The 109,337-nt window shown below is 57.4% G+C and overlaps 7 protein-coding genes, 2 long non-coding RNA genes, 12 other non-coding genes and 1 pseudogene across 30 annotated transcripts; 9 read left to right on the forward strand and 13 right to left on the reverse strand.

Moving 5' to 3' along the window:
* Positions 1-2,626: 2,626 nt before the first annotated feature.
* ALOX12B (arachidonate 12-lipoxygenase, 12R type) lies at positions 2,627-13,138 on the reverse strand. The gene is made up of 15 exons (XM_043583034.1): positions 12,727-13,138; positions 11,470-11,674; positions 8,979-9,060; positions 8,753-8,839; positions 8,513-8,635; positions 8,146-8,249; positions 7,666-7,838; positions 7,300-7,443; positions 5,991-6,202; positions 5,698-5,776; positions 5,262-5,431; positions 4,917-5,038; positions 3,356-3,456; positions 3,013-3,183; positions 2,627-2,856 (listed from the first exon to the last, which is right to left on the reverse strand). The coding sequence occupies exons 1-15, from the start codon at positions 12,871-12,873 to the stop codon at positions 2,677-2,679; spliced, it is 2,100 nt and encodes a 699-aa protein (XP_043438969.1). The 5' UTR covers positions 12,874-13,138; the 3' UTR covers positions 2,627-2,676.
* Positions 13,139-20,193: 7,055 nt separating this feature from the next.
* ALOXE3 (arachidonate lipoxygenase 3) lies at positions 20,194-41,345 on the reverse strand. Of its 3 annotated transcripts, none has more exons than XM_043583036.1 (16): positions 41,085-41,345; positions 40,411-40,706; positions 39,584-39,788; positions 38,278-38,359; positions 37,646-37,765; positions 37,236-37,361; positions 34,267-34,370; positions 33,518-33,690; positions 32,645-32,788; positions 32,354-32,557; positions 32,175-32,261; positions 31,388-31,557; positions 30,715-30,836; positions 26,593-26,693; positions 25,882-26,052; positions 20,194-21,176 (listed from the first exon to the last, which is right to left on the reverse strand). In XM_043583036.1, the coding sequence occupies exons 2-16, from the start codon at positions 40,555-40,557 to the stop codon at positions 20,997-20,999; spliced, it is 2,136 nt and encodes a 711-aa protein (XP_043438971.1). In that variant the 5' UTR covers positions 40,558-40,706; positions 41,085-41,345; the 3' UTR covers positions 20,194-20,996. The 3 variants fall into 3 exon arrangements, with proteins under 3 accessions (XP_043438971.1, XP_043438970.1, XP_043438972.1); XM_043583035.1 differs by lacking the exon at positions 41,085-41,345 and adding an exon at positions 40,794-40,915; XM_043583037.1 differs by lacking the exon at positions 41,085-41,345 and having other exon boundaries at positions 37,236-37,358; positions 40,411-40,872.
* A 380-nt stretch (positions 41,346-41,725) lies between these two features.
* On the forward strand, positions 41,726-41,798 carry TRNAK-UUU. Its single transcript has one exon. It is a non-coding gene; the product is annotated as a tRNA-Lys (tRNA).
* Positions 41,799-42,377: 579 nt separating this feature from the next.
* On the forward strand, positions 42,378-42,449 carry TRNAQ-CUG. Its single transcript has one exon. It is a non-coding gene; the product is annotated as a tRNA-Gln (tRNA).
* A 445-nt stretch (positions 42,450-42,894) lies between these two features.
* TRNAL-UAG lies at positions 42,895-42,976 on the reverse strand. Its single transcript has one exon. It is a non-coding gene; the product is annotated as a tRNA-Leu (tRNA).
* A 165-nt stretch (positions 42,977-43,141) lies between these two features.
* Positions 43,142-43,613, reverse strand: LOC122484922. Its single transcript, XR_006297742.1, has 2 exons — positions 43,454-43,613; positions 43,142-43,350 (listed from the first exon to the last, which is right to left on the reverse strand). It is a non-coding gene; the product is annotated as an uncharacterized LOC122484922 (long non-coding RNA).
* Positions 43,487-43,573, forward strand: TRNAR-UCU. Its single transcript is given in 2 exon segments — positions 43,487-43,523; positions 43,538-43,573. It is a non-coding gene; the product is annotated as a tRNA-Arg (tRNA).
* Positions 43,614-44,157: 544 nt separating the features above from the next.
* On the reverse strand, positions 44,158-45,730 carry HES7 (hes family bHLH transcription factor 7). Its single transcript, XM_043582660.1, has 3 exons — positions 45,616-45,730; positions 44,935-45,022; positions 44,158-44,633 (listed from the first exon to the last, which is right to left on the reverse strand). The coding sequence occupies exons 1-3, from the start codon at positions 45,709-45,711 to the stop codon at positions 44,158-44,160; spliced, it is 660 nt and encodes a 219-aa protein (XP_043438595.1). The 5' UTR covers positions 45,712-45,730.
* Positions 45,731-48,408: 2,678 nt separating this feature from the next.
* On the forward strand, positions 48,409-48,479 carry TRNAG-GCC. The gene has a single exon. It is a non-coding gene; the product is annotated as a tRNA-Gly (tRNA).
* A 7,322-nt stretch (positions 48,480-55,801) lies between these two features.
* On the reverse strand, positions 55,802-55,883 carry TRNAS-CGA. The gene has a single exon. It is a non-coding gene; the product is annotated as a tRNA-Ser (tRNA).
* A 464-nt stretch (positions 55,884-56,347) lies between these two features.
* TRNAT-AGU lies at positions 56,348-56,421 on the reverse strand. Its single transcript has one exon. It is a non-coding gene; the product is annotated as a tRNA-Thr (tRNA).
* Positions 56,422-56,921: 500 nt separating this feature from the next.
* On the reverse strand, positions 56,922-71,784 carry PER1 (period circadian regulator 1). 6 transcript variants are annotated; one of them, XM_043583042.1, is made up of 23 exons: positions 71,712-71,784; positions 66,010-66,431; positions 65,789-65,887; positions 65,539-65,693; positions 65,296-65,417; positions 65,001-65,202; positions 64,836-64,887; positions 64,554-64,696; positions 64,089-64,167; positions 63,904-64,010; positions 63,573-63,726; positions 63,381-63,489; positions 63,155-63,286; positions 62,878-62,983; positions 62,603-62,774; positions 62,382-62,509; positions 61,990-62,166; positions 61,142-61,384; positions 59,643-60,250; positions 59,031-59,220; positions 58,680-58,869; positions 58,193-58,343; positions 56,922-57,793 (listed from the first exon to the last, which is right to left on the reverse strand). In XM_043583042.1, the coding sequence occupies exons 2-23, from the start codon at positions 66,282-66,284 to the stop codon at positions 57,509-57,511; spliced, it is 3,879 nt and encodes a 1,292-aa protein (XP_043438977.1). In that variant the 5' UTR covers positions 66,285-66,431; positions 71,712-71,784; the 3' UTR covers positions 56,922-57,508. The 6 variants fall into 6 exon arrangements, with proteins under 6 accessions (XP_043438977.1, XP_043438978.1, XP_043438975.1 ...); XM_043583043.1 differs by lacking the exon at positions 71,712-71,784 and adding an exon at positions 71,488-71,603; XM_043583040.1 differs by lacking the exon at positions 71,712-71,784 and adding an exon at positions 67,973-68,100.
* On the forward strand, positions 68,200-69,017 carry LOC122484925. The gene is made up of 2 exons (XR_006297743.1): positions 68,200-68,420; positions 68,767-69,017. It is a non-coding gene; the product is annotated as an uncharacterized LOC122484925 (long non-coding RNA).
* A 1,795-nt stretch (positions 71,785-73,579) lies between the features above and the next one.
* VAMP2 (vesicle associated membrane protein 2) lies at positions 73,580-77,379 on the reverse strand. The gene is made up of 5 exons (XM_043583044.1): positions 77,254-77,379; positions 76,630-76,750; positions 76,010-76,168; positions 75,856-75,907; positions 73,580-75,273 (listed from the first exon to the last, which is right to left on the reverse strand). Coding segments are annotated over exons 1-5 (351 nt in total). The 5' UTR covers positions 77,256-77,379; the 3' UTR covers positions 73,580-75,256.
* Positions 77,380-81,868: 4,489 nt separating this feature from the next.
* Positions 81,869-92,668, reverse strand: TMEM107 (transmembrane protein 107). Of its 3 annotated transcripts, XR_006297744.1 has the most exons (8): positions 92,414-92,668; positions 92,164-92,231; positions 91,961-92,061; positions 90,683-90,779; positions 90,259-90,451; positions 83,394-83,567; positions 82,889-83,018; positions 81,869-82,688 (listed from the first exon to the last, which is right to left on the reverse strand). XR_006297744.1 is itself a non-coding variant. In XM_043583045.1 (5 exons), exons 1-5 carry the CDS (start codon positions 92,498-92,500, stop codon positions 90,382-90,384), a joined length of 423 nt encoding a protein of 140 aa, XP_043438980.1. In that variant the 5' UTR covers positions 92,501-92,668; the 3' UTR covers positions 88,383-90,381. The 3 variants fall into 3 exon arrangements, 1 of the variants encoding a protein (XP_043438980.1); XR_006297745.1 differs by lacking the exons at positions 81,869-82,688; positions 82,889-83,018; positions 83,394-83,567 and adding an exon at positions 87,410-88,148; XM_043583045.1 differs by lacking the exons at positions 81,869-82,688; positions 82,889-83,018; positions 83,394-83,567 and having other exon boundaries at positions 88,383-90,451.
* On the reverse strand, positions 89,644-89,779 carry LOC122486209. The gene has a single exon (XR_006298061.1). It is a non-coding gene; the product is annotated as a U8 small nucleolar RNA (small nucleolar RNA).
* A 7,053-nt stretch (positions 92,669-99,721) lies between the features above and the next one.
* Positions 99,722-99,793, forward strand: TRNAW-CCA. The gene has a single exon. It is a non-coding gene; the product is annotated as a tRNA-Trp (tRNA).
* A 423-nt stretch (positions 99,794-100,216) lies between these two features.
* On the forward strand, positions 100,217-100,298 carry TRNAS-GCU. The gene has a single exon. It is a non-coding gene; the product is annotated as a tRNA-Ser (tRNA).
* Positions 100,299-100,562: 264 nt separating this feature from the next.
* TRNAT-AGU lies at positions 100,563-100,636 on the forward strand. Its single transcript has one exon. It is a non-coding gene; the product is annotated as a tRNA-Thr (tRNA).
* A 416-nt stretch (positions 100,637-101,052) lies between these two features.
* Positions 101,053-101,126, forward strand: TRNAI-AAU. The gene has a single exon. It is a non-coding gene; the product is annotated as a tRNA-Ile (tRNA).
* A 712-nt stretch (positions 101,127-101,838) lies between these two features.
* Positions 101,839-104,912, reverse strand: BORCS6 (BLOC-1 related complex subunit 6). Its single transcript, XM_043583046.1, has one exon. The coding sequence runs from the start codon at positions 103,595-103,597 to the stop codon at positions 102,533-102,535; it is 1,065 nt and encodes a 354-aa protein (XP_043438981.1). The 5' UTR covers positions 103,598-104,912; the 3' UTR covers positions 101,839-102,532.
* Positions 104,913-107,331: 2,419 nt separating this feature from the next.
* Positions 107,332-107,834, reverse strand: LOC122484705 (annotated as a pseudogene).
* Positions 107,835-109,337: the final 1,503 nt, after the last annotated feature.

A 109,337-nucleotide genomic window follows, 5' to 3' on the forward strand; every position in this document is an offset into this window, starting at 1 on the left:
GACCCTCCCCTCAGCTCTCTCAGACACCTGGCCCAGGCAGCCCCATCTTCCTACCCAGTGACAAGGCTGAGGACTGGCTCCTGGCCAAGACCCGGGCGCGATACTGCGTTCCCGGTACACCGGCTGGCCCCTCATCTGCTTTGACCCCGCTCTGTGATGGGGACCTTTTGCCTCTGTGTGGCAGCTGCCCAGGGGCTACACGTCTCCTACACGAAGGGAGGACCCCCCCCCCTCCAGTGCCTTGAGCTGTGGGGCCCCCGTGGCTGCCTCATCTAACCTCTGACTCTTCTTGTCCCTTGCTGTTCATTCCTTGTTTCTGCCATACCCTCCACCTCGACACGCAGGCCCACGCTTTGCGCCTGGAAAGCCCATCAGCCAGGTCAGGGTCCAGGAGCTCCGGGAGGCCCGGGAGCTCGGTGGTCAGAAGAGGGGGCCTGGCGGGGCTGAGCTGTGGCCCTGAGCGGCGGGACTCTCTGCCCGTCACGGTCAACTTTGCTGGAACGGGCAGACTTTCTGGAGCCCATCGCCAAAGGGCCAGAGGCTGGCGTCGTCCACTGCCTCCTCCCGCCCCACCAGCTGGCTGGCCGAGACGTTCAGGATCCTGCCCGGGACTACTGCCCAGACCGCAGGCTCTGGATCCGGGCGGCCGTAGAGAAGTGAGGCCCTCCTGGGGCCCGAGGGCTCCGGGCCTCACCTTCAGCTACAGCTCTGTGAGCTTCTTCATCCACTGCCCCCCACCTTCTGCCCAAACGCACTGCTATTTCGCAGTGCCTTCCTGGCGCCTCTTCTTTCCCTGCTGTGTGACCTTACGCAAGGCACTTAGCCTCTCTGTGCCTGTTTCTTCATCTGAAAACAGGGATTACAAGAGCATCTATCCCCCAGGTTACTATTAGAATTAAATGGAAAGTCCTAACAGCAGACCTCGGGTGGATACGGCGTGCCCTCTGAGCGTGAGAAACGTTCACCCCGCGGCCATTGATTCAACTTGAAAATCGGAACAAAGAAGAAACTTGGTAACCAATCAGAAGCTACCTGCAAACCGTCTAAGCTCCCGGGGCCTAGATTTGCACCCCCTGGTGGCGAGGGAGGTCGTGAGCTCAGCAGTTCGCGCCGTGTGTAGTTGGCCATTTTCCTTCTCTGGCCTCACTTTCCTCTCTTGGGGGCAGCTGATCTCAGTGGCGTCTTCCAACCCACACCCCTGGGCACCTCAGACTCCCAAGCGTTAGTCACCACGAACTCCTGAATCTCCAGCTTTGTGTCCAATATTGTCGGCATCTATTATTACCCGGACGACGGTGCCGGGAGCAGAGACTCAGAGCTGCAGGCCTGGGCCCGGGAAATCTTACAGGAGGGTTTTCTAAGCCGCGTGAGCTCAGGAGAGGTGTCCGCACCTGTCTCCTGCCTCCGGCCCTCCAGACCCCTCTTCCCCAGGGCAGCCGACCTTGACTTTCAGCTCTTTTCTCCCCACCCCACCCCCAGGCACAGGATCCTTCCCCGCCCCACCCCCCCAGCACCGTGATCACCAACCGCTCAGCTGACCGTGCTCCCACTGACAGCGGCCGGGGGGAACCCCGCGCCAAACCTGGGGGAGAAACAGGGTCACGAGAACGAATGGGCCTTAACAGGAGCACTGGAGACTCTGTGCTTCCCGGGTTTGGGGGGGGGGGGGTCCGTTCGAATTCAGTATGGGGATGCCTGACGTTGCCCCCACCGTGCAGTTCCCCACCCCCACCCTCTATCACCAAAGGCCAGACGGGCCAGGTGGACCCACTCCCCGAGGTCAATTCCACATGCCAAGCCCATGTGCCCCTCTGGGATGTCAGCAACGAAGCAAGGCCCAGGGCGGGGGCAAGAAGTGGGGGGAGGTTCTCGGCTTCCAGAAGAGTGGGTGGGGAAGGGATCCTGGAGACAACAGGTTACTCGGAGGGCGCACGGAGCAGGCTGGGCTCCTTGGTGGGCAGAGCCTGGGGTGAGATGGTGGCTGGCAGTGTGGTTTAGTATAACACGGGTTCACAGTAGGTGGAGCTTAGGGCCCTCGGGCTTGAGCGGCAGGCTGAGCTCAGGGTGGTCTCTTGCCTGGGCGGATGCATAATTTGTTTCAAGTTGGACTAGTCTGGGGGGGGGAATCTGTCTGCCTAGGGGGGGGCAGGTGGTGCTCTGCCCTTGGGTAGGTATTCTGGGGAACTGGGGCCCTCAGTGGTCTGGGTCCCCAGGCAGGGGGACTTAAGGTGGACCAGAATCGCTTTGGGTTGCAAGACAGGGCCGGGGTATCGCATGGGGTGCAGAGGTCCCGGCCTGCTCTCCCGCTGCGGTCCCCAAGAGCACCTTGTCACCTCCCAGGATGTCACCGAGGAGCCCCGACAGCAAGGCATCACCCCCTTCCAGAGCCTCCTGGCCTGGACATGGGGTGGGGGGTGGGGGGCAGACGAGGGGCCTGGCGCCGCCCTGAGCCTACCTGGACCCCGCGGCGGTGAAGGGCACGGCAGTGTGGGCGCCGGGACACCGCAGCCTGCACCCCCGCACCCCACGGCACACCCCCCCCCCCCCGCACCCTCCGTGAACGGCCACACACACTGGCTGACCCACGGCCGTTTGAAGTGACAATTTTTTTTTTTTTTTTTTTTTTTTTTTTTGAAAACGGGTGCAGGCGAGGAGAGGCGAGGCGGGAGCGCGGCCCTAGATGGAAATGCTGTTCTCTATCAGCACCGGGTCCAGGTAGTAGTAGGGGACCGGGAGGTCCTTGTTGCGCTGGCGGATGTCGTGCGAGATCTGGGCCAGGCGCTGGCGGAGGACCTCCATGCTCCTCCGCGGGGCCTCCTCCACGAAGTGGATGTCAGGGAAGTGGCCCAGGGGCCGCTGCGGACACGGAACCAGGCAGCTGCGACCGACCGGCCCCCGGCTCCCCGCCTTCCGCAGCCTGCCCCTCCCCTCCCCCCCTTGACACCCCTCCCCCAGCCCCCAGCCCTCCCTCCGCCTGCCCCCGGGGGAACCCCACCCCCGGCCCCAGGGCACCTTGTCGTCAGGCTCCCGGCTGAGGGTCCAGAGCACCAACAGGGTGATGCACGTGGTTTTCACATCCGGCAACGTGTCCATGTAGCTGTCCCGAGTGGTCAGCCCCTTGGCCTGCATGGGTGGGTTCCTCATGGACGACGGGAAGTTGGGCATCCAGGCGGTGTACTCCAGCTGGAGGTGGGGCAGCGGCGGGGGGAGGCGGGGGTCAGAGAGCACCCCGGGACGCTGGGGCTTTCAACTGAGCTAGGGACGGAAGCTGGGACTTGGCGGGGAGGAGGCCCGACCAGGGATGACGGCTGAGGTTGGGCTTGAGGTTGGGGCCGGGGCTGGGGGGCGTAGGTACCTGCCCGGTGTTGACGGCGGCGTGCTTGGCGGAGCAGGTGTAGATGACTATAGTGACATATCGGATCAGCTCAGGCACTGTTCGCAAGCACTGAGGGAAGCCTGGGGGGGGGGGGGGGGCGCGGGGAAAGCCCAGGCGGCGTCAGTCCCGCCTGGTCCCCGATGGCCGGCAGAGGGCGCCAACAGGCCCGGCTCCCGCGCGACCGGCCCACACTCCAAGCTGCCACCTCCCTGGGGCGCTCATCCCGCCCGCTTGGCCCTCCTGTGACCATAACTCCAATCCCCCACCCACTCACCCGCCCCCGTCCAGACCACCTTGGGAGGCGGCCCCAAGTGGCCTTGACCAGAGGTCCTCCGGAGCAGCTCCGGGCACCTGTCCGGGGTCGGGCCCTCCTGTCTTTCTTCCAGCTCCCTTAGGGGGGCCTCTCTGGTCCCAGGACTCAGGAGGGGAAAGGCTTTGGGAGAATCCTGGCTTTCCTGCCCTGACTCAGCACAGTCCCCTCCCACCACACACACACACACACACACACACACACACACACTCTTCTGAACCTTTGCACTCACGCCAGATGGATTTCTCAGTAGCCTGGCCCTTGGTCTCACACCCAATGTAGCTGCCAGCTTCTCTTATTCTCTTACCTGTTACCCGCCCCCCACTCATCCTCGCTCTCTCTCCCTCTCTCAAAATAAAAATAAACTTAAAACAAAACAAAACAAAACAAAACAAAGCTGATCTCCTTGCAGACGCCTCCACGGCTCCCTCTAGTGTTCAGGGTAATTCCAACCTCCTGAACCAGGGCCCGCGACTGTCCCCCGCTCACGGCTTCAGCCTTAGTTCAGCCCCCCGGAGAGCCTGGCCAACCCCCACCCTCAGAGCAGTAGCTGGGGCCTCTGAGCTCTCGGTGCTCCCCCTGCCCACTCTGGCTTCCCACCCAGAGCTCTTCAACCCCCCCTCCAGCCCCTCCCGGCTAACCTCCCCGTCCTGCAGGTCCTGGCCGGATGTTAGCCCGGATGTTGCATCTCAGCATGCTGCTCTCCCCCTGCTCTCCCTCCACCCCCCGCCCCTCCTCCACCTGGATTAGGTGCCTCCCCTGGGCTCCCGCACACGGCCCCGCCTGCAGCAGTCCCGAGATAGTATAATTGCCCGTGTACTTGAGTGGGCGCCCCACCCTGGAGACCGTGAACTTGAGGGCAGGCACCTGTATCTCTCCTTCCCTTTGCCTCCTAGCCACCAGCACGGCGTCGTCGCATCACAGATGCTCACTGAATATTGGTTGAGTGGTACCCAAGTGATGACCTCAGGATGTTCCTTCCCGCCCTCCTGGGCCCTCCCAGCCTCCCCACCTCCAGCATGCTCCAGCCTTTCCTGTTTGAGCTCATGCCCCGTATCTCAGTCCACAGAGATGACCCTGCCCCCCACCCCCAGCCCCTGAGTTCACGCATGGACCCACGGGCAGCCACGTTTCCTTCCCCAGCCTGTCCGAGACTTGGCTCCCTCGGTCCCCAACAAGACCTGCTGTGGCCCAGCCGGGAGGGCCCATCCCACGGCCCCGGGCCCCTACCTGAGCTCTCACGCCCTAGCAGGCACTGCTTAAATATCTCCTGCACCCAGGACTGCAATTCTGGGTCACCCTCCACGGCTGCGTCACACGGGTAATAGTAGGTGATGATCTCGGTCACATACCTGATGGGGGGGGGCAGGCCTCAGTTTGGATCCTCCTCCTGCCCTCCCCACTTTTCTTACCTCCCCCAGGATGCCCTGGCCTTGGCCGCCCCAGGCCTGGGGGCGGGCACGTGCTGTGGGGCAAACACAGCATCAGACCCAGGCTCGGGTCAAGTCCTTAAAAGCTCCCTGCGCCCTGTGAGGGTGTCCGCCTGAGTGCCACCCACTGCGGGCCCGGCCTCACCTCTCTAGCGCGTCCCACACTGCCAAGGAGTCGTCTCGGTAATAATATCCCGGCAGGTCCTGGACCCCACGCTCCACAAAATCATTGGGGAGGTAGAGGCTCTCATAGGTGGTCTCTGACAGAGCCCGCACCATCACCTCCGCAAAGCCTTCCAGGCCTAGGGACATGCCCTGTCGGGGAGGAGGCAGACTCTGAGGCTGGCAGGGCCTCCCTGCTGAGGGTCACACCCGTCACACACACAGCCCAGCGATGCCCCTCCGGCCCCCGCCCCGTGCATGCCCACACTCCGGGCCAGCGCCCCCCTCTGCACCCCTGTAAACCGGTCCCCTCCGGCCGTGCCCCCTCCCCATCTCAAGTGGGAAATTCGGCTTTTCGCCTCCCCACGAAGGCCGGCAGGGTAGCAGGTGCCTTGCTGGGCTCGGGGCACACGTCTTACCCTGGCAGACAGCCCCCCCTCGTTGAGGAGGAGGGCGCGCCCGATGCTGTTGATCTGGATGGTGTAGCGGGTGTGGGGACGAGGAGCTACGGGAGACAGACCAGGAGAGAGGACCACGGTTACCCCCCCAGAGGACGGGGCACCCCCTCCCTTGTGCAGCGCTACGCCCTCTGACTTCAGGAAGTCCCCACCCCGAGCCCGCTCTTGGGGGTCCCTGGCTGCCTCCCCGAGTCTCAGTGGAGTCCCTCTACCTGCTGGCGAGCCAGGTGCCTTTCTGAGGCCCCTGGGGCCAAAGCCGTACCTTGTAGAGAGGGTGACACATGGGCAGCTGTCTCAGCATGGCCAGGCAGAAGGCCTCCGCGATGAGGTGCGTCTCCAGCAGGTGCGAGATGGCCTCGTGGCAGTAGAACTCGGCGTAGCGCACCCACGTCTTGGCCAGCAGCCAGTCCCACTCCGAGTCACTCGGCAGGAAGATGGGGCTCTCGGGTCCCGGGGTCTGGCTGAGCTGGGGACGGGGAAGGAGGGAGAGTTAAGTGAGGACACACACACACACACACACACACACACACACACGGGCCCCCCCTGCAGGAAGGAGGCAGAGAAGAGCCGGAGGAGGTAAAAATGCCACTCCATACACTCGAGGCCCTCTGGTCCCCTGAGCACACCAGGGCCCTTCCTCCTGCCTCACATTTGTTCTTGATGTCCCCTCTGCCTGCAATGCCTTCCCCCCCCCCCCACCTGGAAGCTCCCACTCATTTCTTAAGAAGCAGCACAAGGGGCACCTGAGTGGCTCAGTGGGTTAGGCATCCGACTCTTGATTTCAGCTCCAGTCCTGATTTCTTGGTTCGGGAGTTCGAGCCCCGGGTCAGGCTCTGTGCTGGCTGTGCGGAGCCTGCTTGGGACTCTCTCCCCGCCCCCCGTTCCTCCCTTGCTTGTGCTCTTTCTCTCTCTCTCAAAATAAATCAACTTAAGAAAAGAGAAAGAAAAAGCAGCTCACAAGTTGCCTGAGAAGCCTCCCTTGTTTCAACCCCACAGTTGCCCTGTTCAGCTGCAGGAGTTGTGCACTGCGCAAGGGTACCTAGCCCCCGGGGCAGAGGAAGTCCCCGGAATCTAGCCTATGCTGTTCCACTAATGAGCCAGGAACATCAGAGTTTGGCTGAACCCCCCTCCCCAGAGGGATGCCTTTTTCTAATTTGGACATGATGCTGGTGGAGGCCCCTGGAAACATAGTACCTCAGTTCCCTTTCCTGCCAGGCCACTCTCTCTCAAGGCAGCGGCCACGTCTGATTAGCTCAGTGTTTCCAGCAGAGGGCTGGCCCACGGCAGGTGTTGGCTTATCGAGCAAATGGATGACTGGACCCAAAGAGACAAGCTTGAACAACCAAGCACATCCCCGTCTGGTCACCTCTGTGCGCACACACGCACGGGGACTTGCACACAAGTGCACGCCCAGAGACCCGAGTTTGTGCACCGGCATACAAGCATCCAGTGGTCTGTAGGGCCACCGGGGCCTCAGTCCAAGGCCCACACACAGGGCCACACACCAGGCTCTCGCGTTGGCAACACGCTCACACAGCGGCCCCCCGCCTGCACCACAGGCACCTGGATGGCGATGGGCATCATGTTCCCTTCTGGGCCAAAGTGCAGCAGGCAGAGCGGGGCACAGTGATGCTGCTTCCTTCCGTTGAGCTCGATGCTGGGGATGCCTTCCAAGATGCGGTAGTCGGCCAGGTAAATGTTCCCCTTCTGGAAGGGGGCCGAAAGGGGAGGGCAGGTGAGCGCCAACGCGCCGGACCTGGGACTCATGCCTTGGGTGCGGAGTGCCCCGCGCCCCCAGGGGGCAGGGGTTGGCCAGAGACCAACTGAATGCAGGAGCGGAGAATGCAGGAGCGGAGGGCACTCTGGGGGCAGCAAAGGTGGGTGGGGAGAGACGGGGAGGCCAGGGATCCCCTCCGGATGGGGCCTCACCTCCAGCTCCGCTCGCAGGCACGTTCCCTCGCCCAAGAACGGGGCCACCATGTCGTCCGTGACGGGGAACTTGTCTGGGATCCGCGTGCAGCGGCGGAGCAGGCCTGGGTTGATGCCGTTGAGGTACTGATACCCAAAGAAGCTGTCTTCTGTCCAGTGCTCGGCCACGTACTCTGGGGAGGGGGAGACGGTACCCGGTCATCCTCAGGGACAGAGAAGCGTGGGGCTGAGGCCCTGGACAGAGGAAGATCGGGGACCCCAGAGAAGCCCCCAGCCTCCGCTTGAGCGGCTGGAGGCGCCCAGGGCGGCATTTTCCCTGAGGCCGCCAGGGGGCGCGCCCGCCCTTCTGGTCCCCTCGGCCTCGGCTTCACCCCCGCGCCCCGCCTCCCGCGGCCCCGACGGGCGTCCCGCCTCCAGCGCGCGCCCGCCGCTCCTCCGGCCGCGGCGCTCCCCGGGTTCGGTGCGCGATGCCCCTCGTACCGGAGATGATGGACTTGTTGGCAGGGAAAATTTTCTTGATGTCCTTCAGCCTCTTCCACGACTGCTTGCAGTCCACCAGGCCGCGGAGTTTGAAGCCCAGCGCCCTAGGGACGGGGTTCGAGGGGGAGACGCTCAGAGAGGCAGCCGCCAGCCCCGCCGAGGCCCCTGGCCGCCTGGCCTCCGGGCCCAAAGCACCAGGTCCTTCTGCGGCCGGGGGTCTGGCGCCACCTCCCGGGCTCCCCGGGCCTGGCTTCTCAGCTCTCTGCCCTCCCGGATGGCGATCTGTCGCGAGCTCCTGGGGGGGGGAGGGCTGCGGTGGAGGCGGGCGCGGAGCCGGGACGGGGACCCCTCACTCGCTCACACTCACATGGGCCCCAGGCGGAAGAAGAACGAGGCCGTCTTGATGAAGGAGTAGCGGAGGTTTGAGTTCAGGAACTTGGTGGCCTTGATGTTGATGAGAATCGGGAAACCGGGGATATAACCATTCCACCTGTGGGAGAGAGTGCAGGGCTGGGGCCTGGCACCTGCGGAGCCCCGGGGGAGGTGGAGGGGGCAGAGCCCAGGGGTCAGCCACGGAAGGGGCCCCAGGGCAGCCTCGGGTCCTCACTCAGGCCGGTTGGGGTTTCTCCGCGCAGGCGGGCGGTAACTGGGGATGTGCACGTAGTTGGGTAGGCCGGGAACGAAGACCCTCCAGCTGCGGTGCGGAGAGAAGCCGAGACTGTGGGCCCTGATGCGCATGCACCAAGCCGGGCCGAAGGCCAAGCCATCGCCCCGCGCCCTCCTCACCGCCACCACCCCCTGACCTCCCGCAGCCCCGGTCGCCCTCTCCTCACTGGTAGAAGTCCTGTTTGGCTCTGATCTCTTCCCGGCGGTGCTCCAGGAGGATCGGCAGCGTGTCGTCCGCTGTCGTCTTTCCTGCCGGGAGACCAAAGAGGAGGCTCAGGGTCTGACCCCCGCCCATTTCAAGGATCCGAATTCAGCTCCAGCCCTCTAGACTGGCCCTGGGGCCCCAGACCAGGAATGGGAAGGTTTACCCAGGAAGAGGGGGCGCGTGTCTCCTCCCAAAAACTCAGAGGAGAGGATCAAGGACCACCCTCCGCCCCCTCGCTCTAGGAAGCTGGGTGGTCCGTTTTCTGGACCGACTAAAACGCTATTGAAGAACAGTTATTTAGGGCTTACTACGTACCCGGCACTTTGTAAACACTTTACTTCTGTTAATAATGTAATCCAGGGGCACCTGGGTGGCTCAGTCGCTTAAGCGACCGCTCCTAATCTGGGCTCAGGTCATGATCTCACGGTTTGTGAGTTCAAGACCCGCGTGGGGCTCCGCACTGACAGCACAGGGCCTGCTTGAGATTCTGTCTCTCCCTCGCTGTCTGCCCCTCCCCCACTTGCTCTCTATCACTCTCTCTCAAAATAAATAAACTTAAAAAGCAATCATAATTTAATCCACACAGGGACAACCTTGCAAGGCAGGTGACTCTTTGTATAGGCCGGAGAGCCAGTTTCCACAATTCCAAAGTCCAAAAGACCGTAGAAATCAGCTTCGTCTTTTCCACAAGTTAGGCACAAATACCTTGGTGGGCAGAACCCGAGGCTCTACACAGTCTTTAACTGAACTCACTTGGTGTAACTATCCATAGTTTTGGCTGCAGAAATATTCATATGTTTGACTAGGGGATGCGCCTATGGATGTAAGGCATAACGTATGGAGCGTGTGAATGGTATATATCGGTATAGATGCATATGTGCGCACATGCTCTAAATGAAATCTGAATTTCAAAACACCCCTGGCCCCAAAAGTTTCAGCCAAGGGACCAGATCGGCGTGTTCACAAGGAGGAAACGGTCAGCTGGGCTCCGAACTTTGTCGGACGTCCCGGCGGGTAGTCCCAGGCTGGCACGTTTCTACACAGCAGCCCCATCATTTTCCCGTGAGGCCCTCCTCGCCACCCTCCCCTTCCTCCACGTCCCTCAGCTTATGCCGTGTTCTGGGTGGACAGTGTCCAACCCGGAGACCCAGCTCGGCTTTATCCCCCCCCCCCCCCCCCCCCCCCCCCCCCCGGTGAGGGGCCCAGCCAGTGACTCAGGCCTCCCCGCCCTGCTCTCCCCGAGGCTGCCCCGCCCGGCCCCATTCCTGCCCTTCCCCTGTTTCCATGCACTCAGACCTATGGCTGCGGGAAGATGCTCCCGCCCCCCTGTGAGACTCTCCCCTTGGCCCTCCCCACCCTCCCCCAGGCCTGCCTTCCCCCCCCCCCCCCCGCCTCTTTCCCCAGCTCGCTCAGTGCCCCTGCTGCCGGGGACACAAGAAATGGAGGAAGGTGATCAGCTGCCTGGGGGGGGTGGGGAGGAGAGACCCAAGCCCCCGCCCGCCCCCCATGTCTGTGCCCTGCCCTCCTGTCCACTTTGAGGGAGGCTAGACAGAAGCTGGGACGGTGGGGCCAAGATGACAGAAGAGGACAAGCCTGTAGTCCCCATGTAGCAGCCGCGTATCAGGAAACAGAGCCAAGGCCACCAGACAAGGGCGGTGGCAGGGGGTGGACGCAAGGAGCTTAGACACTCCCTGTTCCTCTTCCAGGGCAGTAACCGAGTGACTGGGAGAATAGCCCGGCGGCCTTGACCAGGCACCAGGGAAAACCCAGCCTCGTGCTGGGCCACGATGGAGCCTTGATGGAAGAGGGGGGGGGGGCTTCTGGAGCAGCACTGAGCCCTGCTAGAGATATAAGGTGTCCTAATGGGGTGGTAGGGAGGCCTTTGGGGCCATAGGACATCCCCTCAAGTCCACAAAATGCGCAGTTAGACGCCCAGGGCTCCTATGACAAGGTTCAGACCCTCGCGCTCTGTCCTGTGGAGACGTGTTGAGCGAACACGGCTTCCTGACAGAACGTGCAGCAGCTGGGGCGATGGGGCCTCCCCATCAGAGTGACGAGGCCTCCTGCTGCAGGGACGGACCTCGCTGGAGTCACGGGGGGGTCTTTCTGGAGCGGCAGACACGGCACGTGGCACAGACAGGGCACCCGAGGCCCGTACTCAGCGCAGCCACAGGTCTCCGCAGTGGCGGGAGTCAGGGGTAGGACTGCGGGGGAGCTAATGGGGAGCACGCTTGTCTCAGCCCGGACCTGGGGTCCTGAGACCCTGAGGGTGGCCCCAACCTCCTTCCTGTCTGTCCCTGCAGGCTGCAGCCCGGCGCTGGGCCCCGCGGCGGCAATGACCCAGGGTGATGCGCGAGAGCGTCAGGTGTTCCCGGGAGTCCCTGTGGGGGCCCGGCGGGTGACAGGTGGGAGCGAGGGGCCCGGCGGCACCGGGAGGGGTGCCGAGGGCTTGCCTGTGGCCTCCCTGAGCGCCAGGGTCTCGTAGCCATCCATCCACTGGTAGGCGGGGAAGTGGTACACACGGCCGCCGGGCGCACAGATCTGCACGTAGTTACAGTACCAGGAGTTTTTGGGTAAGAAGGAGTGACGCTCCTTGTGCAGGCGGATGATGATGAGCTCCCCCAGGTCCTGCTGGCACCGGACGGTGTATTCATCCACCTGGCCAGGGCACAGGGCCGGGTGAGCGGGCAGGACTGGCCCCCGGCCCCTCGGGCCTCCCGCCCACCGATCTGGGCCCTCACCCAGGCTCCGCTCTGCTGAGGGGGTGCCGCGCTCACCGCGCTGGGCTGGGATGACTCGATCGGGATCTGGTTTCTCCTCCCCCCACTCCTAGTCGGCCCGTCACCTGCTGGGCCCTTCTACCCAGGGCTGAGCGGGAAGGATACCCCCCCTCCATCCACAGCCACCCTCCCCAGGTCCCACCCTCCCGCCCTCCTCAGCCACTTGAGGCTGCAGGAGGCCATGCGGCCCCCCAGGGGGTGGACCCCAAAGGGGTCCAGGTGGGGTCCAGGGCCCCCAGACCTCCTACAGGCTTAGAGCGAGGCAGAGGTGGTCCCGCCAGCCCTCTTTGCTCCTACTTGTCAATGAAGATGTGGAGAGACAGAAGCGGCCACATAGACAGAGTGCCCAATTAAGAGGATGTAGAGGCAGGTGGCTGGACCTGACTCGGAATCAGGGCTGAGGGACCAGCAAAGGGTGTCTCCCATCATGGAGCAGGCGGGCCCCGCTGGACAGGCTGGTCTGATGCCATTTTAAGCCACAGAGAATCCAATGTGCATTTAAGCCAGTTATGATGGAACTTACCTTAGGAAGAGTAAGGGTGGGAGGGAGAGGCATGGGGGGGGAGGCCGAGACGAGGGGTGTGGATGAGTGATAGAGAGGAAGCGAGAAGAGGTGAGAAAAGGCAGGGAGAGAGGTGAAATGGCCACACAGGGGCGGGAGGTGACAGACCGGGGATGAGGCAGGATGGCCCAGAGAGCAGAGACCCCTGGGAGCCAGGTCTGGGGGGAGGGCGGAGGGGGGAAGGCATCTGGAGTTGCCCTTGGGAACTGTCAGAGCCCCCCCCACCACACGTACACACACATTCACCCCCAAACACACTCCTATGCCACACACATACACACTCACACACATCACACACACTTACATACACACACCACACACAGACTCACAAATCACACCCATGCACACACACACATGCCCATACTCACCGCCCCAGTTGCAAAGTCTCTCCCAAAATGGTTCAGCAGCTGCTTGTGGCTCTCTCCTTGGGTCCCCACAATGGTCAGCGAGATGGAATCCATCGTGCCCGACAAGAGGTCGGTACCCGTGGCCACCTTGACTTTGTAGGTGGCCATGGCTACTCCTCAGGAGGCAGGAGGGAGGGCTTGAGTCCAGACTCCTCGGGGGCCGCACGGGGGCCCAGACCAGGCAGGGGAAGCCAGACGGGGAGACGTGGACGGGGCCAGCCTCCCGAGAGGGAGAGGTGAGGCAAGGACGTCTGGCCCCCAGGGCAGCTCGGAGCCCAGATCTGCGCGCTGGGAGCCGGGCCGGCAGGGCGCTGGGCCTGCTTCTGAGAGGGCGGACCCAAGACGCCCTGGATGAAGGAGGCTTCGGGGCGGGGGAGCCAGTCCAGCCTGCGCCAGGGCCCCAGGGAAGTTAGGGGACAGGGCTGGGCGGGGCCCCCAGATCTGTATCAGCCTAATAAGCGCCTTCCTTCTGCCCGCCCCCATGGGCCACGGCACAAGACACCCCTGCCAAGCAGACCCATGGGCAACGGGGTTACCAGCCTTGGTTCCGGGGCCCCCAGCGGGGGGAAGCGAGGGGACGGGGCCCGGCACAAACTCGCCGTCCAATGGGCCTGCTGCCTGGCCGTTCCTCTCCGGGCCACAGGGCAGGCTGTGGCCACAGAGGGGAAGGCTAACTGATCCTCCTGCCCCAGCGCCCTTGAGAGAAAGGGTGACAGGTGCCGACCTTGACCTCGGGCCGCTAGGGCACAGAGAAGCTCCAGAGAGAGGTGATCAGGGAGGGAGAGAGGGTGTCTGTCGCTCTTTGCAGGGCCAGGATCCGCTGGGGAGGAGGGGGGGCATACAAACATAGATAGATGACAGAGCAAAACTGGGGGCACAAGAAATACACTAAGGGGTGGGCATGTAATCTGTAGTTTAATCATTACGGGATTCTACGCCGCAATTAAAAAAAAGAAGAACAAACCACGGTGATGAATCTCGCAAAGATTATATTGAGTGAAAGATGCCAGGCATAACACAAAAGGGTACACGCTGTATCATTCCATCGACACCAAATTTGAGAACAGACGAAACTATGCAACCCTTTTGTTTTTCAGTTTTTTTATGTTTTATTTATTCTTGCGAGAGAGAGAGACAGAGCACGAGCAGGGGAGGGGCAGAGAGCGAGGGGGACACAGAATCGGAAGCAGGCTCCAGGCTCCGAGCTGTCAGCACAGGGCCCGATGCGGGGCTTGAACCCACGGACCATGAGATCATGACCTGAGCCAAGATCAAGATTGGACACTTAACCAACTGAGCCCCCCAGATACTCCTCTTTCATTTTATAAAGTACTCATCCTCACCTCCCCCACCCCACCCCACCCCCCACCCCCCAAAAAAAACTGGTGAAGCTAAACAGAGGATTGGAATAAAGGTTGGGCTCCAAGAGACTTGGGCTCGTCTGGAACCAAATCATTCCTTCCTGCCTTCATGCATTCGGGAGATGTTTCTGGAGCACACAGGGTTCCAGGCACCCTTCTAGGCACTGCAGATGCACAGAACAAGTGAAATACTCACAGAGCTTCCTGAAGCCGGAAGAGAAGGAAACAATCATTCGTCTGTTTGGACAGGAAGCGCTCTGGGGAAAATCTGGGGCGGGAAGAGAGGTGGGATTGGGGGCTAGTGTCCCATAGAATCGCAGACGCAGGAGGCATGAGGACTGGGGTGGTCCAGGGCCCCAGGACAGAGCTGAGTGTAGGGAGGTGCGGGGGACCGCAGTTAGATGATGGGAGAGAGTGGGAGAGTGAGGGGAGGGTCACACTCCCATCCACCCTGCCTGGACCTGCCTTCTAGCCTTCCGCCCTTAGACACAGCTGGGGCCAACCAGGAAGCACCCTCTCCGATGCCCTCTGGGGAGTCACCCTTCCTCACTGTTGAGGGAAGTTCACACAGCGCCCCGGGGCCAAGTTAGGGCCACAGCGGGCTGGGATTCTGAGATGGAGAGAAGATTCCAGTAGGTTCTGGATTGGGTGAGGGTGCGATTCAGGCTGAGCTTAGAGACTATGTGGTTGGGGTTAGGGAGTGAAATGACCTTCTTAAGACCCAAATGTGCTCAAGTCACCCGCACCCCGTCCCACCCCAGCTCAAGCCTGGCAGTGGCCCCCTCTGACCTTCCGGGTAATGACGGGTAATGACGTAGCTCCCACGGCCTGTCTTATAGACTTCATTCCCCCAAGTTCCCCTGTGCTCTCTTCTGCCTGGACAACAAGCCTCCGGGCGCCACCAACAGATGCTAACGGAGCCCCTACTGTGTGCCCAGAGGCACTACGTCAGGCCCTAGGCGCGTTCTGTAAACAAAGCAAATAGCTGCCCTTCCCCCTGGAGCTTACGTTCTAGTTCTAGCGGAGGAAACAGATAATACTGTGTACGGATGAAGCAAATACAATATTATGTCCAATGGCGATAAGCGTTGACGAGAAAAAACAAAGCAGGGAAGGAAATTATAAAGTATGAGGGAGCAGGGGCGCCTGGGTGGCTCAGGTCACCATCTCACGGTTTGTGGGTTCAGGCCCCGCGTCGGGCTCTGTGCTGACAGCTCAGAGCCTGGAGCCTGCTTCGGATTCTGTGTCTCCCTCTTGCTCTCTGCCTCTCCCCTGCTCGCCCGCTCTCTCTCTCTCTCTCAAAAATAATAAAATAAACATTTAAAAAATTAAAAAATATATATATATTTTAAAAAACGGATAAGAGGCAAACTTTAGGTACAGAGGGGCCAGGGAGGCACTCTTTGACAAGGGGACTTTTGAGTAAAGACATGAAGGGAGTGAGGCCAATCCCCCTTCCAACCACAGGGCCTTTGCACATGCTGTCCCACTCTACATCTTGGAGCTGATTAAGTTTCCTCTCCCTTCTGATCTTAACTTGATAATTGCTTCATCGCGGAAGGCTAAAGTGAACTATTTATGGCTCTCACCGTACTGCAGCTAATATCTTTGACTGACACCCATCTTCCCCTAGATTAGACTGTTGTTTGGATGGGCTTTCTCCCCATCTCCTGGCACCTGGGAGACTCTTGAAACATGATTCTTTTTTTTTTTCTCATTTTTTAATGTTTATTTATTTATTTTTGAGAGAGACAGAGAGAGGGAGAGAGCAGGGGAGGGACAGAGAGAGGAGGAGAATCCCAAGCAGGCTCCGTGCTGTCAACACAGAGCCTGCTGTGGGGCTCAGACTCAACAAACCATGAGATCATGACCTGAGCTGAAACCAGGAGTCAGATGCTTCACCCGCGGAGCCACCCAGGTGCCCCGAAAACATGATTCTTAATGGTTGGAGGGGCTGGTGATGAGGACAAGGTCAAGGCTGGGAAGTGGATCAGTGGTGGGACTGGAATCAGGGGTAGGACTCAGAGAGGAAGGCTGGGTTGGGGTTAGCATGAGGCCTGAGGCGGGGGGGGGGGGGGGGTGGGGGGGGGGTGGGGGGGGTGGTGGCGTGGTGACGGCGGGGACAGGAATGGGGTACGGGGATGGGGGCAGGACTGGGAGAAGGCTGAGAGTAGTCATGCCTGTGCTGGGTGACTGGCAGGGCTGTCTCATCCGCCTGGGCACAGTGCTGCCCTTGGGCCAAGGACAGGAGCTGTCAGGCAGGTCAGGCCTGCCCTCCTGGGCTCTGCTCAGCCACCCAGATGACTCTTGGGGGATGCTAGGAGACTGATGGTGCAAATTTGCATCTCAAGATGCAAATGCCGCGCGAGCTCTCCCAGCCCCCTACTTTGAAGCCACGCCCCTTTCCTCGAGACTGTGCCCCAGGGGGCTGCTTATCTGGGTGAGGAGCAGGGCGGGGGCGGCATGGGAATCGAGACTCAGGGGTTTCCTGAGCGGCCCTTCCAGGCCCCTCTGGGACAGAGTCCAGGGCAGTAGGGGTGAGAGGCCCCGCCTTGACCTTCTATTCCAGTGGTAAAGACAGAGGAGGGGCCGGGCCGGGAGCTGACCCTGGGTGTCACCACAAACGGTGGGGATCTGCCTCCATCCGCGAAAGCTGCCTCCTCAAATCGGAACCCATCCTCCACAGATCTCCACCCCCCCCCCCGCGGCCGATCCCTTTGTTCCCCCCCCCCCCAAAAAAAACGCCGGAGCGGCGGCGGCTCTGGGTTTGATCGGGGCAAGAGTCTCGAATGGGAATTAGATCCCCGGGGGGGGGAAACAGACGGAGACGAGGGTGGTGGGGATGGGAGCGTGGCCGCGGACACGGATGGGACAGGCACGAGAATGTGGCTGGGCCAAAACGTGGCACCGAGTAGATGCTCACGGGGCTGAAGAACTGGTTCTCCTGGGCCAGGGGTGGACCAGAGAGCAGGGGAGGCACCTGGGAAGGATGCGAGCTCGCTGGCTTGGCTCACTCACAATGGCCACCCACACAGGAAGCTGAGTCCCTTGCTGCTGGGGGGCCCTCCACCGCTTGCCCCACCCCAGCCCTGCAAGGCAGGGAGCGAACCCTGGGGCCCCACCCCCTCCCAGGACACAGAAGGAAAAAAAGGCAAATGGGGCCACTCTCGTGCTTAAAACTCACCAGAGCATAAAACGGTATTGCCCTTAGGTCAAATCCAAGAGTTTACTATGGACTTGGGGACGGGGCGTGACCATCTGGTGCCCACCCCCGGGTCACCTTATCGCAGCCACTTTGACTTTCTTTCCGGTCCTCAAACACATGCCCCGAAGGGGTCTGGCGCCTGCCCATCCTGGTCTGTAACACCTTCTCCCCCAGACCCATCCTCCCCCACCATGTCGCCCCCCCCCCCAAGGTTGGGCTAACACACCACAACCGGCAGGGGCGGGGCGGGGAGTCATCTCCATCTCCGCCCCGCCCCCTGAAACCCTCTGGAAGGATTGTGTGCTGCTTCCTGGAGATCCCGAACAGTGTCTAGGGACACAGGAGCCGTGAGGCAAGCAGATCCTGGAATGTCAACCCTGGAAGGGACTTTCCAGGTCTTCTTGTCCCTCCCGTTTATCTGAGACATTTGGGCCACTGAGGTTGAGGCACTGGCTCAAGGCCAACTGGGAAGAGAGGCTGGTGTGCGTCCCACAACACCAGTCTCCTTCCAGACCAAAATAGGGGTTCAGCATGCAGGCTGGAGAAGCCCCCTATCTGATAGGCTCCAGCCTCTCTCCCGCAGCCTGTCCCCCGAGTTTCCCAGAGCCTGAGCAGAATCCTATGTGCCGCCGGGTTTGTCTCCCCAATAAATTTTCCTCCAAGCTGGCTTTCTGGGAAACCAGATTCCAGTGATCCGCCTCTGTCCCTCCCTCTCCGGCTTGGGGGCATTTTTAGCACGGCATGCTTTCCAATGCTAACTTGGTGCCCGCCAAGGATTGTCTGGCTTTCTGGAGGGACAGGCTGCCTGAGTGGTTTTTTTTTTTTTTTTTTAAGTTTATTTATTTATTTTAAGAGAAACAGAGGCAGCGTGAGCAGGGGAGGAGCAGAGAGAGAGAGGTGGGGGGGGCGTGGAGAGAGAGCCCCACCGCTCTGTCAGCGCACAGCCCGCGGTGGGGCTCGAACTCACAAACCATGAGATCGTGACCTGAGCCGAAAGCAAGAGCCTGCATGTGGTCTCACACCGTGGCAGCCTTCCTGTGGTCCGAAGTCAAAGCCCAGGTTTAAGGGGCCTGACTGTCCAGCCTCTGCCACAGTCCCGGCCACAAAGGGCTGCCTCCGGGTAGTTCTTAGTCCTCCGACCTTGTTCGAAGGTGAACAAAATCTGGGGATTTGGGCTAAATTCTTCGGTTGGAACCCGCCAGCGAGATATCCCCGAACACACCTCCCCATGCACGATGGCACACGGGGACCCTCTCCTCTGAGGATCACGGGCACAGGAAGGGAAAACCCGACCCCCTTCCTGCCCCCAACCCTCGTCCCCTCTCACCCGCCCCGTTCACGAAGGGAGAAGGCGTTTGGTTGAACAGGGAGAAGATTGCTCAGGCCTGACAAGGAAAAGGACGGGCAGTGTTTTTCTCTGGGTCTGTGGGACAGTGGCTGCTCTAGAATTTCCACACAGCGGAGGAATGAGGCTGGGAGAAGAGGCTGGTGTGCTTTCTTCCCCCCGGGGGCCCAGGGATGGCAGTTCAGGAGACGCGTTCGGTCCTGAGCTTCTCACGGAGCTGCGTCTGTACAGCAAGCTCTTTCTGGCGGCCAAGGCCAAGGCGGCCACTCAGCGGGGGAACGAACACTGGCATTGGTCTGCAGTGGGGCCTGGGAGACTCAGCGGCCTAGCAAAGCCCTCGCCCAGGCGACTCTCCCGATGGGTCCCCAGTTACTGTGACAGTAAAGCCGTGGGATTGATTCCCCTACCATCGGCACTATAGGGTTGGAGGAACAGTTACCCTGTCCGAAGACACTGGGACTCTGGCCACAGAGAGGCTGTGACCAGGGTTTGGTCAGACACAGAATTTGCCTCTAGAGGCAGAGCGGGTAAGGGGGCTGGATCTGAAGTCAAGGGACACGGGGTACAGGGAAGGCGTCGGGGGCCGTGGAGAGAGAAAATATGGATGACTGACCTGAGGGAGATCCCTAATTTTTTTAAGTTTATTTATTTACTTTGAGAGAGAGAGAGAGAGAGAGAGCAGGGGAGGGACAGAGAGACAGGGAGAGACAGAGAATCCCAAGCAGGCTCCAGGCTCCGAGCTGTCAGCACAGAGCCCGACGCGGGGCTCGAACCCACGAACGGGGAGATCATGCCCTGAACCGAAACCAAGGATCGGACGCTTAACCGCACCCCAACACAGATCTAATTTTAGGAGCTTCAGGGCTGGACGGGAGAACATCAGCCTTCCCAGATGACCACCTATGTCGGGATGGGTTTGATTATGCTGCAGTGACAGCCAATCCCGAAATCTCCGCGGCGGGACCCAGTGCAAAGTTCTCTCTTGCTCCGCTCCGCGTCCAGCCCTGGCCCGCAGGAGCCTCCGTCCCGCTCCCGCCGAGACCGGAGCTGGCGGGATCGGCGTCTAGAACAGCAGAGGCAGAGAGGCGCCAGCCTTGGAGGGGCAGGGCAAGGACTAAATGCTCCGGGCCAGAGGTGAGCCGCCTCCCCGCGGAGCTCATCGTGACCCCACCCACCCGCAGAGGGCTGGAGACCCAGTCTTCCCTGTGTCCAGACGGGTGACCGCTCCCAGGGGCACACCCAGCAGCTGGCTTCCTAGGCTTTGCAAAATACCGACTTTTTTCCTATCAGCCCTTTGAATGGAAGTTCCTTCACCTCCGGATGGGTGACACTCTCTGGGAGGTGACAGCAGGCACGTGGGGCCTGGCTAGGGGCTGACTTGAGCCGGGAGGCTCCCTGTCTCCAGAACAGATGACCCAGGGACTCACCGCAGCCCCTTCCTCCTCCCATCCCCTGCTACCCCAGCCGCACACACGCACACACGCACGCACATGCATGTGCCAAAAACAACAATGAAATGGGAACCAAATCTGTTGGGTTTTATTGAATTCACTGGGCTCAAGGACAGAGAAAAAAGGAAGGAGGGTAGAATAGGATTGTGGGGTGAGGACAAGAGCTGGGGAGGGACCCCCCACACACACATATCCAGGCCAGGGAGCTAGCCCGGAGAAGAGCTAGAGGTTAGGTCTAATTCTTTTTTTTTTTTTTTCAATGTTTATTTATTTTGAGAAGGAGAGAGAGAGAGGGAGGGGCAGAGAGAGAGGGAGAGAGAGAACCCCAAGCAGGCTCCGTGCTGTCAGCGCAGAGCCCAATGCGGGGCTTGAACTCACGAACCATATCATGACTGGAGCCAAAATCAAGAGTCTGAAGCTTAACTGATTGAACCACCCAGGCGCCCCAAGTTGGGTCTAATTCTAACCCTCCCCTTAAAGATGCTCCATCAAAGGGGACCACATGGCAGACTCAGGACACATATCCTTTCTTGCCCAGTTTCCAGGCTTTTCCAGAGAGGGAAGTTAGATTGGTGGGCCCTAGGTCCGGAGGAGAGTGGAAACAAAGAGCCAAGGTAAGAGGGGGAGTTTGGGGAGGGGGCAGGACTGGAAAGAGTGCTCAGTGTCCCTATGGGGTTCCTGGTGGGAGGAGGCAGGTTTTCACAGGAGAGGGAAGTAAGAGGCTGTCCCAAGTAGAGCAAAGGGTGACGGGGCTCCCCCTTGTGAAGGGCCTATTGTGCGTTTGACGTTAGCCAGCGGCTTCTGGCCCTGGACGCCCTCCTCACGTCCTCATGTTTGAGCCTTTCTTGTAGGGAGGAAAGGAGGAGGGCTTAAATGGAGACGCTGTTCTCGATGACGGGAGGGTCCAGGTAGGCATAGGGCAGCACCAGGCCTTGGTTCCGCTCCCGGATCTCCTGCGAAATCTGGGCCAGGCGGTTCTGGAAGGCCGCGATGCTCCGCCGAGGGGCCTCCTCGGTGAAGTGCTGATCCGGATAGGTGCCCAGGGGCCGCTGGGAGAAAATCGGGTGGCGGTCAGGATGATGTTCAGGATGGGACGAAGAATGGAGGGTTTGCCAATATATAGCTAAGGTGGCTTCTAAGGGCATGACCCAGCCCTGGCTACTGCAAAGCAAACCCGCAGACCACCCCTCCAGACAACCTGCTTGGAGCAGCCTCCCCCACCCCCACCCCCAACACCCCCACAACACCTGCAACACCCAGGGAGTGTGGGACCTGGGAGTGCTGGGAGCCTAAGGTTAGCGCTCCCTCTGCTGGTAACCCTCTGCCTGTCACTTGGAGACTGTTTCTGCACCTGCAAGGGGGGGATGGATTGTTCTAGAATATCTTTTTAAAGGTCCCTTCCAGGGGTGCCTGGGTGGCTCAGTCAGTTAAGCGTCCGACTTCGGCTCAGGTCACGATCTCACAGTCCGTGGGTTTGAGCCCTGCCTTGGGCTCGATGCTGGCAGCTCAGAGTGGGGAACCTGCTTTGGATTCTGCGTCTCCCTCTCTGTCTGCCCTTCCCCCACTCGCACTCTGTCTCTGTCTCTCTCAAAAATAAATACAGATTAAAAATTTTTTTAAATAATAAAGGCTCCTTCCAATGCCTGGTCCACTGTTCTGTGAACTAAAAGAGCACAACCACATCCTTAACACAAATCAACATAACGTGTTAACATGTTATGAAATCCACATAAGCACGCTCCGGCAGCCACGGCCAAGAATACACCTGTCGCCTCCCCGATTCAATTCAAAATGCAGCTCCTGAAGACACCCCCATTCTGAGGCACCTTGCCAGTCATTCCCACGCCATTGCCACACGCCGTCACACTTTACAGGGTGGCCAACCCCAATCGGGAAATATCGCGGTGAACTACAGCGAGCACCAGCCTGTGGCAGCAGGGGATGGCCCCTGTCTCTGTGACCAGACCACACGGCCGGCTCACCTCCGCAGTTCCCGGGGGGGGCCCGGCCTTCTAACCAGCATGCGCCTCCCGTCCAATAGAACCTTCATACAATACAACTATTGCCAATAATCCTGATGTTTACAAATCCTCGGTCTGGTTTGACTGCCCTGACGGGGACCTCCAACCGGGCCTCCCAGGACAGTGGTCACGGCGCATTTAACTTTGTCGTGCCTGACTTTCTAAGGAGATCTCTGCTGCCTCACCATAAATGCAGTGTTTTCTGAAATATACTTTTTTTAATTTTTTTTTTAAACTTTTTTTTTTTCAACGTTTATTTATTTTTGGGACAGAGAGAGACAGCATGAACGGGCGAGGGGCAGAGAGAGAGGGAGACACAGATTCAGAAACAGGCTCCAGGCTCTGAGCCATCTGCCCAGAGCCCGACGCGGGGCTCGAACTCACGGACCGCAAGATCGTGACCTGGATGAAGTCGGACGCTTAACCGACTGTGCCACCCAGGCGCCCCAATATACTTTTTTTTAATATTTATTTTGAGAGAGAGAGAGAGAGAGAGAGAGAGATCGAGTGCAAGCAGAGGGGTGGGGCAGAGAGACAGGGAGAGAGAGAGGATCCCAAGCAGGCTCCGAGCCATCAGCGCAGAGCCTGATGCGGGGCTCAGACTCACGAACCGTGAGATCATGACCTGAGCTGAAACCAAGAGTCGGACGTTTCACCGACTGAGCCCCCCAGGCGCCCCTCCAGAAGACACATTTTCTCAAAACTCAGCTTGGGAGTTTCACCTTACACTGAGTTTTTATCAGCAATGACTATTCACGCTTATCAAAGGCTTCTTTCATATATCCAAATGATTAGACGGGGTGTTTCTTTACGAATGTAATAAATCACACCGTCAGATTGCATAAGGTTGAATCGGCCTTTCATTTCTAGAATAAACTAGACTTCCTCATGGTGTATGATTTATTTTACTATTTAGTAGTGGCCTTCACCGGGCTAATGATATATTTCCAAGATGGTTGCAGCTGAGTAGAGCAAGTTTATCATTTTATTTTCTTAATTACAGTTAACGTGTTGCAAGCACTTGATATGTCAGGACGGCACAACAATCCTGTAAGACAGGCACTCTTGTCATTCCCACCTTACAGATGAAGAAATTGAGGCTTAGAGAGGCCCAATTACACACCCAGGGTCACATAGGTGGGAAGCGAGGATCTGAGGCTGGAACTTTCCCCCTTGAGACCCACTTCCCTTCTTTTTTTTTTTTAATTTTTTTTTAACATTTATTTATTTTTGAGACAGAGAGAGACAGACCATGAACGGGGGAGGGTCAGAGAGAGAGGGAGACACAGAATCGGAAGCAGGCTCCAGGCTCCGAGCTGTCGGCACAGAGCCCGACGCGGGGCTCGAACTCACGGACCGCGAGATCATGACCTGAGCCGAAGTCGGACGCTCAACCGACTGAGCCCCCCAGGCGCCCCCCACTTCCCTTCTTAAAGTCACCACCTCTGCCGGGTGCCGGCATCCAGCTTCCCAGCAAAAAGATTTGGGAAGCTTCCGCTTTCTTTCCTGTACCTTCAAGCAGCTTGAACGATTTAGGAATTACTTGCTCCTTGCAAGTTTACCAGAATCTTCCTTTGAAAGGAGGGGGATCCAACCTTTTACACCTTCTCCATGTATGGTCATGGTTTTCACCTCTTCTGGCGTTCTCGTTATTGTTTTCCTAGAAAATCATCTCTTTCAAATGTGTCTGCATAAAACCGGAGGCAGTGCTTTCTTGGCATTGGTCCCATTTCCTTAACTGGTGGCTGGATGCCTTTCCGTTCCTAATGCTGTACGTCTATGTCCCCTCTTATTTCTCATGATTCGGATTGTCCCTGGTTTATCTTACTAGTCTCTTCCAAGAGTCCGTTTTATGTCTTATCTATCAGATTGACATCTAAGTTCTGGAACTATAGTGGAGCTGTCCAAAAAAGCAGAACACAGAGGGGCGCTTGGGTGGCCCGGTCAGTTGAGCGTCAGACTTCGGCTCAGGTCATGATCTCGCGGTTCATGGGTTCGAACCCCGAAGTGGGCTCTGTGCTCACAGCTCGGAGCTCCGGAGCCCGCTTCGGGTTCTGCGTCTCCCTCTCTCTCTCTGCCCCTCCCCCACCTCCCTCTCTCTCTCAAAAATAAATAAACGTTTAAATTACCTGACACCCAGCTGGTGTCGGAGAATCATGTGATGTGGGAACACCCCCCCCACACACACACACACATTTAGTGGCCAGAAGTACTGAGTGAGAGTACTGAGAATGGGAACAGAGTATTGTGTGAATAGAACCAAAACCCCCAGAGTTTTTCCTTTCTAACAACAAAAACGAATGTCTCCGAGTCCCGGGCAAACGGAACCAGGAAGGAGCAGGACCCAGGTACTCGTCCCTGGCGTCCTCAAGCTCTGATAGCACCTCTGCACCAAACGGAGCCAAGCACGAGAAATAAGAATATTCCCCAGACGTCAGAGGGCTTGTGAACAAGACCAGGGGGGCAGAGGCAGGCGAAGTGCCCCAACATGTGAACAAAAATGATGCTAACTGGTGATCAAAGGGCTGTTCCCCTGGCCAAGCCAGGTTCCTGCCTCCAAAGCTGCCCCTCCCAGCCATCCACACTGCCAGGAAGGCGCTCTTGCTGAAACGCAAGTTTAGCCATGTCACCCCTGGCTTAATGTTCTTCAGTGGCTTCCCCATCCTGCTCTGAATGAGCGCTGTGCCCGCACCGAACCGTTTGCAGTCACACCAACACCCCAACGGACCGACCTTCACTTCTTTTCACTTGGTTGTGCCTTTCCTCCTGCCTGCCAGCTAACCCTGCCCTTCCTTTGCCTGTCAAGCCCCTACTTGTCCTGCAGGTTTTAGCTTAGATGTCACTTCCTCCAAGAAGCCTTCCGGGGTTCGCCCACACTCGGTCAGGTTCCACAAGTCCCCACTCTCACCTCTATCACGAGACTGAGCTCATGAGGATAGGGTTTGTATATGCCCACCAAAATCTGACACATAACAAATACTCAAGAAGTACATGTTCATGCATAAATGATTCTGACGACACTGTTGTGCCCTTGTCCGCTTCCCTGTGTGTCTCCTCAACTAGGCCACAGGATTCTTGAAGGCAGGGAAGTCTCACTCAGCTTTCTATGCCTGGTCCCCAGTGTCATGTTGACATGTGGGAGGTATCCAAAATAACGTGTGTTCAATGTTTGGATGAATGGATGAGGGGTTAATGGATGAATGATTGATGGATGGATGGATGGATGGATGGATGGATGGATGGATGGTTGTCTAAGTGGATGGATGGATGGATGGATGGATGGATGGATGGATGGATGTCTGAGTGGATGGATGGATGGATGGATGGATGGATGGATGGTTGTCTGAGTGGATGGATGGATGGATGGATGGATGGATGGATGAGTGAGTGGGTAGATGGATGGATGGATGGATGGATGGATGGATGGATGAGTGAGTGGGTGGATGGATGGATGGATGGATGGATGGATGAACAGATGGGTGGATGGATTGGTAAACTGGTGAATTCAATGGACGTTATGCCCTAGCCACTAAACTGGTATTTGCTTCAATGTATGTCTTTGGGGATCAACTATCACTTCCTAAAGAAACTGAGGAACCCAAGACAGCTCAGCAGTGGACATAAATGGCAGTACTCAGTCCCCAATCCCCCCTGGAAACCATTGCCGCTGCCCAGGCCCTGTAAGCCCCCCACTTCTACCCCACCCCCACTCCACCCCATCCTCCATACACACCTGGTCCTTGGGCTCCTGGCTGACCAACCAGAAGAGGAGAAGGTTGTTACAGGTGACGTTCACTTCTGGGAGGGTGTCTAGATAACTCTTCAGGGTGGCGGTCCCCTTGGTCTGGGGTGGGGGCTGCCTCATCGATGATGGGGTATTGGGCATCCAGGCCCCAAAGTCATGCTGTAGGGACCCCGCCCCAGTTGAGTCAGCTGGGCAGAGCAGGGAACCAGCTCCTTCATCATCCCCGTTCCCACAGTTGGGAAATGAGAGGATGGTGGAAAGGGAAGACAGGGAGGAGTATAGGGTAGAAAGTTCCAGAAGTGGGGTAGGAGGCTCACCCCTTGTCACTCCCCATCCAATGTTCCACGACTGGGTAGAGTGAATCACCAAGGAAGGAGCAGGACCCAGAGAGGAGGTAACCCCAGCAAAGGGCCTTGGGCTGGCATGCCACCCAGAGTGACCTGATACTCCACCCGGCTGCGTCCCCGCCATGATGGGGCCCCATAAGTTCTACTTCCTACACAACACCAACTGGCGTCACCGCCACAACTTTGGACCCACTCCACCCGCTCACCACCAGCCTCAGCCCCGATCGTAAACCCACCCCAACCCTGACGCACCCACACTCTCAACCCCAACTCTGGCCTCACGTCCATCGTTGAGCCCAACCTTGCATAGCCCCGTCCCCGCCCCACCCAGGCCTGCCCCCTGCAGCCTCACCTGCCCACTGTTGACCGCGGCATGCTGGGCCGAGCAGTTGAAGATGATGGCAGTAAGGAACTTCACCAGCTCTCCTGGAGTGCACAGCCTTTGCGGGAAGCCTGGGTGCAGGAGGAAGGGGAGAGGGTGTAGAGGGAGGGGATGGGCTTCCCAGGGGCAGCTCGGGGCCGGGGCTCACCCCAAGGGGCGAGTGAGGACACGAGAGCTGGACATTTGGCCACTGTTGTCTTCTGACTAAGATTACGGTTGGGCTGAGGTTAGGGATGGTCATCACCAAGGCTTGCGGTCTCTAAAGGGGGTCAGGATAGGAGCTGGGTGCTGGGATCAGACCAGAAAACGCCCAGCCAGCACAGCTCACACTGGAGGAGCCAAGTTCAAGCGGACAGTCAAGGTGCCTCTGCTCCGTGACTGCCAAGGCACTTCTATCCACAGCCCCTCATAGCACTTAATGTTCAGATTCTCCCCAATTCACCAAGATTTGTCCAAGCACCCAGTAAGGGATCATCCACTGTGGGGCTTAGTGACAGAGATGACCAGATTGTCACTCAGAAGCTCGCAGTGATAGAAGCAGAGGTGGGGGGCGTGGGGGGCCCGGGCTTGGCTCTTTGGGGAAAGCGAAGGCAGGGAGAAAGAGGCACTGAAGCTAAGGCACTCAGGGGAGACTTCCCTGGGGCAAGGGAAGGGGCCCCCTTGAGTTGGAAGAGTGGATGAGCTTTGAACAGAAAAAAAGATGACAGAGGAGGGCATGATGAGACCTCTTCTCCCTGTACGTCACTGCTCACTGATCTCGCGCAAATCAATGGCTTTAGCCGCTTCCCACTGGCCGGTGACCTCCAAGTTCACGCCTCCGGCTCCGCCTGGACCCCGAGCTTGGCGTAGCCGTGGGCATAAATCGCCAGCCGCCACCTGACGCTCTGACTTGGGTGTCTACGAGGCCTCTCCAACAACATCCGCAAAACCTGACGCTTGACGCCCCTACCCCACAGACTCCCCAAGCCTGGCCCTCCCCCAGGGGTCTCATTCTGGTATCTTTATTTATTCTTTTTTTAACATTTATTTATTTTTGAGAGAGAGAGAGAGGCAGAGCATGAACGGGGGAGGGGCGGAGAGAGAGGGAGACACAGAATTGGAAGCAGGTTCCAAGCCATCAGCCCAGAGCCGGACGCAGGGCTCGAACTCACAGACCACGAGATCGTGACCTGAGCTGAAGTCGGACGCTTAACCGACTGAGCCACCCTGGCGCCCCGTCATTCTGGTATCTTTATACAGCTGCTCAGGCCGAAATCTGTCCACTCCTTCCTCTTTTTACCTCGGATCAGCAAATACTCCCAGAGCCCAATCTGCTCTTTTAGAACCGGAAATCTGATCATGTCTCCCCTTGCTAAAACCCGCTATGGGCCTCCCACCCCACTCACCTTACCACTGCCCTGCTTGATCTGGCCCTCGCTCCTTCTCAGGCTTTATTTCCTTCCCTCCTGTTTTCTCTCTCACCTTCTCTACTCAGCCACGCAGGCCTTCCTGATATTCTGCAAACCTGCCGTCACGCATCTGCCTCAGGGCCTTTGCACTTGCTATACCTCTGCCTGTATAGTCTTAGGCCAGTTATCCACCGAACTATCTCCCTCACTTCCCTAGTCAAACATCACCTCCTCAGAGAGATCTTCCCTGACCACCTATCCGAAACCACCCCCTTCCTCAACACGCGTTTTCATGTTTCCGAGGGCTCATAACCAACCACCGAACATATCTATTTATTATCAGAGTCTCCCCACTAGAATGTTAAGCTCCGTGAAGGCCAGGATTTCTGTCTGTCGTGCTCACCGCCAAACCCCAGCACCTAGAACAATACTTAATATGAAGAGCCCAGTAATTATCGGTTGAGTGTAGTGAATGCCTGAGAAGGTAAGAAGGCAGGGTGGGAAGGAATGTGCCAGGCCAGGCGGTTTCTGGGCACAATTTCAGAGGATTACCAGGGCGGTGGCCCCTCAGGCCTGGCGGGCAAGCAGCAAGGGGCTGAGAAAGGTGAGGCCTGCAAAGAGACAGCTGCTATAATGCAGGGACTGGGTGGTGACAGTACGAATTGATGGGGACAGTAAGAATTGGACACCCAACTGGGTTTAGGGAGACAGGAAGACAGAGAGGGCATGAGCCAAGGATGACTTCAAGGCTTACAGTCAGGAGAGAGAGAGGCTGGTACAGCCGAACAGGCGAGGCTTGGGGGAAGGACCGGGCACCTGATGGGGGGCGTGTGGGAATTTTCTGAAGGTTCTCTTGGTGGTGGATATTCTAACCTTGAGGGCTGAGATTCAACAGCAAGGAGGTCAGACGAGCTGTGGGAAGTTTTCTGTAGCTCCTAGTGTTTATTTGTTCCCCTTGAAATATGGAAGCAAAAGTCACACTGACCGAAGCTGATTGATCAGTGCGTCTTGCCTTAAACCAGGAATCTGGGATTAGCTCGCACTGTCGGAAGAGGTGTTTGTCAAGTTGAAGAATGCTCTGATGTATTAAGTCAGAGACAGGTTTTTTTTGTTTTTTTTTTAATTTTTTTTTTCAACGTTTATTTATTTTTGGGACAGAGAGAGACAGAGCATGAACGGGGGAGGGGCAGAGAGAGAGGGAGACACAGAATCGGAAACAGGCTCCAGGCTCTGAGCCATCAACCCAGAGCCTGACGCGGGGCTCGAACTCCCGGACCGCGAGATCGTGACCTGGCTGAAGTCGGAGGCTTAACCAACTGCGCCACCCAGGCGTCCCAAGAGACAGGTTTAATAATGGAAGCTAGGAGAGGGGCGCCTGGGCGGCTCAGTCGGTCAGGCCTCCGACTCTTGATTTCAGCTCAGGTTAGGATCTCACGGTTTGTGAGTTTGAGCCCCGTGTTGGGCTCTGCGCTGAGAGCGAGGAACCTGCTTCGGATTCTTGCTCTCCCTCTCTTTCTCCCTCTCTCTCTGCCCCCCTCCCAGCTTGTGCTCTCTCTCTCGAAATAAATAAACATTAAAACATAATAATAATAATCGGGGTGCCTGGGTGGCTCAGTCGGTTAAGCATCCGACTTCGGCTCAGGTCATGATCTCACAGTTCATGAGTTCGAGCCCTGCATCAGGCTCTGTGCTGACCGCTCAGAGCCTGGAGCCTGCTTCTGGTTCTGTGTCTCCCTCTCTCTCTGCCTCTCCCCTGCTCGCACCCTATCCATCTGTCTCTCTCTCTCTCTCTCTCTCTCTCTCTCAAAAATAAAATAAACATTAAAAAATTAAAAAATAATAATAAAGTAAGATAGGGGAGTCAACCAACAGTAATTAGATTCCCCCCATCCCAGGGCTCAAATAGGAAACAGCCCCAAATAGGAAAAACAAAACAAAAACCGCCTTTGGGGGAGGAGCATTCAGGACCAGGCCAGCCCAGGATTAACAGTGGGCTTGCAAAGCAGGGGATGGGTCATCCTTGAAATATCCCAAAGAGACCTTGTCACCACCTTAACCCAGAAATCACTCGGCATCGCTAACAGTGAGACAACCTGACCCTACTTGCCTCCCCGTGTGACGCAACACAGGGAACATAGCATCACTTGAGAAATATTCTTGCCCCAACATTTAACCTTTAGATGTTACTTCCCATCGACGGAACACACAGCGAGTAGAGTAGCAAGCCGAATGACCTCGCGAGGAAGCCACTGGATTAACTCGGAAGGCGACACATTCCGCAGAACAGCTAGTCCCGCGTTTTCAATCCAGCCACGGCAGATGTCACGTGATTTAAAGTGGGGCGTCCGGGGGGGCTCAGGGGGTTGAGCGCCCGACTTCAACTCGGGTCATGATCTCACGGTCCGTGGGTTCGAGCCCCGCGTCAGGCTCTGTGCTGACAGCTCAGAGCCAGGAGCCTGCTTCGGATTCTGTCTCCCTCTCTCTCTGCCCCTCTCCTGCTCACACTCTCTCTCTCTCTCTCAAAAATAAATAAACATTAAAAAAAATAAAATTTGTTGTTTAAAGAGGAGGGGAAAAGCCTCAGGAAAAAAAGCATAGGATGTACTTCAAAGGCTGGTCCATAAGTAAGAACTAAGTAACAGGTGAGGCCAGGGAGGGCACCGAGTCCTTGGGAGCTTGTGGTTGGAGGATGGAGAGGAGATACCTGAGCTTTCCCGGCCCAAGAAGGCCTGAGCAAAAATCTCGCCGACCCAGGCCTGCAGCTCCGTGTCCCGCTGCACAGATGCGTCGCTAGGATAATAGTAGCCCACGATTTCTGAGACAAAGCTGCAGAAAAGACATGCAAATGCTAAGGGCCTGACCTTGGGCTCAAGGCTGGCCAGAAATCCAAGGCCCAGTGCCCTGAGGCTGGGGAGAGCCAGACAGCCAGCACCCACTGGGAGCCTACCAGGGTCCAGCGGGGACCCCCAGATCCAGATGGAACCCAAGGGCCCAAGTTTGGGCACTCCCGAGTCATGGGTACTCGGGGCCTCCTTTCCACACAGGCGTCTGGGGGGACAGTGCACTGACGAGAGAGCCTGGGGTCCCAGCCTACACTTCACCTGCCCTGATTCCTCTGGACACCCTGCCTTTCCTTTCTCCCCCGCATTCATACACAGCCCAGGCTCTGCCCAGGCCACAGCTACCTGTCATTTCACTGAGGACCCCAACCCCAACTCTCACCCTTGGGGTGCTCCGTGCTGGGGCCTGAAACACAGCCACCACCTCCAGCCCCAAGCGCCCCAGCCCGCATGAGTACAGGCGTCCACCCTGTCCCTGAGCCAGGAGGCCCTGGTGAGGCCAGACTGGCTGCAAGGTCCCAGGCCCCCAACCCGCACCTCTGAATGGCCGCCCAGATCTTCAGGCCGTCGTCTCGGTAATGGTAGTTGGGGATGGTCAGGACGCCGCGGGCCCGCAGGCTGTCCGGAAGGCAGAAATCGGTGTAGGTGAAGTGGGCCAGACCTGTGCTTATGAGGTAGAGGAGGCCTTGCCTCCCGCCGGACGTCACCTGACAACACAAGACAGCTGGGCTTGGGGACGGCCCAGACCCCACCCCAGTGCCTGGGGGCAAGAGGAGGCTAGTGACTCAGCAGGGGGGAATTATTCAGTTAACCAAGGAGCCCTTGGTCCTCCATCGAGGGGCCTGCGCGGGCTGCGGAGGTGGCGGGCCTCCTACGTGCGTGGGAAGTAATCCTTAGGTATTTGGTAACTAACGCCGGGGAGGCGGGGACGAGAGGGCCAGCTCGGCGCAGGGTCAGCGGAGGATGTGGTCAAAGGGGAGCCGGCCACCCCCACCTCCAGAAACTAAGAAGCCAGGGGCCTGCAGGTGCGGAGCCCGTGGGTCGGACAGAGGGGGCGGGGACAGGGTTTGCGGGCGGGGCAAATAGGGGCCGGGGCGTGGCTTGTGGGAAGGATCTGGCAGGGACCGTGGAATGGGATTGGAGGTCGTAGAGGCTTATGGGCGGGGCAAGTAGGGAACCAATGGGGGGAGGCAGGCGGGGCTTGTGGGAAGGGTCTGGCAGGGACCGTGGAATGGGATTGCAGGCCGTAGAGGCTTGTGGGCGGGGCAAAGCGCCCCCGGGGCGGGGCTTCAGAGACGGGGAGGAAGGGGGCCGGAGGGCTCACGTGGTCCACCAGGCCGTCGGGGTTGAGCAGCGTGGCTCGAGCGATGGTGTTCACCTGCAGCGTGTAGCGAGTGTGGGGAAGCAGGAGCTGCGAGCGGGATGAGGGCGCAGGAGCCGAAGGTCAGGGGAGCCGGCCCAGCTGGCCCGCCCCCTCTAGCCCGGCCCGGGGGTCTCACCGACCTTGTAGACAGGATGGCACAGCGGCAGTTGGCGCAGTGTGGCCATGGAGAAGGCCTCGCACAGCAAATGCGTGCACAAAAAGTGCGTGTTGTGCTCGTGCACCAGGAACTCCGAGTTGCGCACCCACGTCTTGGCCAGCAGCCAGTCCCAGTAGGAGTCAGTGGGCAGAAAGATGGGGCTTTGGGGCCCGGGGTTCTGGCTGAGCTGCGTCCAAGAATAATAAGGGGGTTGAGGCTCGAGGCTGCCGGCGTGCCGCCTGAGCCCGCCCCCGAAGCCCGCCCCAGGTCTCACCTGGATGGCCAAGGGCACCAGCGCCCCCTGCGGGTTGAGCCACAGCAGGCAGAGCGGGGCGGCCACGTACTGCTGGTGGCCGTTGAGGCAGTGGACGGGGGCCTCCTCCAGGATCCAGTAGTCCGCTAGGAAGACATTCCCCCTCTGGGGAAGGCGCACAGAGGCTCACAAGTGGCCCCCGACCCGCGCTCCACTGCCTTCTCTGTTCTCCGCCCACTCCCACCCGGATTCGGGCCTCAGTAATACTTGGCGCTTGCGCTCACGTCCAGAGTTAGATACCCAACCCTTCCCAGCATGTCCGGAATGAGGTCCAGCTGAGTCCCGCGTTGCACAACCTCCCACCTGTGTAAGCTGGCATCCTCTCCCCACGCCCCTGCCTGGTCCCTCCTGCTCTCTCCACTCAGTGACCCTGTCAGTGTATCCAACAACAGCAAGATAAACACACACAGAATTGACTGCGACGTTTCCAGCCTCCTGGAGGATGCCCGAGGGCTTGGCTGCCGCAGAGAGACTGGCCCATCATTTTCTCCCAGACCCTCAGAGCTCCTCCTGCCCCGTGATTGCTCCTCCTGTGTCTCCTTGCGCTGCCTTCCCCCTGTCCTAACATAGCTTTCTTTGGGCCTCAGCTCTGGGGATCTTGGAAGCCCCAGAACACGGGCAGGGCCTTCTCCTCCAGGCTGTCCTGCTCGCTCTTCACCAGGCCCCATCTCAGGCTTCCAGGCATGGCTGAGCGCCTTCTGGCCCCCACCTCCGTTTGCACCAATTCGAAGCCGGTGCTGCCCAGCGGATGAGGCCTGCAGACTGGAGGTGGCCCCAGCCGTCAGGCCCTTACCGTCCACGCCCATCCTGTATCCATGACGACAAATCACCCACCTCTAGTTCTGTCTGCAGGCAGGTGTCCGGACCCAGCGAGGGGGCCACCATGTCATGGGTGACAGGCAGCTTGCTGGGCAGGCTGGAGAGGCAGTGGAGCATGACGGGATTGACACCATTCAAATACTGGTACCCAAAGAACGGGTCCTCACACCAGTGCTCCGTGACATACTCTAGGGGGCAAGAGAGGGGACCACTGGGTCTGGAAGCCACATCCCTAGATCCTCCCCGTGCCCAGTCCTTTGCTCCCTTGGTTTAGGCTCCCCTCCCAGCAGCCCTGCGAGGCAGGTGAAATTAATCAATTTCACGCATGAAATTAATCAATTTCACGCAGGACCCTGAGAGTCAAAGAGACGGAGTGACTTGGCCCAGCCGAGTGGCGGTGCAGAGACCCAAATCCCAGCCTGGCCCCAGTGACAGAACTCGCGATGGTCGCAGTAGCGGAAGAGAGGCCAGTGCCCCTGGTCAGGATTAGGACTCCCTAAATGACCCTTGACCCTCTCCCAGGCAGGTGGAGTGTCTCTCTGTCCTCACTCCCCTATTCCTGTCCCCTCCCAGGGAAAGGGGAGACGGCGTGAGCTCCTAAGGGGCCTCTGTGATGGTTGCCACTCACGAAACCAGGAGCCCCACGCCCTAGGACCCCACAGTCTCCCTGGGACGGCTGGAGGAGGGCCCCTTCCCAGAATGGGGCTGAGGGTTCTGAGCACGGGGTAGGGGCGGGGGACAGACATCTGCCCAGCTCTGCACACCTGAAGTGACGGTCTTGTGACACCAGAAGATATTCCGGATGTCATCCAGCTTCTTCCAGGAGCCCTTGCGGTCCAGCAGTCCTCGAAGCTTCATGCCCAAGGACCTGGGGGGGGGGGGGAGGAGAAGCGAGGTGGGGCCTGGGGCTGCCAGGGGCACTGTGCCCCCAGCCTAGAGTCCTGGAGGGACCAGACAAGGTCAATTCCCGGAGCAGAGGAGCCTAACAGTGTGAGCGCGAGAGAAGTCTAGTGGCCAGTTGGGGCTTCGTAGGGGTGACTCCACATGGATACGCACAGGGGTGCACGGGGCTACGTGTTGCAGACGAGTTGTCTTCATTGGCGTTTTGGCTTTTCTCCAAGTTCCCATCTTGTCGCAGACCTTCACTGACCCCTGACTGCCTACAGGACAAAGCCCCAGCTGCTAGGGCTGGCTCGGAAGCCTGCCACCCCCCGGTCCCTCCCCACCACGGCCTTCTCGCGAAACTTTGCTTTCTACACCAGACTGGTAAACGAGGGGTTGGCAGCCTGGGGGGCCGTGCATTTTTCACTTTGTGGGCGCCCGCACTGCTTGAATTTTTTTACAGCAAGCATGTGTTATTTTATAATCCGGAAAAAAAATGCTTGGGGCGCCTGGGTGGTTCCGTCAGTGGACATATCGGTTCATTTTAATCACTCCCTAACGGAGTCAAGGCCAATGGGAGGGAATGCAACACCCAACAGGTGGGTTTGCCGTGCGCGGTGGGGAAGGTGGCTGTGTGAGTCTGCTCAGATGCCATGAAGGATGCGGGCAAAGGCGCATCTGTGACGTCCCCAGGGACAACTTCCTGAGTATCTGCTGAGCTGCCCGCCCCTCAGGCCACAGCATTTGCTGAGCACCTGCCCAGGAAGGCCCGGAAGAGGGGAGGAAGCAGGCGAGAGCTCGATGTTAAAGCAGAGAGGAGGCAATGAAGGAGAAAGAAAAGGTCTTCCTTTTCCGAGGGCCTGGCGCACCCCTCCTCCAGAGCGTCCTGCCATTGCCCGCACTGGAGCCCGGACACAGCCCCTCATCTCCATGAATCCCCCACGGCTGTCAAACACCAGCTCCCTCCGCCCACGGCCGTCTCTGAGTCCCACGCAGGCTGTCCTAGATCTCCGGGGCCTTCCCTCGCCTCGTCCAGACCCACACGTCCATCCGGGGACCAGCTCAGGTGACTCTCGTCCAGCAACCCTGCCGCATCCTTGCCCTGAGGCCTGAGCCACCTGCAGCTGTCTCCAGACGTTCCCGAGCTCACTCTCACCTCACCTCTGCTCCCCTCCCACTAGTCCTGCTCCCAGAGAATCGGTCAGCATAGGAGCCCCGAGGATGAGGATCCAGCCTCTTGCCCTGGACTCCTCTGGACCTTCCACTGCACAGATGTCCAGCGAACCTGTCCGTCCTCCCTCCAGGCCAGCCTGGCTTTGCCCAGAACCGCCCCCCCACTCCCCGCTCAGCTCCACTCTCCGTGGCCCAAAGTCGGCTTCAGTCCCACTCGCCTTCTCGGGAGGCACCTGTCGGCCTCTACTCAGCCCTGCCGCCTCTGGCCCGGAGTGTCCACTCTACCCCCTCCACCACATCACACTCAGAGCCTCAAGCTGACTTGAGCTGCCAATGGCCCCTCCGATCCCTAATGAACTGTGCCACATGTCCCCCGGGGGACACTGAGCCCCTCGTGGCCGTAGAGCACATCCTAATACTACTGCTCGGTCACATCCACCGAGACTGTTTCGTACCGGGTGTTCTCCTGATTACTCTCCCCCCAGCCTGTGAGGTAGGGATGCGTATTCCTGTCATCTGACAGATGAGGAAAGTGTTAAGAGGCTAAGTGAAGATCAAGGTTACACAGCTAGAAAGTGTTGGTTCAGGGGTCTGAACATGACATGGTCTGACTTCACTTCCTTGAAACTTCAGAGCCTGGCCTCCCTGCCCCACTCAACACGGTCCCACCAACAGGGCCTGGGACTGAGCTCTGCACTGAGGAGGTGCTCAGTTAATTTCCTAGATTTGAGGAATGGAGAAAGGGGTGATGACAAAGGAAAAACAGGAAGTGATGGGGAGAAAGAGAATGGGGGGAACACGGGGACAGAGAGGGGGACATGGGGACAGAGAGGGGGCATGGGGACAGAAAGGGGACATGAGACAGGGACAGGGAGGGGGGCATGGTGACAGAGAGGGGGACACGAGGACAGAGAGGGGGACATGGGAACAGAGAGGAGGAGATGGGGACAGAGAGGGGGACATGGGAACAGAGAGGGGACATGGGGACAGAGAGGGGGATATAGGGACAGAGAGGGGACATGGGGACAGAAAGGGGGAGATGGGCACAGAGAGGGAGACATGGGAACAGAGAGGGGACATGGGGACAGAGAGGAGGAGACGGGACAGAGAGTGGGACATGGGGACAGAAAGGGGGGAGATGGGGACAGAGGGGGACATGGGGACAGAGAGGGGGCATGGGCACAGAAAGGGGACATGGGGACAGAGAGGGGACATGAGGACAGAGAGGGGACATGAGGACAGAGACAGGGACAGGGAGGGGGACATGGTGACAGAGAGGGGGACACGAGGACAGAGAGGGGGACATGGGGCAGAGAGGGAGGAGATGGGACAGAGACAGGGAGACAGGGACAGAGAGGGGGAAATGGCGACAGAGAGGGGGACACAAAGACAGGGGCACATGGGGGCAGATGGGACAGACACAGGGTCAGGGAGGGGGACATGGGGACAGAGGGAGGAGATGAGGATAGAAAGGGGGACACAGGAACAGAGAGGGGACATAGGAACACAGATAGGGACACAGGGACAGAGAGGGGGACATGGGGACAGAGGGGGAGATGAGGATAGGGAGGAGACATGGGGACAGAGATGTGCAGAGGGGGACACGGACAGGAGGACACGGGAAGAGCGGAGGCAGAAGGCAGACTGAGCAGGAGTGCAGGGAGGGCAGTGGCCTCACGCAGGGATGGCGTTGAAGAGCAGGGAGACCGTCTTGGTGGCCGAGTAGCGAATATTGGGGTCCATGTGCAGCAGGGACGGGAAGTCAATTTTCATGGGGAAGCCAGGCAGGTACTGATTCCCGCTGCTGGGGGGGGGGGGCAGAAAGACAGACACCAGTCAGACGGACCTGCAGCCCACTCCCCTTAATTCCCTCCCTCTGTCCTTGCCTTGCTCTGGACCCCTGCCCAGCCCCCTCCGCTCTGGCCTGAAGCCACCTCCCCGCCAGACCCTTGGGGTCACCTCTGCCCCTTCTGTCCTGACTCCTGGATTAAACCCTAGTTGTCTTCTCTCCTGGCTGCCCGGGCCCCATCGTCCCAACCTTCAGGTCACGCCCTCCACCTTCCTCCCAAGCCTGGGCTCCCCTGTCACCTGTCCCCTTGGTCTGTGCAAGGTGCCGTCTTGGTCAGGGCAAATTTCTTGTCTGTTTCCATCTCCTCGAAGTTGCTGACGTCTATGATGCCAGGGAAGCCAGGGGCATAGACCTTCCAGCTTCCAAGGGAAAGAAAGAGGTCAGAGGTCCGACTGAGAATAAACATAACCTTCTTTAGATTTTAAAGACGTGACTTTAAATTAAAACTCCCAGAAACCACCCACTTTCTGGGTAGGTGACAAAGAATTGGAATTTCCTCCCTGAAGTCACTGGGCTGCGGGTCAGAGAGGCGTTTGGGGACAACGTGAACGTCCAGACTGGTTTGGAGCTGGGTTTGCATTGGAGATCGTGGCCGCTCTGGGGTGGGGGAGAAGGGGGGCAGGAGGCTGAAGCTGGGCTGAGACCGGCCAATACCAGGGTCGTGTCTGACATCTGGGTGACATCCAGGGTATCTGTGGGTTGAGTGTGGATTCGCTGAGAATTGTTGGTACTGGTGTGAGTCAACCTCAGACTGATGTGAGGTTCAGATGAAGGTCCTGATTGGATCTGAGGTCAGAGTGAGTAGTAGTCTGACTAAGGCTGAGAGGGGACAGTAAAGATGGGGGAAAGAAGTCGAATTAGGCAGGCTCACCGGTAGCATTCCTGTCGACTCTGGAGTTCCCGTCTCCTGTGATCCAGAAGGAGGGGCAGGGAGTCCTGACAAATAGTTGTGGCTGTGGGGAATGAAAATCCCTCGTCCTATGAGCCTCTTTTCAAACAACACCTCCTCCAGCGAAGCTTGCCTGAACCCCCTAACCCTTGAACCCAATCCCTCTCAGCAACATGGATCACCCACGTTCTTGTGTGTTCATCAGCAGAAGAGACTGAGGACAACCTCACCCCGAAATTGTAACAATCAACCTAATCGCCTGTATGTTTATCTCTTTCCCAAGAGTCTTTGGGGGCAGAAATTACGTTGCAGTCGTGTTTTGTGTTCCCAGCATCTAGCGTGTGCCCCCACGCCGTGCATGTAACATGCACTTGACAAATGACTGATAAACGGATATATTTGGGGAAGCGATGGGCAGATGGATGTATTATGATGACAGATGGGCATTTAGACGTCTGTGAAGAACCCACTAGGGGGCGGAGGGGGGTAAGTAAAGACCCCTCGCTTTATCTTGACCTGGAACATCACCTCTCATCTCTAACACGTTAACACCCGGACCAGCCCTGGTCTTGCCTCTCAGTGATCTCAGACAGCTCAGGAGATCTGGGGGTCCAGAACCTGAAGGAGCTCGAGCTGGGCATCCTTGGAAGCCCTCCCCCCCCCCAAAGGCAAGAAAGAATCCTAACAGCACCCACAGGGACTTCGTCCACGCCAGAAAAGCCAGTAGTAGTTGCCAGGGCCTTTCCAGCTCATTATTCAGGCCTTCCACACCTGTTGACTCAGTTGACTGTGGTCTGACCCCACGGTGGGCGCCAGAGGGATTCACTCTGGGGAAGCACAGAGGGACTCTGTGTGTGTGTGTGTGTGTGTGTGTGTGTGTGTGTGTCTAGGAGAAGTATGAGTGTGGAGACTGTGTGTGAATATTGCCCAGAAATTCAGGGTTCTAAAGGCTCACTTTTTTCAGAAAGCATTTACTGGGGAGTTCTGAGTTCTAGGTACCCTAACCCCACCCCTGTTCCCTACAACCTGGGTTTTGTGAGACCCCACCCGTCATTCCATTTTTTTTTTTTAATGTTTATTTACTTTGGAGAGAGAGACAGAGCAGGATCAGGGGAGGGACAGAGAGAGAGGCAGACGCAGAATCCGAAGCAGGCTCCAAGCTCCGAGCTGTCGGCACAGAGCCCGACGTGAGGCTTGAACCCACACACCGTGGGGTCTGAGCTACCCAGGCGCCCCATGCCCACCCCTAATCCCAACAGACAGCGGCCAGCCCCTGCCTCTGGCCCACCTGTTCCTGGTCGCAGCTCTACGGTGCAATAGCCCTCAATCCACTGATAGCAGGGGAACTGGGTGCAGGTGCCATCGGGGGCCGTGACACAAATGAAGCTGCAGTACCAAGAATCCTTGGGGAAGAAAGCATAGCGTTCCTTGTACAGACGCAGCAGCAAGAGCTCCCCCAGCTCGGCTGGGCAGCGCACCTTGTATTTCTGCACCTGCGGGGGCGGGGGGGGGACCAAAAAGCAAGCAGGTGAGAGGCCAGGAACCGTGGGGGGGGGCATCCTTCCACCTTCCAAGGGGCATCTACGCCCCCACCTGTCCTGGCATATAATTAAGCCACGCAGTGCCTTTGTACCAGTTGGGAAAAGGCACCCCCTTCGTCCAAGCAGTGGCAGCCACAGAGACACCGGGTGCGGGCAGAGAGGGTTCTGGATCTCACCAGCCTCCTTGGCTCCCCCACCCTCGGGTAGGCCACCAGCAAAAATCCTGGGGTCCTGGTGGAGGCAGGCAGATCCCCTCCGGAGAAGAGGAAACCCGGACTCAGAGAGGGCAAGCCACTTGCCCAAAGCCCACCTTCAGTTATGGGAGGAGCCAGGGAGCAGGTGAAATTCTCCTGACCCTCCCCCCAGCCCAGGGCCCCTTCTTCACAGCCCGGCCTGAGTAGGGTTTATCACACCCCAGGAAAGACAGGATGGTGAGGAGGTGAGAGTTGGAGTCCGGAGTCCCCCCCAAGGCTGGACGAATGACCTGGGGGAATGACCCCTCCCCTCCTTCAGGGTCCCCTGCTGGCCGCGACCCTCAGAGGTCGCCCCTCCCTCCCCTGCCCTCTGTACTCACCGATCCAGTGGCGAAGTCCCTGCCCAAGCGATCCAGCCGCTGCTTGGGGCTCTCCCCGCAAGTGCCCAGCAGGGTGACAGAGATGTTGTCCAGGGTCCCCGCCATCAGGTAGGGACCGGTGGTCACACACACGCTGTACACGGCCATGGTGGGAGGGAGGGAGGGAGGGAGGGAGGGATGTCCCCGGCAACGATGACTCCAGCAAGCAGCGCCTCGGAGGAGGGGAGCGGCGGGCGGGGCTGAGCCGAGCTGTTGCGCTGCAGGGCCGCGGAGTCTGGGGGCAGGGGCAGGTGCACCTGGAAGGAAAGGCCCAGGGTTCTCTCCGTGGGGTGCTCTCGGGCTCGCTCTCCTCCCCGGAGCTCCCGGTCTCCGTCCTTGCTCACCGCGGGCTCTCTCTCCTCCCCTTATTCTTGTTTGCTGACCTCTGGCACAGCCGGTCTCTCTGGCTGGCAGGACCGGGCTCACCCAGATGAATATCAAGAGCCAGAGTCCCACTGGGAAGGGAGGGACCAGACGCCAACAGGGAGACGAGGAGCAGGTGACACCTGTGTGGTTGGAACACTGTCCCGCCGACTGATACCCTGGGGCCCCGGCCCGCCCACTCCCCAACTTGCCCCGAGACCCTCTCCCTCTCTCTCAGCCGGGACTGGGCCCAGGGCACCCGCATTGCCTACTTGTGAATCATCCACGTGAATCACTGTGCACAGGTGAGCCGTACTCGGCATCAGCCACACATGACTGTCGACTCACGCAGGTGAGTCGCCCCGAGTGCCCACCGCACCGGAGTCAGCCGAGCACAACTTTCCTGTCGCTTCCCCTGCGCGCCGCGGTCCCTACGCCCGGCCCTCTGTGTCGCCGGTTCGCCGCACGTCCGATCTCGGTCCCTCCCTTGAAATGGGGCGGATCAGGGGGCCAAAGCGGACTCAGGGCTCACGGCGTCGGGAGGTCCCCTGTGGCATCCGTTCCGCTCCGGGCCCGCCCGCGGCAGTCGGGGCGGCGGCATCTGGGTCACCCCGCCTGCTGGGAGAGCGATCCGCCTGGGAGGCCGCAGCCGGCAGCGGCCCCGCGCGGCCAGAGCCGGTACTGCATCGGCCCCGCCTCCGCGGCCCTTCCCCCGCAGCGGCCAGACACCGGCCGGTGCTGTGCCAGACGAAGGACGGGAAAGCGCTGGCAGCAGCCGCGGGACCCCTTCTGCTCCCTCCCGGTGGGCGCCAGAGCCGCTGCGCACGTGCGTGCAACTACCTACCGCCTCTGGGAGCCTGGACTTCCGTAGACGCACAGCTCATATAAGTAGCAGAGCAGCTCTGTGGGAAGAGCCCGGATAGCTCAGTCGGTAGAGCATCAGACTTTTAATCTGAGGGTCCAGGGTTCAAGTCCCTGTTCGGGCGTCTCGCTTTTTCTTTCTTTTCCTTCTCCCCCTACGAACCTACAGCTCTTTTTGAATACAACTAATCTCTGTATTCCTTTAAAACAAAACGAAGGGAAAAAAAGGGTAACGAAAATGCTGTGACATGACTTTAAAAATGAAATGAGAGTAACCCCGTCGGGATTTTACTTTTCAGAAAGTAGAACGAACGAACGATAGACAGTGGAGGGAAAGCAGACATGTTTTATGTGAATTTAAGTTTTCCACTCAGCCACATTGGAAAGTAAAAAGAACCAGGCGAAATTAATTTTAACAACACATTTTATTTAACCCAATGAAATCTTATCATTTTAACACGTACTCGATATTTTAAAATTGTTAATGAAATTTTAACGATGTTCTTTTCAGTACGTACTATGTCTTGTAACTACGGTGTGTATTTTTTCCTTCACAGCACGTCTCCATTCACAGTTCAGGTGCTCCAAGGCGGGGGTCCACCGCCTCCAGCAGGTATTTGTGTTTCCGTTTTCTGTGAATGGCAGACACGCAAAATGAGAATATCAGTAATATGTACCCTCTCAAAGAAGGCCCATCGCGAGTGGGTTCCATGGTGTAATGGTTAGCACTCTGGACTCTGAATCCAGCGATCCGAGTTCAAATCTCGGTGGAACCTTAGGTTTTGTACCACCGGAGTGCTGTTATATTTATGAGCTTGGGGCAGGAGCGTCATTCGTCACCTGACAGGGTCTGAAAAGCCAGCGAGGATGCTGTCCTTTGTTTTTAAAAACAGACCAGGTAGTTGGAGCCTCCAGCACACCGTCAGAACATAAAACCGTCGCTTAAATGTATAGCAAGTTGCACTAGTCTTGGGAGCTACTCATATTTGAGGACACGTTTAGGCACAGATCAGCTATGAGGAACTTGAGGTTGCTTCCGCAGGTCCCATCAGGTCTTGGCTGACACAACCCGAGGCGGTCTGGGATACCAGATCGTGGAAGGCGGTGGTGGCTTGGCTGCAAGGAGTCCTCGTAAAAACAAGGGGGGCGTCCCACCGGGGCGGCGGGAGGCGGTCAGGACTTCTACATGGGGGTACACAGGCCACCAGAAAAACTCCACGTTGGCAGCGGTGGGATTCGAACCCACGCCTCCGAAGAGACTGGAGCCTAAATCCAGCGCCTTAGACCGCTCGGCCACGCTACCTGCGTGAAGGATAGTCCTCCCTGTAGTCCTCCTAAGAGACTAGAAGGAGCCCCCGGGCTCGGGATGATCGTATTAGATCGGCCGGCCGGCCCTCTTGGGAGATCGCGGACCCAGAAGCAGTGGACGGCGAAACGGCCCGGCCGGAGGAAACAAGAGACACACCGATGTTTTACAACGACACAAGTTTATTTTCCTGGATGGGGCCGCATCTGGGAGTGGGGTGCGCCTGGGCCGGGAGCATCCCCCAAGCGGGCAGCCGCAGCTCTGTGCTCGCTCACATTCGGTTGCTCTCTGTCCCCGTTTCTTCCACCCGTGCGCGTCCGCACTCCCACCTGGCTCACGTGCTTTTGTCCCGCTACTTCTCCCAGGCAGGCCTGCGAGGTCGCAACGGGGCGCTCCTGGCATGCCCCGCCCAGAGCCCTCACACCCCCTCTCCCTCCCCGCCCCCCCCCCACCCCCCCACCCCCATGCTAGTACCCGTAAGCCGTCAGACGCCGCCGCCCGCCAGGTGGCTCTGTGGCGCAATGGATAGCGCATTGGACTTCTAGTGACGAAAGAGCGATTCAAAGGTTGTGGGTTCGAATCCCACCAGAGTCGATTTTATTTCAGGTTTTTTTTTTTTTTTTCCCCCCCTCCCCTCTCTCTCCGACTTTTTCTTAAAGGCTCCCATCCCCTTCTCCCCCTACCCTATTTCAGTGTTTTCCACCTGGTTTCAAGCTCCAACCTCAGTCTCCGCTCTGCTCTCTTCTTTACTTACCTGTCTGCCCCGGGGCTTGGGCCATGGAGAGCAAGACTGGGGGGAGGGGCGGGAAACAGAAGGAAAGGGAGACAGAAGTGGGCGTGGACGCCGAGATAAAGGCAGGCCCCTGGCTCGGGGACACACGGGGATTGAATAACCACTTTATTCCATGCACTAAGGACTCGGGAAGGGGCTGGGTCTGGGCCGGGGGCAGAGAGGGTACAATCCTAGTCGCAAAGGGGGCAGGGAAAAGGGACAGAAACCGGGGAAATATATATTTATATAGATACTCTAATATAGACCACATCTCACCCGCGCGCTGCGCCCGCGCGCCCCGCCGCCCTCCCCAACACCTGCTCGCCCCGACGCCCGGGTCCCTCTGCTGCCCTCGGGCTGGAGTCTCTACCTCACCCCCAGCCCCCACCCCCACCCCCCGCAAAGCTCAGGGCCAAGGTCTCCAGAAGGCGGGCGGCGGGGGCGGCGGGGCCTTGGGCGCCCCGTCTTGTCTGTGCGGCGGCGGCGGCGGCGGCGGCGGCGGCAGCAGTCCGGTGAGGGGCGCCGGCGCGCCGGGATCCCCGGCGCGGGGGGAACAGGGGGACGGGGACCAGGCGCAGCGCGGGCTAAGGGGGCCCTGGTGCACTGGGGGGCGCTGGTGCAGCGCGGGGCCGGGCACCGGGGCGGCGGGGTCCAGCGGTGGGCGCGGCGCCTGGGGCCTCGGATCTACCGGCTCCAGTCGGGGCGGCTTGGGGCGCAGGTAGACGTGCAGCGCGGAGAAGAGCTGGGCGCGGGCGGCCGGGCTGGCGTCGTGCGCGAAGGCCGCCAGACGGAGCAGGCACTCGCGGAAGCCGGACAGGTAGCAGCTGGCGAGCGCCTCGGCGTCCTGGGCTGGGGACCGGGGAACCCCTGGAGCCGCGGCCGGCGGGAGGACGGACGGGCGGGCAGGGCAGGGACCCAGCAAGGGCGAGGGAAGGGGCGGGGCGCAGAGATAACCGAAGCCCGACAGACGCACAGAGACAGAGACCCAGAAGGACGGACAGAGGGAGAAAATGAGGGAGACACAGAGACAGACACGCGCGGGTGTTATTAACCTCGCCTCGGAGCAGAGCCTACCGCTCCCCAAGCCCACCGTCCATCGCAGGGTCCGCCCCAGCTACCCCGGCCCCGGGCCTCCGTGAATCCCCCCTCCCGCCCTCCGCTGCCCCACCCCCCCGCGCTGTACCCGGGGGCTCCACCCGGCTCCGCTCCCTCAAGTAGCCCACGGCGAACTCCAGTATCTCTGCTTTCTCCAGCTTCGGGTTGCGGAGGTTCTACAGACGGGAGGGGGAGGGCGCAAAGACAGAAAGGGGTGGGGAGAGAGGGGGAAGTGGCAGGGGGAAGAAGGGAGGGGGGAATGCGGGAGCTGGGGGTGCCCCCGATCGCGTTTGCGCGCCGCTCACGGAGCGCGCGACCGACCGAATGCGGCGGAGTGGAGATGAGGAGGAACGGCCCTGGGAAACCTCGAGCCTGGAGCGTCCAACCCGAGGGGGCGAAGCCCACCCAGAGTTGAGGAGCGGATTGTAAACAGCAAACCCCAGGGACTGAAATTAACCACCCTGCAGGCTGTTGGAGCGGGTGCGGGGAAAGAGGAGGGAGCATTTACAGACCCCAGAGGTGGAAGGCTGACCCACCCTGGGAGTGAAATTTACAGAGCCGGGTGTGAAACTTACAGACCCCAGGGGTGGCCAGGAAGAGCACGTTCTGAGAGCGAGAGGGGGTCTGGGATGGGACTCCAAAGGCGGGGCTCGGGTCGGGATGCCTTGGGGCCAGGGTCGCCAGTGCAGCACGTGTCCCCACCCCGGTAGGAAGCCCTGGGACGCGAAGACCGGATGCCTGGGGGTCTGGGGACGGCGGAAGGACTGACCTGGTCCCGGGTCTGCTCCAGCAGCAGGAGCCTCAGCTCTTCCAGGCTGCGGTTGATGCGGTCCCGGCGCCGCTTCTCCACAAGCGGCTTCAGCATCTGCGACCGGCAGGAAAGGGAGAGCTGGCCGACCGGACCGAGACTCAGCGCGGCCGCGCCGGCGTTTGGGTCCCGCCGCCGGGTCGGTCCCGCGCCCACCCCTTCCCCAAGACCCCAACGAGTGCCTAGGGCCAGGCCCATCGGGTCCCTCTCCGCTCCCCCTCCCAAAGCCCCTAGGGTCAATTTCTGTAGCTCGCCTCCTCTCTCTCCCGGGTCTTCTGCATTCTCCTCTCTGTCTTGTCCTCCCTCCTCCCCTGTCTGTGTCTCTCCTCTCTCTACATCTCCGTCTCGTGCAGTGTCTCTGTCTCAGTGGAGAACTTTGGGGGGGGGGGGGCCTCTTTGCGCCCAGACACGTGGACACGTGGCCGCAAGGTGCCGGCCTCTGAGTCGGCGGCCCTGAATGTAAAAAGGGAGATACTCGGGGCTACCGCGCCTCTTCTCCGGCTAGCCCGTCTATGCAGTCTAAAATCTTCCTCCCGAGGTCAGGCCTCTGGGGCCAATGCCTTCCCGGCCTTCTCTATAAGGCTGCACTGGGTCAGCTCTGGCTCGCGCAGCACGCGCGGAGCAAGTGCCTATCCTCCCCGCTTTTCGTTTCCACCCACCTCCCTTAGCTTGAGCCCCCCTTATTTATTCCACTCGAATTCCGGCCCCCTCCCACGCCTTGCAAGCCGCAAGGTGCCAAATCCCATTGCCCAAACCCAAGACCAGTATTGCCGCCCACGCAGCCCCTGCTCTGACCCCATCCCCATCCTCATCTTCGCCGCTTCCTTCCCAGCTCCTGGTTCCTTGGGTCCCCCGCACGCACACCTCTCCCCTTTCCAACCCTGCGTCTCCAGCCTCTTCCCTCACCCAGGGTCTCAGGGACGCGGTCCCCTGGCCGGACCAGGGACCTCTGCTCCCTCCCCTCACCTCTCACCTTGGGGCCGTCCCTATTCTCTGCTCGATCCCGAGTGACCATCGCTCCTCCGGACCCTGGTGTGGACCGAGCCCAAGCCGGCCTTGCACCTTATATCCCGCAGCTCCTGAGTTGGGTGGGGTGGGGGTTGGAGCCGGGCCCGCCCCCTTCGGCCCCCGGATCCCCCTCCGCTAGGCCAGGAGCACCAGGCTCCCGGAAAGGGGAGGAGCGCAAGGGGGGAGGGGAAGAAATGAAACTGACCTAGGAGTGTGGGAAATGAGGGGCCAAGGCAGCATTGGCTGATTTAAGGACCCTAAGGCTGTATAATGAGGCGGGGCTCCGCTGAAGGCAGAGGTTATTAGGGAGAGAGGGAGTTGAAGAGCTTTGGGGACAGGACTCTGGAATGAAGTTCGGAGTTCCCCTCCTCCGCCACCAAACGAGGCTTCCTTGGGAGCTCACTGTTCCCCCACCGACCCTCAAATAAAAGTTGGCACCCCTCAACCCTCCAGGCTGGATCTTATACACCTTCACCCCAAATTCGCCTCCCGCTGGGTGGCTCTGTCCAATTCAACTGGGGCTCTGCCTGGAGGCCAAAGAGACGCGCAGTTCGATCTAAGCGAATCTTAATTCCATCCCCCCCCCCCCCCCCCCCACTGCGCGCACCGGTCTAGGCTTAGGGGATCCATACTGAGATACTACTAGAGACCCAGCGGATCCAGTGGAAAAGAGGATGTGTTACCAAGCAGCAATTACAAAGGCAGAGCGAAGTAGGAGCCGGGGAAAGGGTCCTACAGACGGATGGCTGGTCTGGGGAGGAAGGGGACCCTCGAAGGTAAAAAGGGAGCAAGGCTTGGAGTAGGAGGTGCAGAGACCTATCCACTTAGAAGTATTTGACTCAAAACTAATTATAGGAGATCCAGGCCTTTGTCCGCCGGGACACGGGACACAAGGAGTGCTCGCTCCCTGGCGACCCCGGTGAGGATAGGGGACCAGGGAGCCGACAGGTTTTGTTTTGGGTTTTTTTAGGGACCAGAAAGAGATACAAAAAGGGATCAATACCCACCTCAAACCAAGAACATGACCCTCTGCAGAATGATGCGTGAACAGTCGGAGGCTTCAGGATAAAGTGTCTGAGAAGAAAAAAATCAGAGATTTAACGGGACAACCAGACCGCCCCGGACGAGGACACGGAAAGACAAGACTGCAGACCGGTTGGAAGATAAGCTGCACAGTCAGAGGCGGATGAGGCCTTCCGAGCCGTCCCAGGGCCTCTCCACACGTTGTGTTGTTGGGTTTCTCCCCCCCCCCACCCACCCACCAAGCCCCCGCTTTCTTTCTTTCTCCCCACCCCCCTCCCCGCCCCGCAGCCTGCCCTGCCAAAGCCCGAGCCCGGAGAGACACAGACCTTGGGGAGACTGCTCCCATTTGGGGTCAGGGCCGCCAGCACATCCCACCTCCCCCCTACCTGGGCCAAATGGGAGCGCAGATGTGTGGCTCCCGGCAGCCCCCGTCGCCCCCCTCCTTGGGAACCTGCGCTCGGGCGGAGTTTTTCTCACCTGCACGCGAGGCTCGGGGCCCCGGGCTGTTCGCACCCGGGTGTGGGGCCGCCCCCCGGCCATATGGGGCCACTTTATGGCCCGGCGGCCGGATCCGGGCGGGAGGAAGGATGGCCTGGCGCTCCACCCACGTCAGCTATTCGGGCCGCTCCTTCGCTGAGCCCCTGGCCCACACCTTCTCCCGGGCCGCGGTGGCCTCAACCTCTTACAAGTTCAGGTAGGGCCACCAAGGGCTGGCTGCCGCTTGCATTGGTGGTTCAGTGGTAGAATTCTCGCCTGCCACGCGGGAGGCCCGGGTTCGATTCCCGGCCAATGCACACGCTGACTCTTTTTTTTTTTTTTTTTTTTTTTTTTTCCTTCCCGTTGGCCCCAAATGGGGAAGAAATCTGCCTGAGAAGTTTGTCTATTTAACTCATCTTTTTTACCATAAGGTAGAGCTTGACGCTCTGGATGGAGATCCGGAGGCCGAAAGTCCTCCCACTGCCGTCCTCCCAGCCCGCGAGTCCTGCGGCCTTCCACACCCCTCCCTCCGCCCCCGGCCCCGCATCTCCGCAGGCGTCACCCTGAGAAAGGACACGCCGCTCGGATCCCTGCCCCGGGGGTCCTCCCACCCTCCGCGGGGGAGGGGCGAGGCCTTCCCGCCCTACGCGCCCTAAGTCCCCGGCCCTTCCGGCCATTTCTCTTCCTCGCCCTCTCCATTTTCTGTCCTCCCTGAACTGCGCTTTCTTTTTCTAAGTCCGTGGGTCCTGGTCTTCCTGTTATCGCGGTCTTTCTGCGCCCCCGCGGCCGCCCCGGCGTCTCTATCTCGGCATCTCTCGCGTTCCTGCCAGCTGTCTTAGCGACGGCCGTGCGCCCTCTCTCGGTCTCCAGCTGTCTCCGTGCGTCTCTAGCTCCGGGGCTCTCCGGCGCGCCCGGGTCTCTCATCTCTCTCGTCTCTCCGGGTCTCTGTCGCCTCCCGGCACTCTGCGCTCCCACGCTCCTGCCAGCCCCTGGGAAGCTCGCTCACACCTCCGTCCCTCCCCGCCCCGACCCCGCCACCTCCCGCCCCGCCCCTTCCCGGCCGCTTTGATCCCGCACGCGTCGGGCCGGCGGGCGGCCGGGTGTCCCCCGCCAGCTGCCGGCGGCCACTTGTGAGCAGAGGGGAGGCGGGAGAGGGCGGGGGCGACCCTGGGCCCCCGGCCTGCCGCGCTGCTGCCCGCTGGCCTCCCTCCGCGCCGCTACCCGGGCTCCCGCGGGCCCGGGTCCCTGGTTCGCGGAGTCTGGGTCTCTGTCTGGAGCTCGCCCTGCGTCTGTGTCTCCGCCTCTGGCTTCTGCCTCCTGTCTCTCTCAACCTGTTTCGGCTGCGGGTCTCGCGTCTCTGGATTGTGTCAGTGACCAGGGATGCTCTCTTCTCTGCTCAGGCGCGATAGGGACTCCCAGAAGGAAACTGCGACAATCTGGGCATCTGTACATCTGTGTGCACAGCCTCTCTGTTACTCATTCAGTCGATATTTATGGAGTGCCTCTGTGTGCCAAGTATGGTTAGGGCTCTCCCGAAGCCCTACATCTTGTGGGGAAGGGAACGTAGAAAATGAAACATCAGATGGTCATGGGGGGGAGGGGAGCGGGGGTGGGGGGACAACCGGACATGGCAATGGCTTGAGAGTAAAGTGCTGCTTTCCTCTGGGTGGTCAGAAACCAACTGGAGGAAGAGATTGTATTTAAGGCCAAGGAAGAAACAGGCGAAAGGAAACAGCAGGTGCAAAGGCCCTGAGGCAGGAATGGAATTTGCGGGTGGGCCCTAGAGAAAGAGCGCCAGGGTTCCTGGGCGGGAGGATTTGGAGTACATCAGAGGCAAAAATGGGGAGGCAGGCATGGCGCACCACACAGGGCTTTGCCAGCTCGGAAATGACTTTGGATTTTATTCTTGAGGTCAATGGGAGGCGAGGAAGGGTTTTCATCAGGAAAGCCATGTTCGCCGACTTCTGTTTTAAAATGACCGCTTCGGCTGCCGTGTGGAATTGGGAGCAGGGACGACATTTGGGTTGCAGGAGCGGCCTCCTAGGCCTGACGTGATGTGATGGCGGCTTGCGTGAGGTGGTGGCCGGGGCGAGACACGTGAATGGGCTCCCTCTGGGGTTTGGGCTTCAGTCACTGGGCGGTTGGTGGTGCCTTTTATGGAGGTGAGAGGCACCAGGGCAGTGGGGCCGTGGGGAAAGTTCGGTCGGTTGAGATCCCCTTAGACATCCGAGCGGAAATCACAGGTAGGCCAGGGATGTGGAAAGTTGGGGGTCAGAGATGGAAGGTAGATATGGGGGAGTCCCAGGGAGAGAGGCGGCTTTGAGAGGGGCTGGAGCAAGGAGCCCTGGGGCACCCCAACAATTGCAGTCCAGGCTGAGGAGGAAGAATTGGCAAAGCGCCTAGGGGGTTGGTAGCTACGAGAGGGGGGCCAGTGTCCCTGGGACCGAATTTGGGAAAGGAGGAGCAGTGGGCGTATGAAGAAGGGAACCCGGGCCCTAGCTAAGCTGCCGGGAGGTCAAATAAGGAGAAGAGAGCGAAGTAAGCATCCGTTTAGCATCTTGGATGTCACAGGTGACCTGGGGGGGGGGTGTGACTGTACACAATCCCAGGCCCCTGGGTCAGCTCGGGTGGGTTGATGGAAGAATGGGACTGAAGGCACGCAGACCTCGGCCTTCCATCAAGCAGACCTCTCCATCCAGTTCTGCTGTGAACGGTGAGCGGAACGTGGTGTGGCCCGTAGGGGCACAGGTGCCCCGGGCTGCTCTTGGGAGGTGGAGGGGTGCAGGAGGGCAGGGGCGGGGGGGGGGGGGGCGGGAGACTCCAGGACCAGGTAGGAAACTCAGCCTCAGGTGGTAGGGGAGACTCCTCACCCACAGGGAGATGGGGGGGGGGGAACTAAGGGCGTGCGTCAGTTGGGGTGCAGGAAGGGTGACACGGGTTCTCCTGGTTCCTCTCCTTTCCTCCGAGAAACACGAGTCAGGCTCGCTGCTGGAAGGGAGAGGGCTCAGGCGGTTTGAGGGTGTGACGGGGTCATTTTGGAGAGGCGGCCAAACCTCGGGGGCCAGAATAGTAGGATTTCTAGGCAGGTGGAGAGTCCGTTGCAGATGTGGGATCAAAAGTCTCAAGTTCAGAGGCCAATTTCACCACGAGGAGAATTAAGTGCATGCTTCAGAAGCCCCCTCGCTTCCCCCCGCAGGCTCCTGGAAGGGCCCTAGCGATGCATTCACCGGGCCGTATGCTTCTGGGACACCTGCGAAAGTGAGACGTTTTAGCCGTAAATGGTAAAGACCTCTCCGTCTCTTCCCACTCTGCCTGCCTCCGGCGCGTTGGAGTGGCTGCGGCCCGTTTGGGGATCCAGGTATGGGATCAGTCAGCCTGGCTACCCCGGGTGTCGGAAGGGTTTCCGGGAAGCTGCCATCATCACCTGTGTCCGTCACGGGGCTTCGTGCCACGAAGGCCCAAAGCCACGAGACACGTGCGATGGGAATGTGTCCAGTGGCTCGCGTCACTCTGAGCGCGTGGACGGTAGGCGAGAAGCAAAATTTGAAAAGGAACCAGCAGCTGGTCTGTGGAGGTGTGGTAGGGATGGGCCAGCAGGTCGGGAACGCACATAGAAAGCGGGGTTTCTGGACTTGGTGACCTCTGCCAGCGTTTTCAACTTGTAAGTTGCCGGGATCTCGTTTCGCTCTAAGTAATGACTTGTGTACCCACCTTTGTATTCTTTTCCTTCAAAGCCTCTCTCCAAACCGTGGGAGTCTTCAGGCTCCCCAGACTGGGGCCCAGTTGGCATGGGGCTGCACCATTTTCTGATTTTCTCCGGCCGTGGCTCCTGTGCCGATAAGGATCACGTGGCTGTGAGGCCACCCTCCAGCCGGATGCCCAGTGTTTCGGGGGGGGTGGGGGGTGGGGGGGTACGTGCGCCCCCGCGGGCCTGGGTGCGTGTCCTTGCACCTGGTGTGCGTCTGGGTATCTGGGCCTCCAGCCTCTTCCTGGCCTCCCTCTCAACAGCGGGCCTCCTCTGGGCTTGGGGGAGGGGAGCTCGTGTCCCACACGCGCTGGGCCCCTAGGGAGGCGGGCTGGGAACTGAGGCAGCACAGCTGGTGAAGTGTCCGGGCTTCCCCTCCCCCGCTGAGACGTCTCCCCAGGCCAGGGCTCCAAGACTCAGCTCCTCCCTCTTTGTTCTTCAAAGGGGAGGCTGGCTTCCTGGGACCCCCCCTGGGTCCTGGGTAGGGGGAGTTCCTGGAGGGTTGGGTCCTGGGTGGGGGGGTGGGAGGTTGGGGGTTGGGAAGCAGGAGGACCAGGCCCCTGGGCCAAAGGAAGAATCAGGACAGAAGACCCCAAGTAATCCAAAACAAGACAGGCTCATCCTTTTGTTCCTTTAGGGGGCCAACCGTTCTTGTAGGGGAACCGGGCCGAGGAACGTTGTGTAAAACCCATGTGTCCAACGGCGGTAAGTGCGGGGGAGAGAAGTGAAGCAAGGGGGTAGAGAGTGGAAATTGTACTTTCAGAGAAAGACTCATTGAGAAGGTGGAATTTAAGAGGTGAGAGTAAAAGCTACTGGGACGCCTCTGGGAAGGGCGCTCCAGGCAGAGACCAGCCGGCAGGAAAGCTTGGAGGGAAAACACGCCTAACTGGTCCAAGGAGCAGAGGGCAGCCTCTGGCCGACGGTAGTGTGGGAGTTGAGATCAGAGAGAGAAACGGGGCGGGGGCACTGATCGGCTAGGACCTTCTAGGCCGTTTCCCGGTTTCCCCGGGAAGACTCTCCCACTCCTAAAGAGATGAGAAGGCTTTGGAGGGCTTCTTCCTGCCCACCCCCCCGCTTTTTTGTGTTGTTCTATTTCTAGCATTTTTAATTGCTATATAATGTCAAACCTCCACAAAAGCCCATTGTGTCCGTTTGTCTCATTTGCTTTGTCATTTCTCTCCAAAGACAGCATGCATAGAAGATACTCACTTTCCAGGGTTCCTTGGGTGGCTCAGTCGGTTGAGGGTCCAGCTCCTGGTTTTGGCTCAGGTCATGATCTCATGGTCGCCGAGATCGAGCCCCGGGTGGGGCTCTGTGGCTAGCAACGTGGAGCCTGCTTGGGATTCTTTCTCTCCCTCTCTCTTTCTGCCCCTCCTGCACTCCTGCTGTCCCTCTCTTTAAACAAATAAACCTAAAAAAAAAAAAAAAGAAAGAAAATATTTGCTTTCTGAACCATTTGGAAGTACACTGGAGACATTAGGCCCTCTTGCCTCCAGTTACTGGGTGTGTCTTTCCCAAGAACAAGGACATTCGTAACATAACAGTACAGTTATCAGTATCAGAATATTAAAGTTAATATAATACCATTATTTAATCCCCAGTCCATATTCAAATTTCCTCAAGTGTTCCAGTGATGTCCTTAATAGCTTTTTTTTGTCCTGATCCAAGATGCGGTCCAGGATCGCATGGTTGCATTTAGTTACTGCATCTCTGCGGTCTCATTTAATCTAGAAGAATCTATCGTTAAATCTTCACAGTTTTGAAGAGACCAGCGTGATTTTGGAGCTGGCCCTTCCGTTTAGTTTGTCCGATGGCTCTTCACGGTTAGAATCAAGCTGTTCAGATTATGTATTTGGGGCAGGAACATCCCAGAAGCGACAGCGTGTCCTTCTGAATCACGTCAGAAGACATGTGTCAATTTGTCTCAATACCGAGAGGCTGACTTTGATCACTCAGTTGGATGGCATTGGCCACATCTGTCCACTGTAAAGTTATTAACCACCCCCCACCCCGAATAGTAATTAATATGTGCTTTGTGGGAAGACACTTTGAGACTCTTCGCTGCATACAGCCCATTAAAGCTCAACCACTACTCCAGTATCCATTGATGACTTCTAACTCCAGCACTGTTTCTACGTTTATTAGTTGGGCAGTTGACTATAAAATATAAAAAGAGCTATCCCCTTCCTTCCCATTTTATTTCTTTTTCCTGTTATGAGCTTTGGAGTCTCGATTCAGTGAATCATGGTCCACCACAATCATATTTTAATGCTCAGATTGTCCCAGATTTAGCCAATGGGACCTCCTTTAACTGTAACCCTGAGCCGTTGGGTCTCTTTTTAAAATAGATACGCGAGATTCTTTGAGCATTTCTTTCCTTTCCTGGGCAACAAGATGTTCCAAGATCGTCTTATAATTCCCTAACCTGGAACCAGCCTTTTTTCCTAGGAGCCCTGATTCATTCGAGCGGAACGCGGTATTTAGTAACCAAGATCTGGGCACTTGGTGTGCTCGTTGGTTCTTGTGTATCTTTCCTTCTAGGCTCTCTCAGTGGAGCAAGCTAGGAGATATATGTATATCTATATGTGGTGTATGCACACACATTTCTTTCTGTATCTACACACATTAAAAGCCATGAATTCATTTTGATATCCCATTGGAAGGCTTCAAAGAGAGGAAGGACAGAATCTGATGTAGGTTTTAAAAGGATCACTAAGCCCAATGTGTTCAGAGGAAGAAGAGAAGAAGCAAGGACATAATTTAGGGGCTATTGTAACAATCTGGATGCAAGATGTGGGGGCTCAGACCAGGGTGTGGTGGTGATGTTTTGACAAGCAGTCACGTTTTTTTAAACCCGTTTTAATAAGAAATCGTGACTGATTTGATGTGGAGTGGGTGTGTGACAAAGAGAGAGAATTGGGGGTGATCCTAAGGCTTTTACTCTGACCAACTGAAGAAATGGAATTTTCCATTACTGAACTAGAAAGTGCAGGTGACGCTCATTTGGGGGAGGCCAAGAATTTGGCCAATTTATTTGTGATTCCCTATTAGATATCCAAGTGGAAATGGTAAGTAGGTAATAATATATATGCATCTGTAATTCGGGGAAGAGTTCTGGAGCCGGAGATGAACATTTTGGATGTACTAATGTACTATTCGTTGATATTTATAAGAGTGAGTACAGATAGAGAAGAGGTTGGAAAAGCGAGCCAGTGGGAACACTCCGACATTCAAGGATCCCGAAGGTGTTGACCCACCAAAGGAGTCTGTGTAGGAGCTGTTCATGATGTAGGAGTATCAGAAGAGTTAAGGTGTCCTAGAAGGCAGTGAAGAGAGCGTTTCTAAGGGGGAGAGTAAGCGTCCGTGTCAGCTGGTGCCAAATAGCGATCAATGGGTTTAGCAATGCGACGGTCACTTGGTAAACTTAACAGGAGCATCTTGGAGGAATGGGGTGGGGGGAGGCACTTGATTAGAGGGGGTTCCAGAGAGAATGGGGAGACGGCATGGGGGAGAGTGGGTGTATGGTAACATGCTTTGCGGGAGAGGGGAACAGACGTGGAGTGGTAGATGAAGGGCCTCGTGGAGTGGGGTTGAGAGGAGAGAGACAGAAACAATCTCGGAGGAGACGGGCAGGGGCGTGGGTCAGGGAAGCGGAATACGCCGGCGGTATAGCACTGGGCAGCGTGCTGGGCTCGGTGACGGGGAGGAACTCGGAGACGCGGTTCAGGGACACGGACGCCAGAGCGTAAGGCCCGCGAGGGGGCGCTCGCGGGCTGGTAGCGGCTGGCTGAATCCCGAAGAATAAGGGCCGGATCCTTCCCGGGGAAGGAGGCGCTAGAAAAACAAAGGCCTTTCTCCTCCGAAGGCAAGGATAGCCACTCCCAAAAGTACGCACGCTGTGAGCAGGATTCGAACCTGCGCGGGGAGACCCCATTGGATTTCGAGTCCAACGCCTTAACCACTCGGCCATCACAGCCGCGTGCGGCTTGGGGCCTGCGCCACTATAGCTGCCTATCAACGGGCCCGCCTCCCGCCGGCCCCGCCTCTCCGCCTCGAGACGTCTGTGCGCGTGCGCCTCCCCGCGGCAGTGCGGGCCTCACCTCCTCGCCAGCCGCCGGAGGCCTGCGGAAGGGGCGGTTCTCGCGTTCTCGCTCCCTGCCCCAAGTCTCAGGACGGCCCCAACAAAATGAGGCAGAACCCGAACCCAAGCCCAGGGCGCCGTGCCCTTGAACGCATGGGATGCCCGCGCCACCCTGGTTCCTGAAAGCGAAGTGGGGGTCGGCCTGCCGATTCACGCTAAAAGTGCGCGGGAGCGGAAGCTCAAGGTGGAAACGGCTTGGTAAGAATAAGAATCTGGAAAGGCGCCACAGAAAGACCCTTCGGGAAGATTGGAGAGGCGCGTTGCCCTCGGAGCAATAATATACCGCTTTCTGCGGACCCAGGCACCGCTGGGATTCGAACCCAGGATCTCCTGTTTACTAGACAGGCGCTTTAACCAGCTAAGCCACGGCGCCGGCGGAAGGCGCCGTGCGCCTGGAGATAGATCAGCTTCTCGCGGGAGTCAGTGAGTGAGAACTCTCACAGACCGAATGTTGCCGCGGGTCCCCTGTGACCCCCGTTCCAGGATTTCTCCCTCCCCCCCCCGGCTCCTGAGCCGAAGGGTTAACTCCCCGCCCCTCCTTTCTCCCACACCCTGGGGGACCAGTTCGACCATGGATGGGCACGTGACTTCCCGTCCCTTGGCCACCGAGAGCCGGCCGTCTCGTCTCCGCGTGTTGGCCGGCTGGGTGGGCCTCCCCGTGGGGCACCTGTCCGCGCTGGAACTCGCTCAAACCCTAGACTCAAGTTGCCCCTCATCTCCCGCCCAGGACAAACCCAGCTGGAAAGGGTGTGGAGGAAGGCAGGAGGTCGCTCACCCTCGCCACCACCTGCCTGGAAGCGGGGCCACACCCCTCCACCAAGAGCTCCCTTCACCCAGTCCCCAAACTTCATTGCACAAAGTCTTTTTTTTTTCTTTTTGTATTAAAAAATAATAACAGACACAATATCAAAAACACAAATGCCATCGGTAGAGGGTACAGCTGAGAACACCTGGGTCCCACCTGAGGGGCAGCACCAGGGACTCCATGGTCCACCAACGTCCCCCACCCTGGAGCAGCTAGGGGTTTGGACCGCTGGGTCCTGCTTGGGCCTCGGGCCCTCCTCCTCCCTTCTAGGAAGGAGGTGGGAGAGCGAGCTGTCTCCCCCAATAAATAAGTGTAGCCCCAACCCTCAGGGACCTGGACTTGGGCTCAGCCAGGGCTTGGAGAGACCACTTCAGCAGCTCGTCAGCAGCCTTGTCCAGGGGAAGGAAGGTCTCCTCACCAGCGGTGGGAGAGGAGGCTTCGCTGGGCTGGGCTGGCTGAAGAGTCCCACCCTCTGTACCCTAAGAAGCCAGAAGCTGCCCCTGGATCCTGGGCTGCTGATGGGGGTCCGGCCCCCTAAGCGGGAGAAGCTGGGGCAGTTTCCTATCGGTTGGTCCAGCCACGGCTGGTTCTGAGAGGTGGAAGAAGGGCGAAGGAAGCTTCTCATGCACTCCCAGAGGTGGCCTCAAAATGTGGTCTAGCTGGTGCCATTTTCCGTGGCAGGTAAGGCTGGACTGGATGGGCTCCCACCTTGTTCCTCCTCCTCCATGGCCAGGTCTTGGGAGCTTGAGGCCCTGGCCCCAGCTTGAGCGCCGGCCTCCTCTCCGCCCTCACCCTCGCCACTGCCGCCGCCGCCGCCACCACCACCACCCTCGCCTCCGCCCTCCTCCATGGGCTCCAGTCCCAGTCCGTCCAGTTCCGAGAAGAGCGGGTCATCAGGGTGGCCGGGGTCTCGGGTGCTACTGCCGCAATCCACACAGGCCTCGGAGGGAAAGGGGAGAAGTCAGACGAGGTGCTCCCTGCTAAGCTGCCACCCCAGCCCAGGAGGACTCCCCCCCAAACGTGCTCCCAAAGAAGTACCAGTCCACACAGACAAGCGTGGGCCAGGGAGACTGAAAATGTACCGCTCCCTGTTGTCTGGACCCCACTATAAGACAGTCACAACGTCCGTTAGCATAGAATTGGCCCGAAAAGGTCCGTAAAGACTCATGTAATGAGACACTATCTGACCCAGCAGAAAACTTAGTGGAATTAACATCCTTCAGGATTAAACACCCCAGGACAGACAATGGGGGGCGGGGGGGATCAGCCCCTCAGCCTCTAACCTTTCAACCCAAGCTCAATCCCCCTCCTCCTCCCCCCCGGCCCTAACATCTCTCACCATCACATCGAGGGCCCGAGGCAGCTGACCCTTCCGGACCCAGGAGTGCACAGCACCCAGTTCCCTACGCTGGTCCTCTGAGAAGCGAGGCTGTTGCTTCTGCATGGCCCGGAGCCGCTCCCGGTCCTGCTTCAGCACGGAGGCCATGTCCCTGCCCGGGGAAGGGGTGCAGAAGGCAGAGGCTGGAAGCCAGGGCCAGAGCCTGCGAGGCGGCCCTTCTTCCTCTATGGCAGGTGCGCACCCACGGCCTCACGCCCCTCTCAACCCCGCGTTAGGAGTTCAGGGCTTCCAAGAGCAGAGAAGCTGTCCTCAGCATGGCAAGAACGAGTGCGGGGTGGAGTTCCCGGGGCCCAGGGACAGGGCAGGAAGTCCCAGGCCAGAGCCAGCCCCGGAAAAGAAAATCCCAAGCTCGGTGGGAAGGGGAGCGTAGGCGAGCCTCCCCACACCTCTGAAAGGGGAGGCAGAGGCGGCCCCTGAAACTCCTCACCTGGAGGGCACCTGGTAGGTCATCATGACGCGCTGGTCGGCGTTGGCCATGAGCAGCCAGATGGGATCCTGGAGCACGTACTTAATGACCTGCTCCCCAGGCTCAGCCCTGGCCGGGGCGGCCCCGGCTTCGGCCTCAGAGGAGTCAACGCTGCCAAAGTACTTGCTCGTGTGGCTGCTCTGACTGCTGCCTGCGAAGCGGAGGGACCGCCGCCGCCGTCAGGCCTCCCGGGCCCGCCCTCCAGGCCACACCTGTAACCCACTGGCCTGAGGAAGCAGGGCCTGGCCTCCCAACTCCCCCAGTCGCCGGCCTCCCCGGGGTCAGAGGGGACGTGGGGGGGGGGGCACGCACGTGTGATGCTGGCTGAAGTGCTGCCTCCCTCGTGGGAGCCTGCCCCGGACCCGGACCCGGACCCGGAGCCCAAGCCGGAGCCCGAGGAGGCGGAGCCCGTGCCAGATCGAGAATCTTCTTGCAGCAGCAACTCCAGCAGGTCACTGGAGCCGGACAGCGCGTCCTGATTGGAGGACTCCGTTACCTCCACCTGGGCGGGGGTGAGGGGGAGCAGGGTGGGATTAAGGGGCCAACACCCAGGCTTCCTTTCAAGTGCTTCCACTGGATGGGGGACACACCCAACCCCAGTGGCCTCTGCCTCCCCTCTGGGACAGTGGGGCCGGGATGAAAGAGAAGAGAGCTGGCCCAGAGAGTAGGGGCGTGACGCTGGACCCTTTCCAGGAGGCACGTGCGCTCTCAGAAGTCGGACAGGATGGTCCCTACTCCACAGACCAGGCGGCTGATTTCGCCCTCATTCAGAAATTCAGCTGGGGTCTCCCACCCCACGGACACCGTCTCCTGGAGACCGAAGCCCGGCAGGCAGAGGGGGCGAAGCGTGAGGTGGAAAAGGAGTGAAGGGGAGGGGGCTGGAGGGGAGTGCTGGTAAAAGACCGCAGGGGGGTCAGTGCTCACCAGTCTGGCCTCTGGCTCAGCAGCCTCCTCACTGGGAGGCGGGGGCCCAGCACTGCTCCCAGTGCCCCCTGCAACAGCACCCCCTTCAACACGGGGGGGCTCCTCAAGCTGCAGCAGATTTAGCTGGAGTGGGGAGCTGCATCTCGAGTTGAACAGGGGAGAGTCGGGCCGGTGGGGAGGGCTGGGGGGCGGTGGGGGCAGGGGCGGAGAGGGGGAGTGGGAGGCCGGGGTTGGAGGCCCTTCAGCGGGAGTCTGGGGTACCCCATAGGGATAGCCGGACGGGGTCGGGAACAGGTAGTTAGGGAGCACCAAGGCTACCATTGGGGTCACTAGGGGGGCGGGGAAAGCTGCAGGGGGCCCGGAAGCAGGGGCGGAGGGAGGAGGGTGGGGGCCTCCCCGTGGGAACACCGGGAGAGGGTAGGGCTGGACCACGGCTGGGAAGGGAGCAGTGGCCGGTGGGGGAGGCCAGGGGGCAGAGGGTGGCACGGGGGACGGGTGGGAGGTGAAGCAAGGGGCTTCAGCCCGGGGGGTCTGGTGGTGGCGTGAGCGCTTGGCTTTGGATCGGCAGTGGTGTCGGCGACCGGGGGGTGCGGGGCCGTGGTGGCAGCCTGTGGGGAGAGACCAGGGTTAGCGAGGGCCTCAGCCCCGGGGTCGGCATCCCTGCCACCCTCGCCGCCCTGCCACTCCGACCAGGGAGAGGGCAGAAGGCCCCGAAGAGAACCTGGCTTCCGGCCACGCAGCACAGAGGGGACGCCAGGGAGGAGAGGGAACCTTCAGGGAAGAATCACAGGAGGCAGGACGAGGGGGATTTATTGCAAAAGGAGCCAGGGAAGGAAAGGTTACAAGTGGGGTGGAGCAGAGGGTACACAGAAGACAGAGGCGCGCTGGCAGATGGGAGGAAGCAGGACGCGTCCGTGGGCGAACGGGCAGGCAGCTCCGGTCCATCCCCCAAACTCCCACAGTAACGCCAGCCTGGGCGCTCCTCCGGCCGGTCGAGGCCACGCTCGGCCTAGCTTGAGGTGGAGTGATGAGATGGCCAGGAAAGCCCAGTCCCGAGTCCCGCGTCCGCCTGCAGGGAGCCTCTCTCAGGCACCTGGAGGGCTGACATCCTGCCCTTGAAGCCCCGACCCCACAGCAGCTGTCCCGGCCCGCCTGGCCTGTGTCTGGCCTGCGGTCTATAGGGGCTTCTTAAGCAGCGACAACTGGGTCACAAGTGGGCACGCTTCAGCCCCTGCCCCCAAGATGGGCTTGAAAGAGCTTACCTGGAGCAGAGCACTCCGCCTGCCTGTCTCAGTGCCAGCCCCCCAGGCTGCCCTCCTCTGGCTGCAGCCCGGAACCCCCGCCTAGTAGGGAGACGCTAGCGAGGGGCCTGTCCCTAAGCAGGGCCCGGGGGCCCTGGAGCAGGAATGTCTCCCTCGAGAACCCCCTGCCCCCGACCCCCGACAGTCTGGTCCCAGACTGGGCAGAGGACGAGGCTCAGGGCTGTCCTGGGTGGCTACCTCGCTCACCAGGGGCCAAGGGGGCCGGGGAGGAGCCGTCAAGTCCACGCAGTCGGCCGAGATCTCGGAAGCGGCTGAGGAAGGCCTGCTCCTCCTTCTGTGTGTGCAGGGACAGCACGGCCTTGGTCAGGCCCACCGGGCGGTAGGCATCTGGGGCTGGGTCAGGGGCTACTGTGGGGCTGGGGGCTGGGCTGGGGGCTGGGCCTGGAGCCAGGCCAGGCAGGTCCTCCATCATGATGATGTCTGAGGAAGGCGAGACGGAGGAAAGGTCACTGGAGTCACCTCAGGGGTTAGTACATCCATACCACACCCTCCCCATCCAACAACCCAGCCAACCCCTGGCCTCTGCCCCACAGCCAAGCCTGTGCCCCACGTGCACCCCTTGGCCTCCTCCCTGCTGAGGACTGGTTCTGGGCCCTCTTCTCCATGCAAAGCGGTCCCAGGGTGAGAGAGAACACTTAGTCCCCTCCGGTGACAGTCCCCTAGGATAAGAAACACCTCCAAGACTCTCCTTGGAAGGGAAGCTCGCTCCTTGCCCTCCCCTCACACGTCCTCCAGGACAGCACCTGGCGACCCTTTAGGGGTTCCCAACAGTCCCTATCCTCAGACCCTCTGCGGACAGCACCACGGGGTCGGGCCCCCCACCCTAGACCTTGTGTGCGAACCGACAGCGAGAACACGGGAAAACAAAGCAGTGAAGGCCGGCGGGGGTGAACAGCAGGCAGCAGCCCCAAGCCAAGACGGAGACCTCCTCCTCTCCGTTAGGGGCCAGACAGGGAAGGGAAAGGTGGGCAGGAGGGAGATCTGGCTAGGGGGCCGAGTGCAACCCCCTCACTCCGCGCCCATACCCGACTCCGGGGGCTTCTTGTCTCCCACATGGACGATGGTGGAGCTGAAGCTACACTGACTGGTGACGGACACCACGCTCTCTGCCTTATTGGCCAGCGCGAGCGGGCTCAGGGCGCCTCCCACCACCGGCTCCTTCTGTGGGACGGCCCCCTCCCCGGACAGCACTGCCGATGCATCTGTGCGGAGAGATGGCACGTCACCCCCGGGAGGTCGGAGGGGAAATCCCAGAGAAGACGTGGAAGGACAGACGGGACAGAGAACTCCGCAAATCTGAAGGCGGGGAGGGGGACAGGGTGGAGCAAGGTGGGGGCCCCAAAGGCAGAAATGCAGAGACACTGGGCCAGGGGGCCAGGACGGGGCAGCGGGGACAGGGCGTGCACGGGGTCCTTACCTTTCTTGGCCCCCAGAGGGAGCGGACCTGTCCTCTGCTTGTCATCGTCGGAGGCTGACGAGGTGGTGCAGGAGGAGGAGGCACATTTACGCTTGGTGGTGCTGGGAATGTTACAGCTTTCCAGGTACCTGCGGGGCAGGGGCGCCAGAGGGCATGAAGGCAGGGCTTGAGGTGGGCCGAGGCCAGAGCCCGGGTGGGAGAAGGTTCCGGGGTAGCCTGACCTGAGGATGCTGTCCAAGCAGTTGATCTGCTGGTAGGAACAACCATTGGCTTCTTTTCTCTCCACCTCCTCAGGGGTCAAGGTGAGTGGAGCCTGGACTGGAGCAGGGACCATCTCCAGCTCCGGGTCTGGGGACTGGCAGGAAAGGGTCTTGGCCTTGAAGGTGCCTGCGGCTGCGCCAAGGAGAGAAAAAAGGAGAGACAAGCTCCTCTGGGTTGGGGTGAAGGTCAGGGGGCCCCGGGGTCTCACTGCTCAGCCACACCCTCACCAACTCACCAGGGAGGCGGGGCCGGGGCGGAGGCCAAGCGCGGGACTCAATGAAAAGCTGCTGTCCCTGATGTTTCACCAGGTGCACATCTTTACAGATCTGCTGGAAGGTCACCTGCAGGACAGGGCAGGGCAGTGTCACTGGTCCAGGGCACAACGCAACGAGGGGTACTAGAGGGGAGGCACAGGGACCACGGCGAACGCAGGACAGGAAGGAAAGGCACAGGAACTGGGCCTGGACAGGGGAACGTGACACTAGAGGGCGAAGCAGGGGAGGGACACTCACCGGGGCGGGAGGCCCGGGCCCCTCAGCGTCACCCCCGTTGCTATCACTGGAGGAGCCAGGGCTGAGGAGAGGGCCCGGGGAAGCGGCGGGGCCGACCCCACAGAGCCCGGTGGGACTGGGGCTGTGTACCGGCTGAGGCAGAGAGAGAACCTGGTTAGAGGTCTCAGCCCTCCTCCCCGCGCCCCTACCCCTGCCTCATCTCCGAGCCCCGCCCCTTGACAGTCACCTGTAACAGCAGCCTGTGGATCTGTTCGGACAGCTCCTGGATATCAGAGTCCAGAGACAAAGCTGGGCTGGGGGCCGGAGGAGTGAACACGTCCTCGTTCAGGGGTGCCCTGCAGGGTGGAGAAGACTAAGTCGGGCCCTGCCCCCTCCTGCGTGGTCCCAGCCCACAGGGCCAGCTCTGGGGCCCACTTACGTGCGCACTTTGTGGCGTCCCAACACAAAGGCCACCTTGCGGCTCCAGGGGTGCACGAAGCCGGCCCAGCTGGTGTCCATGGTGACGTACTCCCCATTCCTGGCGCAGAAGCGGATGGGGGAGTGATCGAAGGGCTGGCCAGCCAACTGCAGGACTGAAGGAGTGAGAAGTGAGGGGAGGGGAGGGTGGGCAGGAGGCAGAGCCGGGCAAAGCAGAGGGCCGCCCACTGGAGATCCAGGACACCGAGGCCCCAAGGGACAACCACAAGCACAGCCACTGAGAGGCCCCGCAGACAGCGGAGGAAGGAGAGCAGCATAGAGAACTAACTCACTCTTCTTGTGGATGGCCAACATGAGGGGCCGGTCCTCAGGGTGCAGGAACAGGAGGACTGGGGCCCCCAGGAGGTCCTGGGGAAGGTAGCCCAGCAGGGGGGCGGCCCTGCGAGGGGAGGAGGCATCAGAGAGTAGCCATGGCCTCAGCCCTCCCCACCCCCTTCCCTCCAGGTCCTGAGCAAACCTTTCGTCCACATCCTGGAAGAGGCAGCTGGGCGTGTGCCGAGTAGTGAAGATCCTCTTGTCAGGAGGGATCCGGGGAGCTGGGGCACAGAGAGTGAGGCCACTGAGTTTTTCTCCAGAATGGTCCAACTTCTCAGCCCCAAGCCTCAAGCTGGCTGGCAGGCCTCCCCACAGCTGTGGGAGCCCTCTAGCCTGCACAGACGGTCTGGACCATTCTTTCACCCCACGCCAAGAGTGAAACGGAGAACCAAAGCATTCAACCTTCCCTGCTCCTAGCTCAGGATGCTTATTCAACTCTCCCCCCACTAAAAATGGACTCAAACCTTCATCCTTATGGTTCCTTCTCTGTCCCAAGATTTTGAGGGGCTGGGACCTGCCTCTCAGACTCACGTCCTACCTCCCCACTACTGTAGGGAAGTCACCCTTCTTCCTACGCCCCACCAGGCCAGGCCCATTGCCCACACACCTTCGTAACCCGAGTGGATGCGCTCTGCAATGAGCAGGCAGCATGGCTGCGCGGGGGCCCCATCTGAGACCCGGATCTTGGTCACATACGGCGTTAGGCGGAATGGCTGGTACCGAGGCCCTGAATCCCGGTCAGGACCCCCTCTAGCAAAGGAGACAGAGAGGCACTAGTGACTCTTAGTGGAGGACCACGCACCCTTCACCTCAAGGTCATGGACCATGCCACAAAACAGCGGGGGTGTGGATGGTGGGAGGGGGTCTGCTCCCCACATCCCCCACCTACCTGATACGGCAGAAGACAGACTTCTCCTGGGTGAAGTCCTTGAGGCCTGAACCTGGAACAGACCAGGAGGGTGCTGAGGACAGCCCCCCACTTCCTCCCTGGCCCCTCAGAACAGGGACTCCCTGGGACTGCTGGTCCCTGGCCCCGAGCACTTGGGGACCTCACCTGCTGAGGCCCCGGCGCCCCAGGTGGGCAGGCGAGATGGGGCAGTGGAACCGTAGAAGACGCCCACGTCCTGGGGGGCCAGGAGCTCAGAGAAGCGGGCGCCCCGGAACACGTCCCGCTTGCAGCGCAGCAGGGTACCCGCCTGCTCTGAGATGTAGATGATGCGGCCCGTCAGGAAGGAGACCGCCACGGAGAAGGTATCCTGGGCAGGAAAGAGAGGGCGAAAGCAGACTCAGGAGCCTCGCGACGGAGGACGGGTGGCGCGGCGGGATGGAGAGGCCGGGCCGCAGCTGACCTGGTTGCGGAGCGTATACTCAGACGTGATGTGCTCCAGCTCCTCCAGGGTATAGGTGGACATGTCCATGGCACAAGGTTCGCCCTCCTCCAGGCTCCACTGCTGGTAGTATTCCTGGTTGGCTGTAGGGCAAAGGTGGTGAGGTATCTACTGAGGAGACTGCCGCCCCCCCCCCCCCCCCCCCCCGCCGCCACCACGGTGGCCCAGCGCCCAGCCACGGCCCTCCCAGGAAGCACCACTCACCCTGCACCTGCTTGACACAGGCCAGAGCATACTGAAGCGTGGCCAGGGTCCCGGAGCGGCCCTTGCCCCGACGCTCTGGCGGCAGCCGAAGCTTGAGCTCCCGCAGAGCCGTCATGAGTTCCTTCTGGGTCCTGGCCCGGGCGGACTGTTCACTGCTGCAGGGCCCACAGGGAGGTAAGGGGTATAGCTCTTAGGCCCAGACCGTGGCCCAGGCCCCCAGCCTTCTTCTTTGGCCCTCACCCCCACGAACCTGCAGCCACTGGTAGACGGGTTGTCCTGCTCAGAGCTGGCGCTCAGGAGGCTGTAGGCAATGGAGCTGCTGGGTGGGGAGGGACTCTGAGAGTTCGTGCTGGGGAGAAGCAGCAGGCCCACAATGAGAAGGCACCCAGGAGCAGGGCCCCCACCCCCACCCGCCCTGTCTCAGCCTGCGGGCTGGACCACCCCCAGACCCTGAGGCACTTGCCCACACACCTCTTGCTGCTCTCAGTGGTCTCCAGCAGGGCGGAGTCCTTGCCGTTGCCAGAGGAGGAGCTGTGTGAGCTCCGCTGGGATGCGCCCCTGGACTCGGGCCCGTTGGACTCGTTGCCGCTGGAGCCATTGCTGTTGGCATCTGTGTCATCAGCCAGGCTGGGGCCAGGGCAAGACCGGTGCTGTGGCGGCCCAGGGGATGGGGCCCCTCCAGGGCAAAAGGACTCCCCCGGTCCGGAGTCCCCTCCCCCATCAGCCCCTTCCAGGGGGCCATTCATGTCTGCGCCATGGGGAGGGCAAGGGGGAAACAGAGCAGGCAGAGAGGCCACCACGAGAGCGCACGAGGGGGCCGGGCGGCCTGGCTGGGGGAGTGAGGTGGGAGACGCAAGCCTCTGAGAACTGAGAAGTTCGATCCCAGGCAGTACCTGGACAGGGAGACCAAGAAGGGCTAGCTGTTAACTTTACAATCCTGCCGGTTTCATTCAGACCCTGCTCTGTCGGCCCCCAGGCCCCTAGGCCCCAGGTTTGGGAGCCCGGGTAAGTTCTGTTTCCTATTCCCATAGGCGTCTGCAGATGGGAAGGGGCCTCTCTCCAGCCTTCCCCCACTTCCCCCGCCAGCGTGGCCTGGGAAAGTAAGAGCCTGAGTATTCGACGAGAACTATGACCGTGAACCAAAGCCTGGACACTTCCCATCCTCAAATTCCCTTCAGGCCCCCACTCCGCGCCGGACTCCCAAGGCCTCGGAGCAGGGGGTATGCCTGTCGTCTCCTATATTTAGGCCTCCAGGCTAATTTTATCCGGGGGCGGCGCCACCCCCGCTGCACATGCGCACAGACATGCGCGGACCCACCACGCGATTCCGCCGCCGCGGTCGCCAGGGAAACCGACGTCAGCAGCTGAGCTCAGCGGTTGCTGGAGGGACCACGGGAGGGCGGGAGGGGTGACCCCTCCCCCATTTCCCGGCGGAGCCAGGGATCGACCCACTCCCACGCTGGCGGGCGCGGCCCGGGGTCGCCCACCTCTACTACACCCCCAGGCCCTGCAGGGCTCGGTGGCCGTAAGAAGAAGGGCTGCCCATGGGGTTTCCAGAGGCTGGCCTTGCTCCCCAGGGCAAAACACAACCGCCACCGCCCTCCGCGCAAAAGCTCCCCAGCCTGGCCTTCGCCTGGATCTCGGTCATTGTGGTCAAGACGACCCAGCCTGTCCTCCTCCGGCCCCCGCACCCTCTCCCGACCCACAGGACTGAAGCCGGCACCTGCCATTGTCAGGGACTCAGGAATCCTCTCTCTTCGGTCCTCTACTTTTCTAGATTACCCCTCCACACACACACACACACACACACACACACACACACACACACTCCGCCCCCATCCGAAGCAGACACACTCAGCCCTGAGCAAGGGACGCACAAACGCCAGCGGATAGTTCTTCCCCTACTCCTCGTCCAACCACACCCCCAACCCCCGAGCATTTTCTGAGCGCCAGGAGAAAAAGGAAGGCTGTGGCCAACAGCAGGAACTAGCGCCGGGAACGGGATGTTCCAGCCCGAACCAGGCTTACATCACGGCCGGCGCGGGGCCAGGGCCTGGAGGGGGGGAGCGCGGGCAGCGCGGAAAGCCTGAAGGGGTCCCGGTGCCGGGGCAAAACCGAAGACCCCCGAGTGACAAGAAAGGCGGCGGCGGCAGGCCTGCCGAGGGTCGGACGTGGGGCCGGGGTAGCTGGAAGGAGAGGTCAAGGCTGGAGGTAGGGTAAGAGGATCAGGAGTGCGGACAGCCGGCACAGGGTTGCGAGGAACACCCATGTTACACCCGAAGGCAGAGAGAGAGGGGGTGGACAGCGGCAAGGAGGGCGGACTGCGGGTGAGCCGTCCGAGCGCCCGGGCCGAAAGCGGCGCATCAGGCTGGAAGTGGCGGCGGTCCGACTTGGGGCGGGAGACCGGTCCCCGGATGGCCCTGGAGATGCCTACCTGGCCGCGCGAGCGCCCTCCGGCCGCCTGCCCGCCGCCGTTGCAGCCCTCAGCCGAGTGGAAGCTTCGCGGGGCCAGGAGGCGGGTTGCATAATGCCAGGCACTGCCCCTCATTGGCCTCCTGCCGGCTGAGCCGCAGGCCCCGCCCCCGATTGGCTGGGGATCTCGTCCCGGCGCCTGATTGGTTACTGGCCCCTACTGAGGTCAGGGCTGTGTCACACACACGGGCGCACGTGGACCTGGGTGCTGGCGCTGGGCTGAAGGGCCCCAGACACCACCACCCAGCCAATGGGCGCAGGACGCCTTGCACAGTGAATAATGGAAGGGTGGGGAGGGGACGTAAGCTCCCCTCTTCAGGGAAAATGCCTGGGCCACGGTAGGTGCTTAAAGATGTCTGCTTCCTGAACTGTCCAACCCGGCACAGCAGGACACCTTGGCCTTGCCAGAGGTGGGAGAAAGGAATGCGTACTCGGGGGCCGGGGGGGGGGGGGCAAGCTGGATGAGATGGCTGGTCCCCGGGAGGAGCAGGGCACACCCCAGCCTTGTCATCACAATACAGCCATTTTACCCAGCCCCTTCCTCTGACACTTCAAATCCTGCGGACAGCTGGGAGCATGGCAATTGAGGGTCCCCTGTGATAGGGGGCGGAGTGCAGGGCAGGATGCAAACAACAGAAGGGGCAGCCAGAGCCAATAAGGGCTGTAAAGGGAAACAATGGTAGGTGCTTCTGTACCCAATCAGAGAAAAGGTCTCCGGGCAGCCTACGTGGTGACTAGTGCTTCTTCTCTCCTCAGGATGCAGCCACCCACAGTTAGGGCTGCCCCAAAAGTGGGGGCCAGGAAGCCAGGACTATAGGGAACAAAGCCGGTGGCTAAGAGATCAAGGGGGACCCTACAGAGACACAGGTGAAGTGGCAAGGGCTTCAGATCCCCACCACTAGGACAAGAGAAAGCCAAAGACCTCATCTGCCACCTCTCTGTATTCCCCAGAACCCCAGGACTGGACCTGACACATGGTAGATGATCAATAAACACGGTGATTTTGTTGTTGTTAACAAGGATAGATGGGGGAGGGGAAGGGGCCCCAGCAATGGAAAAGGTGCTGGAAATTATGTTTTTTTCAAGGAGGGGGCAGAGCAGACCACTGGAAGTGCCAGGCTGGGCTGGGGGGAACTGCAGTGACAGACCCCTCCATCCAAGACGGTGGGTAGATCCTCTCAGGGCTCCCTGTTAACGTGGGCAGCAAGTGAAGAGACCCCCAAGCTGATGCTGACACAATCAGCTGTCGGTGCCCTTCCTCCCTGTCACGTGGCCTAAGCCTTCCTTAACAATGGTGTTCCCCGTGGAGGGGCCGGGAGGAGGGCTCCGTGGAAAAGCTGGGACACAGGGATGTCATAAAATAACCCACAAAAACCAAAGCCGGAAAACAGAGACAACAAAGGATTCAGGTCTCGTCTCCTGGAAGACGTCCTCCCAACTCGTATACTGTGGCCCAGTCCCCCGGCGCATTTTCAGACTCCTCTCCTCTGGAAACATGGTTTTTCTTCCTCCCCAGTTCTCCCCCTGGGATCTGGATGTGATCCCCGCTGACAGAGGCCCTGCCGGCTCTGCCACCCCCCACCTGCATATCTACACTTTGCATCGAGAAAGGGGTCCAGCGCCCCAGCAGCCCCCACCTGCTCGCAAGGCCCTGGTCGTCCAGCCTCACAGTCCCCACAGTAACCGGGCCCCGCTGCCGTCAATGGAGGAGAGGGGGCGGGAGAGAGCGGTGACGTCAAAGCGGAGGAAGAGGGCGGAGCGAGGCAGCCGGGGAATGTGGGACAGGGAGGCTGGAGAGGCAGTGGTTTGGGAGGCGGCCAGCTCGAGAGGGCGGCGGCCCGCGCACTTGGGAACATCATGTTCTCTTGGCCGGAGGCCCAGGACATGCACCCGGCCCGGGCGCCTCCCCCAGCCAAAGACAGCCGTCCTGTCCCAAAGCCAGGGATTCCTGGAGAGAGGATTAGGAGGAAGGGGTCCCCCGCCCCCGCCCCTACGCCTGGCTCTCTCCCCGAGACTCACATCCGCCCTTCCCTCGGCTCGTTCGCCCCGCTGCTGGCACGGGCTCCGCCCTCCCCTCCCAAACCGTACACATCTGCTGGCCCAGTCCCAAAGAGCTAGGGCGGGGAAGTTGGAGGCCAGGTTCTGCGAGAGCACACGCACCTTTGCTCCCTCCCGGAGGCCCCCTCAGCGCCGGAATCTCTTGTTACTATGGCAGCAGAGAGAGGGAGGAGGGGCAGGGAGAAGAATGGGTCTAGGATGAGGAAATCGAACTAGGACAGAGCAAGTGGCCCGGCCTGGGGCCTGGATCCTGGAAGACGGACATAGGGTGGAACGACGGTTTGGGCTGGTGCCTGACGATCAGAAGAACCAGGAAGAGGGAAATGGAGAGGGAGTCACCAAAACTTGGCCGAAAAACTTGAGAACGTGAGATTATAGTTCCCAACCACCAGCATTCCTGTCACTGTTGTTTTGATATCCTACAGCCATTTTTTGTTTAGCTAAACACACACATACACACACACACACACACACACACACCCCAAAACATGAGGCACCGTGCTAAGCACTAAACGTATATTCTCTTATTTAATCCCCAGAACAAGCCCGTGAGATGGGTATTATTATCCCCATTTCCACAGAGCCAGAAGTTACTAAACTTGCCTCCTAATATGTTCTCAGGCTCTTAACAAACAAAACCCAGGGGTCAAATCTGAGCTCTGATAATGATTTGTCATTCTGGCATCTCATCCTTCGGGAACCTGGGAATCTGGGCCTCTCAAATATCCAGTCGATTCTAACTTTGGTGCCTGGGACACAGTCTCCATCCAGTTCCTCTGCTCCCTGGGCCTGGTCTCAGACATTCCGTATGCACTCCCCACATGCTCCCAATCACCTCAGCCCCGGTTTACACATGCTCCCAAAGTCCTTGAGGTCACCTTGGTGGCCACCAGCCCCAGGGATCTCCTAGGAACCCCACCTTGTCACTCTTCCACCTTAGCCCAGGTCACTTTACCGCAGGCCTGTTTGCACAGATAGTAGAGTACCCTGTTTGTGCCTGCTCACCGCCAGGGGCTCCAGAAGACACGTGCAGAGACAGTCGGCACAACCCTGTCCTCCCTCTCAGGACCCAACAGCTGCTACTCCACCTTTCCTCCCGGGGGCGGCTCCAAGGCCCAACCCCTCCTCTTTAGACACAAGAAAGACATCCAGAGCCTCGATGTGACTGGCTCTGGGTCACATCTCCCCTCGCCACCTCGCCATCCTGTCTCAAATCACTATGTCAACCCTCTGGCACCTGCCCTACCGGGGCCTCCCTGAAGCCTCAGAACCCCGCTCTTTCAAATGCTTAAGGCGCCTATTCAAACAGTAGCCAAGCACTGGGACGTCCCCCACCCACCCTCAGGGATCCTGTCCCCATACCTCCCTCGCCGAGGCCCACCCTCCCAGGATCCCCTGGATCAGTCGGGGTCCAGGTACCTAGGGAGGTGAGGAATGTACCCGGTGTCCGAACCTCCCTCCCTCGTCCCTCGAGGGCTGAGTTCGCCGTCCTACTCCCCACATCCATCAGAGCTCCCACAGCGGTGATCCTGGATTCGCATGACCCTCCCCCAACTCTGTTGACAGCGTCCCTGAAAGAACACAGCACCCCGGAGAGGCGCGCGCTGACCGCCGCCCACCTCCCCCCACCCGCGAGCACTCACCCTCCGCAAGCGCAAAGAGGCTACACTGGCTTCCCTGCCCGGGCGCCAGCGCCTGGGACCAGCTCCTGCAGGCCCGCCCCACCCCCCCCCCTGCCTGCCGCGCGGCCACGCCCCTCGAGCTCATTGGCCTAAGGGTGCCGACCCATGCCCCGCGCCGCGTGCGTCCGCCCGGCCCTCGCATAGCCACCATTGGCGCCACCCGCCGCCGTCATCTCCTCATTGGTCAGTTTGCCAACCCGCAGTGACAGCTCCACGTGCGAGAGGGGCCGCCCCGGCGCGCTGATTGGGAGTCCGCCGGGAAGTCACGCCCCCATCCACTTCGCGAGTTCGTATTGGCTGTGCCGCCATCCTCAGACCCGCCTAGTTCGGGAACGCGAACGCTAGTCCAGCCCTCCGAACTTCCTCATAGGCTGAGAGGTCTCGGAGCTGTAGAGGACACGTGCCGGCGCTCTCACGCGGCAGCTTGTTTACCTGGAAGCTGGGGATTTTCCTTGACGACACTAGTACCGGAGACTGCGGCTCTGCGCAGGCGCAGCGAGGGTGACCTGCACGCAGGCGCAGATGTGAGCGGCGGTGGCGATGGTTGGGGGAGCTTTGTGCCAAGACTCGGGCTAGCTGTCCCCGGCGTGGCAAGAGCGCCCCCAGCGCTGGGACTCCGGCCCTGGGTCCCTGCGGCCCCGGGAAGCTGGAAGGTGCTGGCCTAAGAGGGTCTTCCTATCTCGGCGCAGTGTGTTGATGAAGATGATGGTTGGCTCCCGATGGTTTCCTGTGGACCGAGCCAGGCGCTTCTCACAAATCCGGAGGCCGTCTCACTTACTACTACTCCGCCCTACAAATGAGACTGAGCTCCAGGGAGGTTACATAATCCGTCTGGATTAACACTCCAGTCCATAACGGGGCCATGATTTAGATCCAGGTCCTTGACACTTATAAAGAAGGTGGGTCCCTAGGGCGAATGAGAACCTTAAACCTGGAAAGGATTCAGTAGATGAACGGAAAAACGCCCTGAGCACGTTATGGAACATAGTAAGCCCGAAATAAATGGTGGACATTACTATAATGACTGCCTACCTAGTTCTAAGAATCACCTGGGCCTCTTAGAACATCTATTTGTAAAAGCGTCCTTGGCAGACAAGTTTGGGAAACACTCTCTTGATTTCCCGTACTGCTGAATCCTCCCGCTGCATCCCAGAGAAGTCGGCCCTCCAGAGCTGGCCCGGCACCCTCCACTCACTGTTGAAGCAGCTGGGGTCGGGGATGCTAGGGTGTCACATCAGGGACGTCAAGGACCTGGAGACTATGGGGGCTCAGCGTGGGGTCTAGAGTCACCAATCCTACAACAAGGTGCAGGGGTGGCAGGCCAGTCTGTGGCCTGCTCCATACCACACTCCGCTGGGTCTCTCTGAGCCAATCTGTTCCATGTTTATGAACCCCTTCTGGATGCTGGCACTGCGCTAGGCACCAAGGGGAAGGGATGTTTCGAAGAAGACGGCCGTCTACTTCAGGCCTAGGAGTAAATGACCATGGGAGCAAATGCAGAGCATCCGGGAATTAAATCAAGGGGTAGAAAGGGATCCAGGAGCAGGAGAAGGCCTCCAGGGAAGAGAAATGGGGCAAGCTGGGAAGCCCAAGCCTCCAGGTTCACCAGGCTGACACGGGGATCAAGACGGCTTCCCCTTATCAGCGCCTGGTGCCCACCCGTGGCCACTGTGGGAATCACACTTTGCTGTGCCCAAGGTCAGGCCCTCCAGCAAAGCTCAGTCCGGTTCCAAATGGATCTTCTCAACTTTCCTGTTAAACCTGCGGATCCAATCCCCACCCCACCCCGCCCCCACTGGTTAAGAAAAGGTCTTCGAACACACACCAGCTGTACTCATTACACATTTATTGTACATTTTCACAATCTGGATGCGTCACAGAATTGGGGGCATGGGGGAGGGAAGGGGGGCAGGGGACACTGGGATAATATGGGGGGGTCTAGAACACAACACCCCCACCCCAGCATCTCTCCCTACCCTTTCACACCACAGCTCAGATCTCCCTGCTCCCCCGTCCACACAGAAACCTTGAGTGTGGGGGGAAGAAAGAGTTTGGGGGGGTCCCCTCCAGCAGATTAAGGGACTGTACCCTCAGACCCCTAAAATTGTGCCATTTAAAAAGACATTAGACCCTTCCTCTATCACTTCACCTAAGGAGGAGACAACGCTCTGGGCTCGACTGCCCTGGAAAGGGGTGAGAATCCCCATCTTCCAGCAAGTCCCATACACTCATTGGCAGTGACTAGTACCCCCGCCCTGACTTCAGGGGGGCAGTCAGAGGAGCTGGGCAGTGATGGGAGCCACAACCCCCCCAAATTAGGGAGGGGAGTTTTCAGTCCAACCCCCAGCAAGGGTGGGGCCAGAGCTCAGGCAGGAATTGGGGGGATTCTCTGCCCTGCCCCACTCCTCCCCAAGGCAGTGATGACCCCCCACACACTGGTAGCCATCTCTCCCAAAAGAGTCAGATCGCGGCCAACCCCCAAACTCTCCCGGCAGGAGGAGGAGGAGGCAGATCAGGCGGATGGGAGGGAGGGAGACCCCATGGGAATGTCGGTTGAGTGCCCCACATGAAAACTGGGGAGCACGAATGTGGGGAGAGACTCCAAGTGGCAAAACTATTGGTCCTTCATGACACACTGAACTCCGAGACACTTCCACACCAGCTGGGGGGGAGGGGGGAGGGAGGGGAGGGGACAAGAGGTTTGGAAAATGGGGGTAGGGGAGGCAAACTGGACTAGAGGGGGCTAGGAGGGGTGATTCTGGGGGCCAGAAGGTTCTGGCTCCCCAAAAGCCCAGGCTCCCACCACCTGCAAGGAACGTCATGCAAATGAAAGTGATACAAGGACCATGGGGACTAGCGCCTCAGTAAAAAAGCAACACGGGTTGAAAGAACGAAGGATGATGGAACAAAAGAGAAGGAAACCAAAAGGGATGTCAGTATGTAAATGAGGCTAATTAACATGCTGGAAGCTCCCAGAAGACCTTGGGATTCTTAGGACCAAGTGGGGCCAGTCTCAGGGCCTCCCGACAATGCAAAGATGCACCTAGGGAGGCCTGGACAGTTGCTTTTTGTTTTTTGTTTTTTGTTGGGGGTGGGGGTGCAGGGAAGGCCAGGGTGGGAGGAAGGATCAGCTAAATCCAAGGGAAAGAGGAGAGGAAGAGGGACTATTGCATAGCAGATGCAAATGAAAGGACTAGGGGCTGGTCAGGAAGAGAGGGAAGGGGCGGGAGGAAAAGAGAAAAGAGATGGGAACTTCAGGAAGGGGTGTTAAGGACAACCGGAAAAATCTTCTAGTAATAAAACTACAAACAGACCAAATATATATAATATTATATATGTATAAATAACAGCTGGCTATTTACAGGGGGGGCACACACACAGGGACACACACACGCGGATCCAGGGGAGGGGGGGCTGGAAGATATGGCTGAGAGGTGGAGGAGCGGCTGGGGATGGGGGGGGGGGGGGAGAGGCCCTTCTCTGGGCAGGGCGGGCTCCTCGGGGGTTTAAGAGCTGAAGTAAACTGTAGAGAAGGAAAGAGAAGGAAGAAGAGAGAAGGGGAGAAAGAAAGAGAGAGAAAGCAGTGTGTCAGGCCTGGCCCTGCTCCCATCCCCGCCCCCCACGGCCCAGCCCTCTCAGCCTTAGGGTCAAGGGGCTGGACTGGTAGGTTCCAAGGTCTCTTCAAGTCCATGGTATGGCCCTGGGGCCACAGGCTCTTAATCCTCTGGGCCTCTGGGCCCACAAGCGCTCAAACAGTAGGATGTCTGGCTTCCTAGCCGTGTCTCAAGCCCCTGGGCTTTGCCTGCTCTCCCACTTCCCAATTCCAAGGTCCCCAGACTGGGCTCTTAGGCCCAAAATCTATCCTCAGGAAGCAGTGGGGATTCACCAGCGTTCCTGTTTCCAAAAATCTTAACAAAAGTTGCCCAGAACCAGGCAAAGTGAAGACTAAACAGCATCGAGGTTTTGGGCTCTACGTGGATCAGAGCTGCGGTCGGCAGCTATATGTGCTTTCTGCTGAATAGTAAAATCTAGGTTAATGACCTTCAAAACCTAGAAGGGGAAACCTCTCCAGAGAAAGGGCCCTAGCCACTGCTGCCCTACTCACCGATGATGATGATGAGGATGATGGCGCAAATCACTCCCAAGATGATCATCATCTGGGGGCGAGAGGGGGGGGGGGGTCAGCAACACAGACCGTGACACCCCCATTCACCCACCAGTTCTCTTACCAGCCCCCTCCTGCGTGCCTCCAGCCTCACCTTGAGGTTTTTCCACCAGTATTTGCGCTTGAGCTTGGCTGCACTTGTTTCAAACTGGGAGGCCCCTGCCTGGAGGGCATCTGCACGGTCGTCCAGCTCTGACAGCTTCTGGTCCCGCTCCAGGACCTTGTCCACGTTCACCCTCATGATGTCCACCACCTGGGGGAGGGGCCCGCGAGGCAGGGGGTGTGCCAAGGCCGCCTCAATGAGGGCACTCCTCAACCGTGCACCCACAGAGAACATGCACCCCGATGGTGCCAGGCTAACATGCCAAGGACACACAGAGAACATGCCTAGCAACCTGGGGACATGCAAGGAGCACACATCAGGGGCATGCTGAGGGCCAGACATCTCAGATGTCACAGCAGCACCCTCTATGCACTGAGCCTCGAGCAGCCTGTCCATCACCGGGCCACACCTGCCGGGGCCGAAACACCCCAGGACAGCAAGGCTGACTAACGCCCCAGGGCCGTTGCAAGTGCATGCTCAACAGGGAAGGGGCATGGCGTGTCTTTGTCCCCAAACTCACAGACTCACCACCTCCAACCAAGATGGGCCCCCACACCGCTATGCCAACCCTCAGGGTCCTTCCCGCTGCCGTTGACACCCCTCGCACTCACCTCATCCACCTGGGCCTGGGTCTGCTGCAGTCTCCTGTTACTGGTGAGGTTTGGAGGAGGCGCAGGGGGGCCTCCCTCCCCAGCTGGGGCGGCGGGGGGGGCGGTGGCAGCGGTAGCCGACCTGAGGGGCAGGGGCGGATTACGACCCAGGGCCTCCAGCCACAAGCCCCGCGGCCAGGGCTCCGCCCATCCTCCTGTCCATCCATCCGTCCCTCCCTTTCTCCTTCCCGGGAGGAAGGCCGCCGATGGGAACCCTGGATTTCGTCCGGCCCCGCCGCCGCCGCCAAGCCGCGTGACCTTGAGTCGGGCCCCCTCCCCCCCCCCCGGGCCTCAGTTTCCCCGCCTGTCAAATAAGGGCGACCTCAAAGACAAGGTCCGGGATCGCCCCGAAATGACTGGCGGCAGCATGACAGGGGCGGGCGGACGCCGGGGCCGCTCCATCCCGGGGCCATCGCCCGCGCGGCCAGCCCGGGAGCGGCGCTCTCCAGCTACCCGCGCGCAGTCACGGGCGCCGGCCTAGCCTCGGGGCGCGGGCCGAACCCCGGGCGACCCCCGCACCGGCTCCCAAGGGCGGCGGCCGGCGCAGGCAGACAGGCCCGGTGCGGGCGCGGGCGGCCGACTCACATGGCGGGGGCGGCGGGAGGACGGCTCGGCGGCGGCGGCGGCGGCGGCGGCGGCGGCGGCGGCTCGCGCTGGCTCCGACTGGCGCTGGCTGCCCGGGACGGGAAGATGGCGGCCGCACGTCACCCACATCCGGGCACTGCGGGCGGGGGCGGGGCCGGCAGGCGACGCGTCGGGAGCCCGGGCGGTGGGGGCGGGGCCGGCGGGGCAGCGAGCCCCCCGCCCTCCACCGCCGCTCCCGCACCTGCGGCTGCACCGTGAGCCCCGAACCCGGGTGCTGCGGCTCCCCGCGCCCGCCGCCAGGCCGCCCCGTCGCGCCGCAGCCCTCCCGGCCGCCCCTCGCCACTGCCCTCTGCTGCTGATGGCGCCCCTGAGCCCCGGGCCACGTCCTCCCCCACCCGCGAAACCCGTAAAGCAGTCAGCACTCCACACACACACCGCCCCCTCCCCCGCGAGGCCTCGGGCTGCGCCCGGGTCCCGACGCCAGCGACCAGCCTCAGCGTTCGCAGGGGGGCTGCAGTGGGAGGTTAGAAGGGGCAAGCGCAGGTCGCCGGACCACGCCGCGGAGGTGGATGGGGCGGAGGGAGTTGGTCCCCTCGGTCCGCCCCGCAGGTGGAGGGCTCCGGGGAGGCCTGGAGCCCCTGGCCGCTGAGTAAAGGGATGTAAAGAAAGGGAGAAGAGGCAGGCTCTCCCCCACCCCCACCCCCACCCCCTCCAAGTCACTGCAGGGTGTGGGGCTCAGACCAGGGGTGCTTGGCAGGCCGGCCCGGCTGAGGTAGGCCAAGGTTAAGGCCAGGGAAGAGGGCACGAGGCTTCCCCGCGGGGCTGCTTCACGTGGTGGCCACAGACCCGCAGACCGGCCAAAACCCAGCTCTGTCCCAGAGTTGGGTCAGCTCCCCGGGCTGACCCCCGGGCGACAGGAGGACTCAGCCTCTGGTCCCAGGCTGCGACAGGAGGGGGCTTTGGGGGTTTTCTGTTTGTTTGGTTTGTTTTTCTTTAGGGGGAAAGACAGTTGGCATGAACTGCCCTGCAGTGCCCAGGTACATACTACTTTACACGCGGATCAGCCTCATAGGTGTGACCTTGGCCAGTTCCTGTCCTGTCCCTAGACCCCAAATACATAACATCTGTAGGCACTACACATATAGTTGTTAAAATGCCTTGATCTGGAACATGGTGAGAGATTATTCACATCCCCTTCCATCCCTGACTGGTCTCTTTAGGTCCCTCTAAACAGCAGCTGCACCCAGTCCCCTCATCCCCAGCAGGCCTGGCCCTTCGGAGAGAAGATGGGACCAGATGAGCTGACCGTCTTGTGGGGTGGGTCAAGGCAAGCCCCAAAAGTGAAGAAAGATATGTCTTAGGGGAGGAATAGCCCGGGGGGGGGGGGGGGGGCGGGTTGCTCATTGAATCCCTGTAAGGGGAGCAGAGGGAGGCTGCTGGCCTTGGTCTCAGAGACAGAAGGGAGCCAGCTTCTTCCCTCCCCCACCCTGGCCTCCCGGTGTGAGAACCTCCCTAATGCAGCGCCCCCACCCCCTCCCAGCCAGCCGAAGCCTGGGGACTGGCTGTGTCACCAGAGGTGTCATTTCCCAGCTGTCTGGGGAAGGTGAGTGAACTGGGAGCTCGTGGTGGGTGTGGGGACTCAGCAGATCTAAGATAAGATCCTCTCGGCTGCTTCCCCTTCCCGGAGCAGCCACTTGCCTGGCCCTTGCGCAGCGGCACAGGACGCCCAGGACGTCTGGGCGGCTCAGCCTCTGCGCAAAGGAAGAAAAGAGCAGCTTCTCTGAAGACTCAGATGGCACTGTGGGGTGCTAGCTTTTGCTTTTTGGCCTCGAGACTACTCTATTTTCTAGCCAGAGAACAAAGATGCCAAATTCCAGCCTTTTAAGTTCAAGAGCTGCAGTGTCCGGGTCTAAGACAGGGAAGGTTGGAAGGAAATAGGCCCCTCCCCCACCGGCCCGGAGCCCCTGCACCGGCTGGGGAGAAGCTGTTGGAGGACCAGGCCAGATGTTAGACACTGCTTTAGGAGTGATGCTCATTTTCCCCAATGGCCAGATCCAGAGGACATGGAAGGGACAGAACCCAGAATAAACCCGGGGAGCCAAGGCCGTGAAGTGTGGCTTGGAAAGCTGGCACATTGCTATTGCGTCCTGGGGGCAGGAGCACAGGAGCGGAAATGAGGGCCCGTATGATCCACGGAGGTGGGGACCTACGAGGATTTATCTCAGAGGAGTCTCACTGAGCAGCCCACCCAAATTTAGATCAATGGTGGAGGCAGGAGAAGGGGTGGCGTGGGATAACTGAGTTCACCCGGAAATGGATAAGGGAATGTTTTCTGCGAGCAATAGAAGGGAGACCCAAAATAGAAGTTGAACTAAAGGAAAATAATCTATTTACAGACTGAGACGATGGAGGTTTCTCGATTCACCTGCGTTTGATAGCCAGATCTCTGGGCCCCACTCCCAAGGCTCATTCAAAAGAGGTTGGGGGTGGGGGGGGGGGCAAGTTCATTTCTAACAAGCACCTATGGTGATTCTGATGTAGGCGGCACAGAGAAAAACTTTAATAAAGGCTTTCTTTTATTGCGGTTTCCTCTGCTAACAACAACTGATTTAGAAGTTGGGATGGAATGGGGTGGGCCGGGTCATTCCCACACCGACTCATGAACTGTTCCATCCGTGAGTCAAACCTGACCAAACAGTAATTAATTTCAGAAACCTTGCCCCTCGATGCTAGTAAAGAAAAGGCCTTCTAATTAAGAGTAGGAGCAAATGCCACCTGGAGTAGAGCCCCAGGGGCCAGCCCCACCTCTGTCACAATCAGCTGGCAAAACCTGTGACCGCTGTGACCTCTGGCTGAGCCCTCTAGTCCTGAAGCCTCAGGGGCTGCCTGCCAAGCCCTGGGCTCCTGGAGAGAAAGGAAACCACCAGGAGTCTACCAGGAGCCTACTGTGCCAGGAGCTTCCGGTGGATTGCTACAGACATGGTTGTTTTTTGTTTTTGTTAAATATTTATTTTTGAGAGAGAGAGAGAGTGTGCGGGCGCACGTGCACAAGCAGGAGAGGGGCAGAGAAAGAGAGGGAGACACAGAATCTGAAGCAGGCTCCACGCTCTGAGCAGGCTGTCAGCACAGAGCCTGATGCGGGGCTCGAACCCACAGACTGAGAGATCATGACCCGGGCTGATGTCAGACGCTTAACGGACCAGGCCACCCAGGCGCCCCTACACATCACAAGTACAAAAGAATGCACAGCAAACCCTCACTCTGAGCTCCGCCCCCACCACCCTCTGCAACACAGCTGCTGTGTGCAGTCTTGTAAATCCTCCAGAATGGTTGGTGCAGACACACAGACATAGATGCTTCTTTTTTCTTTCGAAAAACACAAATGCTCAGACTATATGCGTGAAGTTGCCCCTTCCTTTTTTTTAGCTTTCTAATTATAGGCTATTTTTTTCTCTTGTGCAACCTCCTTGTTATCTGTCTCTTCCAGTTTCTTTTGTTTTTTTAAAAAATGGGAGGATTGTCTTTCTCATTTCGCAGGCCTATCTCAAATGTCTGCTGGTTCCTGCCTTTATAGGGAGGCACCAAGAAGCTGATTGGAAGCTGTGTGTGTGTGTGTGTGTGTGTGTGTGTGTGTGTATGTGTGTGTGTAGGGCGGGCATTCGCTGACCACTGGCTTTCCTGCAGGACAGTGGAAAACTTTTCAAAGGGGCTCCCCAGGTTTGATAGATGGCAGGATTTCTCTGGGGCTGTTCAGTTTTTTGGGAGAAGCATACCCTGGATGTTCCATCCCTGCCCTCGCTGTGTCTGGAGGGAGCAGGATCTGGAACGGCTGCGGGCTCCTGTTTGTAGTCTCAAGCCTCCTGTCTGCTGCACCTGTTGTCCCCACGTCCAAAGCCTCCCTGAAAATCAGGATGCGGAGGGGTGATGTGTGCGACTCGGGTCTTCTGACAGGTGACAGAGCACCAAGAGTCCCAACATTCTGAAAACAGGCCCTCGGCCACACACACCCCCGCCCCCCACCCCCCATGTTCAGCCAGGCCTTGACCAGGGGATCTGGTGACCTCCAGGACCTTCAGACGCCATGCCCTGACTCCCTCTGCCCTTGTCCTTGCGTGGTCTGCCATCACCCTTCAGCCACTATGTAGCCTTGAGCGCCTTGTTGAAACCTCATGTCCACAGCTGTCTCGGGTCTCTTGGTCCTTGTAGATTTATCCACCTTTGACTTCTCTCATTATTTGATTCAGATTTGGAAGGGAGGGAAGACAAATGTTCATGGCCAATCTCCCAGATTATCCAGAAAACTTACCACACTTTAATCCTTCAAGGACCAGCTTTTTAGGTTGTTTCTTTTTTTCTTTTCTTTCTTTTCTTTTTTTTTTTTCTATTATAACAGTGCTCTTAGGAATGCTGTTCTATATACTTGTCATGATGAACTGACTCTCACGACAACCCTATGAGGTTGGTATTGTCTTGATTTTACATTAGGGGAAAACTAGGCTCAGAGAAATGCCTCGATGGAGTCTTTTTAAATTAATGAATCAACTCCCCCCCCACACACACACAGAATGATATCTGTTTTAAAAAGTTTTTGTGTGTGTGTATAAAACAATATATATACACAAAGCGGTACCTTTTTAATCTATTCTCCCTGCGTGAGTCCCAAGCACAGTGCCAGAAACAAGGCAGGCCAATGAATAATGAATGAATGATGGTGAACTATAGTTTCAGTGAGGAGTGTTTTAAAAGACAAACAGCACAGCAGGCAAATGGACCGCTAACGGTGAACGCCTAGGCTCCTGTTTGGGAAGAATGGGTTCGGGCAGGGCCTGTGTGCCCACCGTTCCTGTGACGACAGCCCTGTTTGAGCTGATGAAGCTCCGATCATCTGTGACCAGTGTGGCCAGGGAGCTGGCTCCTGTCACCGCAGCAGGACAGGCCCGGGCCTCCTGCCTCTGGGAAACAGAGCAGCGTGGGCTTGGGTGGTGGGGAGGCCATACGCCAGAGCCTGGTGTGGGGAAGACGAGACACAGGCAGATCCCAGTCTTCTGGGACTGGGAGCCTGGGAGGCCTCCTGGTCGCACATCCGGACTCTGCAACCCTCAATTCCTTAGAGGCTCACTGGGGTTAATAAGTTCCTCTGTTGGGGGGAAGGGGGGTCCCGACTGTATGTGTGGTTGGCAAGGGGCCACATCATCCTTATTTCCTTCGGTCTCACATGCCATGTCCGGAGCCTGGCAGGTGGGAGATATTCAATGAAGACTTGTTGAATCGAGCGACTGATTTGGCCTGACAGCCAGGAAACTTGGGACCTATCTGGCCCCAGCTCTCCATATTTGCGTGAGGCAAATGGCTTTCTCCTGGGGCCCCGTGTTCCTCATCCGTGAAACGAGGGCTCCTTCGTTCTCCGATGCCGGGCACTGTGCTGACACCAGGAGCTACGATAAGGCACAAGAAAGACCATTAAAACACAGTGTGTTTGTCGGTTATACCTCAATAAAGCGGGAAAACGAAACGAAACAACACCCAAAACCCATCGCGGTCTTTGATGCACGTAACCATCGAGACACGCGCCAACACAGCTCAAATCGACTTAAACCAAAAAGGAGACTCTGAGGGCTCACGTACTGAAACCCACCTGGAAATAGCAGGACCCAGGCACTCCCGTGACATCATCGGGGAATCTGCTGTCTCTGTTTCTAGCTTTGCGGGACTCCGACTTGGCTTCATTTCCAGATGGGGGGCACCGGCAACCGCAGGCTCACATCCTTCAGGAATGTTAGGGTTTGTCTTTTTAATTTTTTTTTTTCCAACGTTTATTTATTTTTGGGACAGAGAGAGACAGAGCATGAACGGGGGAGGGGCAGAGAGAGAGGGAGACACAGAATCGGAAATAGGCTCCAGGCTCCGAGCCATCAGCCCAGAGCCCGACGCGGGGCTCGAACTCACGGACCGCGAGATCGTGACCTGGCTGAAGTCGGACGCTCAACCGACTGCGCCACCCAGGCGCCCCACGGTTTGTCTTTTTAAAGGCACGTGCTTCAGAATTCCCAGAGTTCAAAAGAGCACACGGAGAAAGTCCCCCTCCCGCCCAGTCCCCCAGGCACCCGGCTTCTGCCCTCGGCACCAGTCTTCCCAGGTACCTTGGCTCCTTCCAGAGATGGTTTTCCCACGGGCCGGTCTGTGCTTTCCCACTTTTTACACAAATGGGAGCAAACGACAGGCGCCATTCCACAAAGTCCTTTTGTCACAATCTTGGAGATTGTCTCTTTCCCGGCTGCCCAGGGTTACGCTGTTAACGCGACTCGACCGGTCTCCTGTTGACGGTCACATGTTTGCGACTCCAGCAAAGCCGTAAGGGATAACCGGCACGTTCCCATCTCACCCACAGGCAGGACTACCTCCCAGCAGTGAAAATCCTGGGTCAGAGAGGAGGAGCATTTGCTTTGATTGCTTTTGATTTGCGTGGATATTGCCAAATTGCGTGGATATTGCCAAATTGCGCTCTGTGGGTGGGTTCCTCCCACCCACGAGCAGGTGAGGCCTGTTTACTTCCACCCATACCCTCTCCAACTCTCAATGAGACTTTTCCAGTGTTACCAGTACAAGTCAAACACCATCTGCATTTATTTCTCTTATGGTCAATGAGCTGAGGCATCTTTTCATATATTTGAGAGTTCTTTAGATTTCCTTTCCTGTGAAATGTCCATACAATTTTACTGTGCCTTTTTCTTTTTTAATTTTTTTCTTAAATTTTTTTTTAACGTTTTATTTTTGAGACAGGGAGAAACACAGCATGAACGGGGTGGGGGGGGTGGGGGTCAGAGAGAGGGAGACGCAGAATCTGAAACAGGCTCCAGGCTCTGAGCTGTCAGCACAGAGCCCGACGCGGGGCTCGAACTCAGGGACTGAGAGATCATGACCTGAGCTGAAGTCGGCCGCTTAACCGACTGAGCCACCCAGGCGCCCCTCTTAATGTTTATTTTTGAGAGACACAGAGACAGAGTATGAGCAGGGAAGGGCCAGAGAGAAAGGGAGACAGAATCTGGAGCAGGCTCCAGGCTCTGAGCAAGCTGTCAGCACAGAGCCTGACACGGGGCTTGAACCCACAAACTGCGAGATCATGACCTGGGCCAAAGTTGGACACTTAACCAACTGAGCCACCCAGGTGCCCCTTACTGTGCCTTTTTTTATTGGGTTGTTGGTGTATTGCTTATAGACTTATAGATTTTTATGTATCAAAATGAGCCCTTTCTCTGCAATGTGAATTACTTTTCCTTAGATTGTCATTTATCTTTTGCTTATGGTTTTTTACCATTCATACTTTTTACATTTTTAATACATAAAATGTATCGGGGTTTTCTTTTCTTTTCCTTTTTTCCAAAATGTTATTTAAATTCTAGTTAGTTATGGGTTTTCTTTTAGGACTTCTGTGTTTTGTTTTCATACTCAGAAATGTCCTCCTCACTCCAAACTATTTTTTTTTAAGTTGATTTATTTTTGAGAGAGAGAGAGTAGGTGCAGAGGTGGGGCAGAGAGAGAGAATCCCAAGATCTCGGGGGTCGCAATCTCACGAACCAAAAGATCATGACCTGAGCCGAAATCAAGAACCAGACACTTGGGGCGCCTGGGTGGCTCAGTCGGTTAAGTGTCCAACTTCGGCTCAGGTCACGATCTCACATTTTGTGAGTTCGAGCCCCATATCGAACTGCGGCTCTGTGCTGATGGCTCAAGAGCCTGGAGCCTGCCTCAGATTCTGTGTCTCCCTCTGTCTCTGCCCCTAACCAGCTCACGCTCTATCTCTCTGTCTCTCTCAAAAATAAAAAGAGGGGCGCCTGGGTGGCTCAGTCGGTTGAGCGTCCGACTTCGGCTCAGGTCATGATCTCACAGTCTGTGGGTTTGAGCCCCGCGTCGGGCTCTGTGCTGACAGCTCAGAGCCCGGCGCCTGTTTCCAATCCTGTGTCTCCCTCTCTCTCTGCCCCTCCCCCAGTCTTACTTTGTCTCTCAAAAATAAATAAATATAGGGGCGCCTGAGTGGCTCAGTCGGTTAAGCGGCCGACTTCGGCTCAGGTCATGATCTCGCGGTCCTGCGGTCCGTGAGTTCGAGCCCTGTGTCAGGCTCTGTGCTGACCGCTCAGAGCCTGGAGCCTGTTTCAGATTCTGTGTCTCCCTCTCTCTCTGACCCTCCCCCGTTCATGCTCTGTCTCTCTCTGTCTCAAAAATAAATAAACGTTAAAAAAAAATTAAAAATAAATATAAAAAAAAATTTTTTTTAAATAAAAAGAATCAGACACTTAGCCGACTGAGCCACCCAGGCCTCTCCCTCACTCCAATGCATACCCCCCATCTAATTATGAGAAACACCAGACAAATCCAAATGGAGGGACATTCTACACAACCACTCACCAGGACTTTCCAAATGTGTCAAGATAGTGAAAGGAAGGAGAAAAAAAAAAAAAAGTGGTTGGAAAAGCCTGAGAATGACAACTAAATGCGATGTGAAATCCTGGATTACAGCCTGAATTGGAAAAAGGGCATTAGGGAGAAAGCTAGTAAAATTCAAGTAAGATCTGTAGACCAGGTAATAGTTCGGCATCAGCACTAACCTTCTGGCTTCCATGATCGTGACCTGACTTTGCAAGATGCTAACATTTGGAGGACCTGGGTGAAGGGCATACAGGAAATCTGTATTATTTTGCACCTTTTCTGTAGGTCTAAAATTAGTCAAGAAAACAGGTTTAAAATGTCAAGTTTTGTTTTGGTAAACATTTTTGAAGGTTTGATTAATTAACTTATTTAGAGAGAGACAGTGTGTGTGCAAGCGAGCAGGAGAGCAGCGGAGAGAATCCCAAGCAGGCTCCACACCGTCAGCCCAGACCCCTATGCAGGGCTCGATCCCACGAACCAATCTGTGAGACCACGACCGGAGCCGAAAGCAGGAGTCGGAGGCGTAACCCACTGAGCACCCCAGGCACCCTTCCGCCTTTGCTCATTTTCAAAGTGCACAATTCAGTAGTGTTAGTACATTTATATTGTTCTACAACCAATCTCCGGAACTCCAATTTTTCATCTTGCAAAACAAACTCTCTACCGCCGAACAGCTCACCCCCTTTTGTTCAGCCCCTGGAACCCCCCGTTCTACTTTAAGTCTCTATGTGTCTGACTACCCTTGGTACCTCGTGTAAGCAGAATCAAGCAGTATTCGTCTTGTGGGACTGGCTTATCCTGATTGACAAGCCACTGATTACACAATAAAATGAAAAACCTATTGCTGATGCTGATTGGCAAAGCCTCTGGTGTTGACTAAGAGACAGATGGCTAAAGTGCTTGTAGTACCTGTTTCTGGAGTGTGGGTGAAGGAACTGAGGCACAGAGAGGTTAAGTGACCCGTTGCCAATCACACAGCCACGAAGGAGGCCGGGTGCACTTTGAACCCGGGCTGACCCCACAGCTCGTTCCCACAGTCTTTGCCCTGGACTGGGGCTCACATAAGAGAGCCAACACTTGGAAAACAGCAGCATCTACATGGTGTCTGAAGACAAGAGGCAGCTACAGGTATCCAAGGAGCAACGATCAGCAACACATAAGGGCAACTGGGGGAAGTGACTCAGTGGCATCTCCCCAGTGACTGACCCGTTGTAGGCACACAATCAATATTAGATGAGCCTGAGGGGCGCCTCGGCGGGGGGGGGGGGGGGGGGGGGGGGCTCAGTCCGTTAAGCGTCGGACTTCAGCTCAGGTCACGATCTCACAGTCTGTGAGTTCGAGCCCCACGGCGGGCTCTGCGCTGACAGCTCAGAGCCTGGAACCTGCTTCCGAATCTGTCTCCCTCTCTCTCTGCCCCTCCCCTGCTCGCACTGTCTGTCTCTCTCTCAAAAGTAAATTAAAAAAAAAAAAAAAAAAATTAGATGAGCCTGAGAAGAAGCAGCCAGAATAGTGGGAGGTAAACCAAGAGAACTATTTTTCAGAGGCCAAGAAAGAAAACCTTTCAAAAGAGTAGTGGTCAACATATTACGTGGCGAAAAGAGGCCAGGCCGAAGGCTGAGGAGTGCCCTCGGGATTTAGAAACAAGGATCCGCGATGGGCAGTTTTCTTGGGATGAGAGGGGCGGGAATCGCTGATAAATATTTAACAGCCAACTCTCCAAAAGCAGTACGTATTTATACACGTACATAAGTTTATTATCAATCTTACTGACACAAAGGATGTGTAACAGAATTTACAAATAATAATGAAATATACAATATTCTTTACTGTAAATTCCACTCTTGTATCCATGACTTCCTAAGTGGAATTATACCCTACCAGTGTAATTCCAAAATGAATGTTGGTTGATATTTGTATTTACATTTTGGAATGACACAAAATGAAGCAGTGAAGATATGTTGTACTTTCACTGGTTCCTCAGGGACTGGACTGACTTCTTCACTGAATCTGTTAACAGTTTTCAAATTCTGGGAGAATATTTCCTCTATTTTCGGTGCTATTTGCAATGCAACAGTTACAGACATGGCAGTTTTATGTGTAACCTGCATTATTAACATTGCCTCCGTCATCTTTTTTAAAAATTTTTTAAAAATTTAACGTTTATTTATTTTTGAGAAACAGAGCAGGAACGGGGGAGGAGTAGAGAGAGGGGGAGACACAGAATCCAAAGCAGGCTCCGAGCTCCGAGCTGTCAGCACAGAGCCCAAAGCGGGTCTCCAACCCACGAAGCGAGAGATCATGACCTGAGCTGAAGTTCCACGCTTAACCGACTGAGCCACCCAGGCGCCCCCAACATTTTCTTAAATCTAGGTAATCAACAAAGCCCCATATGCTGCAGTTGCCAATCTCTGTGGAGTAAATACTCCTGCCGGAGCCAGTTTCAAAATACCAACTTGATGTCTCCACATGAGCTGGGAAGAGATACACAGTAGGAGCACATCATTATATAGCACTCCCACGATACAGATACAGTAAATGTAAATAACCTCAACAGCACATAATAGTAACATGTAGAAAATAATCAGGAACCTGAAACTAGTGTAACATTGTGTGTAAACCACACTGGAAAAAAATGAATAAAATAAACTCCTACAAAGTAAAAAAAGAGAGAGAGAGAGAGAAGAAAAAACATAATCAGGAAGTAATGAGTTTTCAGTATTTATGACCTCTGTTTTTAAATACAATTTAACTGTTTGTATCATTTCTGATAAGAGCTGTTTCACAACTCGCCCACAATGTTTCTGAAACACAAAAGGTCGGCTTTCACAAATCGGTGAAGCACACAGACCGCAGTGGGATGTGACTTTCCCCAGCCACACTCCAGGACCTCAACTCCAACTGCTCCTATAGGAGCAATACTCCTGCCACCTTGGGCAAATGAAGCCCTGCTCCGTAGCCTCTGTAATTCTCCTTTGCGGCTCTTACCACAATTTGCTCTGCAAGTACTCTGCGAGGAGGGGAACTTGTTTCTGGTCGGTCTCCATGCGCCACGATGGCTCCATCGTGAGGCTGAGCACGGACCATATTCACACTCTTCCCTCAGTCAGTACTTCCTACAGAGCTTTGCATATAGGAAATGCTCAAGAAGTATTTATTGAAGGAGTGCTCGGGATGAAGGGCTGCCAGAAGGGACGATCCTCCAGAAGGGAAAAGGCGGGGGGGGGGGGGGGGGCATCACCTGAGGGGCCTCACCAGAAAGCATCTCCTTGGATGCCGTCTGCTTATTTCGAATGGCCAGGGCTCCCCCATTTGGGACTGAAAAAATGCAGAGGACCTTCCCAACCTACACTGAACCTTCCCTAGTAAACACGACCCTTGATCTGAAACAAGGTGGCACCTCAGACTCTGGCAGTGTTTGTCCAATGCCTAATAGCGTGTTCAAATAATCTCCTTTTGGACGTGTTCTTGCCATGTGCTGGCAGGCAGAGGTGGGGGGTACTCATCAGACCACTGAGGAACAGCGGAAGCTACGCCCAGGTGGCCCTTCTGGCCTCGGTGGGATAGACGGTCTGATAATAAACCACTGGCGACACCAAGTTTGATAAAATACTAACAGCGACTTCACGGAAACCTGGAAACCAACCAGTTCTTCCCTTGTAACAATTAACTAACCTCGTGGAACACTAATCGGCTCCTCCCTTAAGGAGCCGCCCCACTAAGATTGTGTCGTTCAAAAACACGCCAAGATCAGTCATCGGATGATGGAAGTTTCCGGAAAACCAAGAACCCACAGCAGGAGAATACAAATCCCAAAACACGAGATACTGTCAGAAACATTTCAAGCAGTCACCGTCCCTCCCCAGCCGCAATACGCAGCACAACCTTGGTGGTTGCACCGCTTCACACCCGAGGGACAAAAAGATCTATCGCTTCCCATAAAAACAAAAGTGAGGATCGTCAGGCAGAATCAGATAGGAGCAATCAGGGTGTTGCAAGTCCTGATTACGCAGAGACGTTAATCACGAGTCATGCGATCTCCAATCATCATGTTCCAATCTGCCCTCCCGAAGGAGGAACAGGTAAGGATTATCCTACCTGACGATAAACGAAAATACACGTGCATTCCTTACTCAGGGAAAAAGGTCCCGCTTGCATCTAGGGTGAGTAGTTAACGGGCTAGCCCGAGCAACCCGATGTTATTCAGGGTCTTCCGTTACCGTTGCTCGTTTATTTGCAGACTTAAACAATATTTCTTTCCCGATTTGACTGCCAAAAAGAGACAACCTAATTCCTCCCAGAATGCTCCACTCACGAGCTTGGCCCCAAAATCGCGGGGACTTTATTTACATATCTCCGCCCACCGGCCCCCTTCCGTCAGACGTCTACCGTAATAACCAAAATAAAAGCGACACGTATTATCTTACAGTCTGCAAGGCTGGAAAACGGCCTTCCGTTTCTCTAGCAGTTTGGCCGCCCCAATTCTCCCCTAGAATTGTCGTAAGTCTTGATCTTACTCTCAGATATATTTTATTACAAGCACTAAAGAAAACGCTGATAATCCCAGACTCGAGTGATAATTACCCTAACACCGACATCCTCCATCAAATGCAATTTGAGGGCTGAAGACTGCCTTCCTCGGTCCTGGAATGGTGAGTGGTCCCGTGTTCCTCGAACCGTCATCCCTGTGTTCCCGTCATGAAGGTCTCAGAAAGGTTTCTTTTTCAGTCCAAAGACGCTGATGAACAATGCCATTTCAGTGACAGCTGGGAGGGCACTGTGGACAGTAGAGTAGTGGGTGGGTGGTTCAAAGCCCCTTCCAATAAAAATCCCCAAATCCCCAAACTGGGAGACTCCACCCCCAAAGTGCAGGAGAAGGGGAATTCAAAAGACTACAGGATGTTGAGTGGATCTGGTATCTCATACATGAAGTAAAGGACTGAGTGGGGGAAACCTTCAGATTGAGTAAACCTTCCTCCCCTACTCCCAAACATTGGTGGTACCGTACCTGCAGAAGACGAAAATGTACCAGTACGTGGTACACTCCCAACGCTCGAATATGAAAAAGGACAGGGCCACAGATGCACTACAGTGAGCCCCAATGGCTTGGGAATGCACCAGAGTCAAGGAAAGCCTTTGGTTCAGTAGTTAGCGATGCGCCAGAAAAGGCCATTGGTGGGGCAGGCATCTGCTCTCAGGTTCACCTCTTGCTCCCTTACCACATTCCCAAGGCCACACTTCTGCGTTTCTGGCAGCCCTGACTTCTGAATTTTAGGACAGCCATGTCAGTCGAGACCAGAACTGAGCCTGCACAGCTGGGACCCCAGGCTACCCAACCCCATATCTAGGGGGCCAGCCTGGCCCCTTCAGGTAGAAGCAAGTTCCCCATTGCACACCGTCAAGGTGCCTGGGCAGCTCGGTAGGTTAAACTTGCAGTTTTTTTTATTTCTGCTCAGGTCATGATCTCACTGTTCTTGAGATCGAGCCCCGCATCGGGCTCCACTCTGGCAGTGCGGAGCCTGCTTGGGATTCTCTCTCCCTCTCTTGCACTCTCTCAAATAAATACATTTAAAAAAAAATTTTTTTTTAACGTTTATTTATTTTTGAGACAGAGCACAAACAGGGGAGGGGCAGAGAGAGAGGGAGACACAGAATCTGAAACAGGCTCCAGGCTCTGAGCTGTCAGCACAGAGCCCGACATGGGGCTGGAACCCATGGACCGCGAGGTCATGACCGGAGCCGAAGTCGGATGCTTAACTGACTGAGCCACCCAGGCGCCCCTCAAATAAATACATTTTAAAAAAAGAAAAGAAAAGAAAAGAATGTTCGCAGTGACTTAATTCACTCTGCTGGAATCACTGTCCGGCGCCCTGGCCCTCTCAGTCTACAATTCAAGGGTCAAGAAGCTTCCCTGATCTCCATCTTCCTTATTTCTCCGTCTCTTCTGAGTTTCCATAGAGCGTCATATCTTCACACACTCCTGTAGCACAATGCTTATCACAGTGAATTACAGATGTCCTGTCCGCATACCTGCCTCTTCCGCAAGTTAGAAAACAGAGTTTTACTCCCAGATGGGATCTCCAGCGCCCGGTGCACAGCGGGAACTTAACAGAGGATCGAAGGGCGTCTTAAACTTTCCACGTTGCCTAGGAAGATCTATCAGCCGGAGGTGCTGTTTGCCCGCTAGAGCACACACTATTGTGCCAGAAAGGCCTGGTTAGGTGGCTGAAAGGGAGTCCAGATGGAAATGGGCCGTGTGGAAAAGGCGCGCAGGCAAAAAGGATACAGATGAGGCTCTGGGTGCTGTTGAACATGGAAACCCCTGAGAAGAAACCGGCCAGCTCCACTGCAAAGAGGCCCAGAGTGACGGACAGCGCTGCCACGAGCCTGCAGACACGAAGGGGGTTGGCTCAGGCCTCGGGGACTTCTTCAAAGACCCTTCCACCCCCACCAGTGCTGAACTCTGACCACCCTGCCCCAAGTGCTCACTGAATGTCCTGCTTCTCGTACTCCTCGGGGGTGAACGTGAGAGGCAGGCAGGCGTGGATGTTGCTGTCCTGGGGAGCGGGGCGGAGAGGAAGAAAATGAAAGAAGGGAGCGCAGCGGGGCAGCCCTGGGGTCCGAGGGGGGATGGGAAGACACGCCCGCGTAAGGCCCTGGGGAAGGGGCGTAGTGGGGCTGGGACCACCCCAAGGTGGGAACGGGGTGGGAACGGGAGGAGGGTGGTCGTGGGTCTTACCCGCGACCAGAACAAGGTGATGACGACCACCAGATGCGCCAGGAGCGTCAGGAAGCGAGAGGGCACGAGCCCCGAGATCCGGCCCATGGCCCCCCTGGGGCAGGAGTACCGACTGGAGCAGAGGCCGTGGTCTGTGGGGCTCAGGAATGACCACGCCTGAAGTCTCCTCAAGTCTCGCAGGCTAGCACGTAAAAACTCGACGGGCGCCTCCTTCCCGCTCGCGCCGGCGCCGCCCGGTTGCCTTAGCAACCGCGTAAGCCGGTGCTGCGGCGGGATCTCGGAAAATCTCGCGAGGGCTGTAAAGTCTCGAGCGGCAGCCACCGCCGCAGAAAACGCGAGGCGGAGCTCTGCCGCCGGGGGTGCGGTGCGGTTCCGAGTTCCCCGACTAGGTCTCTGCGGCGAGCCCGGCAGGTCCCTCCGACCTAGGTGCTCGCTGCAGCCCGCTGTCCCCGTCAGGCCTAAGGCAGGGTCTCTTTCTCCCTCCTCCGCATCCCTTTAGTCCCCGCTGCCTTGGGCACGTGGGAAAGAAACGTGCAGACGCGGATGTCCCCGCGTTGTCCCGCCGTCACTTATTAGATGGCCGCCGAGCCCCTGGTTGTTCGAGGACCCCGGATCGGAACCTTCCCTGATGCTCTTCTCCCCTCCCCGCCCAGCCCCAGTTTAGTGAGAGCATAGCAGAGAGCGGAAAGTGGCCTGTTCTCTTTACGTGGACGAGGGGCGCTTTTGGGGAAGGGCATGGAAGCGAGGAGCGGACGGATTTTCTGATCTCTGTGAGATATGGGCACCGGCCTTTGCCCAGCTACATTCCCAGCTACCTCTTGCTATCACCGACCTCACTGACCTTGGGCCCTCAACTGGGATCCTTGCAGAACAGAAAGTTCTAGCCCGCTCGCTGCTCACCCTCAGGTCACAGCATCCCCGGGACCTCCCCCTGGGCCGATGACCAGACTATCTCTCTCCCTAGTCTCCATCTGAGTGTTTTTAGGCCGGTCTAAGCTAAACACCCAAGCCCAAGGGATATTTCTGTTTTCTTCATTCATTCGACAAATATTCATTGACCAGCTAGCATGTGCTGGGCTCTTGTTCTGGACAAACAAGACCCAAGTCTCTACCTTCCTGGAGTTTCTATTCTAATCAGAGAGATCCAGAGGGACAGCAAACAAGCCCCCCACGGTAATCCAATACCGTAAAGAACATTTTTAAAAAGGAAACTCTAGAATAATAGAGCAAGCAAAAACTCTTTGAAAAAAAAAAGTCCTTTATCCTTAAACTTTGTTTTAGGAAATGTGCTCAAAAATGAGAGGAAACACATCTATTTGAGGACCCCACTAAAATAAATAGATTTCCTTTTTCTAAACCAATAGGTAAAATCAGAACTCAAAGAGATGGTGAAAAGGTGTTTCTTCCAAGTCACGAAAGACAAAGACTGAAGAGCTCTTCCAGATTTAGGGAGACTAAAGAGATGTGACACATTTGACATGAGAAATAAAATGTGTGATCCTAATGGATCTTGGACCGGAAAACAAAAAACAACCATTTTCTTTTATGGTGAAGGACATTAGTGGAACCATTGGCAAATTTGAATAAGGCTTCCAGTTTAGATATCAGTATTATCGGTGTTAATTTCCTGGTTTTTAATAAATTCTACTGCCTTTATGGAAGAGAATGCCCTGGTTAGCAAATACATGCAGTTTCAGTGGTAAAGGAGAATTATGTCTGCAATTTACCGTCAAATGATTAAAAATATATATACGTGTGTCTGTAGAGATAGAGAGGTAATGATAAAGCCTGGTCTTGAAGGCACATGAGAATTCTCTTATTATATATGTATTTTTTTATCTTTTATTTTATTTTTTTTTAAGTAAGCTCTACACCTAACCTGGGGCTTGAATTCACAGCTCCGAGATCAAGAGTCACATGCTCTACCGACTAAGCCAGCCATCCACCCCTGTCTGTATTGTTTTTGCAACTTTTCAGTAAATCAAATTATTTTAAAATAAAAAGTTTTAAATGGTAACCCTTTCTAAGTTTTCCTTCTGGGTCTTATATAGTATTATTATTGAGACATTAAATTGCTTTATAAAACGAAGAAATATTTTTCAGATTGATGTTCCTAAATGTTCACTTCCTATATATTGAAACTATGTAATGACATTTTCATACAAAACCACTTCTTTCGAGGGTAGTACAGCCTTATCCTCCTAATGGAGACAATGTGGCCACCAAAACTCATAAAACAATAAAATGCCATCATTTAGATTTTTCAGAGGAATTATCTGTATAAAGACTGAGATTCAGCAAAGTCTCTTGATTTTTTTTTTTACTCCAAAAATATCGGCTGCTGATCGAATATGACCCACACTGGTTTCTCAGCTCTCGGATGTGTAGGGGAGACTCTCTCTTTAATCATTGCGCCATTTCAAAATTCTGAAAATATTTTCAAACCTCCGCCACCTCAGGAGGGACAGGCAAAATACAGTGACCCCATCTGCTTCTCTCCTTTGAGGTGACACTCGTTAGGAGACCCTCAAAACAAGTACAACAAAGACATGTAAAGTATAATGCGCGTAATTACAGCGTTGCAAGCCTGGAAACCTTCTGAGCACACGGACAAGACGCACAGCACTGAAGGGCTCCTTCCGGTGCCTGCAGATCACATGACCTTTCTCCTGGGATGAGGAAGCCCCGGCCTGCAGAGCCAAACTCCCCCAGTGACAGTTGATCAAGTTTGACCGCTCGCAGAAGAAGGTAGCACTGTCATCCAATGAAAGGAAGCAAAACCCAACACATGCCTTTGCAAGATTTTCCAAGTTCCCGGAGCAAATAGAATGAAGAGAAGGAGTCAGCCGGGGAAAGAACTTTCCAGGCAGAGGCAAGTGCAAAGGTCCTTAGGTGGGAACAAGGCCAGTGTGTTCGCGGGACACAAAGGAAGCTAGTGTGTCTGAAGCCTAGTATTGGAAGGGGAAGAAGAGATCAGGGGGATGGGGGATGGGTGGACAAGACGTGTGGCCTTGCAGCCATGGGGATGGACCTGGTCAGGTTAGCATTCTAGAAGATGACTTTGGTTGCAATATGGAGAATCGATTTTAAGCTGTTAAGTGGAAGGCTTGTGAAGAATCGGTATAGTTATCCAGGACGGATGGAATGATATTGGACCAGAGTGGAATAAGAAAGTGGAACAAAGTGTAAGGAATCAAGAGAGCATTAAAAAATAAGGTCTAAACATGAGACTATGGGTAGGTGAGAAAAAAGGAAGGGGTCAAGCATGTCTCTTAGAGTTTGGGTTCCTGCAGATGGAAGTTTGGGGCATTCTGTTTATTATAGGCTTCCTGCCTAGGGGAACCTACTAGATAGTAAGAACTGGTAGTCACGTTTCACATTAAGAATTAATAAACAGTGAGCAGGCGTTTAGGTCTGTCCTGTCACTTTTCCATGACCTTGGTTCCCAGAAGCTTACTCTGCAGAGGTCACACAAAAGTGAGTTTTAGAACCACCCTGTGGCCGTAGGAGGTACTGCTGATGACATGGCGTGTCCTTCACTGGTGGCGGTCCACTGACTCCAGGGCTGGAACCCACACATCCTAACATTTGATTTGATCTGGTCAGAAAAGAGCTTGGGGGCCGGGGCGGGGGGGGGGGATGGTGGTTATCATGGAAAGACTCAAACGTATGTACAAATAAAATAGTGTGACGAACCCCGTTTGAAGCCTACCATTCTGCTTCAAAAATGCCACCACGTGGCCAAACTTGTTTCAGCTGGAGTTCTCTCTCCCTCTCAGCCCCACTGGGTTATTTCGAAGCAAATCGCAGACATCACCGAATAGCTGACATTGCCCAATATCCACTAGCAATATCCATGTATAGATGATGAAGCCCACACGCTGCACTTGGTTAATGTGTCTCTTTCGTCTTTTTTTTTTTTTAATCTTAGATTCTTCCTCCTCCCTCCCCCCTCCTCCTTGTTTCCTTTTCTTGCAATTTCTCTGCCGAAGGCACTGGGCCATGTGTGGGCAGTGTTCTGGTCTTCTCATTTAGCATGTTCCTCTGTGTCCTGCGTTTCCTGTAAACTGGTCGTTAGATCGAGCATACCCGCCAAGAGTGACCAATTCATTGCTTTTAGGATCATCGCGAACAGACAGATTTAACATCTATTGTGGCTTTTGTGAGGCAGCAGCTACTCGGCTTTGCTCAATTGTTTTGAGGAAGGAAATAAAAGTCCAGTGTTGCCAGATTCCTGGGGGTTTTGTTGTTGTTTTAAGAGAGGCCAGAAATCCAATTTCTTACTCCAGTTATAAATGTGAGTATCCAACTTAAAAGTGAAAAAAAAAAAATGAGAAGGGGGAAAAGAAATGACAAGAGTACACAAGCCTCAAGCCACCAACTTTCAGCCTCTGGATCAGTGCTGTCCAGCAGAACTTTCTATGATAATGGAAATATTTCGTATTGTCTCTGTCCAACGTGGTAGCCGGCTACTGAACACTTGGCTAGTGGGGCTACGGAACTGAATTTTTAAATTTCTACTTAATTTCTTTTTTTAAATGTTTATTTATTTATTTATCTTGAGAGAGAGAGAGAGAGAGAGAGAGAGAATGCTCTAGCATGAGCAGGGGAGGGGCAGAGAGAGGGAGAGAGAGAATCCCAAGCAGGCTCCCTGCAGTCAGCATGGAGCCCAACTCCGGGCTTGAACCCCCGAACCATGAGATCATGACCCGAGCTGAAATCAAGAGTCAGATGCTTAAGCGACTGAGCCACCCAGGTGTCCCTCAACTTAATTTGAATGGCCCCATATTGAACAGCCACTCTGGTGGCTACCATCTTGAACAAGGCAGATCCGGGCAGAATCATCTGTTGATTTCTAAAGTTTGGAAACTGGTGGGATACATGGAGACTTAAATGTCAGAGAGTACTCTGGATGGTGACTCTGGACTGATAATACCTCACACCTGCTGCAGGACCTTTCTGAACCTAGAGATCAAGTCCACGTTCCCCAGGACCATATTCACTGACCCTACTTCCCTTTCTAGCAAAAATTTCCACTTCACCCCATGTCCTTCAGCTACTCAGACACGTCTCCTTCCTCTACAAAGCAGGCTCTCCCCTACTCTGGTGCTTCTGCCAAAGCGATTCCTCATTAATTTCACCAATGCTTATTGAATACACACTCTACTCCGGGAATTGTATGGGGTGCCAGGAATACACACCTCCTTCTCTTGAGTAGCTTAGGATGTGGTGAGGGAAACAACCAAGGAAACAATTACAAATAGTGTTTTAGGGCGCCTGGGTGGCTCAGTTGGTCAGGTGTCCAACTCGATTTTCGCTCAGGCCATGATCCCCGGCTAAAGCCCTGCATCAGGCTCCATGCTGAGTGTGGAGCTTGCGGGGGATTCTCTCTCTCCTTCTCTCTCTGCTCCTCCCCTGATCACACACACACACACACACACACACTCACACCTCCTCTCTCTCTCAAAATAAATAAACATTTTTTTTTAAAGTAGTGTTTTAAGTTATCTTGGAGGAGACACGTCAAAGGCCTCTTCCTCCAGATTGGAGTGGGGGAGTAGGGAGGAGGGAGCTTCTGAATTGAGTGTTGGCGGGGGGCGGGGGGGGGGTATGTAAGGGTCAACCAGGTAAAGAAGGGTCAGCAGAGAGAGTTGGGACCGAAGTGCATGTAAGCATCTGTAAATGAGTCAGCATGGTTGTCACATGGGAGGTGAGGAGGCAGTGGCTGAGGAATCACGCAAAGACCAGACATTAATAATAGCAGTCGTAGTAACTGAGCGATCATGACCAGTCAGGCCCTGAGCACTTTATCTTAGCAAATGAACTAATAATGATCCATTACAATCTTTACTATTTTCCATATGGAGACATTGAGGCTCAAGGAGGTTCAATAACCAGCCCAAATTACACAACTAGGAAGTGGCAAAGCCTATACATGAAACACTGGCAACATCCTCCCAGGGCCCTCTTAAGAAGTGTGCAGCCTTGGGGGCCCAGCCCATAAGTTAGGACTTAATCTCAAAGGTGCTGGGGCACTGACTGTAAGCCACAGTGTGATGGGATCAAGTTTGCATTTTAGAAATGCAAATCAAGTTTTGCAAAAACTCTTTGGCTATTCCGGAGGCAGAGACATCAGAAAGGAGTCTGTTACAATAATCCGGCAAAAGAGGAAGGGGGGGGGGGGCAGTGGAAGTGGAAGAGTGAGGGCTGGCAGGAGAGTTCTGGAGGAAAAGTAATGGACAGGACTTGGTGACTGGAAATGAGAAGGAGGGAGAGGGAAGAGACGGGATAAGACACGGGCGGTGAGCCCTGAAGGACTGGGAAGGAGGGATGACAGGGTCCAGTGAAGGTGCCCGGCAGGGGCTGGCCGTCTGAACCCAGAGGTGGGAGCAGGCTCCAGGAGCCCTCAGCACACAGATGGCTGACTTTAGAGAAAGCGTGTAGTGTGAGGAGAGGAGACAGAACTCGGAATTAAAAGGACAGAAAAAGAGACTGGGGGTGGGGATGGGGAAAGGCAGGAGAGGAGTGTCATGACAACCAAAGGAGAAGAAGGCTCTTAAAAGAAGATGTTGCCTTGAGTCAAAGCCAGGCCCTAGAAACGTCCATGGGCTTTGACATCACTGTCGTCCCTGTGACTTTCAGAAGAGCCTCTCTGCCCAATGTGCAGACATTTATTTGACTTGGAAAGGAGAGAGTGAGACACAGCATGGCCTCTTTTGCCATGTTGGCCTGTTGAACCCCTCTCCTCCGTCAAGAAGCAAACGGGGCGGGGGGGGGGGGGGCTCTGCTAGCTTCCGATACCCCTCTCTAGAAGTTCCCGGCTCTTTCTCACCTGGAGAGCTCTAAAACATACTGATGTTTATGGTGATGGAAATCAGAACAGTGGTTGCCCCTGGGAAGGGACCGGGGAAGAACTTTCTGGGGGTGGAGGAAATGCCCTACATCCTACATCTTAAATGGTTTGTGGGTTGAATTTACTAAAACTGATCAGAACACACACTTCTGATCAGACCAGGCGTCTGCCTTTCTACGGGATTCTTCGCACATCCGTCTCCGCTGGGCTGTGGGCGGGCGGGGGGTCCCCGGTGACAGCTCGCGGCCACCTGCTCGCCCGCAGGACGACCGCTGCCCTGCCGGGCGCGCCGGGTCCCCGCAGGTCGCACGAAGCTGCGCCACCGGAGTTTAGAAGCTCTGGGCGGGGGGTGGGGGGGGGTGGGGGGGGGGTCCCCGCTCTCAGTCCCCAATCGCCGGGTCCCCGGCCAGCCGCCAAGTGGCCATGGGGAGACCTGTCCACCCCCTTGGCCGGCCGACCTCGTGGCGCAACGGTAGCGCGTCTGACTCCAGATCAGAAGGTTGCGTGTTCAAATCACGTCGGGGTCAGCTCCTTTTCGCCGAGGCTTCCATCACTTTTATTTATTCGCCTCCCCGTCGTGACTCACTACCCCGGAGCCCCAGCGCCCAGGCTGAAGCGGCACCTCGTGGGGGCCGGGAGAGGAGGGCTCCTGGCGCCCAGTCCCGAGCCGCCCCGTCGGGGGAGCCCAGATCTCGCGGGCTCGTGCGCGCAGATCCGGGGACCCAGAGCCTGGGCGCGTGGCCGGGCTCCGGCGGACGGGCGCGCGCGGCGGGGCCCTCGGTTCGGCGCGCGGGAGAGAAGGTCGTTCGGCTGGCGGTCGCCCTGTGAGTCGTGCTCGCGGGGCTGCGCCGGTTCCCCGGGCGCGCGCTCCCTCGGCCACGTGGGTGGGCCCCGCGCGCGGGAGGACGAGTTCAGGCCCCAGAGAGAAGAGCGGAAGCCGCTACTTCGCAGACGAGGTGGCCGAGTGGTTAAGGCGATGGACTGCTAATCCATTGTGCTCTGCACGCGTGGGTTCGAATCCCATCCTCGTCGGCGTGCGGCTGGCGCAGCCAGGGTTCAGTTTTGTAATCTCAAGAATTTCTCTTGTTACCTCCTACCCGCCCCGACTCAATTTCCACGTCACCCCTGCGACTTGTTCGTTTGTCCTCAGCCTTGGTTTTCGTCCCTTCTACTCCGTTTAACAGGACAGCCAGAGGTTGGTGCCAAGGGGCGTCTAGGCACCTGCCACGAACCTGTCGCGCACCTGCCGTGGAGGTGACCTGGCCAAGGAAAGAAGGTGCCAGATACCGGGCGGTGGGCGCCGTGGCTTAGTTGGTTAAAGCGCCTGTCTAGTAAACAGGAGATCCTGGGTTCGAATCCCAGCGGTGCCTCCATAGCCTACTGCTTTTGCAAGGTGTCTCAGGACATCCTGCCTGTGCATTTCCACCCCCCACTCCCCACCCTCCCAGGTCCACCACCGTCTGCCCGGGAATCCACCGGAAGGCTTCGGGCGGCGCTTTCCGCCTCTGACGTTTCTGGTTGGGATCGCGGACACCACTAGGTGCGCGCTGTCCATCGCGGGCTCCCTACGCACATCCCGACCTGCAGCCGAGCAGGGAGTGGCATCTGTATTTACCCGTCACCCGTACTGCGCCTTGCTGTCGCTTCCCGAAGTGCCTGGTGATTCTGTTAATATCGTTTTCACGTCCCCCCAAATGATCCTACCCATTTTCAAATTTTCCTACAGACAGGACGGACCAACAATATGAATTCTACATGGTTCCAGTTTGAGGCGCCAGCACCAGCTGGCCGGTTAGCTCAGTTGGTTAGAGCGTGGTGCTAATAACGCCAAGGTCGCGGGTTCGATCCCCGTACGGGCCAGAAGCGGTTCCTTTCTTTTCCTTTTCTCCCCTCTCCGTAAAACTTCGTACTGGTAATTTCTCGTTACGGGGAAGGTTTGCAGAGCAACGTTTTGAACCCCAGAACTTTTCACACCCAAAATAGAAACGTATGGAGATTCAATCCAAGATGCTATTGCCTTGGGGGCGGGGGAGGAGGAAAGTTTCATAAAACTGGAGTTTTTTCTTATGTCTCTATTTGTAACTCTCCTGCCCACAACCTGGGGCTCCGGGATCTTGCTATATGAACTGTGAACAGAAGGCTTGGAGAGGTTGGGGCAAATAGGACACTGAGCAGCAGCATGTGGGAAAAGGGGTCAGGAATGGAGGTAACAGGTGTTTCCAGTCTTCCCAGCCAAGAGGTCACCCAGTCCTTGCCTGTCCGCTTCAAGATCTAAGAGGACCCCTTCCCTACAGACCTAAGATCCCGCTTCAAGATTTAAGAGGACCCTGACAGATAGTGGGGCACCCTGCTTGTGTTTCTGCTTTAATGGATCTCTGAGCCCACGTCTGTGTCTTGCACATCTCCTCAGATGGCAGGGCTGCCTAAGAGCAGGAGCCATACCCTTGCCCAGGTAGCCTGGGACCCCCGCCCCTCTCCCAGCATCTGCCAGGAGAGCTCCGTGAAAAAGACCGACCCTCATCCCCGTTCCTTCAGCTTATCACCCCTGTGAGCCCACACAAACACACCTGAGCCTTAGCAGCAGGACTTTAATTCCACAAAAACTCAGAAAGCCAAAGCTGATTAGAACACTCCACAATAGGTGGGCTTCAAAACCAGCAACAATTCTGCCTGAACCCTGAGAGCAGCGAGACCCCTCCCACCTCACCCCCCTCTACCATGCAATGCATTCCGTCTAGCTCCACCCCGGGTCTGGCTGGGGAGGTGGGATGGTAGGGGGCCAGAGGGCAGAAGCAGGGGGTGTGCATCCTTGTCTCCATGGTGTGTGGCCAAGGACCACTCAACCTCCCACAGCCCCTGGCACCTGAGATGTGACCACGGGAATCAGGGTGGCCACAGTGGGGGCTGGGGCCTCCTCTGTTCTCCTTTCTGGACCACATATGGCAGTCACGTCTCCCAAGCCGAGACCTAAAGCCCTGGGTTCCCAGAGACGGTGCTCTAGCTGGAGAAGAGAGTTGAGAACAAGGTAGCTACAGATGGCCAACTTAATAGAAGCAGAGCATCATCCCCTCCCACCGGGGAAGGCTTCAGAACTTCCCCACATACACCTGAATAAGGCCCAGCGAGTGGTCGCAGGCCTGCTAAATGCATCTGGAAGAGCCTCCAGTATATAGGCCTCCCCTCGGCGGGCAGTTCCCACCAGGGCTCCTTGAGTCCTTAGGATCCTGCTGGGCCCCGGCTTGGCCAGCCCTGTCCTGCCCTCCCGGTCACTTGCACAGGGCCTCCAACACCTCCAGGGTGCGTCGGATATCCCGGACTTGGCGCGCCAGCCCCTGAACTGGCTGCAGCGCCCGCTCCAGCTCCTCACAGCGGGCCAGCAGGGTGTACATGCCCTTGATGCTCATGTCCACGGCTTCGCCTAGGGAGTCCACGGCGTCGCGGTAGGTCTGGATGCAGCCCACGCTCAGCGCTGTCAGCTCCTGCACCGCGCCACCCAGCCCGCGCAGCAGACGGTCCACCCTGCCGCCCAGCTCCCGACTCAGCCGCTCCAGGTCCCGCAGCACGTCGGGGTCGATGGGAGGAATGGCGGGAGTCGGTGCGGGCGCCGCGCAGGGCCGCGCAGGGGCAGGGGGCGGGGGCTGAGGGGCGCCGCTCAGACGAATCTTGAGCTGCAGGTTGTTGGCGACGAAGTGGGTGAGGTCGCCATGGCGGCTCACGGTGCCTTCGAGCTCCAGGGGGCTGGAGATGGTGGCGCGGCGCCCGCCGCCCGCGCCGGGCTCGGCACCCCCTGCGGACCCGGTACCGCCGCACGCCCCGCTCAGCCCGTCCAGGCTGCGGCTGTCCTGAAGGCGGCTGGAGAACGAGCGGCCAGCCCTGCCAGCCGCCGCCGCCGCCTCCTCGTCTTCCTCCTGCGGCTCCACCTCCATCCCGCTGCCTCCCGGGCTCCCTCGACGGCAGCCGCTCTCGGATGCAAGCTCGTCCTCCGGTGGCTCCGGGTCCTTCAGCCGGGAGGACCCGTGGGGGTCGGGCTCAGGGCCCGGCGCCCCCCGGAGGCTACCCGGCCCGGATCGCGTCCCTCCGCGGCCGGGCTCGTCGTCCCGAGCCTCCCGCTCGGCCCGGTGGACGGCGCCGCGGCTGGAAGTCTTCGGGGACGCCCCGGGGTGGCGGCTCGCGCCCTCAACGTTCTCGGCCTCTTCCTGCCCAGACGCCGGGAGGCCTGAGGGCGGCTCAGAGGGGGTTCGGCCCGGCCCGCCGCCTAAGATCACGGCTTGCTGCTCCCCTACAGCCGGGAGGTCCGCCTCGGGCCCAGGCCGCCCCTGGGACGACTCCATGCCGCAGTTGGGGGCAGGAACCGAGAAACTGATCAGCCCCGGCTCAGGCGGCGTCGGCGGCGCCTTTAAGGGGCGTTGGTAGAGGCGCGCGATTGGCAGCCGACTGACAATGGTCAGGACAGGAAGAGCACTCTGATTGGTCGCGACGACCAGGAAGTCCCGGAAGAAGAGCTGTTACTGAGCGGCCCAACCCACGTGAGAGCCGGCCGGGTGGTGCGAAGGCGGTGACAGCTGCCCTCGTCGCTCCGCCCCTTCGAGAGGAGGCGGGGCAAATCTTAAAGATCAAGGTTCCAAAATACGCGAGTCCTACGGGGCCCGGCTCAGACTCTTTCCACCCACAACTGTCACGCCCACATTTGTTGCTTAGCTGACCCACCGAGTGGGCACCAGAGATGCGACCCCTTAGAGAGTTTGTGGGGGACGAAAAGAGTCTGTCCTGCTTGGACCATCGGGATTGAATCACGCTTGGTCCAGCAGGAGGGATGAAACCAGAATCCTCAGCAGAACTCGGATGGTCCGTTGCATCATCCTCGGCTCACAGACCTGGCACAGGAACTGGCCAGAGAGACTCCCGATGGACAACGAAGCAGGCTTACGGGCTTTCCTGTGCTTCTGACACTGTTAGCTGTCTCCGGCTCCCTCCACGTATGAGCATCTCTCTGCTTGGAGGATGGTGTGTGTGATTTTGCCACGAGGTAAAATATTTAATAAATGAATGGCTCAGCATGAAGATCGGAGCCCTGATACCATTCTGATCCCAACTCTTCCTTCTCTTCCCTCCGCTGGTCTTGCCGGAGCCAAAATGCTGACTTCCTCACTGTTGCTCTGACACTGCCTCGGGGATTTATACTTGGTCTTGCTTTTTCTTTCCTTTTGTTTCCTTTCCTTTCCTTTCCTTTCCTTTTTTCTCTTCCTTCCTTCCTTCCTTCCTTCCTTCCTTTCTTGGAAAATTTCAACCTCCTTCCTTATTCAAATACCACCCTTATTCAAATAACTCCCTGACCACCTGTTTAAAACTGCAGTCACATTCCCCAGCAACTCCCTATTTCCCTTCCCTTCTTTTTGTGTATAACCCTTATTGCCATCTAAGATACTCTGTGTTTATTTGCTCATGTAAGCTCCGTGAGGGTAAGGTTATTTTGTCTGTTTTGATCTGTATCCTCAGTGCTTAGCACGGTGCCCAGCATATGGTAGGTGCTTCATAAAGATGTATTCAGGAAATGACCCCAAGCCATTAATTTCCCCTTTGTGACTTGAACACATTCAAGATATGTTTCTGTCAATTGCACCCAGAGGCCTGATTAATAAACCATCAGCCCAATGGTCTACTCTAAGCTTCTTCCCCCTCTCTGGGACTGTTACAGCCACCCCCCCACCCCCCACCACCCCCCACCCCCCCCCCCCCGTCTTCCCTTTACCCCTCATCAGGCAGGGGTTCTTTATTCAGCAAGTGATAGAAAAAAATGCAAATTGAACCAACAACAACATTAAAAGAAGGGGACTGTGCTGCGTCGTGCAATAATGGTCTCAAGAAAGAGTGTGCATCAGAGAAGCCTGAATCCAATGGGCTAAAGATGTCACAAAGGACCTGGTTTCAGTCTCTGGGGGCAGCTTTATTCCCAGTTCGCTTCCTCATGGTGGCAACATGGCTATGTTGTTTGTCATTCTTCAGAGGTTGTCCTAGTCTCTTTGGGCTCCTATAACAAAATGCCATAAACCAGGTGTCTTATACAACAAACATTATCTCTGACACTTCTAGAGTCTGGGAAGTCCAGGATGCCAGCTGATTTGGTTCCCTCTTCCTGTCTTCTCCAGGCATCTCACACCGCCAAGAGAGCTAGTTCTCAACTTCTTATAAGGCACTAATCCTATCATAAGGACTCCGCCCTTATGACCTCATCGAGACCCTAATTACCTCCAAAGGCCCCGCCTCCAAATACCATCACATTGGGGGATGGCACCTCAACACATGAATTTTGGATGGACAAAAACTTTCAGTCCATAACAGGGGTCATTTGTCAACCTTTTTGGTCTCCCAAGATCTGAATCTCAGTGTTTAAGGACTCTCCCACCTCATCAGGCAGAGTCCTCCTCCTGCTACAGAGGCTGAGATGTCAAGCCACCCGCTTGAGATGTCAAGTGTCTCCGCTTTCCTGGCACACGGCTCCGGCTCCACTGTGGTCTACAGCAGTGGAATTTCCTCTGGCTGTTCAGACTCCAAGCCTCTTCCTTCTAGAGATTCCTACTGCTCCTATAGAGTTTGTGAACTACCCAGGACCCTCCTAATAAAGTCCATTTGTGCTTCAATTGCACCGAATTATTTTTTGTTTCATGCAGCCAGGAACCCTGAATGATAGGCTCCCACATCTCCCAGAAGGGGAGAAAGGAACAGCGTCCGGTAGGCCTCCCACAAGAAGAAGGATGCATCTTTCCCCAAAGCCCCAGTTAGTCTCCCTTTGCAACTCATTGGCCTGAACTGGTTCAGGTATCAATTCAGTCACACTGGCTGGGGTGTGATTGACTTAGGGCTGAGTATCCAGAAGCAATCACTCTAACAAGATGACAAGAATCAACTTTTTAGGTTAAAACAGTTATGCTCCACCTAGAGCTAGGAGGGCAGGTCAGTTGCCTCCAAACCTGGCCGCTAACACAATGGGGGAGAGGGCAGGGGCCGTGGGGGAGCACCCACAGGATGTACATTAGGGGCCAGCGAGGTATGGCCCATGGGCCAAATCCAGCTCACGTCCATTTTTTTTTCAGTTTATTCATTTATTTTGATAGAGAGTGAGAAAACGAGCAGGGGAGGGGCAGAGAGAGAGGGAGAGAGAGAGAATCCCAAGCAGGCTCCACACCATCAGCACTGAGTTCAAGCAGGGCTTGAACTCATGAACTGTAAGATCATGACCCCAGCCAAGATCAAGAATCTGATGCTCAACCGAGTGCACCTCCCAGGCACCCCCAGTGAAGACTTTTTAAAGTAAGACCAAAAGTCAGATACCATAAAGGAAACAGATGACAAGACTTGACAATATAATGCTAGAAAATTCCAAGATAGAAAACCACCCAATAAGCTACATTAAAAGACGAATTGCAGAGAGGGAAAAAAATATCGGCCAAGTGTATGACAAATTGTTAATAGCCCTTGATCTTATAAGCAAATCAGCCAAAGACACATAAACAGGAAGGTGGCCGAGGACTCCAGGGTCGGTAAATTCAGTAACTCCACAAAACCACCGAAGACCCTGGTTCTTTCCATCTTTATGTTCTATCGTTCTCTGTTAATCTTTTTTAACATTTATTTATTTTTGGGACAGAGAGAGACAGAGCATGAACGGGGGAGGGGCAGAGAGAGAGGGAGACACAGAATCGGAAACAGGCTCCAGGCTCTGAGCCATCAGCCCAGAGCCTGACGCGGGGCTCGAACTCAAGGACCGCGAGATCGTGACCTGGCTGAAGTCGGACGCTTAACCGACTGCGCCACCCAGGCGCCCCTGTTAATCTTTTTTTAAAAGATTTTTATTTTTTTAATTTTGTAATGTTTATTTTTGAGAGAGAGAGAAACAGAGTGTGAGAGAGGGAGGAACAGAGAGAGAGGGGGACACAGAATCCAAGGCAAGCTCCAGGCATCAGCACAGAGCCTCGCGGGGCTTGAACTTATGAACTGTTTGATCATGACCTGAGCCGAAGTCGGATGGTTAACTGACTGAGCCACCCAGGCACCCCTCTGTCAATCTTTTTTTTTTTTTTTCATTTTAAAATGAAACCATGTAAAAAGTAAAATAAAATGAAATCACGTGTATGTAGTCGTATTCGTAAAGATAAACACACTAATCGAAAGTTATGCAACATTAACAGCAGATCCAAATACAAACCAAGATAATCCTCTGAATTTTATATTTCATCGAGCCTCAAAAAAAACCAATCTTTTAGTCCTTTTCTTGTACATTATTCTGTATCCACATTCTCTGCATCTGATCGGATCCCCGGATTTTACCTCAGTTTTCTCTGTGACGTTCTCTGCGGGTATGTATCACCGGCTGCTGCTTTGGGGGTTGACAGTCTTTCTGGGTGTCCATTGATAGTCCCTCCAGATCCCAACCAACCGATTCCCTACCCACGTAGCCCCAAGAAACTTCTCACTCTGTGCTTCGGGACAGGTTACTGCCAATCTGTGTCGACCTCAGCTGTCCCCGTGGGCACAGAATGTCTGCCACACATCCGGTTATCTCAGGAACTAGTTTCGTGGTATTAGAGGTCAGTTGGTCAGTCGGATCAATACCACCCAGATCTGTTTCAAGCCACATCATTAGGAGACAGCGTGTGACACTCATACAGCTTTCCCAACTACTAGTCTCATCCATTCACGTGATCAGCTGAGGCGCACAATATATAAATCTGGGTAGAAAGCGTGACGCCACAGATAAGACCAGGCAGGGTTTGGAACTCTGCAGAGCTCGCTAAGGTACAGGGACCCTGAGGAAACGTGGCCTTTCTCTTCAACCTATTCCAGACGTAGAAAGCCACTTCCTTGGGATGCAGCCAGTGTGTGGGAATTTGAGAGAGCCAGCAGGGGAGAGGCAGAGAGGGAGAGATAGAGAGAGAATCCCAAGCAGGCTCCACACGGTCAGCACAGAGCCCCATGCAGGGCTCGAACCCACAAACCACGAGATCGTGACCCCAACCGAAACCAAGAGCCCGATGCTTAACTGACTGAGCCACCCATGCGCTCGAGACCAGATTTTTAAATCTAGTTACGACTGCACTTGAGAACAGACTGTTATCAGCAAGGTAGGATTGTTATTTCCATCTTAAATGCTCATAAAGATTGAACAACACGGCCAAGGTCACATGACTAAAAAACAGTGGAGAAAGAACTAGAACTCAGGGGTGCTGGCCAAAGCGAAAGCTCGTTCCTCCATAGAGCTCCCCCCACGGTGAAGGGAGCGGATCACTTCTTATTGGTCTTGCCAGTGCCCGCACCACCCACAGAAATGCAGACCAGGAAGACACCAGATCCTCCCCCGCCAAAAGAAGAGGGGGGTGGCTTGTCATTTTTCTGTCGTCGTCTGTTCAGTGGAAAGGTAAGGTGATCGATCAGCAAGTGCCCAAAGAGAACAAACGTTCCAAGAGCAGCTGGAGTCGGCGTAAGGATAGCTTTACTTAAAACAACATCAACTAGGACAGCTGTCGCCCCCCAGGACACCCCCGGACACAGGCCCTTGTGTTCTTTGTAGGGTTGGTCAAGTAGGGTGTTCGTCGAGTGGGCTGAGGGGTGGAATGTAGCGTTATGCGGGATACAGACTTGCCCTATTCTCCCATCATTTGGATAAGGGGGTGGCTCTCGCGGGAACAGGTGGAATTTTCATGAATAAGGAGAGGGTGCCTCTTGGAAAAGCAAACGTCACTGACCAAAGGTCGTGACACAGATTGTTCCCGTTACTCAAAGGAGGCTGCGGGGTGGCATTCTAGACAGAGGCAAGAGCAAGGGCAAAGGCCTGGAGGTGGAAACAAACTTGGCAATGCCCAAGGAACAGCCAGGAGGCCATCAATCAATTAATGACTGATGGAAGGGGGAGGGCAGTTGGGAGATGAGCTTGGAGTCGTTTTCAACTCGGGCTTTTGGTAATTTTTTAAAGTTTATTTATTCTGAAAGAGGCAGTGAGAGCGGGAGCTGGGGCAGGGGGAGAGAGAGAGAGAGAGAGAGAGAGAGAATCCCAAGCAGTCTCCACGCAGGGTCAGT

The sequence above is a fragment of the Prionailurus bengalensis genome, chromosome E1 (assembly GCF_016509475.1).
Source record: "Prionailurus bengalensis isolate Pbe53 chromosome E1, Fcat_Pben_1.1_paternal_pri, whole genome shotgun sequence".
NCBI lineage: Eukaryota > Metazoa > Chordata > Mammalia > Carnivora > Felidae > Prionailurus > Prionailurus bengalensis.

Excerpts from the sequence above, each read along its gene's own strand:
- TMEM107 (XM_043583045.1), bottom strand. The coding sequence starts at position 92,500 with ATGGGCCGGATCTCGGGGCTCGTGCCCTCTCGCTTCCTGACGCTCCTG. Across the intron at positions 92,232-92,413 it reads TCACCTTGTTCTGGTCGCGG|GACAGCAACATCCACGCCTG; the intron begins GTAAGACCCACG and ends CCCGCTCCCCAG. Across the intron at positions 92,062-92,163 it reads TACGAGAAGCAGGACATTCA|GCTCGTGGCAGCGCTGTCCG; the intron begins GTGAGCACTTGG and ends TCGTGTCTGCAG.
- HES7 (XM_043582660.1), bottom strand. The coding sequence starts at position 45,711 with ATGCTGAAGCCGCTTGTGGAGAAGCGGCGCCGGGACCGCATCAACCGC. Across the intron at positions 45,023-45,615 it reads TGGAGCAGACCCGGGACCAG|AACCTCCGCAACCCGAAGCT; the intron begins GTCAGTCCTTCC and ends TCCCGTCTGTAG. Across the intron at positions 44,634-44,934 it reads GAGCCGGGTGGAGCCCCCGG|CGGCCGCGGCTCCAGGGGTT; the intron begins GTACAGCGCGGG and ends CCGTCCTCCCGC.
- ALOXE3 (XM_043583036.1), bottom strand. The coding sequence starts at position 40,557 with ATGGCCGTGTACAGCGTGTGTGTGACCACCGGTCCCTACCTGATGGCG. Across the intron at positions 32,789-33,517 it reads GCCTGCAGACAGAACTAGAG|AGGGGGAATGTCTTCCTAGC; the intron begins GTGGGTGATTTG and ends CGCCTTCCCCAG. Across the intron at positions 32,262-32,353 it reads TGTGCCATCCTGTCTACAAG|CTCCTGCTTCCCCACACTCG; the intron begins GTCGGTGAGACC and ends TCCCGCTCGCAG.
- BORCS6 (XM_043583046.1), bottom strand. The coding sequence starts at position 103,597 with ATGGAGTCGTCCCAGGGGCGGCCTGGGCCCGAGGCGGACCTCCCGGCT.
- PER1 (XM_043583038.1), bottom strand. The coding sequence starts at position 68,086 with ATGAGGGGCAGTGCCTGGCATTATGCAACCCGCCTCCTGGCCCCGCGA. Across the intron at positions 62,167-62,381 it reads CCCTCTGGGGGCCAAGAAAG|ATGCATCGGCAGTGCTGTCC; the intron begins GTAAGGACCCCG and ends CTCTCCGCACAG. Across the intron at positions 58,870-59,030 it reads CACTTCAGCCAGCATCACAC|GCAGCAGTCAGAGCAGCCAC; the intron begins GTGCGTGCCCCC and ends TCCGCTTCGCAG.
- VAMP2 (XM_043583044.1), bottom strand. Across the intron at positions 76,169-76,629 it reads CCCAGGCCCAGGTGGATGAG|GTGGTGGACATCATGAGGGT; the intron begins GTGAGTGCGAGG and ends CCCCTCCCCCAG. Across the intron at positions 75,908-76,009 it reads ACTGGTGGAAAAACCTCAAG|ATGATGATCATCTTGGGAGT; the intron begins GTGAGGCTGGAG and ends TCTCGCCCCCAG.
- ALOX12B (XM_043583034.1), bottom strand. The coding sequence starts at position 12,873 with ATGGCCACCTACAAAGTCAAGGTGGCCACGGGTACCGACCTCTTGTCG. Across the intron at positions 8,636-8,752 it reads AGAAACCCCAACCGGCCTGA|GTGGAATGGTTATATCCCCG; the intron begins GTGAGGACCCGA and ends TCTCTCCCACAG. Across the intron at positions 5,432-5,697 it reads AGGGGGGGCTGTCTGCCAGG|GGCATGTCCCTAGGCCTGGA; the intron begins GTAAGACGTGTG and ends CCTCCCCGACAG.